The 121,896-nt window shown below is 42.8% G+C and overlaps 1 protein-coding gene across 2 annotated transcripts; it reads left to right on the forward strand.

Annotated features, from left to right (window-relative positions):
- The first annotated feature begins 27,654 nt into the window (after nucleotides 1-27,654).
- Nucleotides 27,655-120,705, forward strand: CUNH6orf58 (chromosome unknown C6orf58 homolog). Of its 2 annotated transcripts, none has more exons than XM_073575778.1 (6): nucleotides 27,655-28,044; nucleotides 60,170-60,256; nucleotides 83,902-84,086; nucleotides 91,456-91,589; nucleotides 105,778-106,016; nucleotides 119,728-120,705. In XM_073575778.1, the coding sequence occupies exons 1-6, from the start codon at nucleotides 27,732-27,734 to the stop codon at nucleotides 119,901-119,903; spliced, it is 1,134 nt and encodes a 377-aa protein (XP_073431879.1). In that variant the 5' UTR covers nucleotides 27,655-27,731; the 3' UTR covers nucleotides 119,904-120,705. The 2 variants fall into 2 exon arrangements, with proteins under 2 accessions (XP_073431879.1, XP_073431880.1); XM_073575779.1 differs by having other exon boundaries at nucleotides 83,941-84,086.
- Nucleotides 120,706-121,896: the final 1,191 nt, after the last annotated feature.

The raw sequence follows: 121,896 nt of genomic DNA on the forward strand, positions 1-121,896 counted from the left end.
CTTCGTTGCCCTGGCGGTGTGCTTTGGATCATTGTCATGTTGAAAGACCCAGACACGTTTCATCTTCAATGCCCTTGCTGATGGAAGGAGGTTTGCACTCAAAATCTCACGATACATGGCCCCATTCATTCTTTCATGTACCCGGATCAGTCGTCCTGGCCCCTTTGCAGAGAAACAGCCCCAAAGCATGATGTTTCCACCACCATGCTTTACAGTAGGTATGGTGTTTGATGGATGCAACTCAGTATTCTTTTTCCTCCAAACACGACAAGTTGTGTTTCTACCAAACAGTTCCAGTTTGGTTTCATCAGACCATAGGACATTCTCCCAAAACTCCTCTGGATCATCCAAATGCTCTCTAGCAAACTTCAGACGGGCCCGGACATGTACAGGCTTAAGCAGTGGGACACGTCTGGCACTGCAGGATCTGAGTCCATGGTGGCGTAGTGTGTTACTTATGGTAGGCCTTGTTACATTGGTCCCAGCTCTCTGCAGTTCATTCACTAGGTCCCCCCGCGTGGTTCTGGGATTTTTGCTCACCGTTCTTGTGATCATTCTGACCCCACGGGGTGGGATTTTGCGTGGAGCACCAGATCGAGGGAGATTATCAGTGGTCTTGTATGTCTTCCATTTTCTAATTATTGCTCCCACAGTTGATTTCTTCACTCCAAGCTGGTTGGCTATTGCAGATTTAGTCTTCCCAGCCTGGTGCAGGGCTACAATTTTGTTTCTGGTGTCCTTTGACAGCTCTTTGGTCTTCACCATAGTGGAGTTTGGAGTCAGACTGTTTGAGGGTGTGCACAGGTGTCTTTTTATACTGATAACAAGTTTAAACAGGTGCCATTACTACAGGTAATGAGTGGAGGAAAGAGGAGACTCTTAAAGAAGAAGTTACAGGTCTGTGAGAGCCAGAAATCTTGATTGCTTGTTTCTGACCAAAAACTTATTTTCCACCATAATATGCAAATAAAATGAAAAAAAAACAGACAATGTGATTTTCTGGATTTTTTTTTTCTCAGTTTGTCTCCCATAGTTGAGGTCTACCTATGATGTAAATTACAGACGCCTCTCATCTTTTTAAGTGGTGGAACTTGCACTATTGCTGACTGACTAAATACTTTTTTTCCCCACTGTATATATATATATATATATATATCTATGGATTTCTATAGATATATCTATGGATATATCCATAGATATCCATAGATATATCCATAGGTATACCTATAGATATATCTATAGATGTCCACTCCACCAAAGAGAAAAAGAGGACGGCACCGCTATCACTGCTGCAATACCACAATGTTAGTGCTTCAACATGCTGCAGGCTGCACCTGTGGACTCAGGGTGCTGATCCAGAAATGCACAACATCAATGATTGCAAGTAGATAAAGGCAGATCGCACTCACCGGTCTTTTGTAAAAATTCCATTCTTTATTGGCACCTGTTAACCATCATGGCCGGGAGAGTGAGGATAGGAGTATGCGAGTGCTGACGACGGCCATTTCGCTCTCAATAGCGGTTCTATGTGTCCGTAGAAGCACTATTTAGCATGAAACTGCCATCGTCAGCACTCGCATACTCCTATCCTCACTCTCCCGGCCATGATGGTTTAACAGTTGCCAATATAGAGCGGAATTTTTACACAAGACCAGTGAGTACCATCTGCCTTTATCTACTTGCAATCATATCTATAGATATATCCATAGATATATGTATGGATATATCCATAGATACATCTATCTTTTAATATATCTATGGATAGATGTAGATAGATAAATAATAGCAAGGCCGATGTTTATTAATGAACAATGTTTTTTATTTAAAAAAAAGGAAAAAAAATGGCTTTGGCTCCCGCGCAATTTTCTGCATCAGAGGGGGAAAGCCGATTGCCGGGGGGCCAATATTTGAAACCTGGGAAGGAGTTAATACTCATGGATCTTCCCAGGTTATGAATATCAGCCCGCAGCTGTCTGCATAGCCTTTACTGGCTATTAAAAAAGGGGGACCACCCAAAAAATGACATTGGGTCCCCTATATTTTATAGCCAGAAAGTCTATGCAGACAGCTGCGGACTAATATTCATAGCCTAGGAAGGGGCCATGTATATTGCCCCCTGGCTACAAATACCAGCCTGCAGCCGCCCCAGAAATTGTGCATCTCTAAGATGCGCTTATTCTGGCTTTTAGCCCCTCTCATACCACTGCCGTGTAGCGGTGGCATATGGGGTAATTAGGGGTTAATGTCACCTTGCTATTTTAAGGTGATTTTAAGCCCGGATAATAATGGAGAGTCATCAATAAGACGTCTATCCATTATTAATCTAAGTAATAAAGGGTTAAAAACACACACACACACACATAAGAATAAAGTATTTTAATGAAATAAAACATGACACATTTTTTCTAAATTTTTATTGCCTATCCAGTCGACGCCATCGATCACCTGCAAAAAAATAAAAAAACAAACCAACAATATACTCCCTGTCTGACGTAATCCCATTAATAACGATTGTCCCAAAACGATCTCCCCTATAGAGCGGTCACATCAGCAGATGTGACCTCTCTATAGGCCTCCGATGATGCACTGACCGGAGATAACCCTCCAGCAGTGTGTCATTGGAGATAAGCCTCTCGCTTTACAGCACTACAGCATGAGAAAATTCTCACACTGTAATGCCGCAAAGTGACACGTGAACTCAGGTGACCTGTCGGCGGCGGAGTGATATAATGCGGAGGATTATCACTGTCATTGTATCACTGGAGCCCCTAGAGAGCGGTTGCATCAGGTAATGTGACAGCTCTTTACGGGAGATCGTCGTGGGACAATCGTATTAATTGGAGTACGTCGGACACTAGGAGTATATTGTTGGTTTATTATTTTAATTTTTTTTCAGGTGATCGATGGCTTTGGGGATTAGCAGTATATGGTAAATATGAACTATATACAGTATGTGTGTATGTTTTCTTTTTTTTACATTCAACACATGGGCACCTAGGGAACAGTGACCAAAATATAATACAATTCCACTTGTCCTTCAGTAAGGTGCCCTGGAAGGGGGTTACAAAAACGCTGAATTTCAGGAAAGCAAAGTTTGATCAGCTTAGAGAGGACCTTTGCCGAATTGATTGGGACGATGTCCTCAAAAATAGGAGCACAGAAAATAAATGGGTAATATTTAAATCAGTTTTACACACCCACTGCAAGCTAGCCATATCGTACATAAATAAAAGGGCTAGGAACGAACAGGAGAACACCAATGTGGCTAAATAAGGATGTAAAAAGGGCAATAAATAACAAGAACAAGGCATTTAAGAAGCTAAATCAAGAAGGCAATGAAGAAGCATTAAAAAGTTAGAGAAAAAAATAAAATGTGTAAAAAACAAATACATTTAGCAAAAGTGGAAACTGACTCATTGCTAAGGAAAGTAAAACAAACCCCAAACTATTCTTTAATTATATAAACAGTAAAATGATTAAAATTGATGGTGTCGGCCCTTTAAAGAACAATGAGGGTGAAATCATAGAGAGCGATGTGGGAAAAGCAAATGTTTTAAATACTTTTTTCTCAACAGTGTTCACACAGGAAAAGGATTTGCCAGGGGAAATGCAGAGTGATAATGTAAACTCCCCATTAAGTATTACCTGCCTAACCCAGGAAGAAGTGCAGAACCGCCTTAGTAAGATTAACATTGACAAATCACCAGGCCCTGATGGCATTCACCCTCGGGTATTAAGGGAGTTAAGTAATGTGATAGACAGGCCTCTATTCCTTATATTTAAAGACTCTATAGAAACAGGGTCTGTTCCTTTTGATTGGCAGCAAGAAAATGTGGTACCAATATTCAAAAAGGGGTGTAAAAGGGAACCTGGAAACTATAGGCCGGTAAGCTTAACATCTGTTGTGGGTAAAATTTTTGAAGGGTTTCTAAGGGATACCATTATGGAATATCTCAATGTTAATAAATGTTTAACTCCATATCAACATGGATTTATGAAGGATCGCTCCTGTCAAACTAACCTGATCAGCTTCTGTGAGGATGTATGCTTTCAAATGGACCAAGGAGAATCATTGGATGTCATTTATCTCGACTTCTCTAAAGCATTTGACACTGTCCCACATAAAAGATTAGTAAGTAAGATGAGGAAGCTTGGGCTAGGGGAAAATGTGTGTAGATGGGTAGGTAGCTGGCTTAGTGATAGAAAACAAAGAGTGGTTATTAATGGTGCATACTCAGATTGGGCCAGGGTTACTAGTGGGGTACCACAGAGTTCTGTATTGGGCCCCCTACTATTTAATATATTTATTAATGATCTAGTGGATGGCTTACACAGTAAAATATCAGTATTTGCAGATTATACAAAACTATGTAAGGTAGTTAACACAAAGGAGGACAGTTTGCAACTACAGACAGATTTGAGTAAATTGGAGAATTGGGCTGAAAAATGGCAAATGAGGTTTAACACAGATAAGTGTAAGGTTATGCACATGGGAAGGAGAAACAGATGCTACAATTACTTACTAAATGGGAAAATGCTGGGGAAATCAGACATGGAAAAAGACTTAGGCATCTTAATCAATAATAAGCTAAATTGAAGTGCCCAGTGTCAGGCAGCTGCCACGAAATCAAATAGGGTCATGGGATGCATTAGAAGAGGTCTGGGGACACGAGATGAAAACATAATTCTCCCTCTGTACAAATCACTCGTCAGACCACACTTGGAGTATTGTGTGCAATTTTGGACGCCGGTGCTCAAGAAAGACATTACTGACCATGAAAGGGTTCAAAGGCAAGCTACTAAAATGATAAATGGAGTTGGTTCACTACAATACCCAGAAAGATTATCAAAATTAGGTCTATTTACTCTAGAAAAGAGAAGACTTAGGGGAGACCTAATATATATGTACAAGTATATCAGAGGGCAATACAGAGATCTCTCCAATGAACTGTTTGTACTAAGGACTGTGACAAGAACAAGGAGGCATTCTCTTCGTTTGGAGGAAAGACAATTTCTGCACCAGCATAGAAGAAGGTTCTTCACGGTAAGAGCAGTGAGGCTCTGGAATTCTCTTCCTGAGGAAGTGGTGATGGCCAACTCACTGAATGAATTTAAGAAAGGAATGGATGCTTTTCTTGTGAGTAACAGTATAGAAGGTTACGAATAATATAATATTATAGGTAGATGGTTGACCCAGCTTAGGGGAAGAAATTTTTTTCCCTATGGAGAAAATTGGCTTCTACTCTGTGGGTTTTTGGCCTTCCCCAGGATCAACAATGCAGAACAGCTGCACTAAAAATAGGCTGAACTAGATGGACATAAGGTCTTCCTTCAGCCTTCAAAACTATGTTACATTAGCTGGATGATGGGAGTACTACTGTCCCATCATTGGCTAATGTGTCAATCACTGTCAGTGTAGCAGGCATAGCCCGATGGGACTTGTAATCCCATCGGACGATACCTGCATACACACACATAAACACACACACTCGCAGACCCCTGCACAGACCCCCACATAGCCCCGCACAGACCTCTGCACAGCCCCGCATACCCCCGCACAGACCCCCAAACAGCCCCGCACAGACCCCCACACAGCCGCACAGACCCTCACACAGCACCGCACAGACTCGCATACCCCAGCACAACCCCGCACAGCCCCACTTACCCCCGCACATATCCCAGCACAGCCCCGCAGAGACCCCCGCACAGACCCGCATACCCTGCACAGCCCTGCACAGACCCCCGCACAGACCCGCATACCCCTGCACAGCGCCGCACAGACTCGCATACCCCACACAGACACGCATACCCCTGCACAGACCCCCGCACAGACCCACAGACCCCCGCATATCCCTGCATACCCCCGCACAGACCCACACAGACCCCCACTCAGACCCGCATACCCCCGCACAGACCCCAGACCCGCATACCACCACACAGACCTGCATACCCCAGCACAGACCCCCGCACAGCCTCACAAACCCATGCACAGCCCCATAATAACCCCCGCACAGACCCGCATACCCCCACACAGACCCCTGCACAGCCCCGCATACCCCCGCACAGGCCCGCCACACACGCACACACACATAGCCTGCACACACCATACAGGCACACAGTGTCAGTGCATGCACAGTTAAAAAAAAAACAGAATCCGTCACCGGATTAGACAGCAATGGATCCGTCGCCCATAGGCTTCTATTCTAGCAAAAATCGGAGAGCGATGGAGCCGTCGCTGTCCGATTTTTCGACGTAGACAAAAAACATTCCTATGTCCATTGTCTCCAGCCGACGAACAAAGAAATTCTGACGGATCCGTCAATCGATGGATGAAATGTGCGGCCATCTGTCGCAATCTGTTGCTAATACAAGTCTTTGGTAAAAAACGGATCCAGCAGCATCAGTCGCCGGATCCGTTTTTTTCATAATTCGACGGATTGTGACTGATGGTAAAAAACTGATATGTGAAAGGGGCCTTTGGGTTGGAGTTAAAATTGGGGAGTTTCCACTGTTTAGGCACCTCAGGGGCTCTCCAAACGTGACATGGCGTCCGATCTCAATTCCGGCCAAATTTTGCATTGAAAAAGTCAAATGGCACTCCATCCCTTCTGAGCTCTACAATGCGCCCAAACATTGGTTTACCCCCACATATGGGGTATCAGCATACTCAAGACAAATTGCCCAACAACATTTGGGTCTAATTTCTCCTGTTACCTTTAGGAAAATAAAACAAATTGGATCTGAACTAAATTTTTTGTGAAAAGAAGTTAAATGTTCATTTTTTTAAACATTCGAAAAATTCCTGTGAAGCCACCTGAAAGGTTAATAAACTTTTTGAATGTGGTTTTGAGCACCTTGAGAGGTGCAGTTTTTAGAATGGTGTCACTTTTGGGTATTTTCTGCCATATAGACCCCTCAAAATGACTTCAAATGTGATGTGGTCCCTAAAACCAAATGGTGTTGTAAAAATGAGAAATCGCTGGTCAACTTTTAAGCCTTATAACTTCCTAACAAAAAAATGTTGGTTCCAAAATTATGCTGATGTAAAGTAAACGTGAGAAATGTTACTTATTAAGTATTTTATGTGACATATCTCTGTGATTTAAGGACATGAAAATTTAAAGTTGTAAAATTGCGAAATTTTCACCAAATTTCCAATTATTTGACAAATAAACGCAAGTCATATCAAAGAAATGTTACCACTATCATGAAGTACAATATGTCACGAGAAAACAAAATCAGAAACATCGGCATCCATGGAAGTGTTCCAGAGTTATTACCTCATAAAGGGACAATGGTCAGAATGGTAAAAATTGGCCCCAGTCATTAACATGCAAACCACCCTTGGGGGTAAAGGGATTAATCACCAATTGAAATTTACTGCTAATTAAATTTTGGACAGAGGCTGGATAGTACACGAGGTCTTGTCCTCCCTGTCTGCGATTCCTCGGCCCTTCGCCTGCCTCTGATCTTGAATAACAGGTCGCTGCTGAGATTTCAAAAAGAAGAGGCAGTTCATTCACAGACTGGAGTCAGGCGGAGTGGCCGGGAAACCACAGAAAGGGAGGCGGAGACCCAGTGTACAGTCCAGTCCCTGTGCACCAAAATCTAATAAGCAGAAAACGTCAAATAGAGATTAGAAAACAACAACAAAGCAGATTTCTTCATTAAAGATATTAATGTAATCTGTCTTACAGCCATGTCTTTACTTTACATTACAAAATAGTGCTGACAGGTTCACTTTAAGGTAGTCATGTGTAATAAATTATAATTTACAGTATATGTGAAACAATATGGAACAAATGACAAGTTATTTTCCTGAAGAAGGTTTCCATGTGGAAAAAAATGTTTTCATCTCTAAATAACATTTGCATATAATACAGTGCATGCAGAAACCACTGAAAAGCAAAATATGCCTGTGGACAACAACCCGTTTCTGAAACTTTACCTGCAAAGTTACTCTTCATTTCCATTATGTATGTGAACAATAATTTACCATGCAAAACAAAAAAAGCAACAATGAATATTTTACTGATACCCAAGACTATTTATGTACACATTACTTTATTAATTGTTCCAACAGTCTAATTTTTCACTGTTTTATAATTTCATTAAATAATGTATATCTCTACAATATTTAAAGAGTAACTAAGCATTTTTTAAAATTATTTATTCATCAGTCTTTGCCAGGTTATGAATCTTAATCAAGCACGCATCTGGTGGGGCTACATGGGGCATTTGCCCTGTGCACAGCCTGTAGGGAAAGAAAGGGCAGTGTGGGCACAGTAAGGGCAGTGTGGGAAAGTAAGGACAAAGAGCAGTGTGGGCAAAGTAAGGGCAGAGTAGGGCAATGTGGGCAAAGAAAGGGCAAAGTTTGGTCAGAGTAAGAGCAGTGAGGGCAAAGGGCAGTGTGGGCAAAGTAAGGGCAGAGTGGGCAAGTAAGGGCAAAGGGCAGTGTGAGCAAAGTAAGGGAGAAGTGTGGACAAAGGGCAGTGTGGCAAAAGTGTGGGCAAAGAAAGGACAGTGTGGGCAAAGTAAGGGCAAAGTGTGGGCAAAGGGCAGTGTGGACAAAGTTAGGGCAAAGTGTGGCCAAAGTAAAGGAAGTGTGGGCAAAGTAAGGGCAAAGTGTGGGAAAAGTAAGGGCAGAGTAAGGGCAAAGGGCAGTGTGAGCAAAGTGTGGCCAAAGTAAGGGCAAAGTGTGGCCAAAGTAAGGGCAAAGTAAGGGCAGTGTAGGTAAAGTAAGGGTAAAGTGTGGGCAAATTGCAGTGTGGGCAAAGTAAGGGCAAAGTGTGGACAAAGTAAGGGCAGAGTAAGGGTAAAGGGCAGTATGGGTAAAGTAAGGGCAAAGTGTGGCCAAACTAGAGGCAAAGTGTGGCCAAATTACAGGCAATATAAGGGCTTAAAAAGTGGGCAAAGTAAGGGCGGAGTAAGTGCAGTGTGGGCAAAGTGTGAGCAGAGTAAGGGAAGTGTGGGCAAAGTAAGTGCAGTGTGGGCAAAGTTTGGGCAGAGTAGGGGCAAAGTGTGGGCAAAGTAAGGGAAGAGTAGGGAAGAGTAGGGCAACGTGGGCAAAGAAAGGGCAAAGTGTGGGCAGAGTAAGGGCAGTGTGGGCAAAGTAAGGGCAAAGTGTGGCAAAAGTAAGGGCAAAGTGTGGCCAAAGGAACGAACGGACGGGTCGTGATGTTGTACATGTTTTATTCCAGTGGAAAGGACCGGAGTTTAATGGACTACAGGTGTTACCTAGGGGACTTGGAACTAGGCACCCAGAACAAGGATTTGGCTCACGTTGAGTTAATGTATTAATCCCGGGCTACCGTTCCTTCTCCCTGCGTGGAGTATTGTTTGTACATAAAAAAGTTTATGTATGACATGGTCAAGGAAGACCATTGTTAAGGAAAGAGAGAATATAAGGGACTGTAAAAAGAAACCGTTATATGAGTGTATTTATGTATTCCAATATGATTAATTATAATGCCTTGTTGTAGCGAAAGAGTAGTACCCTATTTAGCCCACTAGATGGGGATATCCTTATGCTAAGCATGTATATAGTTAATGTAGGAGGGGCTAACTGTGCTTAAGCCAAGGAGCATCCTGCATTTTTGTCAGTTGGGCCAGGAGAGCCCTGACAGGGCAGTCACCCCATAACGTTTGAAGATAGGAGCCCAGTCGTTCAAGGCCTGAGGGCCACAGATGGCAGCAGTGCAGATTACAGCAACCCAGATTATAACAGCACAGATTACAGCAAGAACGTTGGCAGCAATACAGCAGCACTGGCCGCTCATCATGTAGAAGCTAACTACGTGGGCAGATGCCCTTTTGTCTGGGAAGAAATGGAGAGGGGAACTCCTGAAGGTGGTGAAGATGGACAGGGAGGATGCTGTGATGCCGAACGGGACGGGACAACCCGAGTACTTGATGAAGAGTGACAGGAAAAGCACAGGAAAAACGAATGCGGCAAACTGTGTGATACCTGATGTGCATGCTGTAATTGATTTGAACGGGCTGAGAACAGACAACAGTAAAGTTACTTGTTTAAAGTTGGAATTGGACCGTGTCTCTATTTCTGAACAAGTGTCCAGAGGAAGCCTGGATGATGTGGAGCAGGAAGAAACAGGTATGCTAACAGAGAACTGTGAACTACATGTGATGGGAGACCAGGGCGCGTTTGAGCTCTTTACCTCAGTCACGACTATGGCCCTGGCGCTCCCTCACACCCACATGTATTTAGGATGTCTATCAAACATACATGTGCATATGCCTAACAGCTACAAATCATGCAGCCACGGGGACTCGAACATAATATACGAGCATTACAAGATACTTTGATAACACCTGAACATGCTCGGATAAGACGTTATATGAGCACGATCACTCATCACTAATAGTTATGTCTTTTATAGATATATAGCAATATGTATTTTATAAGTCTGTTTTTCTTACATAAACTACAAGCATTATTTGCATAAAGCCTCTTGTCTAGAACTTTAATATGAACATACTCAATTCCCCTACTTCAGTGCAACTTGTATTATGTATTTGATTTTATTTTTATGTTTTGCTTGTTTGATGATTAGATGGCTCTGACTACTGGATGGGCTCTGAGGAGGAAAAGAGGTGGAGCCCATCTCCTCTGATGTATAACAAGCCTAAACTGTGTCATCTGTACCTTTTGGCTGAATTTTTATCATTTGCATTTCTGGCTTGATAACAGCCTATTATGGCCGAAACGTCACACTGTCTACCTCATTTTTGTACCCTGGCTTTGTGATGGTAATGCCATCATAAACTACATTTTAACCTATATATACTCTCTGATGCCATGGAATTTTTGGAATGTTTACTCGTCTGAACTATACTCTCTCCTAGGCAGCTAGGAGAGGCAGCTCTGCCTCTGTAGCATGGGAGAAAATAGGGGGATTAAAGCAAGCTGGATCCAGCGATCCGACCAGCTTGAAAATGGCACAAGAAGACTTTAAAGCAAGAGCCTTCCCATGCTGCATGCTCCTTACGTAAGTAACTGGACATGCTGCGACCGTAGGGCTGTCGGTAAGCTAGGCAATAAGCTGTACACCATGACATTAAAAATCCCTTTGTTTTTGAAAATGGAGAGGATTTTTATTAAGTGGTAACTTGACAATGTGCTTGAGTTTAAAGCACTTTACAATTTTAATCATTTATGAACTTGAGACAACACATTTAAGCATTGTAACTTGCCTAGAGTGACTTTAACTAATTTTCCCCTTGATAAACACATCTTAAAATAAAAAATAATAACGCTGTTTTTTATTTGCTGATATAATTGAGCATCTTAACATTCCACACATTATGACTGGGAATACAATTTTATAGCTTTCGTAATAGTTTTTATTCTTTTATTAAATATAATGACACATCCCTGCAGTGATATTGGAAGATGAGGCATCACTCAAACTAAACGAAACTTCCAATACATTGGAGCTTTGCTAAATGAACTCTTTTGTCATTGTGAGAAAAAACTGGTATAGCTTGCTGCTAAACTGTCAGGTGCTTCCTGTTCATGTACCACAATATAAGTGATTGCAAGAAGTTTAACACATACTCATTACAGAAATTTAAAATGAATAGATGATATAAATGAATAATATTACTATTTGATATTGGGAAAGTTGCACAACATAAAAACTGCAAACATTTTAGGCAGTAGTGGAAAAATAGTTAATAATTTACTTTATCGGTTAACAAAATGCAAAGTGAGTAATTAAATGAGAAATCTAAATCAAATCAATATTTTTGTGACCATCCTTTGTCTTCAGAATAACAACAAAGCATTAATTCTTCCAGGTACACTTGAACATGTTTATCGAAGAAGGGAAGGTTATTTAAAACATCTTGGACAACTCACCACAGATCCCCTGTATATGTCGGTTTGTGCAAATTCTTCTGTCTCTTCATGTAATCCCAGACAGACTGGTATTTCCTAATGATTACTGTATATACTTGAGTATAAGCCGACCCTAGTATAAGCCGGGGCCCCTAATTTTGCCACGGAAAACTGGGTAAGCTTATTGACTCAAGTATAAGCCAGGTATGCATTGTCCCCTCATCCCTGTCCTGCTCTGTGTGGCTCTCCCCCTCCCAGTATGCATGGCTCGGCTCCCCCGTTCCATCCTTCTATGTATGTCTCAGCTCTCTGTCCTCTCCTGTCCTCCTCAATGCTCCCCCATCCTCCTCCATGCTCCTCAGTGCGCCCCATCCTCCTCCATGCTCTTCAGTGCACCCCCGTCCTCCTCAGTGCTCCCCCATCCTCCTCTGTGCTCCCCCCATCCTGCTCCATACTCCTCCGTGCTCCCCCATCCTGCTACTTGCTCTCCCGTCCTCCTCAGTACTCCCACATCCTCTTCTGTGCTCCCCCATCCTGCTCCATGCTCCCCCATCCTCCTCAGTGCTCCCCCCGTCCTCCTCAGTGCCCCCCCTGTCCTCCTCTGTGCTCCCCGTCCTGCTCTGTGCTCCTCCTTGCTCCCCATCCTGTTCCGTGCTCCTTGTGATTCCCTCATGCTCCTCCATCCTCCCCCATACTCCTTCGTGCTTCCCCCATCCTCCTCCATCACACTCACCCTCCTGTGCCATTGCTGAACGTTCCTGCATTATTCTGTTGTCCCAGGGCTGGCAGCTTTTCCTGTGTTGAGTGGTCACGTGGTACCACTCATTAAGATAATGAATATGGACATCACGCCTATGGGAGTGGACTTGCGTCCATATTCATTACCTTAATGAGCGGTACCATGTGACCGCTCAACACAGGAAGAAGCTGCCAGCCCTGGAACAACGGAGGATGCAGGGATGTTCAGCAATGGCACAGGAGGGTGAGTATGATGTCCAAGCCACTGGCTCCTGCTCCCCCTCTGGTTTCTGCACAATGACTCGTGTATAAGCCGAGGGGGCATTTTCAGCACTAAAAAAATATGCTGAAAATCTCAGCTTATACACGAGTATATGCAGTAAATATCTACCTATATTTCTCAGCATTAAGGAAACCATTAATTCTGACCAAATCCCCAACTCCATTTGCTGAATAGTAGCCCCAAACTTGCAAGGGCCATCTACTATGTTTCTCTGTAGTCTATAGACAGTAATTATTGTACCACTTTCCAGCCATTCACTGCACAAACTGTCTTCTGTTACAGCCAAATATTTCAAATTTTAACTCATGAGAGCAAATGACCAATTGCCATTTTTGAGTCATTTGACTTTGTTTGCATTTCAAAGTTATGTTTTTTGGCCTCAGTTATTCCATGGAGACCACTTCTGGCCAGATTTTTCTGAACAATAGATGAGTGTTGCTGGGTTCCACTGGTTGTTGGTGATACTGTGTTGATGGCACTCCTGGACTTCTCCCAGTTTTAAAGGAAAGTAAGCATTAAGTGTTTTTCATCTGCTGCATTAATTTCCTCTGACTGACCAATGCGTCTGCCGTATTGCCCATTTCTTGGTGCTTCATCAAAAGAGCTTAAACAGCACATCTCGAAACCCCAATCTGCTTTGAATTGTTTGCCTGAGAGAAACCTTGATATAACTTGTGGCTTGTTCACAAAACGTTGATGCAAATGTACTCCTGTCTTCCCATGGCCAACTCTGGGATGATTTCATGTACACCAGAAATTCTATTTTTTAAACTATCTTTTGCAACATTTTTTAAAAACATGCAACTCATTTGCTCTAAAAAGTCCAATTTTGACTTTAAGAAAAAAATTCATGAAACTTGGGAATCAATTTGATGAAGTTGGCATAAAAATAATCTGAAATTATCATAAAATAAGAAAGTGAGTTAAAAAAAAAGCAAGCAAATGAGTAATCGGGTCCCATAAATGTATTTCTTTGTCCATGAATATTTACCTCTAAACGATTTGTCTTTGGTCATGGTATTCTTTTCAATAGTGGAAAATTTGTATACAAGTGTTTCCATTCTGAACTTTGTTTTAATTTATTTTTTCTTTAAAACATTTAACAAGAAATAATGAAGAACTTGATGTTAAACACAAACACAATATTTCCTTTAAAGTTTATTGCTCAAAAAATGTGTTTTCCATTTCGTAAGTCAAATACTGCATAAGTGACAATAAATAAAAGCAATTTTATAGATCTCTCATACATATCATGAAAATTTAATGATACACTCATGTATTCTTATTATCACTGTCCAGGTAAGATCTGATTGCTTTTGAGACTTAAGCCCCCTAAGCATTATGGCGGTCTTCTAGTGACTTTCTGGCTACTTGCTATTTATAGAAAAACTGATTCATATCTTGTGTCAATTGACTGAAAATATTGATTTGTGGTCCATTCCAGTACAGTGAAAAAAAGTAATGTTATTTTATAAATCTTGCGTTTGAGTCAAATATTGTGATATATAGGTAGACTTTCCTTTGCAGATGTTATATCAGTGTTTTTCGCTCTGCTTTTCATCACTGTTTTTTCAATTTGGTAATGTTTTGGTATTGATTACATTTCTTGACGCAGATATATTTTCTGTTGGGAATGAAAAGAAAAACAATATCAAGGGAAGAAGAAAATAGAATTTCAAAATGATACACTTTGTCTTTGGGTTTACACTTAACTATACCTATTGAAATCTGTCCATATGATAGCACACTTCCATTGAGGAGCTTAACATGTACCTAAAATGATACTTAAAATAAAGTTTTATTTTAATACTTCAGAGTTCAGACTATTTAGAAATGTTCACACTGAGGTTTTTGGACGTGGGTTTCAAAGCCGGTCTATTTCAAAATTCACATAAAAAACACATTAAATACAAAAAAAATCTGTGTGCACAGGCACTTACCAACATATTACTAGCCAATATGCTATCCTCTTTGAATGTGCTCTGATAAGGCCTCTACAATAAATCCTACATTGATCCTGAAGCAGGCAAAACAGTTGCAGGAAATGCAGCCACATCTGGGCCCATACAGGAGGTCTGGCCAGAGGAGAGTGCCACTAACACAGGTGGAGAAATGATATCACTGCATTGCGCCACCTTCACTTAGATAAGTTTAAAGAAGACTAAACTCCTTGTTGTGGGAGCGAGGAAAGATGAAGGCCATGGGTGTTTTTATATAATTGCCTTCAGTGTAAATATTCAATGGTAAAATATTGGCTTGGTGTGACAGCATTATTTTGCCATGTATAGTGGTATTATTCAGTCACTCAAGCACTCTGTATGCTTGTAATCTCTGGTTATGGTGGTACTGGCATAGTAATATTATTGGTAATACTGGTCTTGCTATAGTGGATTTTGTTTAATAACAGAGTTGATATAAATTAATTTAAGCGTATAATTTTGGCATTGCCGCCATCATAGAAATTGTCAATTGTATTGAAGGGTTGTCTGGGATTTAACATTGATGGCCTATTTTTAGGATAGGTCATTAATGTCTGATCGATAGAGGTATGACACCTATCACCCTCGTCAATCAGCTGTTTCTGGTGTCACCGGACTGCAGACCTGCTCAGTTACTGAGCTACATAGCACAGTCCTGTTGATTGTTTAGTGACTACGGCTGGGTACTGCACATTAGCCTGTCATTCACTTTGTGGAGATTCAGCAAGATCACAGCCGGCTGTCGCCAGTGGCAATAAATAACACTCTGCAGGACATCTGCTTCCTGTCCATTATGTCATTACTGCTGTAGTATCCCTGTTGCTGGGGCTGCCGTTATTTGCTCTAAATTGCCCAACATCTCATGGCCTGCCCCATCCTAACTCTCTATCATGCAGTCACACTTTTTTTGTCTGTCCACTGTGTTTCACAATTCTTGAATGTACTGTTGCTGCTAGAGCTGCAGTTGCTGGCCAAGCATCTCATGGCCTACTCCATCCTAACTGTTTACTGTACACCGCCTACCACATCTACTGCTCAGCCACACTAACCACACATTTCCTGTCTGCCCACAGTGTTTCATAGTGATTGCCTGTACTATTGATACTTGCAAACGTACTCTCATGTTTTGTATCTTCAAGAAATAGCTCTCAAAATAGGGCTATTTTTTAAAGACTTGGTGACAACAAGCCAGCTGTTTTGTCTCTAGAAAAAAAGGGGATAATTCTTGGACATCTTGATTAAAAGCTGTTATAATTGCCTAATCATTTTGTGATTAGTAAACCAGTTACGTACCCAAAAAATGGACAATGTTTTTCATTTCTAGCTGAGAGATTATTACTTCTTCACATTCAAAACACTACAGTACACCTGTTTTGTCTCCATAAATAAATGTATAATTTTTAGGCAGCTTGTGAAAAAGCTATTGCTTCTTAATTTAGCAAGCTGTAAAGCTTTTTATATTTCCAAAACATGCATAATTATTGTACTCAACCATGTAAAAATGCCACGACTTCTTTAGTTTTCACAACTTGTCTGTAAACAACAGTAATACATGCATCTGCCCCCATAAAGGGATAATTTTTACACCATTTTTACAATTTAGGTAGCCTAAAAAGTCTGATACTGCATTTTTTTGCTAAATATGCTGTTGATTACCCCTGATTAAATTTTGCTTTTCCCTAGCCAGATAGGTTGAAGTCATTTGGACAATAAAAAGTGTGTTTTTGCATTGTACATCTCAAAACATGTTCAGTTTACTGCAACAGAGACTCAAAGTGTTCTACATATGTTTTTAAGGCAATAAGTGGCTTTTTAATTCAGCAATTTGCACAAATTTATTAACAGCAAATCAAATTTTTGTTTGAAATTCAATGTAGTTGCCGATTTTCATATTTCAAAAGATCCGCTCATCTCTAGTCATTTTATATCCTTACTCCAGACATCACTCTATAAGTCTGTGCTGAGCATCATTGTTCTGTCTCTGACATTTAATTCATAATCCCTGATTATCTGCTTGTTAATGTTTACAGTGTTTTCTGGCTCCATCTAGTGACCAGAGTCATAACTGCAGTGCTATTGTGTGTTTTACTTTCACTTTCTATTTCCCTCCATTTACAGTGCACCCTGGTAGCCTTTTGCAAAGGATTATGGTTAGTTCAACCCCCATTTTCCCTCCAGTCCACCATTTGCCTTCCAATATACCATCATGTTCAATAAAGCACAGATTCAACCTACAGTCTTCTTATTGGACCCCCGGTATAGCCGTTTAGCTGCCTGTATAGCTATATGAATTCTGCTTCACTTAGTGAGGACAGAACAATCATTTCAATCATGAATGGCAATCCCAAATCTCCTGCAGTGAGAAGTGCTGACTGATTGGAATTTTTGAAGCTAGACCTTGGGTGGCTTTATCCCAGCCAGGAATTTTAATCACAAGACAACTTCTTTAAGGGTAAACTATTTTCACAGCTCTGGTCACTATACCTAGTATGCAATATAAACCACTTAGAGACAACTCATCATTGTGATATATAGGGTGAAATCTGCATCAAAATCTGAATGTAAGACATGTGAATTTTGTTAAAGATCCCCAAGAAAAATGCAACACATTTCCATAATGTGTAGACATACCCTTGCACAAATATTTATTATCATGTTCAAATTATTTACATGATTCTGTTTAGCACAGAGGTGCTGATGGAAACACTTTCAGTAACTGTGATAGTAAGTTATTTTAATTCTAATGACAAAAAAAAAACTGTATGGGAACCAAGTCAAGCAAGCCAAAGCAGAGGCTGGAAAGGTTGTGTGCAGAGATCATATTGTATAATGAGAGACTATCTACAAGATGTTGTCCTATTGTGTAACAGCTAAGAGCTGTAGGGTCTAAGTGCCAGCAAAAGAGCAGCAGATAAAAAATTCAAGAGAAGTGCTTGGAGCCAATTCAGGATACAAGCCTACTGATCAGGGTAAAGAACTAGTAAGCGGTCATTATGGAGCCAGAAGAAACTAGGAGAACTTTGACTTAGAAAGGGAGAAAGTGGTCTGAAGTAGAATGTGTAACATCACTGACAGCATCACTGCAAGGCTTAAAATCCGCCACCGTGCAGGGACACCAACTTACTCACCACTCCAGACCGTGCAGTGAGTTACATGTCCTCTGCTTGCTGTGTGCATACTTCCTGGCTGCATACTTACCGTGGCTGCACCTGCGCTTCCTGATTCTTAAAGATACAGTGTGTGCATTCCTAATGTGTTGCCAGCCTATTGCTGAGATACACTGGGCACTTAAAGCACCTCCACCTGTTGGAAGATGCCTGAGCAACATTTTCTTTGAATGAATGTGCAGCTACTGAGTTGCCAGGTCCTTTCTAATCTCTTCCACCATGGCCTGAACCTGAATCTGTACCTGTATCCAATCTTTCCTGTATCTGCCACACTAGGGGCTGAGTACTCAGGCCTGAACACTGAACCTGTAACTATGCCTGTCCTTTTCTGAATTAGGACCTATCCCTAAACCTGTTTGTATCCAAGTCTGGATCTAAACCTGTAGTGTCTGTACCTATCTCTAAAACCTGCAGTGTCTGAAACAGTATCTATTCCGAAAACATGCAGTGTCTGAACCTGTATCTATTCCTAAAATCTGCAGTGACTGTGTAAGGATACCAGACTTTCCTTTGTGCCTGTTTTGTCCTGATCCAAGATGGAGTCTTGCATATCACCCTGACATGGAACTTCCTGTCTGTCCTGATTATTTAAGTCCGGGCCATGTGCTCCTCCTTGCCTGAGTATTTTGTTGCAGTAGGCTCCTGAGCTCCTCCCTGTCTGCTGGTTGAGTCCCTGCTGCTGCTCATTACTCGGTGCTCTGCCTCTCCATGTTCTGCTACCTACAGTCCTCTGTGCATCACCCTGATGCTGTCTGTGCTTAGCTACTGTCTGGATTGCTAGTTGGAGCTATTCATCCCTGGAACTACTGTGGCCACTGGCCAGTAAGGAATCTTGACATCATCATCTACTCTAGGTCTGTGTTAGTCTGGGCTGCGTTGCTGGACTTGTGCGGGACTTACAGCCCAAAAGGTACATATAGTGACCTTCTCTGGTTAATGCCACTTCTATATAATGCTGGGCTTCTACGCTTAAGTGCCATGTGCATTTCCACCCTTATGACTGCTGAAGTTCTACACTTTAGTGCTGTGTGCATGCTCATTCTTAAATATCGCTCGACTGCCTCTTTAAAAGTGGTGTGCTTACTCACATACTTTCTGCTGGACTTCTACGTTTAGTGTCTTGTACATACCTGCGTTATATTACTGTTGGACTGGTTCATATTAGCGGTCGCGCCCCGCTCTTCAGTTACTCTGGACATTTCTTTATTGAGCTGTGTATTCGTTACTATTGCAGGAAGCGCTCTGTTAGTTTTACTTTACTTGCATCATTCCATATTGTGCTGTGTTTTTGTTACAATTGCAGGAAGTGTTCTTTTAGTTTTGCTTTACTTGCATCATTTTATATTGTGCTGTGTTTTCGTTACTATTGCAGGAAGTGTTCTGTTAGTTTTGTCACATTTGTTAAATATACTTATTTGCATCATGTTCTCTAAGTTTCATATTATCCCACACAATCAGATTCCGTAGTACCCATATAATTGTTACAGACTGAATCTGTACCTACACTTAAAACCTGCAGTGTGTGAAGCTGTACCTATTCTTAAAAGCTGCTGTGTCTGAACCTATACCTTTTGCTGAAACCTGGAGTACGCGCTTGCCAATGGACACTAGCGCGGGTAATGACTAAAAATCCCTCTCCCTCTCCACTCCCCTTTACCTTTTCGGTACTAGACATGGCCGCATTTCTGCAGGATACTTTTAGGGCTATTCCTTATTGTATGTATGGGGACATTGTTAAAGTGAGAGGGTTTGGATCCCACGAGACTCCTCCCATGTGTTGGGGTTACTAAGTGATTGTCACTTTGGAGACACGAAAATATTTTTGGATTTTTATGTGGGGCCCTTAGGGTATTTTTGGTCTTATCCCGATGCCGGGTGCCCAGCTTTTGGCAGCATGTTGTAGTCCATCTTTGGTGCATTCTGACCTGTGTCTTATGTCTCTGTCTTAGTTTGTAACATTGTGTAAAGATGTCTTTTTAATACTTTTTTGTATCAATAAGCAAGATTTATACCTAGTTCTTGTTATATTTATGGATTATTTGCTCCATTGCTTCTCGTGTGTTCTTTCCCTGAAACCTGCAGTGTCTGAACGAGTGCCTATCTCTAACTTGTTGTCGCTGTGCAGCATTTGTATGTAGTGAGTACACTGGCTACTTCAATATAAGTACCCTGTGTGAACTTGTCCCAGTCTATCTTGCTCATACAGTGAAGGAAATAATTATTTGATCCCTTGCTGATTTTGTCAGTTTGCCCACTGATAAAGACATGAACAGTCTATAATTTTAAGGGTAGTTTAATTTTAACATTGAGAGATAGAATATCAAAAATAAAATCTGGAAAATCACATTGTATAAATTATATAAATTTATTTGCATTTTGCAATGAGAAATAATTATTTGATCCCCTACCAACCATTAGGAGTTCTGGCTTCTAAAGACCAGTTAGATGCTTCTAATCAATTCGTTACCTGCATTAAAGACAGCTATCTTACATAGTCACCTTTATAAAAAGACTCCTGTCCACAGACTCAATTAATCAGTCAGACTCTAACCTCTACAACATGGACAAGACCAAAGATCTTTATAAGGATGTCAGGGACAAGATCATAGACCTGCACAAAGCTGGAATGGGCTACAAAACCATACATAAGACGCAGGGTGAGAAGGAGACAATAGGTGCAATAGTAAGAAAATGGAGGAAACACAAAATGACTGTCAATCAACATCGATCTGGGGCACCATACAAAATCTCATCTCGCGGGTTATCCTTGATCATGAGAAAGGTGAGAGATCAGCCTAAAACTACACACTGAGAACTTGGTAATGATCTCAAGGCAGCTGGGACCACAGTCACCAAGAAAACAATTGGTAATGAAAGCAGATTGCAGGATACAGTGACCCAAAAAAGGCAGAGCAATGGTTAACAATTTAATGAATAGTAAAGATACTTCTCACAGGGAGATAAACGGTTAAACTGGGGAAGGATGAAGGGAAATAGCACGAATAGGAAGGATAGCAACAGTTCACTCAGTAAACTTATTGTGTCCGGGGTATCCTCAACTGCAAATGGTCCGATGAAGGTTGTAGTCCTTGATGGCGGCCAGCAAAATGTACTCAAATTCAGATCCTTGGTTCCTGGTCCAGCTTCTGGCATCAACGGGCAGTCTCTGGTTTGACCCGTTGGGCCCCTAGTCCATAAACTCGTGCAGCCAAATTCACGGGTGCTGCAACAACCCCGATGTCTGGTGAAGTCTCTTTTATGAAGGTCAATAAGGGGGATCGCAGCGCCGGATCTTGTACACAGCCACCACTTCTATCCATAAGTGTGGCCCTTCACTTAGCTGAGCCCCCAGGTATGTCTCTGCTTACAGTTCGGATGCTGTGTCCCCGAGGAGTCAGCTGCAGCCCATCGCGATTCTGCTCCCCGGAGGCTGGCATGCGCTGCGCACACACCCATCTGTCTCAGTCTCTGCTAGCGGGAAACTGACTGCCCCTGTGCACTTTTGCTTATAACACACCCCTCCTTCCTGAGTCATAGGGTTCGTACGGTCCCCTATTCCTTCCCCCCGGCAACATGGGGAGGCGCTTAGTATTGCCCCTCCATGCTCTCCTCGGTCCATAGCACAGTAGGACCACAATCTAAGCTCATGCTAAGCTGTCTGGATGCAAGGTTAACCCCTTGCTTACCGATGACAGAATAGTGCGTCATCGGTAAGGATCCCGTGCTTTAAGGTGGGCTCCGGTGGTGAGCCCACCTCAAAGCCATGACATGTCAGCTGTTATGAACACCTGACATGTGCCCGCAATAGGCGCGAGCGGAATTGCCATCCGTCCGCGCCTATTAACTAGTTAAATCCCGCTGACAGCGGGCATTAAAATAGTACTTCCGGCCACCGGGTAGGAAATGAGCTTATCATCGACTCCCGTCACGTGATCGGGGGTTGGCGTCATGTTGCCTGGACAACCACAGGTCTCATAGAGACCTCTATGGTTGTTCCAGGCAGATGGCTTAAAAATAAAAACAAAATTAAAAAAACCTAAAAGTTCAAATCACCTCCCTTTCGCCCCAATCAAAATAAAACAATAAAAAAATCCCACATACACATATTAGGTATCGCCGCATTCAGAATCGCCTGATTTATCAATACAAAAGCGTTAACCGATCACTAACCAGCGAAGCGAGAAAAAAATTCAAAATGTCAGGATTACTTTTTTTGGTCGCTGCGACATTGCATTAAAATGCAATAATGGGCGATCAAAAGAATGTATTTGCACAAAAGTGGTATCATTGAAAACGTCAGCCTGGTACGCAAAAAATAAGCCCCCACATAACCCTAGATCATGAAAAATGGAGACGCTATGGGTCTCAGAAAATTGCGCAATTTTTTTTTTTAGCAAACTTTGGAATTTTTTTCACCACTTAAATAAAAGAGAACATAGACATGTTTGGTGTCTATGAACTCGTAATGACCTGGAGAAGGTTAGATTTAGCATCTAGTGAACCTAGCAAAAAAGCCAAGCAAAAAACAAGTGTGGGATTGCACTTTTTTTGCAATTTCACCGCACTTGGAATTTTTTTCCCGTTTTCAAGTACACGACATGGTAAAACCAATGGTGACATTTAAAAGTACAACTCGTCCTGCAGAATATAAGCCCTCACATGGCCATATTGACAGAAAAATAAAAAAGTTATTGGTCTAGAAAGAAGGAGAGCGAAAAGCGAAAACAAAAAATCGAATAAAGCTCCGGGAGTGAAGGGGTTAAAAGAAGCCGCTATCCCAGCCGACCAGTTTAACTAGGTGGGAATAGTGCTTATGCATTTGAAGTTGTAGTCTAGAGTCAGCCACGAGAACCTTTGGCATCATTGCATAGTGGGGAACTAGTTAACAGGAATAGTGTATGAAAAAAAAAATTCAGATGCTTTTTTTTTAAAGGGAATCTGTCATCAACTTTTTACTCCCCAATAGATTACATTGTCATATAGCTGTAGATGATACAAAATGAAAACCTGTATGACTTCAAAACAGTGTTCCAATGCTGATAAATTCAGTTCTCGATGTAACTTCTAATGAGACTGGAAGTGCATTGGGAGCATTTCCAGGGCATCATCATCTTCTTCATTACTCCTACTCAGTGCAACCCTCCTTTTCTTTCTTTAGAGCTCCACTCCCTGCCAGCCATACACCTAAATCATCAAAAGGAGAGCAGAGTAGCACCAGGCAGGGAGTAATGAAGAGTACTGATGCACTTACCAGCGATGCACCACCAAGGACAGAATTTGTCAGTGCTGGAGCAGCACTTTGGTGGCTGATATAGGCATTAATTACCTTGCATTTTAAAGACCTACATGGCCATGTATTATGGTAAAAGGTTATTGAATTGATAGCAGATTCCATTGATACAGAAAGAAGGGAGGTCAAAATAGTCCTCCCTTTTCAGTTGACCGAATTCAGTGGTGGAAGCAGAATCTGCTGATAAAGAAGGCAAATTTCACTATTGACTCTATTATTTGTCTTTTGCACATCTATTACCTGTAGGGATTCGCTCTGGTAGGTAATGGCAAGGCTGCAGTAATGAGGCAACACACAGGCTTAACCTCTTAACCCACAATGGTGGTTTGCACGTTCATGACCGGGCCAATTTTTATAATTCTGACCACTGTCCCTTTATGAGGCAATAACTCTGAAACGCTTCCATGGATCCCGGTTATTCTGACATTGTTTTCTCGTGACATATTGTACTTCATGTTAGTGGTAAAATTTAATTCAAATAACTTGCGTTTATTTGTGAAAAAATGGAAATTTGGCAAGAATGTTGAAAATTTAGCAATTCTCCAACTTTGAATTTTTATGCCCTTAAATCACAGAGATATGGCGCACAAAAAATTTAATAAATAACATTTCACATATGTTTACTTTACATGAGCACAATTTTGGAACCAAAATTTTTTTGTTAGGAAGTTATAAGGGTTAAAAGTTGACCAGCGATTTCTCATTTTTGCAACACCATTTTATTTTTACGGACCACATCACATTTGAAGTCACTTTGAGGGGTCTATATGATAGAAAATACCCAAAAGTGACACCATTCTAAAAACTGCACCCCTTAAGGTGCTCAAAACCACATTCAAAAAGTTTATTAAGCCTTCAGGTGCTTCACAGGAATTTTTTGAATGTTTAAAAAAATGAACATTTAACTTTTTTTCACAAAAAAATTATTTCAGGTCCAATTTTTTTTATTTTTCCAAGGGAAACAGGAGAAATTGGACTGGAAAAGTTATTGTGCAATTTCTCCTGAGTATGCTGATACCTGATATGTGGGGGGAACCACTGTTTCAGCGCAGGGCAGAGCTCAGAAGGGAAGAAGCGCCATTTTACTTTTTCAATGCAAAATTGGCTGGAATTCAGATCGGACGCCATGTCACGTTTGGAGAGCCCCTGATGTACCTAAACAGTGGAAGCCCCCCACAAGTAACCACATTTTGGAAACTAGACCCCCAAGGAACTTATCTAGATATGTGGCGAGAACTTTGAACCCACATGGGCTTCACAGAAGTTTATAACATACAGCCGTACAATTAAAAAATCCTGTTTTTTCCACAAAAATGATCTTTTCACCCCAAATTTTTATTTTCCCAAGGGTGACAGGACCTTAAAAGTTATTGGGCAATTTGTCCTGAGTACGCTGATACCCCATATGTGGGTGTAAATGACTATTTGGATGCATGGCAGAGCTCGGAAGGGAAGCAGCGCCATTTGACTTCTTTGGCTGGAATTGGGATTGGACGCGAAGCCGCGTTTGGAAAGCCCCTGATGTACCAAAACAGTGGAAACCCCCCCACAAATGACATCATTTTGGAAACTAGACCCCCCCAAGGAACTTATCTAGATGTGTGGTGAGCACTTTGAACCCCCAAGGGCTTCACAGAAGTTTATAATGCCCGGGCGTGAAAATAAAAAATCATATTTTTTCCACAAACATGATCTTTTAGTCCCCAATTTTTTTATTTTCCCAGTGGTAACAGGAGAAATTGGACACCAAAAGTTGTTGTCCAATTTGTCCTGAGTACGCTGACACCCCATATGTGGGAGAAAACTACTGTATGGGCACACGTCGGGGCTCGGAAGGGAAGTAGTGACGTTTTGGAATGCAGACTTTGATGGAATGGTCTGCGGGTGTCATGTCGCATTTGGAGAGCCTCTGATGTGCCTAAACTGTTGAAACTCCCCACAAATGACCCCATTTTGGAAACTAGATCCCCCCCACGGAACTTATCTAGATGGGGGTTCAAAGTGCTCACCACACAAGTGCTTCACAGAAGTTTAGAACGCCCGGGCATGAAAATAAAAAAATCATTTTTTTCCACAAAAATGATATTTTTGCCCCAAATTTTTTATTTTCCTAAGGGTAACAGGAGAAATTGGACCCCAAAAGTTGTTTTGCAATTTGTCCTGAGTAGGCTGATACCCCATATGTGGGGGTAAAACACTGTTTGGGCACATGGCAGAGCTTGGAAGGGAAAGTGCACCATTTGACTTTTTCAACGCAGAATTGGCTGGAATTGAGATCAGATGCCATGTTACGTTTGGAGAGCACCTGATGTGCCCAAACAGTGGAAACCCCCAATTATAACTCCAACCCTAACCCCAACCCTAGGCCTAACCCTAATGGGAAAATGGAGATAAATACATTTTTTAATTTTATTATTTTTCCCTAACTAAGGGGGTTTGATTTACTATATATGGCAGGTTTTTATGTTTGGCCGCTGTCATACACTAAAAGACTCTTTTATTGTAAAAACAGTTTTTGCATCACCACATATTGAGAGCTATAATTTTTCCATATTTTGACCAACCGAGTCATGTGAGGTCTTATTTTTTGCGGGACGAGTTGACATTTTAACTGGTACCATTTTCGGGCATGTGACATTTTTTATCGCTTCTTATTCCAATTTTTGGGACGCAGAATGAACAAAAACCAGCATTTCATGAATTTCTTTTGGGGCGTGCGTTTACACCGTTCCGCGTGCAGTGAAATTGAGAAGACGGTTTTATTGTTCAGGTCAGTATGATTACAGCGATACCTCATTTATGTCTTTTTTTTATGTTTTGGCGCTTTTATGCAATGAAAACAATTTTATATAAAAAATAATTATTTTTGCATCGCTTTATTCTGTGAGCTATAACTTTTTTATTTTTTTGCTGATGACGCTGTGTGGTGGCTCATTTTTTGCGGGACAAGATGACCTTTTCAGCAGTACCATGGTTATTTATATCCACCTTTTAGCACTTTTTGTTTGGCAGTATGATGATAAAGCTTTATTTTTTGCTTCGTTTTTTATTTTTTAAGGGGTTCAATAAAGGGGTTAACCAGTGGGACAGTGTTATAGGGCGGGTCGTTACGGACGCAGCAATACCAAATATGTGTACTTTTATTGTTTTATTTTTTTTATTTCCAAAAAATGAATTTATTAGGGGATATTTTTTTTTACATTTATTTAGTGATTTTTTATAAATTATTTTTACACTTTTTTTTTAACTTTATTACAATGTCCCAGGGGGGACATAACTGGCATGTGACAGATCACTGATCTGTCACATTACAGATCGCTGTGACAGATCAGCGATCTGTCACAGGCAGTGCAGAAGGCTTCCTTGTGGCTGCGCTCTGCAGGTCCCCGCCACCATTTTGGATCTGGGGACCTGCAGGGAAGGAGACCCCTGCAGCAGTGCTGCACATTGCGCTGCTGTGGGGGTCTCAGGTAAGCACAGAGGGAGCCCCCTACCAGGCTGATGCTTCCCTAAACCCATGGTACACTGCGATTGTGTTTGATCGCAGTGTGCCAGGGGTTAACATGTCGGGGGCAGTCCGTGACCGCCCCTGTCACATAGTGCCGGGTGTCAGCTGTGATAATCACATCGGCTGATCACGTGACCATGACATCATCGCAGGGCCTGTCTTTAGGGAAAAACCCGGGCAAACATTAATCTGCTGGGAGAAATGTATCTCCCATCCAGTAAAACACCCTTTATTGTACCACATACCATAATAATTTCCATTAGTGATTCAGATAATTGAATTGTGTTAGGGAATACTCAAAAAGATTCCAACATAATGATAAATTAATTTTGAAGCTAAAATGTTACTTTTTTTCCAGTACTAAATGCTTGTTCGTGTCCCAGAAAGGTTTAAGGTGTGTGTAAAATAAAGGCATGTCACGCAATAGGATTTGTGCAGTTTCTTCTTAATAGATGTTTGAATACAGCATCCGAACATCATCCTGTTCTCCAAATCGTAAATTCATAGAATTCAAGGTTATAATCATAGTGGGTTTACAGTTGAATGAAGTGCTATGTTAAATCTGAACCCAGTTTTAAAGTCAATTTTGGGTGAATGCACAATAAATTCTTCATAAATGCATTATACCTTCTGCAGAATAAGAAGATGTACTTTTAGGAAAAGTATTTGTAGTACACTTCCCTGCAGTTAAGTTCATCATTAATAAGCCAGCAAACAGAGAGAGGGCAATTGGGCTTGTAGACAATTCTTTCAAAAAGTAAATATTTGGATATAGGGTGATTACATGTACAAAGTCTGATTTACAGTCTACAATAAGCGGGAAAGCAACAGATTCTAAAATCAGATCCTCATGATCCAGGTTTTATAAGGCGACAAACACAGCAGTGTGTTTTACATGTCTCATTGACCATGACCATATTCCATGAGATGATTATGCTATTGTTTCTGTGGCCAGTGCTGGCATTAGGCAGTGCTAGTCCTGACGCGTCCACTAACGATGAGCACTATCCACCCATGTGGGAACTTGTTCCTGAGAGCCTGAATGATTTCAGCAATCACAATGGCACAGCTGTTATCGATCCCTGGGATTATCTCCATAGGATGGCAGTGTATAAAATGATGTTATCTGCCACTGCACCATACTTGGATATGAAAGAGCCAGGTAACACAAGGAACCTACTTTGGGGATTGCCTCTGCAACATGGATGGCAGTATCTTACAGGTAATGTAATCCATATCACAGGGTTATCGAGATTCTAGCATTCTATATATGCCTTGGAATATCAAAGTGATGTCATTTCATAAACCTTTATAGCCTTGTGTGGCTTTATATAATACTTTTCGAGGAATAAATTCAAACTCTTCAATTAATAATCTTATAAAATTCAGATATAACGCTGATAAATGATTATTATCTATATAACAATGTGGGCACATTTTTATTCTGGTTTAAATATGAAGTTTAAATGATTTTAAATGAATTTCAGATTTTACTGAACTTGCTCTAATATGTTTCAGATTCTACAATGTCTCATTCTGATTTTGTATGCTTGGAATGTATCCAGTAGATGAAAGAGAGTGTAATTATCACGGGGCTGGCTGCTACTAGCAGGGAGCAGGCCACATCCCTCCATGACATCTCTTTTTGGACTGGCTGTTACTCACAGAGGGGTGCTTCACACTGCTGTGTGATGTAATGTCCCAGATGGGAGGGAGAAGTAGTGAAGAGCAGCTCCTGTCACACTGAATTACAGGTATTATAAAGATAATAGAACTACACTGGGTATCTCATCTTTTTAGTTTGAGGGCAGGGACCGTACCAATTTTTTTTTTATTTCCCTGGAGTAACCCTTTAACCCTTAAATGCTGCTTGATGGGTATAGTATGTCAAGAGCAGGTGCCAGTTCCCGCATCATAATGTGCTATACCCATCATGTATTTAAACTACCACTATGTGAAAACACACAGTGAGGCCAGTTTCACACGTCAGTGGCTCCGGTACTTGTAGTGACAGTTTTGTCACGTACCGGAGACACTGACACACGTAGATACATTATAATGAATGGTTCTCTACACATGTCAGCGTGTTTTCATGAACACACAGTCTGTGTGCAAAACACGCTGACATGTCAGTGTTTGTGGGAGCGCATGGTCCGCAAAACGTGCTGAACACGTGCACACGGAGAACAGTTCACATTGTCCTCCGTGTTCACGGATGGCCACCGGGGAAGTAGCGCTACTGTAAGCGCTGTTCCCCGGTGGCTGGTACTGAATGCAGATGTCATTCTTCTCTCCTGCTCTGACAGCAACAGTGAGCAGGAGAGAAAGAATGAATGGAAACCCGATGTGGGGTCCCCCTCTGTTTGTGAACCAACCCAACAAAGCTCACATCTGGGGGCTGCTATTCTCAGGCTGGGAAGGAGCCATTGATCTTGGCCTCCCCCGCCTAAAAACAGCAGTCCGCCGCTGCCTAGAAAAGGCGCATGTATTAGATGCGCCTATTCTGGTGCTTTGTTGGGTTTTTCTCACTTGCCCTGTAGCGGTGGCAAGTGGGGTTAATAAGGGGTTAATGTCACCTTGCTATTGTAAGGTGACATTAAGCCCGGCTTAGTAATGGAGACGTGTCAATAAGACTCCTATCCATTACTAATCCTAGAGTTATTGAAGGGTTAAATAAACAAACACACAATGAGAACAAAGTATTTTAATAATAGAATACACTGCTATGGGATTAGGAGTATAACATACCTTTCCGGCGATCAGTCAAGTCCCACGGCGTAAATCCATCTTGGGGGGGTTAATCAGTTTACAGGCGGAGCACTGCTAATGCAGCCGCTCTGATTGTAAACTGCTGGGGAATGAATGAGAAGCTACGCGCAGGCTCAGTGATGAATGATGACGTCACCGAGCCTGTGCGCGCTGCTTTACTTCATTCCCCAGTAGTTTACAGTCAGAGCGGTCACATTAGCAATGCTCTGGCTGTAAACTGATTAACCCCCCCCCCCGAGATGGATTTACGCTGTGGGATGTGACTGTTCGCCGGAGAGGTATGGATATTGTTGGTTTATTTTATAATTTTTTACAGGAGAACAATGTCGTCAATATGGAATTAGGAGTATAATAAAGCTTTAAACACTGTGTGTAGTGTTTTCTTTCATTAAAATACTTTGTTCTTATTGTGTGTGTGTTTATTTAACCCTTGAATAACTCTAGGATTAGTAATGGATAGGTATCCTACAATAGCAAGATGACATTAACCCCTTATTAACCCCTCTTGCCACCACTACAGGGCAAGTGGGAAGAACCCGACAAAGCTCCAGAATAGGCACATATAAGAGATTCACCTTTTCTGGGCAGCTACGGGCTGCTGTTTTTAGGCTGAGGGGCCAAGATCAATGGCCCCTTACCAGCCTGAGAATAGCAGCCCCCAGCTGTGAGTTTTTCCAGGTTGGTTCTCAAACTGAGGGGGACCCCACATCAGGTTTTCATTCATTCTTTCTCTCCTGCTCGCTGTTGCCGGCAGAGCAGGAGAGAATGACAGCCACGTTCAGCAAGAGCCGCAGGGGAACGGCGCTTACTGTAGCGCTTCTTTCCTGGCGGCCGTCCTGATGTGGACACGGATAGCTCTGGTACCATTTTTTCCGGTACCGGAATTATCTGGACGTGTGAGACTGCCTTGACAGATCTGCGCTGGCAGCGGTCACTGCCAGCTGATCAGCAGATAAGAGATGTAGGGACCCATTTGAGTAGTCCCCGCTCTCAGATCGCTGTAATCAGTCAGTCAATCAGGAAGAGGTGCTGAAATATCAGTACTTCCCTACAGGATCACCAAGGGGATCTTGGCTCAGCTGACAGCCAAGCTTCTGTGGTAACAGCCAGGGCCAGTGCCCACACCGCCCTTGGCTGATTAAACCTCCAGATGCCACAATCGATAACAATCACAGCACTTAAAAGGATGTAAGAGGGAGGGGTTCTCTCTCTCACCCCCATCAGAACTCTTGTGATAAAATCATGGGAAGCACATGGTTGCCATGGCACCAGGAGGTCAAACAATGACTTCCTGGTGTGTTAGGCATAGGGGCCTGTGAGACCCAGTGTAATCTGACAGGTCTCATGCATTGCAGTGCTGGTACATTGCAATGCATGAGACCAGTGATCAGACTAATGAAAGTTGAGGTCCCAAAGGGGGTTTAAGTAAAAAGGCAGAAAAATGTAAAAAAAAAATCAATTTAAACAAAAAAAACAAAAAACAAAACCACGATAAAGAACTAAAAATATTTCATGAATAAATACACATTTATGTAAAAACAAAAAAAAACTAATAAAGTACGCATCTTTGGTATTGCTGTATCTAGAACGATCTGATGTTTAAAAATGGCACACAACTTAACCCCTTCAGTGAACGCTGTAAATAGCGTGGAAAAAGACCATGCTTTTTTCATCATACCCATGAAACCATGTGGAATAAAGCAAGAATAGATGGAAATAAAATTGTTATAGCTGAAAACGTCATCTTGTCCTGCAAAAAGCAGCCATACGCCTTTATTAGCGGAAAAAGAAAAAAGATATAGCTCTCAGAATACAGCAATGCAAAAAAGTCAATGAGAGCAAATGAAGGAGAAAGATCAAATCATATATAAAAATGTATAAATTTTTATTAATTCTGACTAAAAATTTCAAATATACAACAAAATTATAGATAGGATACCAAAGAGCAGGGACAACAAGACACAATGAAGCACACCGGAGGTATGGCCCCAAAGGCTACAATATATCGAGGTATCGAGGTATGCTTGTAAGTATAGAACGCATATATACCCAGCTAGCCCAGTTAGCATAAAAAGGGATACATAACCACAAATAGCAGTAAGATAGAATGCCACCAATAAAAATTTATGATGGCTGTGGCCAGGGATAACATCAGACACTGCTAAAGATATATAAAGGATATTACCTGCAGTCATGATGTAATAACCTCCTGACAAAACTGCAAGCCGCAGTGAAATGCACGTCGAGGTGTTCCTTCACAGATGGTCGCCCCTCATTACATCATGACTGCAGGTAATATCCTTTATATATCTTTAGCAGTGTCTGATGTTTTTTGATTAAGGGATATTTTGAATTTGTATGCACTTCGCTGGTGGTGTCTAATTTACCTTTGATAGGTGCCACAGCTATCCATACATTTTTATGGGTGGCATTCTATCTTACTGCTATTTGTGGTTATGTATCCTTTTTATGCTAACTGGGCTAGCTAGGTATATATGCATTTTATTCTTACACGCATACCTCGATATATTGTAGCCTTTGGGGCCATACATCCTGTGTGATTCATTGTGTTTTGTTGTCCCTGCTCGTTGGTATCCTATCTATCATGTTGTTGTATATTTGAAATTTTTAATCAGAATTAATAAAAAACATTTTGATATATGATTTTATCTTGCTCCTTCATTTGCTCTCATTGGCTTTTGTGTATGTTTGAAGGAATCATATTGATTGATCTGGAGGATTTCTTTTTGTGTACAGGTATGCAAAAACCTTTTTTTTTCTATAAAATCGTTTTTATTGTGTAAAAGCAGCAAAACATAAAAAAAAATAAATATGGTATTTCTGTAATCGTACTGACCAGAATAATAAAGCTGTCTTATCACTTTTACCACACAGTGCACAGCATAGAAATAGCCCCCAAAACAATTAATAAATTGCTGTTTCTTTTTCATTCTGCCTCCCAAAAATCAGAATAGAAAGCGATAAAAAAATTGCATATGCCCAAAAATGGTACCAATAAAAACGTCAACTCGTCCAGCAAAAAACAAGCCCTCACATGACTGTTGGTAGAAATATGGAAAAATTATAGCTATCAAAATATTGGGATGCAAAAACTTTTTTTGTGTTTGATTGTAGCCAAACGTAACAAAAACAATATAAATGTGGTATCACTGTAATTGCTCTGACCCAAAAAATAAAATAGTCTAATCACTTATACTGCATGAAAAACGGCATAAAAAAATAACTAAAACCAATTTTTGACCTGCTGTTGATTTGTTTATTGTGCCTCCCAAAGATCGCAGTAAGGCTCAGCACACATTTATCTGGCACTCTATGCTGAGTGCTTATACTGGGATTTCCAAGTAAATGTCACAACACAGCTGTTGGGTGACCTGGGACCAGGGGCTCCTTTTCAGGACCTAACAATAGGGCACACCATAGCTCGCCCTGTTCCATAGAATACTTCAGATGGTAAAGACGCCGGGGTCTCCACCCTTGCCATCTCTCCTAAAATAGCCCTCCTTCTGTTCTTTTCCCCCACCCAGGAAGAAGGGGGTGCTACTGTGCACCGCAGTAAACCAACCCAACAAACAGGGCAACAAAGACAAGGAGTAACTGAAATCTCCACACACACAAAATATTCACTCACATATAACAGAGGAATCCACCGGGGTGTGCAGGAAGGGGTAGAAACCGAAATAGGAAAAGATAAGGAATTACCTAGCATACAAACAAAACAACAGTTGCTTATACCTTCTCCAGCAGTCCTTCTCATAGCAGCTTCTATCCCTCCTTTAGCTGTGCAGCAAAATGCTAACTCTAACAAAGATTAGTAATAGAGCCCAGATTATATAGGGAAAAGGAGTGGCTAACCGAGCACAGCTGAGAACAGGGATTTCCAACATGGCCGATTAAACCCTGTTCTGCCGGAAGAAATAAACATGATTAATAAGACAGAGAAGTGCTTCTTCTCAGCACCAGAATAGGTGCAACCAGACGCTGCGGTCTTCTGGCTCCGCTCCATCGCGGTAACCCTGTGACAGTAAATCTATGAAATACATAATTCAGACTAAAGATTCCCTATAATGAGGCAGATGGTAATATTTTAGACTCTGGCCTTTGATCCATCAATGTCCATCTTCTTAGGCATGTTTAAAAGTGTGATCAGCCAAAATTTCCAGATGTTGCCAAACAGAAGCCACACAGATTCCAGAGTAACTCTGTTGATTCACTAGTAAGTGGATCCCTCATCCAAATCACGTATTTTGCAGAATTACAAACTCTGATGTAAGTGCTCAGTGTAGAGCACAGGATAAATGTGAACTCATCCAAGATGTTTTGTACCATAAAATGCCACTAATAAAAGCTTTTACTCAACTCATAAAAACAAGTTCCCACTCAGGTCCGTCATTTGTTAATATTAATATAGAGGCTTCCACATTCCCGATAACACAAAGGCTCTGGAAAAGTGACATTTTTCCTACCAAAACAAATAGAGCTAATTCTGCAGTCTCAAATCCACCCTCCCTTCTGAGCCCAACAACGTGCCTAACCCACAATTAGTGTCCATATATTTGGCATTACTGTAGCGAGGATAGCCCACTTAAATTATGGGTTGCATGTGTTAGGTGTCAGATTTCTACCTCTCCTATGTTGAAATCTAGACCCTTACATTCTGCAGTCTCCTGCGCTTCATCTGCTGCAGAGGAGATTGCAGAGGAGAGTGCCTTGCGGCAACTCTCTCCAGAGGCTAAGTCCTTTGTTCCCTTAACTGAGCATGCTCATGGGACGAGCTCCCATTGGAGTTCGGGAGTCAGGTGCTCAGGTCCTGAGTCAAATCCTATTGGCTCCTCTTGGAGCCTTGGAGATTTCCGGAAGGTCCCGTTTGGTATAAAAAGCGTGCATGGCTGTTCTGCCATGCGCTAGTATTCTTCATACTTGCTGCTGTATGCTTGATGATGGATGCCCTTCTGTTATGAATGGGTCACCGAGGAGGAAAAAGTAAAGCAAGCTAAGTCACAGAAAACCAGAGAGGTTGGTAACTATGCAGATTGCAGATCCCTGATCCTAACCACACAACTAGCAGCAGCCGTGGAGCGTTCCTACGATGAGCCTAGATGCTTCGTCACAGCTGGAGGACTAAATAAGCCTAAAGCAAGAAAAGTGGAAAACTAACTGCCCCAGAGCAGACCCCAAAGGAAAGACAGCCCCCACACATGTATTGACGGTGAAACAAGATGAAAACAAAAACACAGGCAGGAAAATAGGCTGAGCAAACGATGGGACCCAAACTAACTAGAAAGGATAGGAAAGGAAAGAAACTGTCTGCAATTTGCCAAAAACCCTACAAAAAAAAGTCCAACACTTCTGATAACAAAATTAACCCTGAAGTCACTAGACTTCTCCACTATATCAGCACTCTGAAATATTCTGAGACAGAGCAAAAAGAGGCCAATCTAATAAGGGACAAAAAGCAAATTGGCAAATACAGATAAATAAGAGTGGAAATTCAGCACAGCCCCAGCCAGGGCTGGCTACCACACAGAAAACTGAATAGACCAACAAAATCAAGTGTGAACATTAGCAGAAAAACTTAGCTTGAGCTGACTGGAACAGAGCTGAGAACCAAGACCTGACAAGCCAGAAGGAATCACCAGCACCAGAATAGGGCGTCGGCTGTCTTAAATCCAGTCTCAGATTCCTGAGGTCAAATTGTCATCCTCCTTATCAGGTGGCATATCTCCACTGATTAAATCAGCCTCACTACCTCCTGTTACCACCAGAGGGAGCCTGGATGGAGAACTCACAACTGGTAGACCAGAAAATGAACTCACAACACCCTTCCCTCTGATAATACGCTTGTGTGAGTGATTGGTTCCTGCCAGTAGTAGCGCCAGCGCACCAAGCTCCATCTTGTTCAGCAGCCTAGCGTCTGCATTGCGCCAGCGTTATTGCAGCGCTTTACCAGCGGCTCAGTTCTTGCCGCGCTGCAGTTGCAGCTTATCTCTGCGTCCGCTGGTGCGACGCCTCGCACCTTATTTAACGGTAGGTCTAGACGGAGTAGTCCTGTTGTCTAAGGCTACTCCTGTGACTCTGAATACCGTGTCTGCGTCGCTGAAGCTCTGTGACCCTGAACAGACTCAGCTTTTTGTATATGCTTTTGCCTGCAGCTCTGTGAGTATAACAGAGCTTGCTTCAGTGCACATTGGGTGCAGTTAAACCCTGTGCACATTACCGCCATAGTGCTCTGCATCTACTAGCTGCAGTTTTTCCATCTTCCGCAAGGTGGACCCCGAGCAGCGAAGGCACTTTAGTTATATTTTTTATTTAGTGCCTTCCGCCACTCCTAACAGCATGTCTCCAGAAGCATGAGCTGGGCACAATGCATGGGCACTACAACGTACTGGTTACTACAATATACAGGCTGTCTTTATCCAGGTTGGGTTTTGCCACCTGTTGCCTTATTCCCAGCCTGGTCATGTGATGGTTAAGTTCCTCTGCCTCTCTTTGGTGTGTGTTTGGCTATTTCTCCCGCCGTCGCTGGCAGGCTGTGTCAGTTATGGTTCCTGCCTCCAGCTAGAGCGGCTGACCCTGTTACACCCTGATTTGTCCTTTGCCCTTTGCCAAGTTCTCGTGTCTGTCCTCACACGGTATCCCGCCATGACTTAGTATTTACTATCCGTGCTTTGACCCCATGGTGTATGACTCGGCTAGTTTCCTGACCTGTCTAGTGGCTTATCATCTTGGCGCTCCTGTTCTCGACCTGCTCTGACTTCTTTGGCTTGCTTCTGACTTTGCGTATTGCTGCTTCCCTCTGGTACTGCATTTCCTGTCCATTACCGACTCGGGTAGTCTGACACTTCTTCTGCAAACTAGTGGCGACTGCACCCCAGGCCCGAGTGAGTGTGTGCAATCTTTACTCCACGTTATCACCCTTTCAGAGGGGGTTGCACGCATCTGCGCTACGGCTTCGTGACATTATAACTGACTGAAAAATTCATAGGGGTTTTTCATTGTTTTTTTTCCCTCTCCCCTCCTTGTCATGGATCCGCTCTGTACCATGGTAGATCAAATGTCCAGCTTAACGCAGATGATGCAGGTGTTGTCGGTGGAGCATAGGACCCTAGCCATGTCCCACAGTCTACTGCAGAGAGAGCTGGCGGATACTGTAAAAATCATACAAGGTACCACTCCTCATTCTGTCAGTAAGCCTGGTGACTCTGATGATGTTGCACTACTCTTTCCCGAACCCTCAGTCAAGCTTCCTGACTGTCACGCCACGTGTCACACCACTCTTACCTGGGGCAGGGACTCCGCGCCTGATGTCACCACTTCCAGTGCTGCGGCCGCTCCGCTCTGCTCAGCTCTGATTGCAGCTATGCCATTTCTATTGTTCTGGAGGACCTGATCCGGAAGTCCCTGTGCTCTTGCCCTATATCAGGCTACCTTTTCGTATTGTAAGTGCCTGATTATTGTGCTTCCTGGCTTGGTCTGTTTTGTCCTTGCTTGGCTACGCCCTGTATTCGGGTCCTCTACCTTGTGCTCTGCCGTGCTTCCTAGCACACACTCCGTTCCTTTACTCTGCCTTGCCGTGCTTCCTAGCACATGCTTGGTTCCTGCACTCTGATCTGCCGTGCTCCCTAGCACGGCTCCTGTACTGTGCCCTGTCGTGCTTCTCTAATTGTGCTCTGCTCTAGTTCTGTCTTACTGTCGTGCTTCTTCGAACACCCTCTGTCTTGCCTTGCACTCAGGCGTGCTTCCCAGCATGCGATCAGCTTAACCCTGTACTCTGGTGTGCTTCCCAGCATGCGCTCTGTTTAGCCTTGTTCTCTGGTGTGCTCCCTTGCACGCGCCCTGTTTTGCCCATTCCCGGGCGTGCTTGTAAGTGCACGCCATACGTGCTCCCGTAAAATACTTGCCTTGCACTATCCAGTATCTAGGGCACTCCCTGTATTGTCCAGCACCTTCTGTACTCCCATACACTCGCCCTGTACTGTCCTATACCCTGCGTGCCCCTGTGTCCACACTTTGTACACTCTTGTACTCTGCACATTCCCTGTTGCACCCCCTACTAGACACACTTGTTTCTCCTGTGAGCCAGCAACCTTGTTCCAGCAGTTGTGGTGTGGTACTTTACCCCCTTGGGTCTGCCCCTGACACTTCCTGTATAGCGGGTGGTCCTCACTAGGTCAGCTCGCACTGGGTGGGTTGGTGCCAAGACCCAGAGGGTCCACTCGAGAAGTCGTCACACTGACACCTTCTCTGGTGAGAAGGACAAGTTCTGTACATTCCGGGAGAGTTGCAAATTGTTATTTTCCCTCATACCCCAATCCTCTGGTGATGAGAGTCGGCAGATGGGGATAATTATATCCTTACTCAGGGAGGGTCCTCAGTCCTGGGTTTTCTCTTAACCCCCTACTACCCCTGAATGTAGGTCGGTGGATAGGTTTTTTGAGGCCTTAGGACTAGAGATGAGCGACTTTGCCATTTTTAGGGTCGAGTCGGGTTTCATGAAACCCGACTTTCTCAAAAGTCGAGTCGAACGAAATCGGCCGACTATAGGGAAAAGTCGTGAAACACGAAACCTAATGCAAGTCAATGGGGAGAAAAGTCGGCAGTGAGTGGAGGACTGTAAACACACCTGGCATGAATTTTAACCCTAGAAGCGACAAAATCTCTCTCTCTTCTCTCTCTTCTCTCTCTCTCTCTCCCCCACTCCAGCTACGCTCCGCTTCTCTCATTGGCTGAAAAAAGTCACGTGCAAGCATTTGGCGAAACCCGACTTTGGCGCTTGGGTTGCCGACCGCATGGCCGATTAGGGACAGTTAGGTTGGAAACCCCCATTAATATTGTTGCCATTGATGAAACACCTCTCACTAACAATGCTGTTAAATTCGTCTCTGAGGAATTTATCCTCAAGGTGGGGTCCTTACATAAGGAACGCATTTCATGCTTTGTCCTGGACAATCTTCCTGCGGGACTGGTGTTGGGGTTTCCCTGGTTACAATTACACAACCCGGTCATTGACTGGGAGTCTCGGGAAATTATGAAATGGGGTCCCTATTGTTCTGAAGGTTGCCGTATTACTGTATCTGTGACATCTGTCTGGAGGGTATCTGGAGTACCTGAAGTATTTTGGGAATGTATTCTCTGAAAAGGAGGCTGAGGTTCTACCACCACACCGCCCATTTGATTGTACTGTTAACTTTGCCCCGGGAGTCAAATTGCCCAAAACCCATTTGTACAACCTCTCTGGCCCTGAGCAGCTATGAATGAGTATATCTGTTTCTCCTGTGGCAGCTGGGTTCTTTTTTATAAAGAAAAAAGATGGTGGTTTACGCTCATGCCTCAATTTTCGAGAATTAAATAAAATTACTGTGATGAATACTTACCACCTTCCACTTATTCGTGATTTGTGCAAGCAATTGTCTGGGGCCAGGTGGTTTTCTAAGTTGGACCTCAGGGGAGCATATAATCTGATCTGTATGTGGGAAGGGGATCAGTGGAAAACTGCATTTCTCACCTCTGAGGGTTTGGTTGAGAATTTAGTTATGCCCTTTGGTCTTACTAATGCACCTGCAGTTTTCCAGAATTTTATTAACCATGTTTTTTCTGATTTTAATGGGTGTTTCATGGTGGTTTACCTGGATGACCTCCTTGTATACTCTGCTGATAAACAGGCTCACATGAGTCATCTTCATGCCGTTCTCCAGAGGCTTCGGGAGAGCTCTCACATTGCTAAAGCAGAAAAATATTCATTTTTTGCTCAGGAGCTGTCCTTTCTGGGTTTCATTTTGTCTGCTGAAGGGTTTCATATGGACCCTAGAAAGGTACAGGCTATTGTAGATTGGGTACAATCCAGGGATCTTAAGGGTCTCCAGCGTTTTTTGGGGTGTGCTAATTATTACCGGAAATTTATTAAGGGATTTTCTCAGGTAGTCAAACATCTCAGTGATTTAACTCGCAAGGTGGCTGACATAAAAAATTGGTCAGCTCCAGCTATAGCGGCGTTTACATCCTTAATGGAATGTATTATGTCTGCCCCTGTATTAATCCAACCTGATCAGTCTGAACCGTTTATGGTTGGAGTGGACGCCTTGGAGGTGGGGTCAGTGTTGTCCCAGGGACCCACCATTTTTACCAATTTAAGACTCTGTGCTTTCTTTTCTAAGAAGCTTTCTCCTGCTGAAAGGAATTATGATGTAGGTAACCGAGAGTTACTAGCCATTAAACTGGCTTTTAAAGATTGGAAGCATTTTTTGGAGGGGGCTGTCCATCGGATCACGGTAATCATGGACCACAAGAACCAGTTATACATTGAGTCTGCCAAGCGTTTGACACCGAGACAGGCGACGTGGTCGCCTTTTTTTTCACAGTTTCAGTTTTCTATCACTTTTAGGCCTGGTTCCAAGAATGTGAAGGCTGACACCTTATCTCGCAGCTTGGACCCTATATCACCTCCCGAACCTCCTTCCTCCGTTCTTCAGCATGGTGTGGTTGTGGCTAGGATTTCCTCAGCATTGGAGCAGGAGATTCGAGAGGCCCAATCTCTTGCTCCTCCATCTGTGCCTGATAATAAGCTCTTTATACCAGTCCAATATTGGTTGAGAGTGCTCTGGGAGTTCCATGACTCTGCTCTTAGTGGGCATCCTTGAATTTCGGCCACTCGTAGAGCCATTGCTAAACTGTTATGGTGGTCCTCCTTGGCTTCTGATGTTGCTGTATTTGTATCTTCCTGTGATACGTGTGGACTTGCTAAAAGCTCCCATAATCTGCTGAATGGGGAATTGGTGCCACTACCAATTCCAGATAGATCTTGGACTCATCTATCCATGGATTTTATCACCGATTTTCCCCTTTCTAATGGTAAAACTGTGATCTGGGTGATGGTGGACAGATTTAGCACATTTTGTACCTTTGGCAGGATTGCCTAATGTTGAGACATTATCCAGGTTGTTTGTTGAGCATTTTGTGTGATTGCATGGTGTGCCTATGAGTGTGGTTTCTGATCAAGGGGTGCAATTTGTATCCAAGTTCTGGAGGGCTTTTTGTAAAAGGCTGGGTATTAGTTTGACCCATCCTGAGACCAACGGCAAGACTGAGAGGACCAATCAGTCTCTGGAGCAAATTTTGCGGTGTCTTCCATGTCTCAGCAGGATGATTGGTGCTCTTTGCTGCCGGTGGCAGAATTTGCATTTAATAATCATATCAATCAGTCCACTGTTACCTCCCCATTCTTTTGTAATTATGGTTTTCACCCTAATTTTTGTGAGTTTTCCCAGCTGGATTCGGGGTGTCCAGGGACTGATTTGGCTATTCAGTGATTGGGGGAGTTTTTGAGGGAGGTCCAGAGGAACATTGGGGAGGCTCAGGGCAAATTTAAGTTTTTGGAGGTTAAACAACGGTCGTTGGGGCCGGAATTTCGGGTAGGAGATAAGGTATGGTTATCTATCAAGAATATAAAGTTGAAGGTTCCTTCTGCTAAGTTGGGTCCTAAGTTTACTGGCCCTTACGAGATTTTAGAGGTGGTCAATCCTGCGGCCTTTCGCTTGCGCCTGCCTCCATCAATGTGGATCACCAATGTGTTCCATAAGGCTCTCTTGAAGCTATTGGTGTCTTTCTCGGGTGAATCTCTGCCTCATCCGCCACCTGTCTTGGTGGATGGTCAGACTGAATATGAAGTAGAACGGGTTGTGGATTCTCATAAGCCCTGCTGTTCACTCCAGTACCTGTTTTATTGGAAGGGTTACGGTCCTGAGGAACGGTCATGGGTTGGTTCCAACACGTTTGGTCCATGCAGACCGGTTGGTCCGAGCCTTTCATGCTTGTTTTCCGGGAAACCTGGGGTCCGGTGTCCCACGTTGAGAGTAGGGTACTGTCATGATCCTGGTCGGGTTTTGCCACCTGTTGCCTTTTTCCTGACCTGGTCATGTGTGGGTTAACTTCCTCTGCCTTTTTGGTATGTGCTTGGTGTGTGTCCCCTCTGTGCCTGTAGACTGCATCCTGCCAACTACGCCAAGTGTGAGCAGATTGCGGGATGCAGTGACGGACAGGAGACAGTGCAAGGGTTAACAATTTTAATTAACACTGAGATACTCCATGCAGGGAGGTAAAAGGTTAACAAGGGAGTTGGGTAGGCAGTTCAAAATATAGATAGTATGCAGGGGTTAAAGAACAGTGAAAAAGGTATTAACAGTTCTTGGGGGGTTAACTTATCCTGTCAGACGTTTATCAAGATGTGGTAGCCCTGAAGCAAGTGATGGCACCAACAATGGCTGACTTGGTGCTCATCCGATGTGGTCCTGTAGGTAACGATGATCCATTTTCTGGCAGCAGTGGTTGGTCTCTGTTGACTTCCGCTGAGCCCCTAGTCCATATACTGATGTGGCTGGAGGAGTGTGGGGTACGGCACTGTCTCAGCCCAATGTGGCCCGGAAGATATACATTGATGAATCAGGGCGCCAATGGCAGTCCTGCATCTGGTCTCTCTCTGGCAGCACGCAGTACTCACTAGCCCTGAACGTTCAACACCTCGCTTTGTGGTGATCAACGGGCACAGTCTCTGTCAGCGGTGGCGGGGAAGTTTGAGCTCGGGCCTGCGCTATATTGATGCTCGAGGGCCGGATCATTCATGTCCCCCTGCTGCACATTGTCTCTTCCCACCAAGTCTGCCCATTTTCGCATGCGCTGAGTCTGTAAGCGCTTAGCCACACCCCCTATTTCCACCTACAATGATTGGTCTGGTCTCTTAAACTTCCCACGGACAACAGAGGAGACAGCCATGACAGTTCCAGACCCAGCACAAAAAAGGTACCCTTCTTACACCCACACACTATTCCAGGCCAAGCTGCACTCCAATATGGCGCTCCTTCCCTGAGCTCTGCACTTTGCCTGAAAAGTAGTTTCTGATCACATATGGGAAATTGTCATACTCAGAAGAAATTGCCTAACATATTTTCTCCTATTAGACCTTTTGAAAATTAAAAGCCTTGGGTTTAGTACAATGTTTTTGTGGAAAAATGTAATTTTTCATTTTAACAGCCCAATGTTATACAATTCTGTGAAATACCTTTTTTTAAAATGCTCACTACACTCTTAGAGGAATTCTTTGAGAGGTGTAGTTTCCAAAATGAGGACAATTGGAGGGGTTTCTAGTTTTTTGGCATGTCAGGGTCTTAATGATAAATTAATTTTAAAGCTAAAATATTGCTTTTTTTTCCAGTACTAAATGCTTATTCGTGTCCCAGAAAGGTTTAAAGTGTGTGCAAAATATGGGCATGTCACACAATAGAATTTGTGTACTTTCTTCATAATAGATGTTTGAATACAGCAGCTGAACATCATACTGTTCTCCATTTGCTCTACAAATCGTAAACTCATATAATTCAAGGTTATAATCATAATGGGTTTACAGTTGAATGAAGTGCTACATTAAATCTGAACTCAGTTTTAAAGTCAGATTTGTGTGAATGCCCAATAAATTCTTCATAAATGCATTATACCTTCTGCAGAATAAGATGTACAGTTGTGGCCAAAAGTATTGACACCCCTGCAATTTTGTCGGATAATACTCAGTTTCTTCCTGAAAATTATTGCAAACACAAATTTTTTGTTATTGTCTTCATTTAATTTGTCTTAAATGAAAAAACACAAAAAGAATTGTCCTAAAGCCAAATTGGATATAATTCCACACCAAACATAAAAAAGAGGGTGGACAAAAGTATTGGCACTGTTCGAAAAATCATGTGATGCTTCTCTAATTTGTGTAATTAACAGCACCTGTAACTTACCTGTGGCACCTAACAGGTGTTGGCAATAACTAAATCACACTTGCAGCCAGTTGACATGGATTAAAGTTGACTCAACCTCTGTCCTGTGTCCTTGTGTGTACCACATTGAGCATGGAGAAAAGAAAGAAGACCAAAGAACTGTCTGAGGACTTGAGAAACCAAATTGTGAAGAAGCATGAGCAATCTCAAGGCTACAAGTCCATCTCCAAAGACCTGAATGTGCCTGTGTCTACCGTGCGCAGTGTCATCAAGAAGTTTAAAGCCCATGGCACTGTGGCTAACCTCCCTAGATGTGGACGGAAAAGAAAAATTGACAAGAGATTTCAACGCAAGATTGTGCGGATGCTGGATAAAGAACCTCGACTAACATCCAAACAAGTTCAAGTTGCCCTGCAGTCCGAGGGTACAACAGTGTCAACCTGTACTATCCGTCGGCGTCTGAATGAAAAGGGACTGTATGGTAGGAGACCCAGGAAGACCCCACTTCTTACCCCAAGACATAAAAAAGCCAGGCTAGAACCCCACTTCTTACCCCGAGACATAAAAAAGCCAGGCTAGTTTGCCAAAACTTACCTGAAAAAGCCTAAAACCTTTTGGAAGAATGTTCTCTGGTCAGATGAGACAAAAGTAGAGCTTTTTGGGCAAAGGCATCAACATAGAGTTTACAGGAGAAAAAAAGAGGCATTCAAAGAAAAAACACGGTCCCTACAGTCAAACATGGCGGAGGTTCCCTGATGTTTTGGGGTTGCTTTGCCTTATGATATCAAAGTGATGTCATTTGGTATACCTTTATAGCCTTTTGTGACTTTATATAATACTTTATGTGGAATAAATTCAAACTCTTCAGTTAATAATCTTATAAAATTCAGATATAACCTTGAAATAAGACTATTATCTATATATCAATGTGGGGCACATTTTATATTCTGGTTTAAAGATGAAGTTTAAATGATTTGAAATGAATTTCAGATTTTACTGAACTTGCTCTAATATGTTATATTTTCTAGAATGTCTCATTCTGATTTTGTGTGCTTGGAAGGTATCCAGTATATTAAAGAGAGCCTAAAAGTGGAATCATGCTTCCCAAACCTTGTGCAGCATGAATCAGATGCTTTATTTCTGTGCTCCCAAATCCACCCTCCCTTCTGAGCCCAACAATGTGCCTAAGCCACAGATAGTGGCCACATGTTTACTATAGTGAAGAGAACCCACTTAAACTATGGGGTGCGTGTCTCCACAAGCATGAGTTACCTGAGTCTCTCAATAAACCACACTGGGAATCCATAAATCTGCTACCTCCCCTCCAGGACATTCAATAATCTCTTGTATAGGATCCTTAACCCGGCCACAGTCCAAATGTATTGACTACCTCTTAAGCCCTTTCCTAAGGAATGTCCCATCATATATCAAGGACACAGGTGGCTTAAAAGTGATACAGTAGATTGAGTGACAGAACGATTCTGTCCTCAAGGCCATAGATGTTGAGAGTCTCTACGCAAGGATATCACACAATGTATTCAAGCGATTTGTAGCATGCTAGAGCAAGCTGACAAGGACACAGATTATAGTAATTTCATATGTGAATCAATAGATTTCATAGTTACCCACAATGCGTTAACATTTTTGTATAAATGGCACATTCAATGCACAGGTACAGCCATGTGCCCGGGCTAATTTGTACTTTGTGGTTTTGTAAGAGCCAGTGCTTTTTTTGTGCCGCTACGCAATGGTACGGCGTACAGGAAAATCTGAAGGTGCTGCCACACACCTTAAAATAATAAAGCATTCATTCTTACCCTCCGTCGCTCTGTCACCGCTGCCATCCTCCGGTCCCTGCTACTTCCTGCTTGTACACGGCTATGACTGGCGCAGCTGCAATGACGTCATCGCTGCTGTGCCTGTCACATGACGCTGGCGAAAGCAGGAAGAAGCAGGGACTGGCAGCGGTGGCGGAGGGTAAGAATGAATGTTTCATTATTTTAAGGTGTGCGGCAGCATGGGGGGCTGTAACCTGTGATGGAGGGCTGTATACCACTGACGGGGGGGCCGGTCTGTTTTGGCCATTGACAGAAACAGTAAAGAGCGAACTCGAGACGTCGTGGCTGATGAAAATTTGGTTGAAATTTGGTGTTTCTTATAGAATACAGCCTATGTAAATCGGTTAAGGGATACGAAAACCATATTTTGCAAGTGAAAAAAAACGTTTATACATTATTAGTAGTGTTGAGCTTTCCGATACCGCAAGTATCGGGTATCGGCCGATATTTGCCGTATCGGAATTCCGATACCGAGTACCGATACTTTTTTCGTATCGGATACCGGAATCGGAAGTCCAAAATGCAATGAGCCACTTTTGTGGCTCTGATTGGCTGCCGAAATGACGTCATCATGATGCGCTGTCTGTGCGCATCATGATGCGCCGTCAGTTCAGGCCTTCGGGGGGGCTGTGCCGACTGTCCGGGGGTCTGTTACCGGCCTGCCGGTGGTCTGTGCAGGCTCCGGGGGTCTGTGCCGGCCTGCTGGGGGGCTGTGCCGGCCTGCCGGTGGTCTGTGCAGGCTCCGGGGGTCTGTGCCGGCCTGCCGGGGGGCTGTGCCGGCCTGCCGGTGGTCTGTGCAGGCTCCGGTGGTCTGTGCCGGCCTGCCGGGGGGCTGTGCCGGCCTGCCGGTGGTCTGTGCAGGCTCCGGTGGTCTGTGCCGGCCTGCCGGGGGGCTGTGTCGGCCTGCCAGTGGTCTGTGCAGGCTCCGGTGGTCTGTGCAGGCATCGTCCGATGGGACTACAAGTCCCATCGGGCGATGCCTGCTACCATGACAGTGATTGACACATTAGCCAATGATGGGACAGTAGTAGTCCCATCATCCGGCTAATGTGTTGAATGTAAAAAAAAAAAAAAATTTACATGCTACATACATACAACATGCATACTACATATATACTACATGCAACATGCATACTACATACATGCTACATACTACATGCATGCAACATACATACTACATATATACTACATGTAACATACATACTACATATATACTACATGTAACATACATACTACATACATACTACATGCATGCTACATACTACATACATGCTACATACATACTACATACATAATACATATGTACTACATGCATGCAACATACATACAACATATATACTACATGCATGCAACATGCATACTACATATATACTATATATACTACATGTAACATACATACTACATACATGCTACATACTACATGCATGCTACATACTACATACATGCTACATACATACTACATACATAATACATATATACTACATGCATGCAACATACATACAACATATATACTACATGCATGCAACATGCATACTACATATATACTATATATACTACATGTAACATACATACTACATATATACTACATGCTACATACATGCAACATACACACTACATGCTACATACATGCAACATACATACTACATACATGCTACATACATACACACTACATGCTACATACATGCAACATACATACTACATACATGCTACATACATACACACTACATGCTACATACATGCAACATACATACTACATACATGCTACATACATGCAACATACACACTACATGCTACATACATGCAACATACATACTACATACATGCTACATACATACACACTACATGCTACATACATGCAACATACATACTACATACATGCTACATACATGCAACATACATGCAACATACATACTACATACATACTACATACATGCAACATACATACTACATACATGCTACATACATACTACATACATACTACATACATACAGGCTCCGGTGGTCTGTGCAGGCATCGTCCGATGGGACTACAAGTCCCATCGGGCGATGCCTGCTACCATGACAGTGATTGACACATTAGCCAATGATGGGACAGTAGTAGTCCCATCATCCGGCTAATGTGTTGAATGTAAAAAAAAAAAAAAATTTACATGCTACATACATACAAGATGCATACTACATATATACTACATGCAACATGCATACTACATACATGCTACATACTACATGCATGCAACATACATACTACATATATACTACATGTAACATACATACTACATATATACTACATGTAACATACATACTACATACATACTACATGCATGCTACATACTACATACATGCTACATACATACTACATACATAATACATATGTACTACATGCATGCAACATACATACAACATATATACTACATGCATGCAACATGCATACTACATATATACTATATATACTACATGTAACATACATACTACATACATGCTACATACTACATGCATGCTACATACTACATACATGCTACATACATACTACATACATAATACATATATACTACATGCATGCAACATACATACAACATGTATACTACATGCATGCAACATGCATACTACATATATACTATATATACTACATGTAACATACATACTACATATATACTACATGCTACATACATGCAACATACACACTACATGCTACATACATGCAACATACATACTACATACATGCTACATACATGCAACATACATGCAACATACATACTACATACATACTACATACATACTACATACATGCAACATACATACTACATACATGCTACATACATACTACATACATGCTACATACATGCTACATACATGCTACATACATGCTACATACATGCAACATACATGCAACATACATACTACATACATGCTACATACATGCTACATACATACCACATGCATACTACATATATACTGCATATATACTACATGCATGCAACATACATATATACTACATACAATACATACATATAGACATACAGTACATATAACATAGAGTACATACTTACCGTCACTTGTCACTTTGATCCCCGAAGCCATTGTCACCTGAGGGATAAATATCAAAATAAAAAAACACCAATATACTTACCCCGATCCGCAGAAGTCCACGAGGGTCCCACGTCCATCTTGCGTGGAGAACAGCAGCATCAGCTGATGCTACCGTTCTCTACCAGCTCCAGGAATACAATGACGAAAGGTAGGTATCCTTCCGCACTGTATTCCTCCACCACTGTAAAAAAAAAAAGTCCCTAGTCTCCCTTTATGCCATTGCTGCGTGGGAATTTCCCACGCAGCAATGGCATAAAGGGAGACTAGGGACTTTTTTTTTTTTTTAATGTGGTGGAGGAATACAGTGCGGAAGGATACCCACCTTCCGTCATTGTATTCCTGGAGCTGGTAGAGAACGGTAGCATCAGCTGATGCTGCTGTTCTCCACGCAAGATGGACGTGGGACCCTCGTGGACTTCTGCGGATCGGGGTAAGTATATTGGTAAGAACCAAAAACCAAAAAATCCATTCATCAAATTTATAAAGACATACACACGTTATGTGGATGACATCTTTATGATATGGTCGGGTACAAAAGAAGATTTCAGTACTTTCGTATACTATTTAAATAATTCCAACAGCATGAATATGATATTCACATCTGTGTATGGTGGACTTGAATTCAACTTTTTGGATGTTTGGATCAAAGGAAAAAATGGGGCCTTCATATCAGAGGTTATCAAAAAAACAACCGCCACTGATTCTGCATTACATTTTTTAAGCGCACTTCCGATGCACACAAAAACTGCGCTACCTTGCAAACAGTTTTTACACCTAAGAAAAATTAACAGCACTGAAACAAGTTTCGATAAACACATGGCAGAATTAAAGAAAAGATTCTCATTAAGAGGCTTTCCAAACAAAGAATTAGATGATGCCTTGCAGAAGGCAAAAAACCTAGATCAAAAGTCTCTTTTAAAATCAAGAGGGAAAATTTTTTAAATATGTTGTCAAAAATAAACCTTTAATCACCTATAGACGTTGCCCAAATTTAAAAGACAGCCTGTTAAAAAAATGCTTAAAACCTTTACATGATAATTGGCTCAATAATCCTACTTTAAAAGGTAATTATCACTGTGGTTCTTGTAATTATTTTCCATTTCCATTCCAAATTAAATCCCATTATAATAGGAGGTATAACCTATTCTGTAAATGATTTAATGTCTTGTAAAAGCAAATTTGTGGTATATATCATCTTTTCTCTTTATGTAAAATTTAGAGAACATTTCAAATTTATTAACTCATGAAAGGGGATCAATGAGGTTGATAGAACACTTACCTGACTTCCATAACTCTGAGCCAAAAACACTGATTTGCAGGATGAGAGAGAGTTTATGCAACAGACCAAGGTGGAGATCTGAATAGATCACTGTTACATAAAGAATCCAGATGGACTATCCACACCAATGTGCAAGGACAGTCTGGATTGAATGATAAGATAGACTTTTATAGTATTTGTTTGAATTTAATGTTTTTAATTTGTTGTTGCAGTGAAGTGTAAATTGTGGGTGTTATCTCCCTTAAAAGACTCCGCCTATACACTTCCTACCATGCTTGGACCCGATGAAGCTTCTGATTGACATGAAACGACCGTCGTCCACAATTTTACCCACTTCCCTGCATCTAATATTTGTCTCAAATTAAAGAAGATTTATGATCTAAAGGGATCCCCAGTATGGAAGTTAGGACCGTTCCACTTAACGCTGTGATCCTGACCCCAGGATTCTATTAAAGGGATCATTGGTATGCAAGTCAGGGCAAATCCACTCAGTGCTCTGGTTCTGACCCCAGGCCTCTCTTAAAGGGATCATTAGTATGGAAGTTAGGGCAATTCCACTCAGCGCTCTGGTTCTGACACCAGGCCTCTCTTAAAGGGATCCCCGGTATGGAAGTTAGGACCATTCCACTCAGCTCTCTTGTTCTGACCCCAGGCTGAAGGGATGATGTGGGATATTAGGGGTAGCAGTCCGGTGGCTCTGGCCGACGGGATGATCTGGGATATTAAGGTAGTAGTCCGGTGGCTCTGGCTGATGGGATAATTTGGGATATTGGGGGTAGTAGTCCAATGGCTCTGGCTGATGGGATGATGTGGGATATTAGGGGTAGTAGTCCGGTGGCTCTGACTGAAGGGATGATGTGGGAAATTAGATGTAGTAGTCTAGTGGCTCTGGCTGATGGGATAATGTTGGATATTAGAGGTAGTAGTCTGGTGGCTCTGGCTGATGGGATGATGTGGGATACTAGGGGTAGTAGTCCGACGGCTCTGACGGCATGATGTGGGATATTAGAGGTAGTAGTCTGGTGGCTCTGGCTGACGGGATGATGTGGGAAACTAGGGGTAGTAGTCCGGAGGCTCTGACGAGATGATGTGGGATATTAGGGGTAGTAGTCCGGTGGCTCTTTCGGAATGATGTTGGATATTAGGGGTAGTGCTCTGGTGGCTCTGATGGGATGATGTGGAATTTTAGTGGTAGTAGTCGGGCGACTGTGACGAGATGATGTGGGATATTAGTGCTAGTTGTCTGGTGGCTCTGGCTGACGGGATGATGTGGAATATTAAGGTAGTAGTCCGGTGGCTCTGGCTGATGGGATGATGTTGGATATTAGGGGTAGTAGTCCGGTGGCTCTGGCTGACGGGATGATGTGGGATATTAGGGGTAGTAGTCTGGTGGCTCTGGCTGACGGGATGATGTGGGATCCTAGGGGTAGTAGTCTGGTGGCTCTGACGGGATGATGTGGGATATTAGGGGTAGTAGTCCAGTGGCTCTGACGGAATGATGTGGAATATTAATGGTAGTAGTCCGGCGACTGTGACGGGATGATGTGGGATATTAGTGGTAGTTGTCTGGTGGCTCTGGCTGACGGAATGAAGTGGAATATTAGGGGTAGTAGTCCAGTGGCCCTGGCTGACGGGATGATTTTGGATATTAGGGGTAGTAGTCCGGTGGCTCTGGCTGACGGGATGATGTGGGATATTAGAGGTAGTAGTTTGGTAGCGCTGGCTGGCAGGATGATGTGGGATATTATAGTGAATGTGGCTATGTGGAGTGGGAGGGGCCATACACTCATCTTATATCATATATATTATATTATATCATATATATCATATATATATAGTTATAATTATTATAATTTGTTATAACTAACTGTAGTTAGTTACTATGCCCGGTCAGCGCCGGACTCTTCAACTAGTATAAAATATACTTTTATTCTGTCACAATGTTAGAAAATTACCTATTGCTACAGTACTTTTTTATGTATATTGTACTAATTGCTTTTAACCCCTTAACGACTGTCGATATGCATTAAAGCGGTGGTCGATAAGGTTCCTTATTCCGTCATTGCCGTTATATGGGGGAACAATGTATGGGCACTAAACTGGCATATTTGCAATTCTCCAGAAAAAAAGCATGGCGTGGACGTTACAAAATAGTCATATGAACGCTGTAACAACAAAACCCCGCAAATTTCGGAATTGCAAGTTTTTCACCATTTTACCATACTTTGAATATTTTCCCATTATTCTCTACATGAAATGGTAAAACGAATGGTGCCATTCTACGTCGACAGTGGCAATACGGGTGGGGTTCCTCTCCACACACCATACTGTGACCGGGTATTTGTATCTCCACATCCACCTACAGGCTTTTTTACTGCCTTCCTCTTTTACCCCTAAATGGCTTTTACCATATGCTATAGTTCTTATATTTAAACCTATAGCTCAACTGACCCCATTGTTTAGGGTCTTTTGTATTTGCTCTATTGGGGTTCTCTCAGCGCAGCTTTAGCCACTGGACTTGAATATTTTGTCTTATCTGGGGGTAATTTCAGAGGCATAGCTAGGGCTTCAGCTTAGTGGGGTTAAAAATCTGAGTGCACGGTAAGCAGGTAATCCTTACTACAGCTACATGGTGCACCCTAATTTTGAGTATAGGGTAACATCAGCAGATGACCGCTCTGTGATTGAAAATAAATCTATATACAAAAACAAACACTGCTATTACTATATGGAGAACATATAGGTGTAGACACAAGTCCTGCAGATCATATAAGAGATCACAGTACAGCTATTGATGGTGACTTTCCATTGATGTTCCTTCTTATGGCATTATTCACTTTTCACATCTTTTCCATCTGGCCCAGACCGACATGACAACTGGTCCAGCCAGGACTCATCTGCAGAGATTACAACAAAGACACATCTGACGTCTCACATTTTCTGTACCGTCCATATCTATGCCCAACCTGAGCAAACTACTCATTCTGCTGATACCCCAATACTGAGCCGCAGCTGCCATATGTGTCCTACAGCACCTGTTGTGTGGTACAATAACAGCTCCTCTTATCACCCCACATAGTATTGCCACCACTGTGCCCCTTACATAGTACTAACTGACACTGATGGGAGGGGGTATCACAATGAAGACATGAGGGGATTTCTTACAGCACCGCACACCCCGGAGCCTGAAAAATCATTAACATAACAAGAGAATATAACATTTCTCCACAACAAGACCATAAATATGAGGCATACATATTTTTATTACCTTATGCCCATATTAATAGGTCATATAAGTCCCAGGAAGGGGGACAGATCCCCTTTAAATGTAATGCAGTTAATTTTTACTATATCGGAGCTTGTTATACTAATACTTGTATAAGACCCAGCTGGTAAGTATCAAAAGCTCCCTACCTCCCCATATTCAGCCCTCAGACAGCAAATATTGCATGCTATAGAGTGCATATAATCTACTAACAAAACAGTATAATAATCAGCCCCTCGGCTCTGTTGCCCCTCAACGACCTCATCCCTCACAATAACCCCATTGTCTAACATTCACCCCCATGCCACGCCCCTACTTCAGCCCACACAATACTCCCATCCTCTCACATTCACCCACCCAGCGCCCTGTCCTCCCTCCCCCACAATACCGCCATCCTCTCACATTCAGTCCACCAGTGCCCTGTCCTCCCTCCCCCACAATACCCCATCCTCTCACATTCATCCCCCATGCCTGTCCCCCTCCTCCACTTCAGCCCCCACAATACCCCCAATTCTCTCACATTCAGCCCCCCAGTGCCCTGTCCCCCTCCACTTCAGCCCTCACAATACATCCATCCTCTCACATTCATCCCCCATGCCCTGTCACCCTCCTCCACTTCAGCCCCCACAATACCCCCATCCTCTCACATTCATTCCCCCATGCCCTGTCCCCTCCTCCACTTCAGCCCCCACAATACCCCCAATCCTCTCACATTCAGCCCCCCAGTGCCCTGTCCCCCTCCTCCACTTCAGCCCTCACAATACCCCCATCCTCTCACATTCAGACCCCCAGTGCCCTGTCCCCCTCCTCCACCCCAGCCCCCACAATACCCCCATCCTCTCACATTCAACCCCCGAGTGCCTTGTCCCTCTTCCTCCACAATACCCCCATCCTCTCACATTCACTCCCCAGTGCCTTGTCCCCCTCCCCCACTTCAGCCCCCACAATACCCTCATCTTCTCACATTCACCCCCCCAGTGACCTTGACATGCCTACATTTAATCAATCAACATTTACATTCCATCCCCACTTACCAGGTTACTTTGCAGGCAGTGGGGCAAGACCAGAAAGTGTGTGGGTGAAATGCAGGGTGGGCACTAGGAACCAGCGTGCCTGAGCCAATCCCAGCGTACACCAAACTACAACCCAGAAGAAGCTCCTCAGGTCAGTAAAGCCGGCACCGGACACTGCAGGAGCCAGGAGGGAAACTCTGCAACTGGCCACTGTGCTAGCCAGCGTGCAGAATCCCAGTCAAGCAGGGTAGCAGGCATTTTCCTGCTCTCTTCCTGTGCGGTGTTCTGCATTATCAAAAAAGTCACAGTCACTCTTGGTGGGCCCCTTCATATGACTGGGCCCGGGGTGATGGCCTGCTCTGCCCCCCAGTAGCTACGCTACTGCGTCTACACCAAAAATGTGAAGCAATGAGAAACAGAAGAAATCTTCTGTCCATATCTGTGTGCATGCTATTCTCTCTAAAAACTGTATTTTTGTATGTGTTTTTAGTTGTACCTGTATGTAACTGTTTGCAGGTGCAAGTGTGTATGCTAAGTACTTTTATAAGGGCATTGAGGTGTTTTCCCATCTCACAAGATGATGACATGTGACTGGAATATGCCACATATTTATGTTTAGATGGGATGCCCCCTTAATTACACATAGTACTGCAAGGCAGTAGTGATGAGCGAGTATGCTCGAGTTTTCCGAGCATGCTCAGGTGTTCTCTGAGTATTTTGGGCATGCACGGAGATTTAGTTTGTTTTGCCGCAGCTGCATAATTTGCTCCAGACTGGGGAACACCTAACCCTTCGCCTGGGAACTTGCTGCATGTGGGTGCTCCAGGTAACAGTTGCTTGCCTTCTCCCTCTGGCCACTCCACTGCATCTTTCTGTCTTTTTCAATGCAGTGGATCGCTCCCCAGCTGCGCTGCTGTAATCGCTCTGCATGGCATCTTCCCAGATTCGGTCAGTGACTTCATCATCCACCACTTCATCTTCCACTTCAGCACTCTGGTACTTCTGAATTGTTGACTTAATGACCTCACTTGTTGGGAACTGTGTTTCATCATCATCTACCTCTTGAGACACTAAAGGGGGTTTTACACATAGCGATATCGCTATAACGTCACCGATTTTGTGACGTTATAGCGATATCGTGTGACGCCCGGGAGACCATGGAATACCCAGCACCGGATCGGTGGTGTCCTTGCTTCACCTCTGGGGAATGTCACGGGTGGCTTGACCTGGTGCTGTGGCCTCAGGCGATGCACAGTGCAAAAGGGGGTATTATGAGGGGACTTGAAGAGCACGGGCACTTACTTGTTCAGCAGCGGATTCTCTCAGCGGTAATGCTCCCGATCTTGGGTAGATGGCTACTGTCCAAATGAAAGTCTGAGACACTGGATACGGTTAACCAGTTTACTTCAACAAATAGGGGGTTACAATAAGTCCCGTCACCGGAGTCTGTATGGGAACTTTTGGGTTACTCTGGCCCTGCCGGGGCTTTTACCTCCTATTTTGCGCTGTTTCTGTGTGGCCCTGCTGCTGTGTGTGAACTGGCTGCTGTCCCAATCTGTCCTCTCCGGGTCTTGATTCAACGGGCAACTCAAGTGCTTTCCTTTTCTTACCCCCTCCGGGAGTACCGCTGAACTCTACACCTGTTGCTGCGTCTGACCCTAGTGGGGCTGGTATCACCTCACGTTTTCCGGTTGCTGTATTATATATAATGAATGCAGCCACGGATCAGTTATCCGTCTCTGCGCCTGTTCTGGGTAGTAATTAGTGCTACCCGGTTCTTAAAATGTCCTCTTTCTCTGTCCCTTTTTCCTCAGACCGGTGTTCTGTTGGCCCTGAAATTGTCAGTCAGTCCTTCAGGAGCCTGATACTGCTCCTCACACTCTGACCCTCCAGATCTGAACTCCTGGGAATAACTGACTCCTTTTCCTCAGGTCAGAATTGATATAGGGGAGTCTCTGGAGCTCCCCCTTCTGGCCGGAGGTGGTAATGCAGTGTTCCTATTCTTGTTTGTGTCTTGTGTCAGTAACTCTGTTGTGATCCCACTTTTGTGGCAAATACCCCTAGGGGTGCCACATTCGCTATGTGTGATACTTACCTCCGACCGGCTCCCCCGCTGCCCATCGCTGATCGCGCGAGAATGTCCAGCTCCATTTCTCGTTGTCCACTTCCTGCTGGGCTTCCTGCTGGCGCCGACGAGCAACGCGTGGAGGCGGGCGGGAAGACGTCAGGATCGCTGTGTGTGAAAGGTGAGTATCGTGCGCTGCGTCGCTGCTGCATCGCTGTGAGATCTGCCTGTGTGACAGCTCACTAGCGATCATTTAGTAAAGGGGCCTTAATTGCCGTTCCCCTTCGTTGTCTTCTTGTGACTGTAACTGCTCGAACATTTGGGCATCACTGTGAAGCGATGGCCGGAGGACCACCACAATGCAGGGAGACTACGGTACACAAGATGAGGTGCAAACAACAAAGGGTTAATTTATTTACAGGCAAGGAATGCAATGTTAGGAAAGTGTAAACAGGGGTATGCAATGACATAAAACAATTTACAAAAGTGATATTCTCTAGCTGGGCCATACAAATGGCACGGAGCACCAACTATTACAGATCAGTGTATTTTTCAAAAGGAAAAACAATACAATAAAGTACAGTATGCTGCTACTCTAACTGTAGCCTGACTGAACCACTGCTACTTCGGCTGCACGGCTACCATGCTCTGTCTATTGCAGCCTATCTCAAGCCCTAAACATGTACGCACACGGGGTTAACACTCATGGCAAAGTTGGTGTCTCAGTTCCTTCCCAGGGGCCCCCTGCAGTTCTCTGCAAGATGATGTGACGTCCTCCCTGGAAGCTCTGTGCAACATGGTCTTATCCCTGTGTGAAGATTCCAAGCCTGCTCCTAGAAATGGTGAATTCTCCTCTGAATTTCTTTTTTGTAGATCTTCGTGGCTCCTTGCAGCAGCACGGGAAAGACACCTTTGTTATCCCCAGAAGAGTATACAAAATCCCACAAGTTCAGTCAGTTACAAGCTGCACGTTTTTCTCCTCACAGCTCACAGCACACCAGCTTCCTGCAGACTCCCAGTTCAGAACACTCACTGGAAAAACAGCCCCTCCCCTCTCCATAGCTGGAGGAGCAAACCAAAACCAGTCTTATTGCAGGGAGAGCCGAATGTCCCATTGCTCTAGCCAAGGGGGGGTTCTGTCTCTGAAAATGGCAGTTTGTCTCTACTGTCCATAGCAATGCCACCCCCTTAACAACTGCATAAGATCTCCTCATGTTCCTCTTGAAACATGCAGGGTGAGAGGCCAGAATTAATAAATGGAAATGTAAAGAGCTCCTTGGAGTGTCCTAGTGTGGGATCATTTGTCTCCTGGGACTCGCCATGGTGGGAAGAAGGAGGCTCATGGTGAGTATTATGTGGTCCACTGCATAGATATACCACATGAATAATGGGAATAATACCCAATAGCACCAATAGGTGGCTGTATATGCATAGTTTATGTCATGGACCAGGAAAATTTCTGAAAACAGTGTTAGACATCAAAGAGTATGGTAAGTATAAGGTATAACTTACAAGCTACACTGCACCTGGTCTGGACAGCCGCCCTCCCCAACACATGTTTCGGCCCTTAGCCTAACGCTGTTTTCAGAAATTTTCCTGGTCCATGTCATAAACTATGCATATAATGACACCTATTGGTGCTATTGGGTATTATTCCCATTATTCATGTGGTATATCTATGCAGTGACAAATATGGTGTTCATTATTTTTGCACTAATATTGCACTTTAATACCTATGTATTTTTTACACTTTATATACATTTTCTTAATTGTATAATTATGATGTACACCTATAGGGAATTGATATACAATTTTTACGAATTTGTATGCACCTTACTTATGAATATATATTATTACTTTGGTTTTTTAAAAAAAAAATTTTCTTTTTTTCACTGTTAAGATATATATATTTGTTAGCACCATTTACTGCAATAATATGCCCTTATGAAATGGATAGTACTGCCCTCTTATGTATATTTTTATATTATAAAACACTGATGCTTTGCTACTTTTAAAATACCTCAAGTACCTTTATTTATAAAATAATAAAGTATATATATATATTTTTACATTCAGGACTTACAGTATAGTCAATTTGTTCTTGTGTGTTGTGCTGTGATCAGTGATTTGACTGTCCTAACAATTATAATTATATAGTCTGTGGGGTTATCAGCTGTAGATACCACCGGGTCTGCATATATCACTGTGTGATTGCTGCTGCTGGTTTTCCCCTGTTTTCCTTTATGTGTGGTGTTCTCTGAAAAAAGCCAAGAAAGCAAAAATTCTGCTGGGAAATGTAAACTTTTGAGCTCATCTGTATGCCGCTAATCAAAAATATACCTCCTCCTCTAGCTATCCCCTCACTGAATGCAGGTAACAGTGGTTTTACTAGAGAAAATACAGTATGTAGCCCTGAAAGGACTGTTATTTTCAGGTTGCAACAGCGGTATACAATTATTGCAATATTAAACTCTGCCTAAATGTCTCCTCTAAAATAAGCTCTCCCTGCTATAACAACTCTCCCAGAACTACTTTCCGAGGACAGTGTGCCGAGCATCGCATCACTGGGTCTTATATAAGACCTAATGATGCGATACAGCTGGCCAATCACAATAATGCCAGTAGCCAACATGGCTTCGGTATTACCGTGTATGGCAGGCAATCCGCCAAGTTTATTGGCTATCTAACAGGTGAAAAACATGCGATTGTGCAATGAGTATACCCCGATGCTCGATCGAGTATCGAGCAGTACCAAACACGCTCACTCATCACTAGCTATTGTGGTATACTAAACTGTATATGGCATGCCCCACAGGGTCGTGGGGTACTTGGTCCTTCAGGGAATGTCGCGGCGGCAATGACCCAGTCCATGGCCCTGGGCACCCATTAAAATAAATGAGGAGGAAAGTTTGTAGGTCTTAATTTGTGATGCCATACGTGGTGTTCGGCAATAAGGAGATGGCCGACGCTATTTAAGGAGACCGCTGAGGCTGTTGGAGATGCTGCAGAGTTGTTACAGCTCTCCATGGGTAGAGCTAGGCCCCAGGGCAGTTGTAGTTCTTATAAAGGATAGTGATGTTGGGCTGCAGGACTGAGGGAATAATGAATCACTGCAGACACATGAACTGTAGTTTCCTTTACCTTTACTTGATGGTTTGGAATGCAGACCGGAGCACTGCTAAGAGATGGAGATGGAGTTTCGAACAGCCTGGAAGCAATTTAAGGTCCCCTAAGCCAGATAGAGTTAGAGGCCTCCTTGCTGCGCTATCCTCTGAGGTCCTTGCTGCTTAAAGCTATGCTCAAGCCTCTGTTCCTTATTGTCCTAGTACTTACCCGTATGGCAGGCAGCTTGAGCTTATTGCAGGTGTCGATCCTTTGAGTCGGCTCCGGGCTTTGATATGCTGCTGTGACCTGAGTGTTTGATGGGCCAGGGGACCTGCAGTTCCCTGTCCTCTGGATTTAGCTGCTAGAACTGTTGTGCCCGTGCAGCCACGGACTCCAGCATCAGGTTTTAGCTCTCTGTTCTGGGGTGAGCTTAGTTTCAGCTTCACTCCCCAGCTTTTCTTAGACTTCTCTCTTCCTCTCTAACTCTTCTTTGACTCAGACTACAACTATAGTCTGGGGACAAGCTCCTCACTCTTCCAGCCCCCACCACAGACTCCCTAACCCCGCCTCCAGGCCAGAACTAATAGGGAAGCTCCTCTAAATCCGGGTTTTGAGCTCCCCCTTCTGGTCGGGAGTCAGGAAAAGTGATGCATGCTGATTTTACCTGACCAGGGAACTCTCTCTTGCTTCCAGGCATGGCATCACCCCCTGTGAGGGAGGCAATGCCACTGTGGCAACCAGACTCCGGGGTGCCACATTTACATAGCTCTCATGAACTGCTGACAGCCTGCACACTACTCCTACAGTTAGTTGCACATTCCCAATGCAGCCAATGTAAAAACATATGTAGACCAGCCAGATGTTTTGAGACATTCAGTCGACTGCAAATAGTCAATAGCAGCAAAAAGAAAAATAATATTGATTTAGAGGTAAAAGTCATAGTGAAAATTGTAATGTAGAAATTGGTAAAATGAATATGTGTGGGGACTCGACTAAACCTACATGGATTTCTGGATGCACTCCCATTCTTTAATCATGTTCTTTTGCATTCAACCACTTTGTAACATATGTTTGATTATTATTTTTCAATTGTTTTAATGTGTCTTTATTGTGATTTATGTTGTGATGATTGGTGACTTTATTTTCAATCTAAACTAGGTCGTCTACAAGATACATCTGTGCAGCTTTCTACTGGGCAGAACAAACAAGAACAAACAAGGATTTCACCAAAAAGCTGGTGGGCTTGTAAGTATAGCACTACAATTCTGTTAAAAGCTTTCACCTGGGAAATAAACATTATTGAGACCAGGTAGATACAAGATTTCAGTACAGTATAAAAACTTATTTAGTACTTCCAGTAAGAATCAACTACACTTTCCTCAAATTATCAGAAAACTTTTTCAAGATGTACAATTACATTTTTTCCATGTGTTCACCCAATGATGACTCTTTGAAGCCAGACACAATACCTGCATGGTTTATGTATTCTTAATTTTTATAGTACCCCCCTCCATGCTTCAAAAATAGTAATTATTTTCCAAACAAATTAACTAGCTTGGGTAAAGCACTTGGCTTGGTAGAAGATTAGATGTGGAAATTGCGGAATGTTTTAGTGCAATATAAACATTACACATTCCTCAATTAAATTTCAACTCCAGGAAGGAAAAGTTGTGGAATAATGGAAACCACAGGATTGATAGACATGGTAATGACATGCAAATGCTTAAAAAATGGAAGCATAATTTTCTTAATATCTTGATTTTTTTTAGTATCATTTGTTAGCGCCACACACAGAAAGAGTAGGTTCACTCGATCATATAAAATATCCTTTAACCCCTTTCTGCCATCTGACGTACTATCCCGTCTAGGTGACCCGGGCCCGTATGACCATGGACAGGATAGTACGTCTTGTGCGATCAGCTGCGCTCACGGGGAAGCACGGCTGATCGCAGCCGGGTGACAGCTGACACCCGGCAATAAGTGCCAGGAGCAGTCATGGACTGCTCCCGACACTTTAACCCCCGGAACACTGTGATCAAACATGATCGTAGCGCTCCGGAGCTGGCAGAGGGGCTTGTAGCCCCTCTGCCTTTGGACTGGAGACCCCGCGTCATGACACGGGGTCCCAATCGCTGCCATGGAGACTCGATGTCATCATGATGACATCCACACCTCCAAAGCTGAGAGACTTCCTGTCATGCGCAGTGCATGTCAGGAAGTCTCTCAGGTTAGTGAATAGAAGCCGCACCACTGACAGATCTGCAAGCTATAGAAGCAATCAGCCTGCACAAAATGAGTTTCCCATAGTGGGACACAGTGTAAAAGTAAGAATTAAATAAAAACATTTTTTAAATAATTGTAAAAATATTTAAAAAAAAAAAAAAAAAAAAAAAATCAATATTCCATCAATAAATAAATATTTAAATTAAAAAAATCTAAACAATAAACGTAGACATATTTAGTATTGCTGCGTCCGTAATGACCCAACCTATAAAACTGTCCCACTAGTTAACCCCTTTAGTGAACACCATGAAAAAAAAAAAAACAAGGCAAAGAAACAATGCTAAATCATCATACCACCGAACAAAAAGTGGAATAACACGCGATCAAAAAGATAAATATAAATAAACGTGGTACCGCTGAAAATGTCATCTTGTCCCACAAAAAACAAGCCACCATATAGCTCCATCACCAGAAAAATGTAAAAGTTATAGCTCTCAGAATAAAGGGATGCAAAATAATTATTTTTTATATAAAAAAGTTTTTATTGTATAAAAGCGCCAAAACATAAAAAAAGATGTAAATGAAGTATTGCTCTCATCATACTGACCCGAAGAATAAAACTGCTTTATCAATTTTGCCCCACGCAAACCAGTATAAATGCCCCCCCAAAAGAAATTCATGAATTGCTGGTTTTTGTTCATTCTGCCTCCCAAAAATTGGAATAAAAAGAGATAAAAAAACATATCCTGTGCCCGAAAATGGTACCAATAAAAATGTCAACCCACAAAAAACAAGACCTCACATGACTCTCTAGGCCAAAATATGGAAAAATTATAGCTCTCAAAATGTGGTGATGCAGAAACTATTTTTTGCAATAAAAAGCGTCTTTTAGTGTCTGACAGCTACCAAACATAAAAACACACTATAAAAACCCACTATATAATACAATGTATTTATTTCCATTTTCCCATTAGGGGTAGGGTTAGGGTTGGGGTTGGGGTTAGGGCTAGGGTTGGGGCTATAATTAGGGTTAGAGTTGGAGCTATGGTTAGGGCTAAAGTTAGGGTTAGGGTTGGGGCTAAAGTTAGGGTTTGGGTTGGGACTAAAGTTAGGGTTAGGGTTGGGGCTAAGGTTAGGATTATGGTTACGGTTGGGATTAGGGTTAGGGTTGGGATTAGGGCTAGGGGTGTGTTGGGGTTAGGGTTGTAGTTAGAATTGGGGGTTTCCACTGTTTCGGCACATCAGGGGCTCTCCAAACACGACATGGCGTCTGATCTCAATTCCAGCCAATTTTTCCTTCCGACCTCTGTCATGCACCAATATAGGGTATCAGCATACTCAGGAAAAATTGCACAACAAGGTTTGGGGTCCAATTTCTCCTGTTATCCTTGAAAAAATAAAAAATTGGAGGCGAAAAGATCATTTTTGTGAAAAAAAATATTATTTCTTATTTTTACGGCTATACATTATAAACTTCTGTGAAGCACTTGGGGGTTCAAAGTGCTCACCACACATCTATATAAGTTCCTTAGGGTGTCTACTTACAAAATGGTGTCACTTGTGGGGGGGTTTCCACTGATTAGACACATCAGGGGCTCTCCAAACGCAACATGGCATACGATCTCAAATCCAGCCAATTTTGCATTGAAAAGTCAAACGCACTCCTTCCCTTCCGAGCTCTGCCATGCGCCCAAACAGTGGTTTACCTGCATATATGGGGTATCAGAGTACTCATGACAAATTGTACAACAACTTTTGGGGTCCAATTTCTGCTGTTATACCTGTTTTTTTAAACATTCCAAAAATTCCTGTGAAGCACCTGAAGGGTTAATAACCTTCTTGAATATGGCTTTGAGCACCTTGAGGGGTGCAGTTTTTAGAATGGTGTCACTTTTGGGTATTTTCTATCATATAGGCCCCTCAAAGTGACTTCAAATGTGATGTGGTCCCTAAAAAAATGGTTTTGTAAATTTTGTTGTAAAAATGAGAAATGGCTGGTCAACTTTTAACCCTTATAACACAAAAAAATTTTGGTTCCAAAATTGTTCTGATACAAAGTAGACATGTGGGAAATGTTACTTATTAAGTATTTTGTGTGACATATCTCTGTGATTTAAGGGCATGAAAATTCAAAGTTGGAAAATTACGAAATTTTCAAAATTTTTGCCAAATTTCCGCTTTTTTTCACAAAAATACCCAACTTATATTTAATAAATTTTACCACTATCATGAAGTACAATATGTCACAAGGAAACAATGTCAGAATCACCAGAATCCATGAAAGTGTTCCAGAGTATAAAGGGACAGTAATCAGAATTGTAAAAATTGGCATGGTCATTAACATGCCAACCACCCTTTGGGGTAAAGGGGTTAAAGTTCCATCCAGGAAAGTGGGACCATTTTTTTCTCACTTGTCATCCGTGTGCATTCTGTATACAATCCTTTTTTTTTTTTACAGCAGCAGAAGCTATTAATTATTTACAGGATCATTCACAGTTTGCTATGTTACAGACTTGTAATGTACCCATAAAATTTGGATGCTATAATGTGGCTCCATATGGCATCATGCTGAAATTTTTTCGCACACAAATTTGGTCATTGAAAAGAAAACATTCATCTGCATTGCCTCATTGCAAAAAATATGTGTTCAAAGTTTATTCCGTTTATTTAATGGATAGCATTCAAACCACAAATATTGTTATGTTTTCCAGCCCAAAACCAAACACTTGAGCACCTTTGCATGTTATCATTGAGTTTATAAATTTTCTGTCATGGTGAATTCAATTGGGCGCTCAAATCATCAAGATCGGTTGCTGTCAGCTCTCTCAATGGAAGACAAGATATGCTGCCGACTGTGGTTGCACCCTTTTTGTCATTTGCATATCATTAACATACCTATTAATCATGTGATTTACATTATTCCATGACATTTTCCTCTTCTTGTTTCAATTTCATTTTTGAGGCGTTTAGAAACACATAATATATATTAGGAGTCCTAAATTAGGACAATTCCAAAAATACGTAGGTAAAAATTATGACAACTGTATAAAGTAGAGATTTAATCATAGACGGGCTGATAAATGGTGAGTTTGGTTTGTATTGATCATTTTGCCCAAAAAAAGTTGAAAGCAATCAGTAAAAATGTAATTTGCATGCTTGTCTTTTCCGTCTGTTTTGTGAGAAAAAGTACTGTTCATGGAAGATTTTGACTTCATTTAGTTTGGGAATGAAAAGAAATGTTTTCATATTAAATTTTTCTATCCTCAAACTAATCTTTTCAACTTCTTCCAAGAGCTTAAGATTTATGATGTACAAGAAACCTCTTTACCGTGTGTTGAAATATTTCAAACTTCTAACATAAAAATCTTGGACAATTATTCAGCTATTCAATCATTTTAATTTATACGAACATAGTGCAGATATATGAGACAAACACATCTATATCAGGATGTGTCAGACAATTTGTCAGAACAGTAAATACAAGAGTGTAAACTTTTCCAACTTGGTAGAAATGAATCTACTAAGAATTTAAAAAAACTCAAAGTAAGCTATAAAGAAAAGTGTTCATTTTAACTTTCATCAGTCTCAGTGGGACACTTACACAGAAAATTTGTTGTTAATAGATCCTTGACATATGGAGCATTTTTGAATTTTTTTGAATTTTACTGTTTTCACTTACTCTTCAGTTAATTTGTCCACTAGGTAGTGTAAAAATATGTGTTGTTATTTGGAAACAACCAAAAAGTAGGCTACCTAATGCTGATTGGTCACATTAAGTCCTTCTATAATTTTTATCTAAAATTATGACTTTGGTGCCTTGTGATTATAAGTAGTTCAGCTCATTAATAGTGATGGGTGAGCACTAAAATGCTCGGGTCGAACAAATTGGAATGCTTGGGTGCTCGACCAGAGCAACGAGCCCAATGTAAGCCTATGGAAAAAACGAGTATTTTTGCAGTGAGTTCCCTCAGGGGTCTTTTTAGGGTCTGAAAACATCTGAAATTGATGGCAACAGTGCTGAAATGACATGGGAACATCATGGGAAAGACCACTGGAAGCATTTCTGACTCCCAGGTCACAGCTGTAAACAATGTTGTCAGAGTCTTACGCCACTTTTCCGGGTGCACAATAAAACATACAAAAATGAAACCAAAATTGATTTTCCTGGGAAATACGTTAAGGAATATCCTTTCCAGGGTAATGATTTGTATTTAAGGTCAAATAAATAACCCAAAACAAAAATGTTCCTTCACCACTTGGGCTATGTTCACACTTAGAGTTTTTGATGCGTTTTTCAACTTTAGCATTGCTTTCAACCAACCCAAATGCATTCACTGGGAAATGTCATTTTAACATTTTACAAGCTTAGCTGGCCATGTGGTGTTAAGGATGTGAAATCAGTATATAGTTATGAAGATATACAACATATATATTTATATGCATAGATGCTATATTTGAGTCATGGACCCTTTAAGTATATACTGAAATTAGCTCTTAAAAACCATTTCTGCTAACACATTATGATTCAGTAATTTTTGGTGTATTGTTTGATACGCTTGCCAATAGCTTGACCTGTAATAGATATTTGCATAACCTACCTGCAGCTGTTGGGAATAATAGGAGAACTAGTTAGGAGAAGTTCTTGTGACCAAAAGCCATTGTTCCTGTATCGATAAGCTATGAGGTAATGACTAGGCAAGCACCTCACTTTTTACCTTTAAAAACCTGCTGTAATTGCTATAATAAAGGAATGAGGAATTCATCTTGGACACAAGATGTTGCCTGGTGTATTTCTTCAATGCATGCATGCTCTCACATATAATTTGGCCACAGACAATTAAGAAGGGTCTCACCCTAGTGGGACAACCATAACAGTGGTGTGCGACACATCATCAGTCACATCCTGTTTCATTTATGAAGGAGGGACTGTTAAAGAAGGAGCGCCATCAGGCGAACTTTATTCTTCTTGAAGGGACAGCAGTTTGTCCTCACTATTCTTAGAAAACCATCAGCCGGCTATGCTATGTGGTTCCTATTATAAAACAGTGAGTCTCCTATAATGTTATTGCCTATGTGTTGAATGCAAAGCCTGCGCCAATTTTGGTCGCAACCAAATAACCCATTGAATAGACGTCCTGGATGGCCACATGAAATAAAAGTTCCCATTCTTACTGTATTTATTTGGTACTGCCATACTGTTAGCCTATGCATTGAATGCAAGGCCTGCTCTGCCCCAAAGTCACATGCACCCCTATAACCTTTTGAACCAATGCACTGGATGACCACATGAAACCAAAGTTCCCGTTTTTTTTAATTAGCTACTCCCATAATGTTAGCCTATGCATTGAATGCAAGGCCTGCCCTGCCCCCAAGTTGCACGCACCCCAATAACCCTTTGAACCAACTTCATGGATGGCCATTTGAAACCAAAGTTCCCATTTTTCTTAATTTTCTACTCCCATAATGTTTGCCCTTGAAGTAAATGCATGGCTTGCTGCAAATTTGGATGCACCCCAATACCAATTGGAAGAGACATGGAGGAGGGCCTACTAAAAATCTTTTCGCAATTTAAAGGAGCGGATCTCCTATCGCTGTAATGCCATACACTAAGTGTATGGGCTTACAAACATTTCCCCTGGGAGAAACACATCAACATACTGTGCAAACTTTTTTTAACCGGCATCATAAACACCCTTGAAAAATAAAAAAAACCTGGCTGTTGCATCACGGAACACGTTCACCCTGGTGATCTAGTAGTGGTGTCGGAAGAGACGTGGAGGATGGCCTACTAAAAGTCTTATCCCAATTTAAAGGAGCTGGTCTCCGATGGTTGTAATGCCCATACATTAAGTGTATAGGCTAATAAACATTTCTACCTGGGGGTTACACATCAACATAATGTGTAAATTTTTTTTTACAGGAATCAAAAACACCCTTTAACACAATAACGTGGCTGTTGCATCACGGACCACGGTCACCATGGTGATCTAGTGGTAGTGGCTCATGAGGATGAGGAGAAGGAGGAGGATAACAGCAAATAGGCAAAATCAGGATGCATATACCCATGTGTGGGTGTGAAGAGGTGCATGGGAATAGACCTCCCAAAAATGACACTAGATTTTAGGTTAGGTTTGATGTTATCATTCGGTGGTGTAGAGAAGTTTGGCCCAATCCAGCCCTTGTTCATATTTATAAGAGTCAGCCTGTCAGCATTTTCAGTTGACAGGCAGATACTCTTATCAGTAGTGCTGAGCATTCCGATACTGCAATATCGGGTATCGGCCGATATTCGCGGTATCGGAATTCAAATACTGAGTTCCGATACTTTTAGTATATCGAATACCGGAATCGGAAGTTCCCATAATGCAATGAGCCAGTTTGATTTTGTTCAGCCAATGAGGATCCTAAGAAGTGTGGGCACATCCTGTTAGAGCATGTTAGGCATGTAACTACTGGCATGGCTGTGATTGGCTGCTGAAATGATGCCATGATGCACTATAAAAGCCGCCGCCGCCATTTTGGGTTCACTCTGCTGTGAATTCAGTTAGGGATAGGAAGCTGCTGTTCTGAGGGACAGTGTGACCTAGTGATTTGCTATATTGTGCTTTACTCAGGCTACTTTATCAACCGCTGTAGCTTTCTTTTGCCATGCAGCGCTGTTCACGGCTGTCTGCGAGGTCTCTGTGTGTGATTGCAGCTCACGCTTTAGTATGTTCTTCTGCGAGCCACCTCCGATTGTAGTCCACTCAGCGTGCGTCACTGCCTCATACATTGTCCTTTTTTGCATTAGTGCTGTTCATTTTTCCAGATTTCTCCTATTAGTGTGGTTCCATCCGTATCCAGCTAGAATATTTGCAAACACTATATAGGAGTAGATAGAGGAGCCTTTCTGCTGGCTTGTGCCCTGCAGCCCCAGCCAGATTAGTATTAGCCTATTTTTTAGAGCCTCATCTATTGCATCGTAGGTTACCTTTCTGCATTGTAATAGTTACAAAAAGTTTGTGATACTATCGGTTTTACATCTTTGGGCACATCCAGTGTCTTTTTGTGAAAAAAAAAGTTAATAAAGTTCACCAAACACTCCACTTTACAGTTGTGTAGGCTACATTAGCTCATATCAAAGTCTAGTCCACACTTTATAAAATTAGTGTTTCTTATACCTGTTAGCAGCTGTTCAGGAATAAGCACACTAAGCCCTTAGTACTTTTCTGCCTATCTTTATCAGTCTACCTAGATGAAGAAGGAAGGGAGCAAGGCACATGGTCGTGGGCGTGGAGTTTCTGCAGGGAGAGGACGTGGGGATTCTGTGCCTGCTGCGGGCACCAGTGACTCAGCATCCCCCAGTTTTCCCAGGGAACAGTCCTTTATGCCCAGCTTTGTAGGAGTTCGCCGTACCCCACTGCTGCAGGACGAACAAATTGAAGCCGTTGTCGGATGGATGGCAGCTAATGCATTGACTTCAATTAGTTCCAGATCCTCTCAGGTCCAGAGCACTGAAGAGCACCCATCTGTCTCTTCACCACCTGCCAAATTGCCCAGGCAGTCAGAGAGCCCTGGACAGGAGCCATCTCTACTTCTGTTCTCTGAATCTGTTGGCTTGGAAAGAGGGGGCCAGCCAAGCAGCATTCGAGAATTTGAAGAAGAGGTACTATGCAGTGATGCGCAACAGCTTTGTCTCTCTGAATCTGAAGAGGCGGGTGGGCCAGTGCTTATGGTTAGCACACTTCAGTACGCATCTGATGATGAGACTCAGGTGCCACTTTCTGGTGCGTACTGTTCTGTCGAGACTACCCAGGAGAAGCAGTCGTTTGAATAGGGTAGTGTAGATGATGAGGTCCTTGACCCATCATAGCGTGAGGTACAGGAAGGTGGTGGGAGCAGCTCTGAGGAAGAGATTCCCCGAACGGCCAAAAAAGGAGGGAGAGGGAGGGGGCAGACCTGGTTGCCTGTAGCCTCCACTTTGGCACCCACTAGGAGCATGCCTCTTCCAAAATCCAAAACGGGCGCTCCCAAGACTTGCAGTGCCTGGTCCTTTTTTGACACAGCTGCAGATGACATTTGCTTTGTCAAATGCAAGCTGTGTAATCAGAAAGTGAAAAGAGGGAAAAGTGTCAGCAACCTCAGTACCACAAATATGTGGAAACATGTGCGGACCAAGCACGTGGTGGAGTTACAAAGACACACTGAAGATCTAGGCCAACCTACAGCGCCACCTACCACCTCTTCAGCTCGTGTTGTAGCCTCTTCCTCCACCTCACACACAGCTGGTTTGGCTTCCTGACAGGATCGCCGTGGAAGAACCTCTGGCACTGTTGTACAGAGACACAGTGTCATTCCACCCACAGCACCATGTTCCCTGTCATCCTCACACTCCAAGGCCAGTCTACAGCCATCGGTAGCACAGGCATGGGAGAAAAGGCGCCCATACTCGGCAAACCACCCCCGAGCACAGGCTCTGAATGCTGGCATTGCAAAACTACTGTCCCTTGAAATGCTCTCATTCAGGCTGGTGGAGACTGACACCTTCCGTAACTTCATGGCATTGGCATTCCCACAATACAACGTGCCCAGCCGCTTTTATTTCAGCAGGCAAGCCGTCCCTGCCCTGCAAAAACATGTGGAGGGAAAAATTAAACATGCGCTACTAAACGCCGTCAGTAGCAAGGTCCACCTGACCACCGATGCGTGGACCAGTAACCATGGACAGGGACGATATCTTTCCCTCACTGTCCATTGGGGAAATGTTGTGGAGCCGGGTACAGATCTTGAGAGTGGTGCTGTACGTGTTCTGCCAACTCCAAGGATTGCAGGAATCCAGTCTGTACACATTGACTCCTCCTCATACTCCAGTTCCTCTGAATCAGCGCTGCAGGAGCCGTCACAGTCTACCTCCACATGGACCCGTAAACACTTACCTGTTACGACCAATATGAGCACAGCCGTGGCCAAACGTCAACAGGCCGTATTGAAATTAATTTCTTTGGAGAATCGAAGCCACACAGTGCAGGAGCTCTGGAATGCCATCAAGCAGGAGAGCGACGTGTGGTTTGTGCCAGCGAATCTCCAGCCAGGCATGGTAGTGTGTGACAATGGCTGAAATCTGGTTGCAGCTCTGGTCCTAGGCAACCTCACTCACATCCCATGTCTGGCACATGTACTCAACTTGGTCGTGCAGAGTTTTTTGAGGGACTATCCAGATCTTGATGCACTGCTGCACAAGGTCCGCATAGAGTGCGCTCACTTGCGGCGTTCCAGCATGGCAAGATCGCGCATTGCAGCTCTGCAGCGCTGATTCCGCCTTCCGGAACATCGCATCATATGTGACCTACCCACCAGGTGGAATTCAACGTTACATATGTTGGAGAGGTTGTGTGAGCAGCAGGCAGCAGTAATGGAGTACCAGCTGCATCAGGCGCAAACAAGTCGCACTGCACGCCGTTCACACTTCACCACCACTGAGTGGGCCTATATGAGGGACATCTGCCACGTATTGCGAGCCTTCGATGATTCCACGTGGATGGCGAGTGCAGATGATGCACTAGTCAGCATGACTATCTCCCTTATCTGCCTGCTTGAAAAAACACTGCAAGCACTAAGGGAGGAGGTTGTGGAAGAGGTGGAGGATGAGGAGTCACAAATGCCATCTGCTTCTGGACAGTCTGCGCAACGTGGTACCTCACAAAGTCCTAGGCAGGGGACACTTTGTGAGGAGGAGTCAATGGAGGAGGAAGACATCTGTCCAGAGGAGGGAGGTACACAATGCTCTAGTAGCCAGTATGTAGAGCGAGGGTGGGGTGATGCAGAGCAGGGAGAGATGACGCCTCAAGCAGGGGACAGCGTTTCTTGGCCAGTTGGCAGTCTGCAGCACATGGTTGATTTCATGCTGCAGTGCCTGAGAAATGACCACCGCATCACCCACATTCTCAACACGGCTGATTATTGGGTGTACACCCTCCTAGATCCTCGCTACCGAGACAACTTACAAAGCCTCATAACACCGTTGAACCGGGAGCGTAAAATGCGGGAGTACCAAGACACACTAGTGCATTCCATCATGTTCTCCATTCCACCTGAGAGCAGTGCTACTAGTGCTTTACAAAGCAGCTCAGTGCATCGAGGCAGTGGAGGAAGCTCTGCACAAAGAGGGAGCAGAAGCAGTGCCTCAGCACAAGGCAAGACCAGTATGGCCCAAATGTGGCAAGTTTTGTGTCCCCGCCACAAATGTCTACACCATCACAGACGGCTCCAGTCAGCAGGAGGCAATGTTTCCGTCAGATGGTGACAGACTACATGTCTTGCCCTCTCAATGTTCTCCCACACGGCTCTTCCCCCTTCAAGTTTTGGGTCTCTAAGCTGGATACATGGCCAGAGCTTAGCCAGTATGCATTGGACGTGCTGGCTTGCCCTGCTGCTAGTGTATTATCGGAACGCGTCTTTAGTGCCGCAGGTGGTGTGCTAACGGACCGTCGCATGCGACTATCCTCCGATAACGTTGACCGGCTTACTTTTCTGAAAATGAACAAGGCCTGGATCTCGCAGGAATTTGCCAGTCCTCTTCCAGATTAAATAATTGGTTGGCAACAGTATCCAGGTCTCCTGTTGTGCTCATGTTTCTACCACCTGAACTGTAATCCCTGGGCTCCAGCACCACCAGTTGCTGCTCATACCTGCCGTCTGCACAGTCAACACATGCTCCAGTGTTATTGGGGTTCAGTAATGTCAGATGATCCCATGCTGTGTGTCCGGCTATTGCTCCTGCTCTGTCCACATTCACACTACTACAGATATTAAACTTGCTCCAATTAGGCCTCTGGCCCTGTGCTCCAACACTGCCAGTTGCTTCTCAGAAGTGTCTTTGGCACGGATACTCCCTCCTGCCCAGCCTGGTTCCAGCACGCCAGCTGTTTCCGGGTTGTGTCAACGTCACTTTGCCTCCAATACGTTGTACTGTCGTGTTGCGGTCGGGTTAGCCGACTCTATGGTGCCTGCAGTTTAGGTGCTTCCTATGTGGGCTGCGGGATCTGGCAATGAAGGCTGGTTCCGTAGTGCCAATAGGAAAAGCTCCCCCTGTAGGACTGTGGGTTTCGGTAACTCCGGCCGGCTCGCGGCCTTGCAACCTTTTTTTTCATGTGTACCTTCTGCTGCCTATCTGAGTTCCAGTACCATTAGCTGGTTCTTTGGAAGTCAGTCTTGAATATGTCCCCATGAGATCCAGTAACATCAGCTGGTTCCAGGCAGAGCCTGTGGCTTAGGTGCCTCCTTCTCGGCATCCGAGTTCCTCCAACGTCTGCTGGTCCTTAGTAGTACTTTCTGGCACAGGTACTTCCTGCTTAGTAACCAGGTTCCAGTACCATCAGCTGGTCATCGGTAGTTCCATTGGCTCTTGTACCTTCAGCTACCAATCCAGGTTCCAGTACCGTCAGCTGGTTCTCAGCAGTTCCTCAGCCTTCTTGTAGCCTTCTGCTACATTTCCAAGTTCAAGCTTTTTGAAATGGTTTTTGGTAATCACTCTGGATCTCCCTGACAACGACCCTAAAGACGACGACCCTGAAGACCACCCCGAAGAAGACAACGACCCCGAAAACGACGACCCTGGAGACGACGACCCTGAAGACCACCCCGAAGAAGACCAAGAAGATGACCCTGAAGAGGATGATGAAGGAGAAAGTGTGGGAGAAGTAAAAAAGAAGGTGAAGAGCATGGAAGTAGTGAAACTTAAATATCTGACAAAATATAAAAAAGCTTAACATGGTCAATATCTTTGTAGCTCCAAACGTCTTAAAAAAAAAATTAATTCCTGCTATTCCATTTGATTGGGCTAAACCTCTATGCCTTTAATGTCTCCTCCACCTCCCCCAATACATTCTACATTATTCTTAGTTGTTTTCCTTCATGTAGAATTAACCTACAAGGAAAGTAAGGGTTTATTTTCATTCCGATATTTGTGTCCCATTGACTTGCATTGGTTTCCGGTATCGGAATCGGCGATATCCGATATTTTTGGGGTATCGGTCCGATCCGATCCGATATTTCCCGATATTGGAAGGTATCTCTCAACACTACTTATCAGTTATAAGTCCACCAACGGCACTAAAAACCCGCTCTGACAAAACGCTAACGGCAGGGCAGGCCAGGACCTCCAAAGTGTAGAGAGCCATTTCTTGCCACGTGTCCAGCTTGGATGCACAGTGATTAAAAAGCACAGAGGAATCGTGGAGGACGGTGGGTACGGTCAGCAAGGTACTCCCTCAGCATCTTCCCAAATGTTGCACTCCTTGTGAGAGTACCAAATGCCTCAGAGCCAGTGCGATGGGAGGGTCTGAGAAAACTCTCCCAGATCTTTGCCAGTGTTCCCCTGCCTCTGCTGGATTGGAGTTGTGTCTCTCTCACCTGTACTCCTTGGTTGTCCAACGAACTGTGACCTCTGCTGCCAGAGTTTTCAGATGGGAATTTTTTTAATAACTCCACCATAAGGGCACTCTGGTACTTCCCCATTTTAGTAGACCTGTCTGCCTTTGAAATAAGAGATTTGAAAGTTTTCCTTGTAGTGTGGATCTAGAAGTGTCAACAACCAGCAATTACTGTCACCCATAATTTTGAGAATGCGAGGGTCACGGGAAAGGCAGCGCAACATAAAGTCAGCCATGTGTGTAGGACTGCTGACAGGCAAGAATTCCTTGTCCTGACCAAGAGGACAACTGACCATAATGTCCTCCTCCTGCTCCTCCTCCTCCCTGTCCTCAGGCCATCCACGTTGAACAGATAGTATGACAGTTGTGCTTGTAGTACCGTCCATAGTGCATTATCTAGCTCCTGTTCTTCCTCCTCCTCCTCTTCCTCATTGTCAACCAATCCATGTTGGAAATACATGAGACTGGGCTGTGTGTAATCACTCTGTATGGTTCATTGACCTATCTCATTGTGCTCCACCTGCAATGCATCCTCTTTCATTGTGAGCAGAGAGCTTTTCAGAATACAGAGAAGCGGAATGGTGGAGCCAATTATGGCATCATTGCCGCTCACCATCTTGGTGGACTCCACAAAGTTTGGTAGGATGGTACATATGTGTGGAGTCTGAACTGAATACCGATGGCCTTTTTGATGCTGGTAGTCAACAACTGCCTTTTTCTGCTCAAAAGACTTTCCAACATATGCAGTGTAGAGTTCCAATACATGGTGACATCACACACCAGTCGGTGAGCCGAAAGCTGCAAACATTGCTGAAGCACAGCAAGGGCAGTGGAAGCTGTAGCTGACTTTTTAAAATGGGCACACAGGTGGCGTACTTTGACAAGCAGAACCAGCAGCTCTGGGTAGCTTTTGAGAAACCATTGAACAACGAGGTTAAGCACACGGGCCAGGCATGGTACGTGTGTGAGTTTGCCTCGCCTCAGATTCGCCACCAAGTTACGGCCATTGTCACACATGACCATGCCTGGCTGTAGGTTCAGCGGTGTCAACCACAGATCTGCCTGCTCTTTCCGAGCTGTCCACAACTCTTCAGCATTGTGCGGTTTATCACCTAAGCATATTAGCTTCTGCACAGCCTGTTGCCACTTGGCTGAGGCAGTGCTGCAGTGCTTCCAGCTTATGACTGATGTGGTTTGTTTGGAGATGGAGGCTGAAGAGGAGGAGGTGCAGGAGCTGTAGACTGTGGGAGCAACCCTGATTGACGTAGAGCTAACAATCCTCAATGTTGGGAGGACGTGTTCCATCCCAAAGTCTGAATGGGTCCCGGCTTCCACTATGTTAACTCGGTGTGCCTTCAATGAGATGTACAGTCCCTTCCCACAAGCACTTGTCCACATGTCCGTGGTTAGGTGGACTTTCCCAGTAACAGCATTGTTGATGGCATGGGTCATGTTGTGGGACACGTGCTTGTGAAAAGCCAGGACGGCACATCGGGAGAAATAGGGACCCAGTACCTTGGGACGATCACCACTATCAGTTTGCAGAAAGCTTCCATCTCCATGAGCCTAAAAGGCAACATTTTGAGTGCGAGCAGACTAGAAATGTGTGAATTTAGTTCTGTGGCCTGTGGGGAGTTGGCTGCGTATTTCCGCTTGCGTTGCAATGACTGTGGTATGGACAACTGAAGGCTGCCCTGGGACAAGGATGTGGACATGCTTGATGATGGTGCTAGTTGAGTGTGGGCAACGACAGGTGCAGGGCAGGATGTATCTTCACATGTACCGTGGACAGAGGATTGGCTTGCACGCACAACAGTCGAAGAAGCAGTGGTGTCACCTGCATACACTGTACTAGGAGACTGGGGTTCGGCCACAAAGTCGGATGCTTTGCTGCCATGTGCCTGATCATGCTGGTGGTGGTCAGGCTGGTATTTTTGATACCCCTGCTGATGCGGGCATGGCAGGTAGTGAAAAAGGCCTGTTTAGGGTTATTGGCAGAGCCTTTAAAAAACAAGCAGACTTGGGAAGACTTAACAGTTGTACTGTCAACTTCTGTCATGTTGGTGATACAAGAAACTGTTGCCCACCTTCTGTCTGCGGCCACCACACTGCTATTTCCTGCCTGTTGGGGTGCTACGCCTCCCTCCTCCTGTGTGCTGCTGTCCTCACTCTGCATGTCCTCCTGCCAGGTTGGGTCAATTACTATATCATTCACCACCTCGTCTTCCACTTCTGCACCCTGGTCCTCCTCCTGACTTTCTGGCAATTGTGTCTCATCATCGTCCACCTCTTGTGACAGGTTCCCACCGTCACCTTCGTGTGACTGTGGCTGCTCAAATATTTGGGCATCGCTACATGTGATCTCATCTTGCCCCGCTTCAAGTGGAGCAGGCGAGAGGCCCAAATCTATAAGTGGAAAAGTGAACAGCTCTTCGGAGTATCCAAGTGTAGGATTAGTTGTCTCAGGGCACTCGGCATGGTGGGAGGAAGGAGGATCAGGGTGAGGAATATGCAGTCCAGACTCACGGCTACTCAGACTTGGCCGTGTAGAAGACAGGGTGGTGGTGGTGGCAAAGTGACTGGAAGCATTATCCTCTATCCAACCAACAACCTTTTGACACTGCTCTAGGTACAATAGTGGTGTGCTGCTGTGGTCCCCTAGTAATTAGAACAGGAATGCCGAGCGAGAAGATGTGGGACTCTGCATGCACCATCACCATCATGTCCACTTCCTCGTCCCTTGCCACGCCCCTAGCCCATTTTAAATGGACTACAGTACCACGTTCACTACAAATGGCTGAATATGGAGCGAACTTATATGTTATCCATGTGCGGGAAAACCACAGTTTAAAATATCTAGCCTGTAGGTAACAATTTTTTTTCAGCAAACTGGTGGCAATAGCTAGGCTAAGACACAGGAAAAACAGTTGAATGGAGGCCTCAAATGCCACAATTTGTAGCCCACAGATAGATGAGGCATGTGACGGAGATACTACACTGTAAAATATGTGGCCTGTATTGTTATTTTTTACAGGAAAATAGTGTCAAGAACTAGGGTAACACACAGCAAAAACAGCTGAATGGAGGCCTCAAATGCCCCAATTTGTAGCCCATAGACAGATGTTGCATGTGATGGAGATACTACACTGTAAAATATGTGAAACACAACAAGAAAACACAAAATGACAAATTTGCAAAAAATACTCTGCAGTAAAAAACATGACAGTAATCAGCAAGTGGGTGTGTTTCAGCCATTGGGTGGTGTGAGCATTGTCTGACCGACTTGTTCACACTTGTGCATGTCACATGTTTTTAATCCATTTTTTCCTTGCTCAGCATGGTTTGGGAGACCCCACCCCTCTCCTGTGTGACATGCACATAAATGAGCTGTCTTACACCACAAACCCATTTACTAGGAGGTGCCTGTCTGTATCCTGTTCATTTAGACACTGTTCACATGTTCAGGTTTTAAATACATTAGATAGGGACTGCTTCGTGAAGGGTTACCGTGACGTGGTGAAGCGGCTTGGTATATATTTTTTGCAAAAAACGTATCGACTAAATACCCTGTATTTGTTATACAGCACTTGCTGATTACTGTCATGTTTTTTACTGCAGAGTATTTTTTGCAAATTTGTCATTTTGTGTTTTCTTGTTGTGTTTCAGCCATTGGGTGGTGTGAGCATTGTCTGACCGACTTGTTCACACTTGTGCATGTCACATGTGTTTTTAACTGTAAAATATGTGGCCTGTATTTTTTTTTTAAAGCAAAATGGGGTGCAGCACGCAAGCATCCCATAAGCAAAGCATCACAGAAGCTAAGAATCAAGAAAACGACAGTTATACATGGCAGTTAGTCAGGGCAGGAGTCAGGTAACCCACAATTTGCTCTCTCTTTTATCCATGTGCTTTATTTCTATCCTCCTGTGTTCCCTTGCCATCCACATTCACCACCCCATCCCCCCTCCATCATGACTCATACACATCAGCCCCTCTATACTTCCCTCTCCCATGTACAGCTCCAATGCACTCCTCACCTTCCTGAGAAACCTCAGCCCATCTTGCCCAAAGACATCGCAGAAAAAAACTGCTTACAATTCCAACAACTATTTGCTCTTTATCTTCCTACTCCTACTGATTTCAGAGGACATCTCCCCCAACCCTGGTCCACCGTCCCCCAACCTCAACCCCTACCCTACCTCATATCGAAACCATAATAATCTAATTAATATTACTTTCACTCCCTCATCTCCATCTTTTAATCGTGCCCTCTGGAATCCACGGTCTGTTTGTAACAAGCTTCCTTTCCTACACAACTACTTTCTGAACAACTCTCTTAATCTGTTGACCCTCACTGAAACCTGGATTCAGGATTCTGACACTGTCTCTCCTGCTGCCATTTCCTATGGTGGCTTACAATTCTCTCATTCCCCGAGACCCACAAACAGACATGGTGGTGGAGTCGGCATACTCCTGTCCCCACAATGCACTTTCCAGGTCATCCCCCCAGTTCCATCACTCATATTCCCTTCTTTTGAGGTCCACACCATCAGGCTCTTCCGTCCCCTCTCCCTCAGAGTAGCGGTCATATACTGGCCCCCAGGCTCACCCACCCACTTCCTTGACCACTTTTCAGCCTGGCTGCCGCACTTCATGTCCTCAGAACTACCAACTCTTATCCTGGGAGACTTCAACATCCCCATTAACAGCCATACTTCCACATCTGCATCCCAGCTTCTATCACTAACCACCTCTCTAGGCCTCTTGCAGCTTTCAACCTCTGAGACACACAAGGACGGTAACACCCTTGATCTGGTCTTCGTCCGGCTCTGTTCAATCTCCCACCTAAATAACTCACCGCTTCCTCTCTCTGACCACAACATTCTCTCCTTCATGCTCACAAATCCTCACCCACCCCAGCTCACTCCTACCTACAAGCCATTAACCCACAGACACTTTCAGATTCCCTACACTCATCACTGTCCCCAATCTCCTCTTTTTCCTGTCCTAATCTGGCTGTTCATCACTACAACGACAATCTTAGAAGCACCCTTGACCAAGTAGCTCCCCTCACCCTCAGAACCTCCAAGCACAGAGTAAAACAGCCCTGGCTCACATCGCAAACTCAAATTCTCCAGCGATGCTCTAGAGTGCTGAACGCCTATGGAGAAAAACCCGCCCACCAAAAGACTTCATCCACTTCAAATTTATGTTAAGAACCTATAACACTGCCCTTCACCTCGCCAAACAGACTTACTTCACCACCCTGATCTCCTCACTAGCCAACAACCCCAAGAAACTTTTTGACACTTTTCACTCCCTCCTCACGCCAAAAGCACAAGCCCCTATTACAGACATTTGTGCTGATGACCTGGCCTCCCACGTATACAATATCCATCAGGAAATCTGCTCCCAACCACCAAGTGCTGTGACTCCCATCCCTTCCTGCATCTCCCCTGGCTGACTTTCCACATTTGATCCCATCACAGAAGAAGAAGTCTCCAGACTCCTCTCTTTTTCTCATCCGACTACATGCACTACCGACCCCATTCCCTCACATCTCCTCCAGTCTCTCTCTCCAGTCATCACAACCCACCTAACTACAATCTTTAATCTCTCCCTCTCCTCGGGGATTTTCGCATCCTCCTTCAAACACGCCATCGTTACTCCATTACTAAAGAAACCCGCTCTCGACCCATCCTGCAGAAACAACTACAGACCAGTTTCCAATCTCCCCTTCATCTCTAAACTTTTGGAGTGCCTAGTTTACTCCCGCCTTACCCGTTACCTCTCCACTCACTCCCTTCTAGTCCCTTCACAGTCCAGCTTCTGCCCCCTACATTCGACTGAAACTGCACTCATCAAAGTGACCAATGACCTTCTGACAGCAAAACGTAACAGTGACCACTCTCTGCTCATTCTTCTTGACCTATCTGCAGCTTTCGATACTGTTGACCACCATCTCCTTCTCTCTAGGCTCCAGTCACTAGGCATTAAGGACACAGCTCTCTCCTGGTTCTCTTCCTATCTCTCTGACCGCTCCTTCAGTGTTTTGTTCTCTGACTCCACGTCATCTCCTCTTCCTCTTGCAGTCGGGGTACCTCAGGGCTCAGTCCTTGGCCCCCTTCTTCTCTCTCTCTACACGGCCCCAATTGGACAGACCATCAGCAGATTTGGCTTTCAGTACCATCTTTATGCTGATGACACAAAACTATATACGTCTTCCCCCGACCTTACCCCCGCTGTACTACAGAACACCAGAGACTGTCTGTCCGCAGTCTCCAACATCATGTCCGCTCTCTATCTGAAACTCAACCTCTCCAAAACTAAACTTCTTCTGCTCCCGCCGTCTACTAACCTCCCTAAATCATTTCCCTCTCTGTGGGTGGTACCACAATAACACCCCAGCAGCAGGCACGCTGTCTGGGTGTTATGTTTGACACCAATCTCTCCTTCACGACCCATATACAATCTCTTGCCTGCTCTTGCCGCTTACACCTAAAGAACATCTCTAGAATCCGCCCTTTTCTCACCATGGAAACAACAAAAACCCTCACTGTAGCACTGATCCACTCCTGCCTGGATTACTGCAACGCTCTATTAATTGTCCTCCCCGGCACTCGACTATCCCCTCTCTAGTCCATACTTAATGCAGCAGCCAGGGTCATCTATCTCACTAATCGGTACTCGGACGCGTCCGCTCTTCGCCAGTCCTTACATTGGCTGCCCATTCATTATAGGATCCGATTCAAAGTACTTGTTCTCACCCACAAAGTTCTCCACAGAGCAGCACCCCCCTACATCTCCTCCCTCATTTCTGTCCATCGGCCTAATCGACCGCTGCGCTCTGCAAACGACTTTCGACTAACCTCTGCACTAATCCATACCTCCCACTCCCGACTCCAAGACTTCTCCCGTGCTGCTCCTATCTTCTGGAATGCTCTACCCCAAGACATCACGACTATCCACAATTTGCATAGTTTCAGGCGCTCACTCAAAACACATTTGTTCAGAGCAGCCTATCACGTTCACTAATCAAAGTCATTCTATGTGTAAGTGTGCGTGTGTAGCCCATTCACTATCTCCATCCATCCCTCACTCCCTCAAGATGGCTGGACCTTCATTGTAAATGCACCATTGTAAATACACACCTGTACTTTGTATCTCCCTCACCTCATTTTAGATTGTAAACTCTCACGAGCAGGGTCGTCTTATTTTGCTTTAATTATTGTATTGTTAAGGTTGTTACTTATGACTTGTGTTTTGAAACTGTTAAACTGTAAAGCGCTGCGGAATATGTTGGCGCTATATAAATAAAGATTATTATCATTAATAATAATAATTGGAGAAACACACGGCAAAAACAGTTGAATGGAGGCCTCAAAATGCCAATTTTTAGGCCACAGAGAGATGAGGCGTCTGATGGAGATAGCCCACTTTCAAATATCTGGCCTTTTTTTCTACAGCAAAATAATGTCAATAACTAGGCTATTACACAGCAAAATCAGTTGAATAGAGGCCTGAAGTGCCACAATCTTTAGCCCATAGATAGATGAGACGTCTGGGCGTCTGAGGGAGATAGCCCACTTTCAAATATCTGGCCTGTATTTTTTTTGGCTAGCAAAATTGTGTCAATAAGTAGGCTAAGACACAACAAAAACAATTATATGGAGGCCTGAAATGGCACAAATTTTAGCGCAATGATATGCGATCCGTGTGGCGGACAAAACCCAGTGTAAAATATCTGCCCTGTAGCTAAATATTTTTTTGGCAGCTAAATATTTTTTTGGCAGCAAAATGGTGTCAAGGTTTTGTATAAGACACTCTAAAAATGTTTACAGTATCACAAAAATGGCAGTATTTTATGCGCACTCAGATAGAATCATAGAATCGTAGCATTGGAAGGGACCTCCTGGGCCATCTGGTCCAACCCCCTGCTCAAAGCAGGATTCGCTAAATCATCCCAGACAGATGTCTGTCCAGCTGTTTGAAGACTTCCATTGAAGGAGAACTCACCACTTCTCGTGGCAGCCTGTTCCACTCATTGATCACTCTAACTGTCAAAAAGTTTTTTCTAATATCTAATCTGTGTCTCCTCCCATTCAGTTTCATCCCATTGCTTCAAGTCTTTCCTTGTGCAAATGAGAATAAAGATGATCCTTCTACAATGTGACAGCCCTTTAGATATTTGTAGACAGCTATTAAGTCTCCTATCAGTCTTCTCTTTTGCAAGCTAAACATTCCCAAATCATGCAACCTTTCCTCATAAGACAGGGTTTGCAGACCGGTCACCATTCTGGTCGCTCTTTTCTGAACTTGCTCCAGTATGTTGATGTCTTTTTTTAAATGTGGCACCCAAAACTGGACACAGTATTCCAGATGAGGTCTGACCAAAGAGGAGTAGAGGGCAATAATGACTTCACGTAATCTAGACTGTATGCTTCTGTTAATACATCCTAGAATTGCATTTGCCTTTTTTGCTGCTGCATCACACTGTTGACTCATATTCAGTCTGTGATCTATTAGTATACCCAAGTCTTTTTCACTTGTGCTGCTGCTTAGCCCTATTCCTCCCATTCTGTATATGCTTTTTTCATATTTAATGCCCAGATGTAGTACTTTGCATTTTTCCCTGTTAGAAACCATGTGATGTGATCGCTGGGACGGGCAAACCTGTGTAAAATAGCTAGATTTTCACACTGTACTATGAAAAGGATCTGGCTGTATTCTGTAGTCCCAACAAGCAAATGGAGAAAAAAATGTGTGCTCTGGATTGATTTTAAATTAAATAATCAGGATTAAGATGCCAAAAAAATTATTCCTGGCCAATGATTTCTGGGGCTATGTATATACAGTCAATATACAGTATGTAGCAGGCAGCAGCAGCAGACAATAATGGAATGCATCCTCTTGATGTATGTAATGAAGTATGTCACATACAATGCCTACCTGCTACTGACATCTATATGCTCGCATGCACTCCCTGCCTACCTAGCACTGCAATCTGTATAACCCTGTAATTAGTCCTTAGAAGGACTGTTGATTTTGCTGGATTTGTGTATTCAATTATGGTATACCCGCACTATCTTTGAAACCTCCAAATCTGACCCTATCTCGGCAGCAACTATCCCTACACTAGCTGATTCCAGAGCTGAATGTGATGAGCAGGTTGATGCCAGGTCTGATATAGACCTGATGATGCTCTGCGGCCTGCTAATCACTGTAATGCCACAACCAACATGGCTGCGGCATTACAGTGTGTGGCACACAATCCCTGCATGTTGATTGGCTCTCTAAAGAGCGCCAAACATGCAGGGCGTCGACCCAAACTCCTGCCAAACAATACTGAAAATGCTTGGCTCTCGCCGAGCACCGCGAGTACAGCAATGCTCGGGCAAGTACCGAGCATTACCAAGTATATTCGCTTATCTCTACTCATTAATATAAGGGCATCCAAATAGATGTTTTTTCCTAGAAAGAGAATATAAACATGGCCTCTTTTTATGAAGGCACAGTCTCTCTAGTGCCTTATTATGGACTCATAGGCACTTGGTGTGCTTTTATAAAGTGTCTTCATTAGTGATGAGTGAACGTGCTCGAATAAGGTGTTTTACGAGCATACTAGTGTGCTAATTAAGCTTCTTTGGTGTCCCCTAAAAATATGCAGCTGCATGTCTCATGGTTGTTAGACCTGTTTTGTTTTTGTTAGGCAATCCTTGCATATGTTGCGGCTTGCTAACAGCCAAGAGACATGCCGTTGAAGGGACTAGAATTTATTTTTCGAGCATGCCAAAGACACTCCGTTAGCAAACAAGGATGCTCGAATAACACCTTATCCAAGCATGTTCGCTCTTCACTAGTCTCCAATTAAACCAATGCAAACAGTAAAGACTAAAAGTAGACTATGGGTGCAATTTTTTATATCTATATGGATTAAAGGGATAATCAAAGTTTGAAAATTGCTAATTTGGGGAATTTTTTGACAAATTTCTTATATTTTTATAAGTAAACACAGAAAATATCGATATAACTGTACTATTATCATAAACTACATTGTGTCACGAAAAAACATTCTCAAAATCAATGAGATCTGCGGAAGCTTTCCAGAGTTATTACCACATAAAGTGACAGTGGTCAGATTAGAAAAATTTGACACGGTCACTAAGGAGTTAAACAAAATACGCGATGCTAAACAAAGTTGATGACAGCAATTAGTTTTGTAAATATTTTTAATTTTTTTTGTTCACTTCCTCATAGGTATGAATTACTATTTGTCCGTCATCCCATTTCTTGCAGCTCTTGATGCTGGATTACTTCAAGGAATTCCTTATGACATAGTCGTGTCTCGTCCCTCAGAATTTCAATATGACTTTTGCTATAGCGTTAAAGAGTGTCGCTTATCTTCTCCTAACGCCATGGATGAATGGAAATTTTTTTTTCAGGTAACTAACTTCTTCTCATGTGGTAAAAAATGACTATGCCTTTGGTATAATATTTTTCTCTATATTGTAGCATTCAGGCTTAAAGTTGAATATGGTTAGATATTACCTAAGGAGTGGATACTACTGAAGGCGTTAAACTCCAGCTGGTGACTACTTGAAGCATGACAATTAAGAACTGTGACACTAGTCATGACTCACGGACAGACCGTGAAGCAGAGAAGTCAGATGTTTTGGGTTCAGTAACAAGAAATCATCTAGTAAGCCAAGGGAAAAGACAAATGTGTAAGTCAAGTCACATTCCAGGGTTAGAATACCAAAGAATTAGTGGATAAGCAAAGGGGCAATAAAAAACAGGTAGTCAAAGTTCAGCAGCAGTATGTCAGAGCTCACAGCACAGGAATTAGGCAAACACACCAGAGAGCATACGCTTTTGAATGGCAGTGATCTGGGCCAGACAGCTCACCTAAATAGTAGGGCAATAACTAAGGGCACCTGTGGAAATCTCTGCTCCTACCAGTCTCAGATAGGTCTGCTGAGCTGTCAATCAAGGCACTGACAGCTCAGCAAGCCCCAGCACAGTATAGGATGACAGAGTTGTCCATCACTGAGTCCCAGACACTCTGAAAGAAGGACTCATGACAAAAACAAAATATTTCCTTTAATGATATCATCTATTGAGCACACTATGTGTTTCAGGGTTCAGAGACCTCTTTGTCAAGTAACAGTGTGTCTTTGTTACTTGACAAAAGGGTCTCTGTACTCCAAAATGCATTGCATACTCAAAAGACTAAACTAATTAAAAAAATGTTCTTCTGGAGTATGTAACCAAACTCCACCTTTCAACATAATATGTGACTATCTAGCATGGTCTAGCACAGGGGTGGGCAATTAATTTTCTTGAGGGGCCACATGAGAGACTGTTACGGAGGGCTGATCCAATAAGCTGAAATTAATTCTACTCAATAATATTAGCATATTATTTAGAATTATTTTATATTAATATTAATTGTATCACTTAATATTTTTTGTTTTTTATTTATTTTACTCATTTATATAGTGCTATTAATTCCACAGCGCTTTACAGACATTATTAGAGTCAGTAATGAGCGGTCATAGAGGAGCGCTTAAGAAGCAACCCAGAGGCAGATTATAAAGTCAGGTCTCCACCGCAGCTCCAGCAGAAAACCTCCGATGGAGGATAGGAGCAATGAGAAATTGGAAAACTGTCTTAGGAGCACAGGAAAGAGACTCAGACGAGAGATGGGGTTAAATCACAACGCATTTCGATGGAAGATCCGTCTTCATCACGGATCCTCCGTCGAAACGCGTTTTGGTTTAACCCGATCTCTCGTCTGAGTCTCTTTCCTGCGCTCCTAAGACCGTTTTCCATTTTCTCATTACAGACATTATTGGCACTGTCCCTGATGGTGCTCACAATCTAAATATTGAGCAGATTTAAGTATATTGACATCCTCCCATATATTAAGAGCCCACACACAGCCCCCTATATACAGTATGAGCCCTGACATATTCCCTATATAGAGTATTATCCTTCACATAGCCTCTTCATATACGATATAAGTCCTTACAGAGCCCCTGTATGAAGTATTAACCCCCCACATAGCATCTCTATATCCAGTATGAGCCCCCACATAGTCTCCTATATAGAGTATGAACCCTACATAGCCTCCTATACACAGTATGAGCCACCACATAGTCCCTACATACAGTATGAGCCCTCATATAGCTCCCTACATATAGAATGATCCACCACATAGCCTCTTCTAGAAACAGTACAAACCCCCACATAGCAGCCTTAGATACAGTATGAGCCCCCACATAGCCCCCTAGATACAGTAAGAGACCTCACATAGCATCTTGAATACATGCAAACAACACATACACACATGAAAAAACCAACACATATTCACCTCACTCTCATTCTTGCTGAGCTTTACTCCAATTTTCGATGCACTGAGACATGATGAAGTGGCATCATCGCATCTAATAGCTCAGTCACACACACTGATTGGTGGAAGAAAGAGCTGGTGGCCCCTCGTGGACCACTGTTTCAGCCCTTCGGCTGTCTCAGTCTGCTGGTTGGACTGGACAAGCCGGAGGGCAAGATGTGGCTTGCGGGCTGCAGTTTTACCAGCTCTGGTCTAGCCCAACTAGGTTGAGGATTGAGCACATCGGTAGCAACATCTTCCAGATCCATTTCATTATATACCCGTATTGGAGTTGTACCCACCACCCAAGGTAAGCATGTTTCCTTATTCTTCATTCATTTCAAGCCCCAATGTACTAAACCTATGTATGCAATTCTCTGGTTTCTCTAGTATTCAGATTCTCGTTCTATTGTTGGGAATTTTTTTGTAGTTTTTGATGTGGAGTTCTAAGGACAGTATACTATTTTCTTTCTTGAAGGCTACATTTTTTTTTAAAGGAAAAAAGATATTCATCTTATGTTATCAATATCCTCAAGAGCAGATCTGTATCTTTGCTTCTGTGAGACTTTCCTTCCAATAAATGTTAAATGTCAGAGTAAACGAAGATCTTGTCCTCACAGAAGAAAGTCAGTCATTGAAAGCAATGACTCCAATTCTTTTATTGAAGAGGTTTCTCCAAAATACTCATTGTCTAACTTTGGACTTCATTAATGGTAGTGTTAATAGAGCCTTGATCTACATATAGTAGATCCAAGAGGAAAACTTTTGCTGGATCTGTTGGTCCCCGATGCAGATTTGGACTGGTTTCCTCATCTTGATTATATACACAGTGGGTACGGAAAGTATTCAGACCCCTTTAAACTTTTCACTCTTTGCTTCATTGCAACTCTTTGGTAAATTCAAAAAAGTTCATTTTTTTCTCATTAATGTACACTCTACACCCCATCTTGACTCGAAAAAAACTAACGTAGAAATTTTTGAAAATGTATTAATAAGGAGAAACGGAAATATCACATGTCATAAGTATCCAGAACCTTTATTCAGTATTGAGTAGAAGCACCCTTTTGAGCTAGTACAGCCATGAGCCTTCTTGGGAATGATGCAACAAGTTTTTCACACGTGGATTTGGGGATCCTCAGCCATTCTTCCTTGCAGATCCTCTCCAGTTCTGTCAGGTTGAATGGTGAACATTGGGGGACAGCCATTTTCAGGTCTCTCCAGAGATGCTCAATTGGGTTTAGGTCAGGACTCTGGTTGGACCAATCAAGAATGGTCACAGAGTTGTTCTGAAGCCAGTCCTTTGTTATTTTAGCTGTGTGCTTAGGTCATTGTCTTGTTGGAAGGTGAACCTTCGGACAAGTCTGAGGTCCAGAGCACTCTGGAAGAGGTTTTCATCCAGGATATCTTGGCCGCATTCATATTTCCTTCAATTGCAACCAGTCGTCCTGTCCCTGCAGCTGAAAACACCCTCAGAGCATGATGCTGCCACCACCATGTTTCACTGTTGGGATTGTATTGGGCAGGTGATGAGCAGTGCCTGGTTTTCTCCACAAATACCGCTTAGAATTATCACCAAAAAGTTCTATCTTCATCTCTTCATACCAGAGAATCTTATTTCTCATAGTCTGGGAGTCCTTTGTGTGTTTTTTAGCAAACACTATGTGGGATTTCATATGTCTTGCACTGAAGAGAGGCTTCCATCCGGCCATTCTGTCATAAAGACCCAACTGTTGGAAGGCTGCAGTGATAGTTGCCTTTGTGGAATTTTCTTCCACCTCCCTACTGCATCTGTGGAGCTAAGCCACAGTGATCTTAGGGTTCTTCATTACCTCTCTCACCAAGGCTCTTCTCCCACAATTGCTCAGTTTGGCTGGATGGCCAGGTATTGGAATACTTCTGGTGGTCCCAAACTTCTTCCATTTAAGGATTATGGAGGCCACTGTGGTCTTAGGAACCTTGACTACTGCAGAAATTCTTTTGTAACCTTGGCCAGATCTGTTCCTTGCCATAATTTTGTCTCTGAGCTCCTTGGCCAGTTCCTTTGACTTCACTATTCTCATTTGGTCTGACATGCACTGTGAGCTGTGAGATCTTATATAGACAGGTGTGTGCCTTTACAAATCAAGTCCTATCAATTTAATTTAACACAGCTGGACTCCAGTGAAGGAGTAGAACCATCTTAAGGAGGATCACAAGGAAATGAACAGCATGTGACTTAAATATGAGGGTCTGAATACTTATGACCATGTGATATTTCATTTTTTCATTTTTAATAAATTTGCAAAAAATGTCTACATTTCTGTTTTTTTCAGTCATAATGGGGTGCAGAGTGTACATTAATGGGGAAAAAAAATAACTTTTTTGAATTTACCAGTAGGCTGCAATGAAACTAAGAGTGAAAAATTTAAAGGGGTCTGAATACTTTCTGTACCCACTGTATATGTCCCTCACACTGGTATATATTTGTTTATACATATAAACGAGTATGAGTGACATATATATATTACAGTTAGGTCCATATATATTTGGACAGAGACAACATTTTTCTAATTTTGGTTCTAGACATTACCACAATGAATTTTAAACAAAACAATTCAGATGCAGTTGAAGTTCAGACTTTCAGCTTTCATTTGAGGGTATCCACATTAAAATTGGATGAAGAGTTTAGGAGTTTCAGCTCCTTTACATGTGCCACCCTGTTTTTAAAGGGACCAAAAGTAATTGGACAATTGACTCCAAGGCTATTTCATGGACCGTGGGCAATCCCTTCATTATATCATTCTCAATTAAGCAGATAAAAGGCCTGGAGTTGATTTGAGGTGTGGTGCTTGCATTTGGAAAGTTTTGCTGTGAAGGAAACAAGCGGTCAAAGGAGCTCTCCATGCAGGTGAAACAAGCCATCCTTAAGCTGCAAAAAGAGAAAAAACCCATCCGAGAAATTGCCACTCCTAATGTTGTAGCAAAGTCTACAGTTTGGTACATCCTGAGAAAGAAAAAAAGCACTGGTGAACTCATCAATGCAAAAAGACCTGGGCGCCCACGGAAGACAACAGTGGTGGATGATCGCATACTGTGAAGGAAATAATTATTTGATCCCTTGCTGATTTGTAAGTTTTCCCACTGACAAAGACATGAACAGTCTATAGTTTTAAGGGTTGGGTCATAGGCAGCATTTCTCTTCCTCCAAACACAGCGGGTTGAGTTAATGTCAAAGGTCTTAATTTTTGTCTCATCTGACCACAGCACCTTCTCCCAATCACTCACAGAATCATCCAGGTGTTCTGTGGCAAACTTCAGATGGGCCTGCACATGTGCTGCCTTGAGATCATTAACAAGTTCCTGCCGTGTAGTTTTAGGCCGATTTTTCACCTTCCTCATGATCAAGGATACCCCACGAGGTGACATTTTGCATGGTGCCCCAGATTGATGTCAATTGACAATTATTTTGTATTTCTTCCATTTTTTTACAGTTGCACCATCAGTTGTCTCCTTCTCACCCAGAGTCTTACTTATGGTTTTGTAGCTCATTCCAGCTTTGTGCAGGGCTTTGATCTTGTCCCTGACATCCTTATAAAGCTCTTTGGTCTTGCCCATGTTGTAGAGGTTAGAGTCTGACTGATAATTAAGTTTGTGGACAGGAGTCTTTTATAAAGGTGACTTTGTTAGACAGTTGTCTTTAATGCAGGTAACGAGTTGATTAGGAGCATCTAATTGGTCTGTAGGATCCAGAACTCTTAATGTTTGGTAGGGGATCAAATACTTATTTCTCACTGCAAAATGCAAATAAATTTATATAATGTATAAAAGGTGATTTTCTGGATTTTATTTTTTATATTCTATCTCTCAATGTTAAAATTAACCTACCGTATATACTCGAGTATAAGTCGATCCGAGTATAAGTCGACCCCCCTAAATTTGCCTCAAAAGCCTGGGAAAACTTATTGACTCGAGTATAAGTCTAGGGTGGGAATTGCCGAAGATACTGGTAAATTTAATGCTGCACAACATACAGTATGCCCCCAAAATGCTGCACAGTGAATGGTGGCCCAAATAACGCTGCACAACATATGCCCCCATAAATGCTGCACAGTGAATGGTGGCCCAAATAACGCTGCACAACATATGCCCCCATAAATGCTGCACAGTGAATGGTGGCCCAAATAACACTGCACAACATATGCCCCCATAAATGCTGCACAGTGAATGGTGGCCTAAATACCGTAATGCTGCCCCCAAAGTGATAGGATTACTGGTAATCCTATCATGTTGCTGCCGCTGCCGCTGCCCCTGCTGGAATTTAAAAAAAAAAAAAAAAAAAACACTATATACTCACCTACATTGATGACAGCTGCTCCTGAGCGTCGCTGGCTCTTCAGTGACTCAGGCAGAGGGCGCGTGCTTTCCACGTCATCGCGCCCCCTGCACCTCACTGCCGGAGGACGGGAGAGAGCGGCGCGCAGAGATTTTGAACGCCGCCGCGGCCCTATCATCACCCGCCGCCGCCAGGACGCTGCAGGGGACCGCAGACAAACACCGGGGACCGCGGAGACGACTGGGACCGCGGAGATGATGGGGACCAGGTGAGTTGGCACCGTGACCCGAATATAAGTCGAGGGGGGTCTTTTTCAGCCCCAAAAGGGGGCTGAAAAACTCGACTTATACTCGAGTATATATGGTACCCTTAAAATTATAGACTGGTCATGTCTTTGTCAGTGGGCAAACTTACAAAATCAGCAAGGGATCAAATAATTATTTCCTTCACTGTATATATACCCATCCTGGTATATGTCGGCTACTGTTCTTTAATGTATAGAAAAAAAAAAAACATTATACTCACCAGGGGCATACATAGAAGTCATAGGGCCCCATAGCAGAAGTATAATGCACTCTTCATAGTCCTCTCTATAGTATAATGAATGGCCATTTAGTATAATGCACCCCACATAATCCTTCATACAGTATAATGCACCACCCATAGTCCTTCATATAGTATAATGTATCCCATAGTCCTCCATATAGTATATAACGCACAGTCCATAGTCCTCCATATAATATAATGTACCACATAGTCCTCCATATAACATAATGCACCCCTCATATTCCCCCATATAGTCAAATGCACCTCCATATATAATGCACAGCCCATAGACCTCCGTATTAGTATATTACACAGTAGGGTCTGTGCACCCCAATACACTTCACCTTATTGTGCGTCTGAGGACACATATCCAGCTGAAGTATTTTCTGGCATCGGTTGGCCCTCACCTGCCGGTTGTTATGCCTCTGCTGGCACCATAATGACTTCTGTAATATATATTAGATTTTGTATTTTGATTGTAGTAACTCATATAGTAAAGAAATGCTTATTTTCCAACATCATAAATTTGTCTAAACATTTATTTTGTTTTAATTTAATGCAGTCGATAAAGACATTGGAACAAGTTTCTGACAATTCTGTTCCACCATTATCCAAAGAAGAAGACAAGGCATTATCGTATATGTGGAAGGCTCATGTTGAGTCTATTTATGTTGCACTTCCACGATGCTCACGAAGGTACAGTGGCTGAAAAGCAAAATTGTTACATAGTTACTTGATGTCAGCCTTGGTTTTTTATTTTGCAGGTTTTGTATTACTTTAGCGTTTTTTAAATAATACAATATTTTGTGGAAATATCTTAAAATTATTTTTTTCTTTTGCCAACAGCAAACAATCAGGTTGTGTTAAATTTCCACCACTATGTTTCCCATAACAATTGTATTTGAAACAGGATCTTAATGTCTTTTCCGGCTTCAGAAAATCCCTGTCCCCAGGGTGTAGTTTGTTTAACCCCTTTGCGACATATGCCATACTAGTACTGCTCCAGGGAGGTGCGATTGTGCCTGGAGCAGTACTAGTACGGTGGCATGACCTGCGCGGCCTCATGCTGAGCACCGCGGTGATCACGTGCGCGTGTCAGCTGTATGTGACAGTGACAGTGGTGACAGCTGCATAGAGAAGCATCGAGCAGGGAGGGGGCTATGCGATCGCCTTGTTCTGGTGGTCTCCATGGAGACCCCAGGCACCAAGATGGCCGCGGGGTCCTTCCGGGTCCTGGAGGGAAGGTGGCTTGTGAGCGACTGTTGAGAGCAGGTGCTGGCATGCCTCCTTCCCTGCCTGTCAGATCGCTGATCTGATACTCTGCTGTGCAGTGTCAGATCAGCGATCTGACATTATATAGTGATGTCCCATACTGGGACAATGTAATAAAGTTAAAAAAAATATTATAATGTGGAAAAATATTTTTTTTAAAAATCCCTAAATAAAGAAAAAAAAATATTTTACCAATAAATACATTTATTTATGTAAATTAAAAAAACAATAAAAGTACACATATTTGGTATTGTCGTGTCCGTAACGACCTGCTCTATAAAACTATCCCACTAATTAACCCATTCAGTGAACACAGGGCTGCCACTAGGAATTTCGGGGGGCCCCATACTGGCAACATTTTCAGGCCCCCTTGAAACTTCGCCCAGGCTCCACCCCAGCCCCCTCTTCACCCCTCGAACTGTCCACAGTCCCACCGCTCTCTCTTGGAAAAACTCCACTTCTCACCAATCACACATTAACAGTTCCCATCACCAGATCACACATACAGCTGGCAACTCTTGTTTTGGCCAAAAGATTTTTTAAGCCGCCACCATAACATGGTAGACACTTTTGGCCAAGCTCTACTCTACTGTAACCTATTAAATATTTGTTAAAATATTCAATACAATTTAAGTATATTTTTATTTATTTTTCAATTTTTAAAATGACCAATAATATCTCATACAAGTAACAAATATCGCCACACCATGTCCAGACCACATATTACCACCACAGTGACGGAATAATATCACATACAAGGAACAAATACCACAACACCATGACCAGACCACATATTACCACCACAGTGACCAAATAATATCACATACAAGGAACAAATACCACAACACCATGACGACCACATATTACCACCACAGTGACCAAATAATATCACATACAAGGAGCAAATACCACTGCACCATGACCAGACCACATATTACCACCACAAAAGTGACCAAATAATAGCACATACAAGGGACAAATACCGCACCACCATGTCCAGACCACATATTACCAAAACATAGTGACTGAATACTACAATACTGATCAGTAATAAAAAAACACAATACTATCATCATAAGTGCTATTATACACAGGAGATCTGTACTTAGTATGCAGTGTCTGTGTACAGGTAATACAGTGATCAATGACATTATACACAGGAGCTCTGTATATAATGTATAGGTAATACAGTGATCACTGGTGACATTATACACAGGGCTGCTGTATATAGTATACAGTGTATAGTGTCAGTGTACAGGTAACACACTGAGTCACCAGTGATGTCTGTAGGTGAAGTCCTTCATCTTTGCTTTTCATCTTTCATCCAGCACAGACCTCCATCACTTCTTCCAGCCATGGCTCGTCTCTGCAGGAAATAACACAGTTATCTAGAACTCCGCTTGCACAACACATTACTTATTTTTTTCTCAACTTCTACATTACACCCCATGAAGATAAAAGGCAACATAGTATCACTCTACACAGTAAAAGGACTGCCCCCCATTTAAAACAGTATACTCAAAAAATAAAATAAATACATAACTGCAGTAATAATATCCCTTAATTAGCCCCTATGGTAATAATATCCCCCATCCTGGCCCCCGTGTTTCTCATTCCTGGCTTCAGTCATATGTTCTCCCATCCCGCCCTCATGAGTATCCATTCTGCCCCATATGATCACCCCATCCTGCCTCATCTGTCTCCATCGTATCCATCCTGCCCCATGATCCTGCACGATCTGTCTCCAACCCTGCCCCATCTGTCTCCAACCCTGCCCCATCTGTCTCCAATCCTGCCCCCAGTGTCTCCAATCATGCCCCCAGTGTCTCCAATCATGCCCCCAGTGTCTCCAATCATGCCCTGTGTCTCAATTCTGCCCCCAGTATCTCCAATCATACCCCCTGTGTCTCCAATCATGCCCCCATTGTCTCAAATCCTGCCCCTTGTGTCTGCATTCATGCCCCCTTGTCTTTCCTCCTGTCCCCTGTGTCTCCAATCATGCCCCCTGTGTCTCCATTCTGCCCTGTGTCTCCAATCCTGCCCCCATGTCTCCAATCATGCCCCCAGTGTCTCCAATCTGGCCCCATGTCTTTCATCCTGCCTTCTGTGTCTCCAATCATGCCCCCTGTGTTTCCATTCTGCCCCCTGTGCCTCCAATTATGCCCCCAGTGTCTTCAATCCTGCCTGTGTCTCCAATCATGCCCCTGTGTCTCTATTCTGCCCCCTGTGCCTCCAATCATGCTCCTAGTGCCTCAAATCATGCCCCAGTGCTTCCAATCATGCCCTCAGTGCCTCCAATCTGTCCCCTGTGCCTCCAATCATGCCCCCTGTGTCTCCAATCATGCCCCATCCTGCCCCATCTCCATCCTGCCCCGTCTCCGTCCTGCCCCATCTCCATCCTGCCCCGTCTCCATCCTGCCACCAATCCCGTCTCCATCCTGCCAGGCCCGGCTTGCCGCTAACTTAAAAAAAAAAACATTCCAGAGGCAAGTGATTTGTACCCCGCGAAAGCGCGCACTCGCTGGCGACTGACAATGACGTCAGACGACATGCGCGCTGACATCAGCTGCCAGCCCCTGATTGGCTGGCAGCTTTAACTATTGCCGTGCGGGCCCGCACGGCAATGGAGTAACTGAACATGCTTCCTGGACACAGGTTCAGTTACTTGATTGGCAGAATACTGCCGCTGGGGACTGGGCAGTGGAGCCCGATGGGTAGAGGTGACGAGGCCCAATGCGGTGCCCCTTTGCTGATCGGGCCTCATACGCTGGTCAGGGCAGTAATGCCCTGATGGCGGCCCTGAGTGAACACCATAATAAAAAAATGAAAAAGGAGGCAAAAAACAATGCCTTATCATCCTTCTGAAAAAAAGTGTAATAAAATGCGATCAAAAAGACAGACTTAAATAAAAATGGTACGACTGAAAAGATCATCTTGTCCCACAAAGAAACAAGCCTCCATACAGCTCCATCAGCAGAAAAATAAAAAAGTAATAGCTCTCGGAAAAAAGCGATGCAAAAATAATAATTTTTTCTATAAATGGTTTTATTGTGTAAAACCGCCAAAACATAAAAAAATATAAATGAGGTATCGCTGTAATTGTACTGACCCGAAGAATAAAGCTGCCTTACTTATTTTACCACACACTGAATTGTATAAGAAAAGAAAAGAAATTCCTGAATTGCTGGTTTTTGTTCATTCTGTCTCCCAAAAATCGGAATAGAAAGTGATCAAAAAACGTCATGTGCTCGAAAATGGTACCAATATAAACGTCAGCTCATCCCGCAAAAAATAAACCCTCACATTACTCTGTTGGCCGAAATTTGAAAAAATTATAGCTCTCAAAATATGGTGATGCAAAAACTAGTTTTCACAATAAAAAGCGTCTTTTAGTGTGTGACAGCAGCCAAACATTAAAACCCAATATAAATCTGGTATAGTTGTAATTGCACCGACCCGAAAATTAAAGTCGCCTAATCACTTATATCCCACGAGGAATGGCATAAAAAATAAATAAAACCAATTCTTCACATGCTGTTGATTTTTTCATTTTGCTTCCCAAAGATCGCAGTAAGCTTTGGCGCACATTTATCTTACACCCTACGCTGAGAACTTACACCTGGGTTTCCATGTAAATCTTTGAAATACGTGATTCAGACAGAACCATGGCGGAAAACCTGTGATCCTTGGGTGTCCGTCTTTATAGGATTGCATAAAAGGTGCGTGTCTCCAGAATCATGAACTGGGCATAATGTACTGGTTACTATGGCGTACTGGTCACTACAATGTCAGTTTGCAATTTTCACTCAGCAACATCCACTGCTGCCTGTTTCTGAAAAACACCCATGGAGTCAAAATCATCACTACATCTGTAGATAAAATCCCAAAGGGTTATAATTTCCAAAATGGGGTCACTTGAGGGGGATTCTGCTTTTCTAGCACTTAGGAGCTCTTTATATGGAATACACAAACTAGTCTAGGAAAATCTGCTCTCCAGGAGGCAAATGGTGCTCTGCCCCTCCCGAGTCACTCTGTATGGCAAAGTATTACTATACTGCCACATATGGGGTATTTCTACATTCAGCAGAAATTGTGGGACAAATTATGGTGCCATTTTTACCCATTTCCCAGAGTGAAAATGTAAAACTTGGGGCTAACACACAATATTCGGCACGGTGGCTCAGTGGTAAGCCTTGCAGCACTGGGGTCCTGGGTTCAAATCCCACCAAGGACAACATCTGCAAGGAGTTTTTATGTTCTCCCCGTGTTTGCGTGGGTTTTCTCTGTGTACTCCGGTTTCCTCCCACATTCTAAAGACATACTAATAGGGAATTTAGATTGTGAGCCCCATCGGGGACAGTGATGGTAATGTGTGCAAACTGAAAAGCGCTGTGGAATATGTTAGCGCTATATAAAAATAAAGATTATTATTATTAATATTCATGGTGAAAATTTAAATTATTTTTTCTTCACTGCCCAATGGTATAAAAGTTTCTGACATACCTGTGGTGTCAATATAATCACTGCACAGCTAGATGAATTCATTGAGAGGTTTAATTGGTGAAATGGAGTCACTTATTGGGGGTTCTGCTGTTATGGCACCTCAGGGGCTCTGTCAATGTAACATGGCATCCTCAAACAAGTGCAGCAAAATCTGCAAAGTAAAATGGTGCTACTTCCCTTCTGAGCTTTGCAGTGTACCTCAAAAGTAGTTTTCAACCACATATATGGTATCTGTGAACTCAGGAGAAACTGCACAACAAACTTTGGGGTTTATTTTCTCCTTTCGCTCTTCTGAAAACACAAAACATGTAGCTAAAAAGATTTATTTGGAAAAATGTGATTTTTTTTTTTTTTTATTTCCACGGCTCTACGCTATTAACTTCTGTGAAGCACCTGTGGGTTCAAGGTGCTAAATACACATCTAGATAAGTTCCATAAGAGGTCTAGTTTCCAAAATAGTGTCACTTGTGGGGGTTTCCACTGTTTAGGCACATCAGAGGCTTTACAAGCGTGACATGCCGTTGACTAATTATTGCAGCAAATTTTGTATTCCAAGAAGTCAAAAGGCGCTCTTTCCCTTCCAAGCCCTGCCATGCACCCAAACAGTAGTATTCCCCCACATATGGGGCATCAGCGTACTACGGAGAAATTGCACAACAATCTGTATGGAGCAATTTCTCCTGTTACACTTATGAAAAAGAAAAATATGGAGCTAAAAAAGATTCATTTGGGAAAAATGTAACATAGTAACATAGTTAGCAAGGCAGAAAAAAGACATTTGTCCATCCAGTTCAGCCTATTTTCCGTCAGAATATATCGGAGAGATATTTGTATTGTACACTTACTATACTTGGCTATTAGATCGCCCCTCAGTCTTCTTTTTTCTAGACTAAATAATCCTAATTTTGCTAATCTCTCTGGGTATTGTAGTTCCCCCATCCCCTTTATTAATTTTGTTGCCCTACTTTGTACTCGCTCTAGCTCTATTATATCCTTCCTGAGCACCGTTGCCCAAAACTGTACACAGTACTCCATGTGTACATACCACTCGAAAAGCATCGTATTGAAAGGAGGAGAAAAAGAGGAGCGTTTTTATTAAAAATATACAAAAATCTTTATTAGATCTTGTGGACAATATAAAAACAACACACATATACAGTATTTAAAGTGAAATAAGGACACCAGTAGGTGGCACTCAGTATTATAGGCTTGAATATCAACTTGTTATTATAGTACTCATCCCTTTAAATCCCCATCCCAAAATGACCCACTCTCGCCACATGTTAAATAATGCTTATATACCTATCCTTTAATCACATATCATTTAACCCCTTTCTGTCATGTGACGTACTATCCCGTACATGTGCCCTGGGACTTAATTCCCAGGGACGGGATAGTACATCACAGCGATCACCGGCGCCCACGTGGTGAGCGCCGCTGATCGCGGCCGGGTGTCAGCTGATTATCACAGCTGACACCCGGCACAATGTGTCAGGGGCGGTCACGGACCGCCCCTGACACGTTAACCCCTTGCACACCGTGATCAAACACGATCGCGGTGTATCGGGGGTTAAAGGGAAGCATCGGCAGGGAGGAGGCTCCCTCCATGCTTCCCTGAGCCCCCCACAGCAGCGCAATGTGCAGCGCTGCTGCGGTGGGCTCCATCCCTGCAGGTCCCCGAATCCAAGATGGCGACGGGGACCTTCGGGGGCCTGCATGGAGCTGGCTTCCTCATGCCTGCAAAGCGCAGGCAAGGAGGAAGCCTTGTGCAGTGCCTGTGATGTGACAGATCAGAGATCTGTCACATGACAGTGATGTCCCCCCTGGAACAATTTAATAAAGTTAAAAAAAAAAGTGTAAAAATAATTTTTAAAAAATCGCTAAATAAATTAAAAAAAAAAAATATTCCCTAATAAATTCATTTTTTGGAAATAAAAAAAAAACAATAAAAGTACACATATTTGGTATCACCGCATCCGAAACCACCCGCCCTATAAAACTTTCCCATTAGTTAACCCCTTTAGCGAACCCCTTAAAAAATAAAAATAAAAAACGAAGCAAAAAATAATGATTTATTATCATACCGCCGAACAAAAAGTGCAATAACGCGCGATCAAAAAGACGCACATAAATATCCATGGTACCGCTGAAAATGTCATCTTGTCCCGCAAAAACGAGCTGCCATACAGCATCATCAGCAAAAAAATTAAAAAGTTATAGCTCGCAGAATAAAGCGATGCAAAAATAATTATTTTTTATATAAAATTGTTTTCATTGCATAAAAGCGCCAAAACATAAAAAAACGACCTAAATGAGGTACCCGTACTGACCCGAAGAATAAAAGCGCTTTAACAATTTTACCGCAGGCGGAACGGTGTAAACGCACCCCCCAAAAGAAATTCATGAAACGCTGGTTTTTGTTCATTCTGCGTCCCAAAAATCAGAATAAAAAGCGATCAAAAGATGTCACATGCCCGAAAATGATACTAATAAAAACGTCAACTCGTTCCGCAAAAAATAAGACCTCACATGACTCTGTGCATCAAAATATGGAAAAATTATAGCTCTCAATATGTGGTGATGCAAAAACTATTTTTACAATAAAAAGCGTCTTTTAGCGTGCGACAGCTGCCAAAAATAAAAACCCGCTATAAATAGTAAATCAAACCCCCCGTTATCACCCCCTTAGTTAGGGAAAAATACAAAAATTAAAAGAAAATGTATTTATTTCCATTTTCCCATTAGGGTTAGGGCTAGGGCTAGGGCTAGGGTTTGGGTTGGGTTAGGGTTAGGGCTAGGGTTAGGGCTACAGTTAGGGCTGAGATTAGGGTTAAGGGTTTGTTGGGTTTAGGGTTGGAGTTATAATTGGGGGGTTTCCACTCTTTGGGCACATCAGGTGCTCTCCAAATGCAACATGGTGTCTGATCTCAATTCCAGCCAATTCTATGTTGAAAAAGTCAAATGGTGCTCCTTCCCTTCCAAGCTCTGCCATGCGCCTAAACAGTGTTTTACCCCCACATATAGGGTATCAGCCTACTCAGGACAAATTGCAAAACAACTTTTGGGGTCCAATTTCTCCTGTTACCCTTGGGAAAATAAAAAAATTGGGGACTAAATGATCATATTTGAGGAAAAAATACGATTTTTTTATTTTCATGCCCGAGCATTATAATCTTCTGCGAAGTCCTTGGGGGGTTCAAAGTGCTCACCACACATCTAGATAAGTTCCTTGGGGGGGGTCTAGTTTCGAAAATGGTGTCATTTGTGGGGGTTTCCACTGTTTAGGTACATTAGGGGCTCTCCAAAGGCAACATGACACCCGTAGAGTATTCCATCAAAGTCTGCATTCCAAAACGTCACTACTTCCCTTCCGAGCCCCAACGTGTGCCCATACAATAGTTTTCTCCCACATATGGGGTATCAGCGTACTCAGGACAATTTGGACAACAACTTTTGGGGTCCAATTTCTCTTGTTGCCCTTGGGAAAATAAAAAAATTGGGGACTAAAAGATCATGTTTGTTGAAAAAATACGATATTTTTATTTTCATGCCCGGTCGTTATAAACTTCTGTGAAGCACTGGGGGGGTTCAAAGTGCTCACCACACATCTAGATAAGTTCCTTAGGGGGTCTGGTTTCCAAAATGGCATCACTTGTGGTGGGTTTCCACTGTTTAGGTACATCAGGGGCTCTCCAAAAGCAACATGACACCCGCTGACCATTCCATCAAAGTCTGCATTTCAAAACATCACTACTTCCCTTCCGAGCCCCAACGTGTGTCCATACAGTAGTTTTCTCCCACATATGGGGTATCAGCGCACTCAGGACAAATTGGACAACAACTTTTGGGGTCCAATTTCTCCTGGTATCCTAGGGAAAATAAAAAAATTGGTGACTAAAAGATCATGTTTGTGTGGAAAAAATACGATTTTTTTATTTTCACGCCCGGGCGTTATAAACTTCTGTGAAGTACTGGGGGGTTCAAAGTGCTCACCACACATCTAGATAAGTTCCTTGGGGGGTCTAGTTTCCAAAATGGTGTCATTTATGGTTTTTTTTTACTGTTTTGGTACATCAGGGGCTTTCCAAACGCGACATGGTGTCCGATCTCAATTCCAGCCAAAAACGTCAAATGGCGCTGCTTCCCTTCCGAGCTCTGCCATGCGCCCAAATAGTGGTTTACCCTCACATGTGGGGTATCAGCGCACTCAGGACAAATTGCACAATAACTTTTAAGGTCCTGTTACCCTTGGAAAAATAAGAATTGAGAGTGAAAAGATCATTTTTGTGGAAAAAATATGATTTTTTAATTGTACGGCTGTACGTTATAAACTTCTGTGAAGCCCTTGGGGGTTCAAAGTTCTCACCACACATTTAGATAAGTTCCTTGGGGGGTCTAGTTTCCAAAATGGGGTCACTTGTGGGAGGTTTCCACTGTTTTGGTACATCAGGGGTTTTCCAATCGCGACATGGTGTCCGATCTCAATTCCAGCCAAAAAAGTCAAATGGCGCTGCTTCCATTCTGAGCTCTGCCATGCGCCCAAATAGCCGTTTACACCCACATATGGGGTATCAGCGTACTCAGGACAAATTGCACAATAACTTTTAGGGTCCTGTTACCCTTGGGAAAATAAAAATTGGGGGTGAAAAGATCATTTTTGTGGAAAAAATATGATTTTTTAATTCTACAGCTGTACGTTATAAACTTCTGTGAAGCCCTTGCAGGTTCAAAGTTCTCAACACATATCTAGATAAGTTCCTTGGGGGGTCTAGTTTCCAAAATGGGGTCACTTGTGGGAGGTTTCCACTGTTTAGGTACATCAGAGGCTCTCCAAACGTGACATGGCGTCCGATCTGAATTCCAGCCAATTTTGCTTTGAAAAAGTCAAACGGCGCTCCTTCCCTTCTGAGCTCTGCCATGCGCTGAAACAGTGGTTCCCCCCACATATCAGGTATCAGTGTACTCAGGACAAACTGCACAATAACTTTTGAAGTCCAATGTCTCCTGTTACTCTTGGTAAAATAAAAAAAATTGAACCTGAAGTATTTTTTTTTTTTTTAAAAGTTAAATGTTCATTTTTTTTAAATATTCAAAAAATTCCTGTGAAGCACCTGAAGGGTTAATAAACTTCTTGAATGTGGTTTTGAGCACCTTAAGGGGTGCAGTTTTTAGAATGGTGTCACTTTTGGGTATTTTCTATCATATAGATCCCTCAAAGTGGCTTCAAATGTGATGTGGTCCGTAAAAATAAAATGGTGTTGCAAAAATGAGAAATCGCTGGTCAACTTTTAACCCTTATAACTTCTTAACAAAAAAAAATTTTGGTTCCAAAATTGTGCTGATGTAAAGTAAACATGTGGGAAATGTTACTTATTAAGTTTTTTGTGTGCCATATCTCTGATTTAAGGGCATAAAAATTCAAAGTTGGAAAATTGCAAAATTTTCAAAATTTTCACCAAATTTCCGTTTTTTTCACAAATAAATGCAAGTTATATGAATGAAATTTTACCACTAGCATGAAGTACAATATGTCACAAGAAAACAGTGTCAGAATCACCAGGATTCATGGAAGCGTTTCAGAGTTATTACCTCTTAAAGGGACAGTGGTCAGAATTGTAAAAATTGGCCCGGTCATGAACGTGCAAACCACCCTTGGGGGTTAAGGGGTTAAAGTCACTGGGATTGTATAAAAAAAGAGATGGAGCTCCAAGGAAAAAATACAACATATACCAATATACAAACATCACCATAATGACATGTGAATATAAACAGGAAACCTCTTACCAGTAAAGCGGGTCATTTTGGGATGGAGATTTAAAGTGATTCCTCATAAACCCATGCTGATATGGCGTTAAACAGTTATTCTCAGAGTCATTGAGATAATCCAGAATAACATCCCTCAGAAACCCTTCAAAAATGTTACCAACAACAGAGGTTAGACTTACTGGCCTATAATTTTCAGGTTCACTTTTAGAGCCATTTTGAATATTGGTACCACATTTGCTATGCGCCAGTCCTGTGGAACAGAGCCCATTGCTATAGAGTCCCTAAATATAAGAAATATTGGCTTGTCTATTACATTACTTAGTACTCTTAGTACTCGTGAGTGTATGCCATCTGGACCCGTAGATTTATCTATTTTAATCTTATTTAGCCGATTTCGCACCTCTTCTTGGGTTAGATTAGTGACCCTTAATATAGGGTTTTCTTTGTCTCTCTGCATTTCACCTAGCATTTCATTTTCCATCGTGAATACCGTGGATGTGATTTTGTTATTCCCATGTCTCTACGCTATAAACTTCTGTGAAGCACTTGTGGGTTCAAGGTGCTCAATACACATCTACATAAGTTGTCTAAGGAGTCTAGTTTCTAAAATGATGTCACTTGTTGGGGGTTTCCACTGTTTAGGCACATCAGGGGCTCTCCAAACTCAACATGACAACCTCTAATTCCAGCATATTTTACATTCAAAAAGTCAAATGGCGCTCCTTCCCTTCTGAGCCCTGCCGTGTGCCCAAACAGTAGATTTTCCCCACATATGGAGTATCAGCATGCTCAAGAGAAATTGCACAACAAAATGTATTGTCCATTTTCTCCTGTTACCCTTGCAAAAGTAAAAAAAATAGGTCTAATGGAACATTTTTGTGAAAGAAAAGTAAATGTTTACTTTTTCCTTCCACATTCCAAAAATTCCTGTGAAGCACCTGAAGGGTTAATAAACTTCTTGAATGTGGTTTTGAGCACTTTGAGGAGTGCTGTTTTTAGAATGGTGTAATTTTGGGGTATTTTCTATCATATAGGCCCTTCAAAGTCACTTCAAATGTGAGGTGGTCCCTAAAAAAAAAATGTTTTTGCAAATTTTGTTGTAAAAATGAGAAATCGCTGGTCAAATTTTAACCCTTTTAACAAAAAAATTATGTTTCCAAAATTGTGGTGATGTAAAGTAGACATGTGGGAAATGTTATTTATTAACTATTTTGTGCGATATGGCTCTCTGATTTAAGCACATAAAAATTAAGTTTGAAAATTGCAAAATTTTCAAAATTTTCGCCAAATTTCCATTTTTTCACAAAAAAATGCAAGCAATATCAAAGAAATTTTACCACTAACATAAAGTACAATATGTCATGAGAAAACATTTTCAGAATCACCAAGATCCATTGAAGCGTTCCAGAGTTATTACCTCATAAAGTGACAGTGGGCAGAAGTGTAAAAATTGGCCCGATCATCAAGGTGAAAACAGGCTTCGTCTCAAAGGGGTTAAAAAGTATCTCAAACAAACTATTATGTTCTCAACCTCTCTTGGTACAGTGCTAAATTTTTACCACTGCCCTGCTCTCTGTAATAGACTGCAGTAATGACATAATTTCAACAGTACGGCACCAATCAGTGATCTCTGCAAGTCTGACCGACTAGAGCCTCACATCCCACTGAGGGCCTGCTGCATTGTCAATGTGATAGTAAGAGACACCAGTAGCAGTGACAGGGACTTACTGCAGGACCTGAGGAGGGTAAGTATAGGAAGTTTGTTTTATTTAAAACAAACTGCGCCTGGAGATTGGGGATTTCTGAGACTGGAAAATGCCTTAAGTAGTAATGAGTGCTCGGATAAGGCGTTATACGAGCATGCTCGGGTGGCACGGTGGCTCAGTGGATAGCACTGCAGTCTTGCAGTGCTGGGGTCCTGGGTTCAAATCCCACCAAGGACAACATCTGCAAGGAGTTTGTATGTTCTCCCCGTGTTTGTGTTAGGGACGGCGGAAAGCACCAAATATAAATAATAGGAGGTGCGTTCGCCGCCCGGGGTCCACCATGCGGTAGGTGACTAGAACGCTGCTGGACAATGGCAGATGCACCAGAAGGTGCCGTAGTGAGTACGGGTTAACGTCACGCGAACGCTAGGAGCGAACTCTGTTCAGACACAGAGTCGCTTGGCAAAAATATATGCAAAGGCGCTGGTCCTGTTAACGTCACAGGAGCCGGCGTGTGGCGTCGCAGCCGCGAACACCAATAGCTGCTGGTATTGCAGCGCAGCGGCAACTAAAGCCGTAAGCGTCGGCGCCGAGAACCGGGCACCGACGGATGCTAGTGTAGGCGTGGATCGCACAATGGCATGTAGCTTGCCACAACCTGGAGCTGACTAACCCAACACACAGTCACCAATCGTATTATCCAAGGGAAGGGGTTTCATAATAAGTCAGTCACCAGTCCATGCATCAATCACCATACACACACAGCATAATATGCTACACTAGCGCATGGCCGAGCCGCCATGCGGGCTTTTTATAGCCATGCGCTTCCGGGACCTTCCAGTACCCTGGAAAGGACCAATCTGATCTGACGCAGGACCTGAGCGTGTGACCCCTGCTCTCCAGTGAGAGGTCACCTTGCTGGCATGCCCAGTAGCACGGCATGAGGACTTAGCCTCTGGAGCGGTTCCCTGCAGAACAGGATGCACTACCATTGCTGCACCAGAGATGGCAGCAACATCCAGGCTGTCAGAGCAAGTCTGAGTAGCACGCCTGGCTCGCCGTGATTGCTGAGCAGCACCCGGAGCGGTCAGAGGAGAATGGGAGACCGCTGGATGTCTGGCTCTGGATTCCCGCTGTGCAGTGTCAGGAATCCGACGCCTAACAGTTTGTGTGGGTTTCCTCTGGGTACTCCGGTTTCCTCCCACATTCCAAAGACATACTGATAGGGAATCTAGATTGTGAGCCCCATTGGGGACAGTGATGATAATATGTGCAAACTGTAAAGCACTGTGAAATATGTTAGCACTATATAAAGATTATTATTATGCTCGGGTTCTAACCGAGTGACTTCAACATGCTCGAAAAATATGTTTGAGTCCCGTGTCTTTATGCTGTTAGACAGCCGTAACACATACAGGGATTGTCTGACAAATAGGCAATCCTTGCATGTGTTGAGGCTGTCTAACAGCGGCAAGACATGCAGCCGCGGGGACTAGAACATATTATTTGAGCACGTTCGCTCATCATTAGTCTTCAGGTCAACTTTTTTATTCAATTTACAAAGCATTAAAATATTTATGAAGCAATATTCATAGTTAATCCTGAAACATTCTGACTTAATACTTATATATCTGCAGGTTAAGCTACCATTCAGAACCAGAACAAAGCTTTGGTTTGGATTGGGCAATGATAGTTGATTTCATTGCAGCGACTAATTTCCCCACTAATCTTGAGACCACGAATGATTTTCAGACATTTCTGCCGAATAGGATGCTAGTGAATGGTGATAAAGCTCCAAACATTCCTGACTTCTCAGCACAACAAAATAGGGTTCTATCGACATTACATTTTCTTTATAACTCCAACAAATTTTCAGGTATGTTAATTGTATAGATTTTATACAATTAATATGTAATGCTTGTATCCAGTAATGAAATATTTAATACACAATGTTAAATTTGCATTTCATTGATAATACATTTTGAATAATTAAAATATATGCTGTGATTTTCATTATGACTTGTAGGATTTATTCTTGGCTGCAGTTCAGTTATTACATCTTTGAGATCCCTTTTCCCAAAGCCAAAGCCTCATAGCAAGATCACCACAAAAAGTGTGTAAAAAAATAACAACTGTGAAGAGCGACATGTGAGCCTTATTTCTGACTATGTACAAGATATGTAGTGTATATTGATTGGAAAATTTGCCCTTCTGATTTTTCTACTGTTCTGCAATAATTACCAGAGTGGGCAAATATTACATTTAAGTGACTGGGACTTGTAAAACTCTTGTACACACAATGCCCTTTAAACCCCAGCATATCCTAAATTTCACTTTTTGAAATTGGGAAAAAACATAACCTAAAGTACTGCTTTTAAATCTCAGCTGTCTGTACAAATGGAACTGTAGCTTTCCAAAAAAAGCAGATAAAAAGTAGATACCGGTTTTCTATCTCTTCTTTTAACTAATGTAAAAGTTTTTAAAATGGGAAGCTAAGGCCCCAATTTATCAAAGTGTTTACACCAGAAAACTGGCGTAAAGTACTTTGAAAATTCACAAAAGTTTGCACAATGCGAAATTGCACAAAAATGTTGTGACTTTTGGAGTTTCAGGCAGCTCCACCAAAATGAGTAGATCTGGATAGGATCCAGTGTGGGTAGAGCGTGGCTGTGCCCACCCATCAAATACTTCAAAATTGGCAGCATTTCTTATACCATAAATGGTAATCTAGTTTTTAACTTGAATAACATTTCTGGCAAGGTGCACACTATTAATAAAAAATAATTTTGGTGCATCTTATTCCTGCATGCCCCTTATGAACACTGGCACACGATATGCCAGTCTTAATGAGTATAGCCCTAATTTTTCAATAGAAATCTTAGTTAAGATGATTTTGTAATACTTTAAATAGGACCTTTCACTAAAATTTTCATGTTGAACTGGACACACAATAATATAGTGGCTACAGAGCAGAATAAAATGCTTTTTTTGTTTAATTTCACTTTTCTATTGGCATCTAATGAGTGGGTGCTATCAGACAGTTTTCACTGGGGGTGAGTATTTCATCTCCTTGTATGATGCTAACTAATCATAAGCAGGCAACAACACTCAATGGAAAGAAGAACACGCCCCACCCTAGCTTTGAGATTTCTCAGTATGTAAGATGTATAATGACAGACAGCCTTGATCTCCTGGATACAAGGTAAATGAGAACAGCGTCCAAATGAGGTGTTGAAATTTTAAAGGAACTTAATTCCGCCATGTGGAACATACAACGTTTCAACCTCCTGTAGTTCTTTATCAAGTGTACAATATGTCTCAAATGGCTGGCTTAAGTAGTTTGGAAGCAAAATCTGCCCCAATCACAATTCAAGCCCAGCCCACAAACACATTAAGCAAAATTTACATAAATTATACACAGACATCACAAATAATCTAAATAATAACTCTCGATAACCAATAGTGTGTGTATATCCAGTGTATTCATTATTATACTATAACAGAGATGTTATTTAAATAATGATATAAACATAATCTACCAGTAAAGAAAAACAAATTATCATAGGAATATAAAACCATAAAACCAACAAGGTAAGGGGAGTAGGAGGAGGGAATCACACACATGTTCCCTTGTTGTTATCAACATCCAATCAGAATTGCCCATTGAAAAAGCACCAGAATAATAATGAATCATATGTAAGCCTATCACAGGCATCTAAACAATATTAGTCAGGTTATTAAATATCCTGGGGCCAACCGGATGCTGTGTCTTATCCTGACAACGTCCGGATGCCGCGCACCCTCATGCCTGACATCACCGGGGGGCGGTCACATGAAAAAGTATGTGAACAAACACTGTGTCTCATGCAGACGCTGTACGGATGCCGGATGCAGTGCACACCCATGCCCAACATCACTGGGGGGGTGGTCACAGGACAAAGCATGTGACCAAACTCCGTATGATGTATGGACCCAGTGCATACGCGCACCCAGAGCGCTGAGACCAGTAACAGCCAGAAGCGTCAAAAGCCATATCCATCACAACAATGATCGCTTTATAATAAAGGGCAATCAGTCAAGCGCACTGACCAGATCATATGAAACCATTTGTGCACAAGTTCCATATGTATGGTGCCCAAATGCAACAGAGAATAAGACTTAATGCATATCAATAGTATAAAAGCCACCCCATAATTAAACAAAGTACTCCAAAGCTAGTCAAAAGTACAAATAACTAATCTATACCTAAGTGCATATGATAGGTATCCATATGTATAAAACTACCTCAATCCTAAAAAGAGGGGACATATATATTAATTAAAAAAGATAATGAAAAAGAAGAACCAGATGGCAAGGGGAGGAGACAATACAATATATAAGTTGTGGTAGATCAAATTTACAAATCTCCAATCTGTATCTTCAAACGATCCAAGTCCTCAAGATCTTTAGTTGCTCTCATTCATGTAAACAGCGCTGGAGAAGAAAAGAAAAAGAAAACAAGTGATTAAAAAGCAGACCAATGAGTAAAAAACAACAAAGGAGACTAAAGCCCCCGTCACACATAGTGATCTCGCTAGTGAGATCGCTGCTGAGTCACAAGTTTTGTGACGCAACAGCGATCTCACCAGCGAGATCGCTGTGTGTGACAGCGATCAGCGACCGGCCACCCTGCTGGGTATCGCTGATCGCTGCGGAAACCTCTGGACATTTTTGGGGTCACTTGTCTCCCGCTCGTCAGCACGCATCGCTGCGTTTGACAGGTGGGAGACCAGCGACCAGCGAGCAGGAGCTGGTAACCAAGGTACACATCGGGTTTGTGATGAGCGTCAGCTTATGCTGAGTCGTTTTTCCTTTTAGAGTGGACCCTCTGGGCCGTGGCACCCACCCACCTAGGGCGAGCTAGCCTAGTGAGAACCCACCCCCTGTACAGGGAGTGTCAGGGGCAAGACCAAGGGGGTAAACCACCACGGCAGCTGGACCAGACGGCCGGCTCAGGGAGACACTATTGAGTGCCTGGCAACAGAACAAACAGGATATGAAACATAAGCGAGGTCACAGGATTTCTTCAGCAAACGTGGTTACACACTTTAATCAGATACACGGCAAAAACAGAGAATCAGATGCAGGGCACAAACGGTGAAACACGGCAAGGTGCTTGCAAGGGCACGCCAAATGTTCCAGACATAACACGTGCAGAAAACATACCAGAGTCCTGGGCAGGGTGCATGTTAGGGAACGCAAAAGAGTTCCTAGAAGGGATGCGTGCTAGAACACGCCAGAGTCCAAGACAAGGTGCGCGCCGAGAGACACGCCAGAGTCCAGGGCAGGGTGCATGCAAGGAGACATGCCAGGGTCCAAAGCAGGTGCGAAGGCATCGGACTCCAGAAGACTGGCAAGGACTGACAGGATCCAGGCATCAGGGTGCAGTCATCTGGTTTCAGACAACTGGCAGCGGTCGGCAGGCTTCGGGAATCCGGAAGACAAACCAGGAGACGAGGCAGGGTGCATGCTAGGAGCCACGCCAGGGTTTGAGGCAGGGTGCATGCTAGGAGACGTGCCAGGACCAGGTTCAAGGACAGAGGCCTGTGCATGCCGAGGGGCATGCCAGGGACAGGTACAAGGACGGAGGCCTGCGCGTGTAGAGGGACACGCCAGGGACAGGTACAGAGCAGAGTCCTGCGCGTGCAAAGGAACACGCCAGGGTCAGGTTCAAGGACGGAGGCCTGCGCATGCCAAGGGGTATGCCAGGGACAGAGTTTAAAAGCAGAGTCCTGCGCGTGCAGAGAGGCACGCCAGGGTCAGGGTTCGAGACAAGGTACAGACTAGGACCTGTGTGTGCTAGAGGGCACGACAGGGTACATGGCAAAACCTGCGCGTACTTTTAGAGAAGTACGGGGAGGTATGAAAAGGGCAGGTGAGGACCTGTGCGTGCTATAGAGAGCACGTAGAGCACAGTGCAGAAACAGCAAGAAGTGCAAGGAAGCACAGAGAGCATGGCTGGGGCACTGGCTAGCTGATCGGTCTGCAGCACTAACAGGCGGGCAAGACTCCAGCGACCCCAGCTGAGGCATAGCTGGCGACATAGCTGTCACTGACCGAGCACGGCTGAGGCAAAAGCAGGTGGGTAAGGCTAGGGCGGGCACGGCTGAGGCACAAGCAGGAGGCTAGGAAGGCCAGGCGCATGCAAAGGGCACACGAAGCAACAAAGCAAAGCAAGACAAGAAACAAGGCAGAGCTAGGCAGGTATGGAACACGGAGCGGAAACTTAGGCAGAAACATAGAGTCAGATCAGAGCGAGGACAGAGCTAGCAGCGGAGCGTAGGCTGAAGTCCAGAGCCTGACCAAGGCAGAGACTTGGGACTAGTCAGAGAACGTGCTAGAGAGCACCATAGATCAGAGAGCAGGAATGGTGCGTGAGCCAGGTGGCACAACAGGGCACCATAGGTCAGAGCAAGGGAGAAGAGGCAAGAACAGAGAACAGAGGAGGGAACACAAGACTGAGCAAAGCGAAAGCAAGACATGGCAGAAACGGGCAAGGCAGAGAACACCAGAAGGACAACAAGTCCAAGCAGGATGGACAAACAAAAGACAAGGCACGGGACAAGTGGCGGAGTACAAGCACAGAGCATGTGCAGAGACGCATGACAGAGCAAAGTGCAGGGGCACAGAATACAGGAGCGACCCAACAGGCCAAGCAGCCATGCAGGGAAGCAACACGATACTCAGGCCCTGACCATAGGGAGGGGCGGTCTGATATAGCACCATAGCACCAGTACTTCCGGGTCAGGACCAGGGAGGGACTTTGGGTTCAGATCCTCCAGGATCATAGAGAGCATCGCTAGAACAGACTGGGTAGAGCCATAGAGGAGGTCACATGATCAGTGGTTTCCAGGAATACAGCAGATTGCAGAATCAGAGCAGGAAAGGTCACATGATCAGGGGTTTCCAGGAATACAGCGGATTGCAGAATCAGGGCAGGACTGGAACATAGGAAGGGTCACATGATCAGGGGTTTCCAGGAATACAGCGGATTGCAGCGTCAGAACAGGAAAGGTCACATGATCAGGGGCTTCCAGGAATACAGCGGATTGCAGAGTCAGACAGAGATGGATGGTTACCCAGCAACAGCGTGCAGCAATGGTGGATATGACAGGGTTTCTAAGGGGCGCGTGGCGCCTAGAAGCCTGACGTGTACCTTAGTTACCAGCGTGCTGATGCAGGGAGCTGGTAACCAAGGTACACATTGGGTTTCTAAGTGCCGCGCACCCCTTAGAAACCCGATGTGTACCTTGGTTACCAGCTCCGTGCATCAGCACGCTGGTAACTAAGATACACTGTGGGTAACTAAGCGTCGTGCATCGCTTGTTACCCACATGTCGCTGGTCCTGATCGCTGGTGAAGCTGCCTGTTTGACAGCTTACCAGCGATCATGACAAGGTGATATCGCTGTCGGGATCGCTGGTGAGTCGTTATGTGTGACGGGGCCCTAAGGGATATCCTAATTTAGACATGTACTGTATATAGATTATATTCAATATTGAGTCCCCTGGGCTCTAAAGTACCCAGTACCGTAATTCATGTCAATTCCTTTTTCTTTAACATTTTCAACCTATCCCCTACTTTCCTTTGTACAGGAACACTGCAAATAACTGAATCTTAACTGATTCATCGAATGTCTCTTATCAGAAAAATGTTTAGGAACTGGTAATTCCGTTAAACCCATTCTACTAGTGTTCTTGTGCTTACTAATACGCGCTTTAATCTCCATCGTAGTCTCACCCACATATAAAATCCCACAAGGGCATACCATCATATATATGATGAAATTAGATGTACATATATATCTCTCTCTCAAAAAAAATTTTTTTACCGGTATGTGGGAGGTGAAAAGAATCACTTTTTAACATGTTAATACAACATGCACAATGCAGACAGGGAAAATTACCATGTCTGGTGGTGCATAATGTTTTTGTAGCAAGACTTTTGATGTATCAAAATCAGATTATACTAGCCTATTCTTTAGATTACATCCTCGTCTGTATGATGAAATTGGTTGAGAGGCAAATATTGGAATGAATGGCAAGCCCTGTTGTAATAGTGACCAGTGTTTTCTTAAGATACCTTCAATTTTTTTACTCGCTGGACCAAATGTGCACACAAACGAAATCCATTTTCTGGTCCGTTTTATAGATGCTCCCTTACGTGTCTCATCACATGTCAGATTTAAAGCCTTCTCTTTATAATTCAGCACCTCACTCTTTGGATATTCTCGTTTTACAAATTTATTGCACATTTCCTCTAGCCTAACATCCAGTGTCTCTTCACAAGACGCAATTCTAATCACTCTAATCATTTGACTCCACGGTAATGAACTCACCATTTTTCTTGGATGATTACTACTGAAGTGAAGTAAACTATTTCTATCTGTATCTTTCACAAATAGATCAGTACATACTGTAGATTACCATTGTTTTTATACACCAAAGTGTCAAGAAATTGTAATTGACTCACCGAATGTGTTAAAGCGAACTTTAGTTCAGCGTGAATATGGTTTAATTCCATCTAAAAGGCATGAAGCTCTTCCAGGTTACTATCCCAATTTAAAAAGACATCATCAATATAGCACCACCAGGCTCATACATGGCCCAAGAGGTAGAAATGTACACATGGTCATCCTCAAATACCACCATATAGATGTTAGCATATGTAGGGGCCACGTTGGACCCCATGGCGGTACCCCTTAGCTGCAGGTAGTAGTCATCCCCAAAGAGGAAAAAATTCCTCCGAGGATGCACTCTAGCAGCATGATGACACACTGTGCACAATCCAGTGCTATGTCCAAGCCTGAAACCACCCTAGCCACTGCCTATAGACCTTTTTCATGTTCGATTGATGTGTATAATGAAACTACATCAAGCAAGGGCAAGATGGTTGATTCAGTTACCCTAATGCCATTAATTTTGTTAAGAAAATCTCTAGTATCCCTAATATATGAACGAGCAGCCACAGCAAAACCCCATAGATCCTGATCCAAAAAAATAGAGATTTTCCAAGTGGGTTCCTTGGACCAGGAGCGAGCGTTCTTGTTTAGTGAGTGCTGTCAACCATTTCTAATATATAGCCTTGATCTCCTGATCTAATCTCTTGCATTAGACAGTGTGGGGCAGGGGCAGGGCAGCTGGATTTTGCTGTGAGTTTAGATGTTCTATCACCTCTCCTGATTACTGACATGTCTTAGTTATCACAATTATGAAAGCACACTTTTGCCCAAACAACTTGTACTCGCTCTGCAGTGTTATGAGAGGAGGAAAGCTAATAGAAAGGTTGGAATGTGACACAATTTAATTCAGCTGCATTACCTTCCCACCTCATTGACTCATGCAGGTTGTTAGACTAGGAAATCAGAGCTGTCTGATATACATCTCATGTCATGACTTTGTTGTTGGGTGTCCCGGGACCAAGGGCTCCTTCCTTGACCCTAATGCTAGGGGCACCCTAAGATTGCCCTGTTCCCCGGATTACTTCTGATGGTGAATATGCCAGAGCCACGTACCTTGCCTTAGCTCCTGAATCCACCCTCAGTCTGTACCCTTCCCCTACCCATGGAAGAGGGGAGTAGTAGTGTACCATAATACACCAGCCAGTCTAACAAGGTAATATGAACAGGGATAAATGAAAATTCCAATAATACAAATATACTCACACAAACAACAGAGGTATACACTGGAGAGTGGAGGATGAGGAAAAACCAAAGTAGGAGAAGAAGGGGAATAAGCACACTCTCAAATTCTAGCAACAGTCACGGATAAATCCACCAAACGCCTTTGCAAATAGCAACCAACCAACAACCTCCAGCCATGCAGCAAAAACTAGCTCTGACAATGAATGCTTGCCAGGGCTCAGATTATATAGGAGAGGGGCTAACAGTGAACATCTCTGATCCTTAATGCAGGAAAGCCTCCAGGAGCTCTCAACTGAGCAGATTAACCCCATGCACTGCTAAAAAAAAACTACAGTCTTTAATATGAAGGTGAAGTGCTTCTAATCAGTGTAGGAGTAGGAGAAATCAGATGCTGCAGTCTTCTGGCTCCTCTCTGTCGTGGTAAACCCATGACATCTCACATACTGAGATGTTCTTATTTCCTTTAAGTACTGCTGCCTGCTTATGATTTGTCAGCATCATACAGGAGAAGAAATACGCGCCCCCAGTGAAAACTGTCTGATAACACTTATTGGGCCTTAAAAACCTCATTGCTTTCCAAATATGTAGATTTGCTAATATCTCCGTAACGTGTGTGTAACCTATTGCATGTTCATTTCAATATGAAACATTTTGTGAAAGTTCTTCTTTAAGTAACGTTGGAGATTTTGGATCACCACTGATTTTCAGATTAGACTATGAAGCAAAGGAAACCTAAGAGCATGGGTCAGATTCTGCCAGAAAACCTCCTGAAAAATTGCTGCAAAACTTTTGCAAAAAAACCTCATAATGCTCAGCAATGTAAAAATGACATTGCAGTACCCATGTTCAGTCATGTTCATTCTTCGAGTCGCTTCATTTGGCAGCTGCCCACCCATTATAGTTGAAAGCATAGGGAAAATATGTCAATGGGAGAGCTGCCATAAAAGAAAACCAGCAAAACCCCTAGTCTTTTTCCTGAAATATCTTCACCTAAGCAAACCTTTTGGGGCATTGGTGTTAGAATTAAAATGCTGTGTGCACATTTCCTAACACAGCTTTTTAAGCTATCAAAATTTAAAGTCACAGTTGCTCAGAGTTTTGTGTCAGACTTCTAGTCACTAAAACTTTACTATAGAGCCATAGTTGTAATAGTTATCTATAGCATTCTTTAGTTCTGGATATGAATGATTTTTCAAAATCACAGTGTGACATTCATCCATAATATCAGAAGCTAATTATTACTGGATTTCCCCTTTAATTAATTTGTTGCAGACTTGAAATAACTTACGAACAATGAGCAATATAGTGGTAACCTCTTCTGCTTGATGAAGAGACATCTTATTCTTTTCTTCTTCACATCCTGTGGTGACTGAGTGTGCTTTGTGGTGAACTCAGCAAGTCAATTACCACATTTTCTTTGCACTTGCACGACAGTAGTCTTTTGGCCTAAAAAATTAGATTCAGTGTACAATGTATCTGATTAAATGTAGCTGTCACATGTAATTTTTAGGAAGATGAGATGTTTACAATTTATATGGCAAAGTAATTATTGCCAATCTTTATGTACTTTGATGGATAATTGAATGTTGAGATTGAAGACTTTAATATTACAAGATGAATAATTGAATGCCTTCACTTCAAATGTAATGTTTAGAATTCATTTAGTCAAATATGCTTGTGTCAACTGGAAACTTTATGTTGGATTTATTTGAAGAACATTTCTATGCAGGTGTCATTTCCCTTAATGTTCATCAAGGTGCACATGAAAGAATTTGTTTAATACATGCTCTGTAAATTGACACAGCCTCTGAAAGAAGTGAACTGGTGCGAAATAATGGTGCAGCCAGATGTAAAATATGGTAATACAGCAGAGTCATATGACAAATGAAGAACTTCCCATAGCTTTCTTTGTACAAACAGATCAATACAATTAGTTCTGTAATTCTGTAATGAATGTTTGATTCTCCTTACTGAATGATATTAAGTTGAAGTAGAGTCCAAGCTTCTCTCCAAGGAATTGTGCCAAAACACCATGTGCCATTTAGTTAATAGCACTAGAGATTGATAAGGCCTATAGTCACCTTGTCCTTTTGGCATGCCTACTTTAGATGACATTAATCAAAGAATGATTTTGAATAACATTGTTAAAGGAATTTTGCAGCAAACCAAAAATGTAGCTAGTAAATCTTTAAATAGTAATCAATGACAGCGAAATTTTAGGCATATGGTCCAGAGGCCACTTCATGTCCTCTTAAGCCCTTCACAACGTGATCTCAGGTTATTGACAGCTTACCATGCCAGCTGGAGACCTGCCAAAGGCACCTATGGCTGTCATGTTTGTACTCTTATGAAGCGCAGCCATAAGATGATTTTAGATATATACTGCAATACTGTGTTATTGTACTGTAGTATATTGAACAAGGAATTAGAAGATTAAGGATTCCAAAAAATTTAATTAAATGAAAAAAATGGAAATACGAATCACTTACTTTTTCATCCTTTAAAAATAAAGAAATTAATTAAACAAAAAAGAATACATTTGTTATTCCACGCCTGTAAAAGTCTGATCTATCAAAATATCAAATAATTAACTTGTATGGTAAACTCTTTAGAGACAAAAACCAAAAGCCAGAATTGTGGGTTTTTTCTCCGGTTGTTTAAATCCAACCAAAAGTGCAATAAGAAACAATTAAAACATCATATGTGTCATGCCTACATGTGGCACACGTGGTTCGTGGACCCACTGTGCCACAGGGCCGAACATGCTAGGAAGGGGCGTAGTTAAGAATCTACTTGGTGTTTGCTGGACCTCCTGATGGTGGAGACAGATTTGGCTGCAGGTAGCCCCGCCAGGTACCACTTCTAGGCAGCTGCCAATCCCAGGGGTTGGGTTTGCTGACACGGGGTCACATGACCAAGGTAACTGACTAGCAGAATATGGAGACTGATGGACTGTAAGGACATCTTGAATATTGAAGATAGCTTCTTGCTCACATTTGTAGATATCAGGAAACAGTTCTGGGGCCAGCCACACTAGGACCAGGGACGTGGACACAGGACTGGCTGCACTAGGACCAGGAAATCGGGTAATTGGGTATAGGTAATGCAGACGCGGTTTCAGGATTAGGATACCATCGAAGCAGTCACAGTAACACGGACAAACTATACTTAGTTAACGAGAACACATGATACGGGAATAATAATAACAGACTAGGTACCTGGCAACATACAGTTGCAAACACCAACACCACTAAGACTAACTATAGTGATTGCTCAGGCACCTCCCTATTGGGAGTGGTGAGTAAGCCAGCATCCCCGCAAGGGAACCATGCAGAGAGGAAGGGAACCATGCAGAGACACAAGGGAACCATGCAGAGACACAAGGAGAAAGGTTACATTACCCCACCCCTTTATGCCCCTTCATCTTCAAGTCCTTGATGACTCTTTGCAGAGAAGATGAAGCCAGATTCTTTCTCCTGAGCTCATAAAACCTCTCATCAGGACCATGTTCTCTCCAAGCCACTGGAAGAGAAGAAAGGTTATGTCTTTCATATTCTTCTTGGCCAGAGTGCCTCTCACCAGTTGGACATCCTCTTGAATGAAGTAGATTTGGAAACAAGGACAATAATTTGCTGAGTCTATCTTAGTCTGGTAGGAATAGCTGTCCCCTTGGTAGAAATGAAGATGGATTGGGACTCCTCCTCCTGGTCGGTCAACAATAGCAACTCGGAAGATGCCTCCGCCTTGATGTTGTCATCCTGCAACTACCTGGAACTAGAAGATACATTCACAGGGTCTATCTTCACATCGGTCTCACCTATTGACTACAGCATCTATAGAGTTAAACTGCCGGCCGGCATCAGAGGTAACTCCACTGATGACAGCTATAGCAAGTGTCTAGCTGAATATTATAGCAATACCATGGGCCCAAAAGATCATTATGAGAGGTACAGAGGTAACTTTTCTCAAAATGACAACTACAGCATACCATTGTATTCATTGTACAATGAAAGTGTACCTTGACACCTAACCATACAAAATCAGAGCTTTTTGCTGTGGTTGGTGCAAGTAGTAGAGATAAATGGATATTGCAAAATTAGAATTTAGTAAATTGCACAGTTTTTCCTAGGAAATTTGAATTGCAATTAAGTTATTCTCTAAGATTGAATGTTGCTTATTATTGACTGGGGTCTTTACAGAAAACAAAGTGTAATAAATGTAAGGCTATGTGCACACGATGTGTTTTTTATGTTTTTGTGGCGTTTTTTATGCGTGTAAATGGTCCACTAAGGTAATGAACATTCACTCCATGCCTATGGGAGTGGAGAGAGATGAATACTCATTACTTTAATGCGCTGAGACATGTGATCGCTCAGGCAGAAGAGCTGCTGGCACAGGAACAAGATGCAGCGAGGGCGCAAAGGGAAGGTAAGTAGTATGTGTGCTGGAAGCTGGTGGCTGCGGCTGTACCTGTATGCGCTGTAAGAGCAATGAGTATTCACTGCCAGCACAGTGAATATTTATTTCTCTTTAGCAGCGGGCGCGGGCTTTAGCCGCAGCTGCTGGCTCCTGCCTTTGTGACCCGCTGTCCCATTCTGGGACAATGACTCATGTATAAGCCAAGGGGGGAGTTTTCAGCACAAAAAAATGTGCTGAAAAACTCGACTTAAACACAAGCATATATATATATATATATACATATACTGTATATATATATACATATACAAATTCATGTATATGTATATATGTGTATAAATATATATATATTCACTTATATTTGTTTGTGTAAACATTATTAAATTTGAACATAGTATGTAATCACATTATGGTCTTCAATGGAGAATGAAAAAGAAGAGATTGACAAAAGTGGAAATGACATCTCAATTCTTTTTTATATATATATTTTTACAAAAACTCATGAAAAAACGCATAAAAAAGCATAAAAACGCATAAAAAATGTGCATATGTTCCACTGCGTATTTCTGCCAAGAGATGCAGAAAACTTGCAGAAATTTCTGCAAGCAAATGTGCAACGTGTGCACATAGCCTAAGGTGTAAAAAATGAAACATACATCATATCACTTCTCACCTGTTCAACCCTTCCGCTCGTCACCATTTTCTGTATGGTCCTCGTCACATCTTCTTATCACAGCCGCAAGGCTGAAATTCTGGGTCTTTTCACGGTAGGCTGGGAGTTCTGGTTCTGATGAGGTCCTGGATGGTTCTGCACATGTGCATGGAAGATCATAGTCCATGTCATGACCTTATGCACAGAATTTCAGTGCTTGTGCCTACAGTAAGGGGAAACAACTAGACTGGAGGCTGTGAGCAGCAGAGAAATAAGTGATTAGGTGAGGATAAGTATTTTTTTATTTTTAAACCTTTAGACTCGGTGAAAAAAATCCACATTTTTAGTGATTGTTGATTTTTGTAATAGAATTCAATTCTACTCAATAAAATTCTCTAGTTAAAAGTTAACTTTCTACATTATGGTTTCTTTCATATGTGTTAGTCTAAGAAAAGTAACAGCTGAATATCCTTTTTGGTTTGGGAACAAGAATGGGCTAAAAAATACCAAGTTTATAAGTGTAGATTTATCAACTAAATTGTACTAGTGGACAATCGAATATTTGGTGTAAAGGAGCCTTGCATTAAATTCTAGCACATGACATTATAACCATCAACTGGCATGGAAGGACGAGATCCTGCCACATGTACAAGATACATGTACGCATTATGCATAAATATAGAGACTTGGGGGCCGTCGATAAGGCATAATAATTTCAGGAGGAGCCTGTCACATTGGCACATTTCCTTTACAGAAATTAAAATAATATAAGGTATTATCATGCATATTAATATTTATAGAGCTAATTTGTACATTTGCTCTCCCTTTTTTACAAAGGTGGTCTTATATTGCGACTCTGGAGAAAAGCCATGTGTTCTGAAAAAGGAAGAGCTGAAGGAAGGCAACTTATCTACAATATGGTCCATGACCCAAAAATGGTGCCACAGGCAATGATAAAGATTATTATACAAATGGCTTCAGCTTGTGATGAGGCGAAAAACAAGAAAAAATAGCGCCATTGTGAAAAAGTCTAATTGACACTCTTGATGTTGCATGCAATGCTCCTAATTAGTTATTCTTGCTTAGCTCATTCTACACTTTTTAAGACTAATCTAGCTGAGACTACAAATGAAAACGCAATTAATTAGCCGTAAAAGTCATTAGGAGATTGATATAAGGCCAAGTGATAACTGGACTGAAGTAGCACTTTGCACTTCTTTCCACTTCGCATAAACCAAAGGATCAAACTGTAATAGAACAAGTGTTTTGCCTTAATCACTGCATATTATTTTCCTGTGATTTAATTGATTAGAGCTTTGTCAAATTGCAAAAAGCAATGCCATTAAGCCCACCTCAATAGTCTGTAATGATAACACTCCAGCAAATACCAAGGGATTATACGAGTTGTGTGAGTTGCAAACAATTATTGTTTTCTGTTCCTTCCATTGAATCTGAGTCAGGTACTAGCTTTGAGAGCATTGACTAATACCACAAGTACATTGCTTAGCGAATAATTAAAATCTTTACAACACTACTTATTTTTCCACCATAACAGGTCAATTTCATGCTTGGTGAGTGTACTCACTGCAATCAATTCTTTAGTCTATAATTATATTTTTAGATCTGGAAAACAGGAAAAATATAACAATATAACAATACACGAAATGTCTGGGAGTTTTGACTAAATATGCTTATGACCTTTAATATCTATAGATTCAGCTGTAAATGACTTTGCGTAACTCACTGGGTACTCTTCTAATATGGTGTCATTATGTAACAATTTTGAAGGGAAATAAAGTAATGAGGTCTAAAGAAGTCAGTTTGTTTCTTTAATTACTCGGTTGATAGATCATAGTAATTATATTTTAACAGATATCATGTATTATAATCTTAAAGTAATTACTGCAGCTGCCAGCTGTTGAATAATTAGGTTAATTCACCGAATAAATGTTTTGCCATAAGCGATGTTTGTATCATTAGCAACATATATACAGGCAGATTAGACGGACAGTGCAGCATCTGCAGAGGATCCTAATGGTTCCATGGTAAAGGGATTGCTGTGTAATTTGGCACAGCTGGGTCATTACTTGGTAAAAACAATAAAGTTCTTGAGGTTGGGATAGGTAATACATATTTAATGTTGCACCTAACAACTTCCCAACAAGGGAATAATCTCTACTGACTTTAAATATGGCAAAAACATCCATTTTGTAACACCTGTGGATAGTGGATTCAATGTACTACATCTGGGTTTATCTTGAAGGGGCATAAATAAGCAGCTACCTTGTATTCACTGGAGCTTGTGATGGTTAGGTCAGGATTGAGCGGCAGGTAGCTTCTAGGTACCACTCCAGTGCAGTGTCTGGGCCAGTAGCAGCTAACCCCAAGGGTCAGAGATGCTAGTTCAAATAGTGGGACCCAGCCAGGACATGACAGCCAATGATACGGTCTCAGACTGTGCAGCCTTAGGGTAGAAGCCAGGATGGCCACTGGTACTGGTACAGATTGTGCAGCTACAGGATCGTAGACAGAACGGCCATGGGTATGGGCTCAGACTGTGTGGTTTCTGGATAACAGACAAGACAGCCAATGGAACTGGAACAGGTGGTGCAATTTCACAATGGCAGACAGGTCAGGAATGGAACCCAGATACAGGATAGACTAAGCTGGTTTGGGATAAGACATGGGGACAAGGGACTTAACAGCAGGCAGGCAAGTGCTAACTAACTATCCACAAACATTCCTCAGGCACCTCCCAGCAGGTGGAAGTGCCTTAAGTAGTAAGTGTCCCTTAGCTATTTGTTTTAGCAGAGTGCACGCTCTCTCTTTAAGAGACAGGGTGCGTGCTGCCAGGGGATCTGCCAGGCATGCACAGACCCTGGGAAGCAGGAGCTGAAGCAGGAGACACAGACGAGAGGCCGGGGCGGAGAGTAAGTCTGCGTCCTTGACGAGGAGAGAGAATGGAGGCACGCCGACACTATAAATTCCATCATATTGCGCTTTAAT

Source organism: Dendrobates tinctorius, unplaced genomic scaffold (assembly GCF_039654945.1).
Source record: "Dendrobates tinctorius isolate UK_male_01 unplaced genomic scaffold, ASM3965494v1 ptg000046l, whole genome shotgun sequence".
Taxonomy (NCBI): Eukaryota; Metazoa; Chordata; class Amphibia; order Anura; family Dendrobatidae; genus Dendrobates; species Dendrobates tinctorius.

Excerpts from the sequence above, each read along its gene's own strand:
- CUNH6orf58 (XM_073575778.1), top strand. The coding sequence starts at position 27,732 with ATGACCATATTCCATGAGATGATTATGCTATTGTTTCTGTGGCCAGTG. Across the intron at positions 60,257-83,901 it reads ACCAAAAAGCTGGTGGGCTT|GTATGAATTACTATTTGTCC; the intron begins GTAAGTATAGCA and ends ACTTCCTCATAG. Across the intron at positions 106,017-119,727 it reads TAACTCCAACAAATTTTCAG|GTGGTCTTATATTGCGACTC; the intron begins GTATGTTAATTG and ends TTTTTTACAAAG.